This window comes from Crinia signifera, unplaced genomic scaffold (genome assembly GCF_055691185.1).
Source record: "Crinia signifera unplaced genomic scaffold, ASM5569118v1 HAP2_SCAFFOLD_83, whole genome shotgun sequence".
In the NCBI taxonomy this organism is placed as follows: Eukaryota; Metazoa; Chordata; class Amphibia; order Anura; family Myobatrachidae; genus Crinia; species Crinia signifera.
The window spans coordinates 559,318-703,496 of NW_028142741.1; the positions used below are offsets into that span (position 1 = coordinate 559,318).

Here is a 144,179-nt window from a genome sequence, read left to right on the forward strand (position 1 = left end):
ACAGCGCATGCGCCGGCCTTGTGCTCTAACTGCCGTGTCCCGGCGGCACTGGCTTGGGACAATTTGAACGCCGAGCCACAAATTATGGGCCGCGGGTTGGCCACCCCTGTTCTCCTGGATGAGTCCATCTTATCATATAATTTACTGTTTACTCAAATACGAATCATGTATTCTGCTGGATATATCTTTTTCTATTTTCTGCAATAAATTCAGTTTTAAAACAACATCCTATCAGAATCAGCTTTATTGGGCAGGTATACTTGCGTATACTAGGAATTAGATTTGGATTGTAATATATTTGGATATATTACAAATATATCAAACATATGCAGTGGGGTAAGTATGTCCCAGTTGCCTGGAGGCAAGATAAATATTGGTACACACACACACACACCACCTTATATAAAAATGTATATTATGTTTAAAATAAAGAGAGTGTGACGTTTATGGTCCTGCTAGGAGGGGGAGTCAGCCACTTAACCGTTATCAATGGTTTTCAATTAAGAGATTCAAACTGGTAGGGGAGGAGAGGTGCCCCCTTGGGAGCAGGAGTCCTGCGGCAGATAACTCCATTGCCTCCCAGAGTTCTGCCTCTGCACATACAAATGTGCAGATATGTGTATCCTGATGAGGGACCTGGACATGGGGAACATATATTTGCTGAGCTGCACATCACTCAGGCAGCCATTCAGCAGCACCACTTGGTGATTGCAACAGCCAACAGATAGGAAGCAAATAAAAAAAACCAGTACAAATATGGAACACTACAGGGGAGACACGGCACCCCTAGGCCAAAGAAAATAAAGCAGAATAAATATAACACTAAATAGATTAAGCTTATATGCGATCATTATGGTCAGTTATGTGGTAAAGGGCAGGATTTGCTTCTGTTTGTACACATCTTATGATTGGCAGCCACCAGCACTGGTTTTGCCCATAAATAATTAAACCATAAATAATTTGAATTGGTCCTGGACCACTAAAACAGGGCACCCCCGCAAGTGTCCTGAGGCACCCCAGGGAGCCATGGCACACAGTTTGGGAACCACTGCCCTAGAGTCTAGACTGAGTGCCCGTCTAGTGCTGAATGCATGTGACTAATCAAACAGAGCAGCTGTGAGATCTTCCTTGGAGAAGGCACGGTGGGAGTCGCTCTACTGTCGGTTTGGGAAAGGGTAGGAGTCTAATGTATAAAAATAATGTTTTTTTTTGGGGGGGGGGGGGGGGGGGGGGGGAATACACTGAGTAAGTCTCTGGCTACTTTGAACCTGCAATGACTGATACCCAGTGGAAAAATCATTCCATGGTGAGCGCCTTTTGACAGGATTCAGACATATTGCACGGCTGCAGACACAGCCTAGCAGAATACATAGTTGGCTTTTGTTAAAGTTGGTCTTGGCAGGCAAAAGAGTTTGGAACAAAGGTTATCTTTCCCAGAAGTATCCTAGAGAGGGGGGGTGGGGGGGGCGACACAAAGAGACTTTCTCTAAACAAAGAATGAGGTGAGTGAGCTTCGTTATCAGTCTCCTCTGGAGTGTTCAGCGTGGATGACGGCCTGGGGCTTTGGGTTACAGGAGACTGTGATAGTTACAGTACATACTTGGTTGGAAAACAGAATGTTCTTGTTACATCCTTCCTTGCACACCCCTGAAAACAGGTATTCCTGAGAAAGATTCCGCTGCAAGAATATTAATACAGAAATAAACTACGGCTCTTCCCAGCATAAACTGCTGCCATATTTTCTACAGTACTGTCTCTTTCACATGAGACAATTACATTTACCTGATAAGTCATTGGCTACAAACTAGCGAGTTCTAGGGTTGCCTTATCTAGTAAACCGGCTAGACTGTATTCAGTCTCACTTCAGTTCACTTCCTTTGAAAGGACAAATTAGTGGTAAAAAGCAGGAAGTCTCGGCTCCAGACATCGCGAATAAGATTTCTTTCAGCAGGGGCGTAACTTAATAGTTGTAGGTCCCATAGCAAACATTGGTAAGGGCCTCCATATGCCAATTAATGGGCATAAATGTATATAACATATGTAACCAACACAGGGAATATGCGCCCCCCCCTCAGTTCTGGGTCCCATAGTATCGGCAACCCCTGCACCTATGGTAGTTACGCCATACCTCCCAACATGACCCATTCCAGGAATTTTGATATAGCTGGAGTTCACATTTTTTGGAGAGAGGAGTCAACCATTGGAGGGATCTCTACCTTTTTTCTGCCCTCGGGTTGAAGAGGGTAATTTGTCAAAAACCTACGAGGGACCTGACCTTTCTTATCTGGATGACACTAGGCTTGCAGCACATGGTCATCTAGTTCCTCCACTGGAGGAAAGGTAGCAGATTGTTTTAGTTTTTTTGTCCAAAAAGAGAAGGGCGGACAGGAGCCTCTTCTCCTTCCGTCACATTACAAGCAATCTTAGCCATCTCAATTAAATCCACCAAGCCCTGAGGCTCTTGTGTATCAAAAGCTAAAACATCCTCTTCTGGAAATTCACCCTCCTAAAGATCTGGCATACGGTCATTATCACCTAAGTACACAGCCTGTGGAAGCAACCTTTTCTTTTGTAAAAGGGGCCGGGTTAATGCCCTTGAGGAAGATGGGCCAGAGGCCTCTGCTGGACCTGGGGCCAGAGCTTTTGTTAAGCCCTCTACAGCAGATGCTACGGAGGTATGCTGGCTTCTGGATGTCTCCCTATCTTTTTGAGCTGCAGTGAGCTCTGAAGACAATTGAGACATGACATCTGCAAGCTGTGATACCCAAATAGGAGTATCCACAGGGACCTGTACTAGAGGGGGGTTGACTGAGCATCTGTCCCACAGCAAGCCTCCCTCTGTAGAAGGTGTAAATTTTGCATTACACTTTTTACAAGCAACTCTTGGAGTTACCCTCTGCCATGATTGCATACAGTAAGGCACACATGTATTACCACACACTACTACACTTAAGAGAGTAGGTATAGATTTGCCAGAAACACTGGATGGGAGAGACAGTGAAAGAAAAGAGCTGTCACAGAGCCTAAACACCACTATGGTATATAATACAGGAAGCGCTATAGCCCTATTTTAAACACAGCCCAAAATGTCTTCACCTAGCTCTAAACCCCACTGTAACTGACAGACCGGGTAGTGCTTTTAGCACGACGGTCACCAGGAGAATAGGAATTGCCCAACTGCAGTCTTTGATGAGAGCTACAGCGCAACAAGGAGCCTCCAGCAGCGTGTCCAGCGGTGCCAAAGTACAAAGAAAAGACACACAGTAGCGCTGAGGAAAGCCAGGGCTTCTGGGAGCACCATGCAGTGACTTCACCCCCCACCAGACAGCTCCGTCTCCAATGGCGCCAGATCGCTTGTGTGCCCTGACCTCTAATAGGGAGGCAGGGTATACTTACAGAGCTGCAGCACTGCCATCGGCGGTGGGGCTGGGAAAGGATGGCTGCCCTCGCCTCGTTGAGCGGTGCCGGTTACAACTCCAGAGGCGGTAGTTTATTCAGCCAGGGAGCCGGGCGCAAGCGTAGCAGCAGCCGGCTCCCTCCGGCAGGATCCTGTGTCGCAGGCAGATAGTAGCAGCAACTAACTGCCTGTCCTCAATGGCAAATCTTGCTGCTTTAGCCTATTAATTCCAAAATGCCCAGGAGTGAGCCCAAGTCTGACCTGCTCCCTTTCGGGCACAATCTAAGACTGTATAAATAAAGATATAAACCGCGCTCTATGTTTGGGCAGCTCCTGATAAATTGGGATTATGTGCAATAGAGTGGGAGCGCTCTGATTATGCTAATTAATGAGTGACACCTGAAAAATATTATTTTTTTGTTAAAACCAATGTTTACACTCCTTTTGGAGTAGATAGAGTCTCCCCAGTTGTTACCTAACTTTCCCTACCTTCCGGTTAGCCAGCGGTGCAGCTCGGCGGCTGTCAGATGTTTATTTCCCGCGGCTCCGTGTCGCACCGGAGTTGCAGCTTCCGAGTTCAGTTCAGCCGGCGTCCCGGCACAGTCTCTGATTCTGCGGCTACTTGCTGTAGGGATAGCTGATGGGGTGGTTTCTCTTGTTCTCTGCTCCAACGCGAGAAACCACCCCAAGAGAAACCACCCCATCAGCTATCCCTACAGCAAGCAGCCGCAGAATCGGAGACTGTGCCGGAACGCCGGCTGAACTGAACTCGGGAGCTGCAACTCCGGTGCGACATGGAGCCGCGGGAAATAAACATCTATAAACAACGGCAAAACAGGTGGTGTAGCGGTTTTCAGGCCCCACCCCTTATTAGGCCACACCCCAAGATTTCATCCAGGCCCCTTGTCCTGTCTAGCCATACTCTAAAGTTGGGAGGTGCAGTCAGGGCCGGTGCTAGGCACCAGAGCGCCCCAGGCGGGGGAGGGAGGGGGTGCTCCGGTGCTCACCAGCTCCGGGGAGGTGGGTGCCGGGTATTGTGGCGGCAGGAGGCTGTCACCTCCATCCAGGAAGGGGGACACCTGCTCCAAACTGGCGCCCTAGGCAAATGCCTAGAGCTGCCTAGTGGTGGCGCCGGCCCTTGGTTCAGTATGGTATAGTATACTGCCTTCATTATGCGCAAGGGGTCTTGGGGGAACTGGTGTAGCGGTATAGAATCCAAACTATTGTAATATACAGTATCGATCTCTATCTCTCCAAACCCAAAATGATAAACCCTAATATTCTATCCCTATTGCCCAATTAACAGTAATACCCTACCCCAGTGGTTCCCAAACGTTTTTAAATCAGGGTGCCCTAGAGCATCAGACTTTTTTCCACGGCACCCCTAGGCAAAAAAGTTTCTTATTCAGAAATAAATAAATAAAATAAGTAAATAGTTTTAGATGTCATACATAGGTTTAATTATGGCTGAGGGACAGGATTAGCTTCTGTTTGTCCACATATTTTATTATTGGCAGCCACCAGCAATGTTTTTACCTTTTTACATTCACCATAAATAATTTTAATTGTTCCTGGAACACCAATCCAAGGCACCCCTGCAAGTGTCCCAAGGCACCCCAGGGAGCCACGGCACACAGTTTGGGAACCACTGCCCTACCCCCATACGCCAAAACAACCCCAATACACTACCCTGGGATTGATTGCCTATCTTTTTTTATTTTTCACTGGAATTATCCATTAAGCTTGATGATTACAATGTGATAAATAACATGCACATTGTACTAAGAGTCACAAAGGGCGGATCACGGGAGTCTGTGAGGTTACATATCATATCTCCTATCTCATTTGTCACTGCTATGGAATTCTATATAAATATAGTGTAATGTCTAGCCTGTACAAACATGAAGAGGAAGTTATTTGAAAACATATCCTTAAGCAATCCCAGATACACTTTTTGATCTGACTTGGTAATGTGTCTGACTAACATATATCATTCCCAAAGCATTCCATGACTATTACCCGGAATAATACTTTCCCTATAAACCGCAATGTATTTGCCATATTATTATTCTATGTATATGCTGCTGTTGGTCAAATATATGTACACAGAACACTAAACTGGACATAACATAGAGGATCTATATAACCACGGTGTCCGAATGGCACTGTAATGTGGCATGTGTTCCCTCAGGTATGTACACAGTAAGTTATGCAGCACCACAATATTGTTATCTAACTCAGAGGTCCTCAAACTATTTTGCTCTGGGACCCCATCAGACAATAAAAATAATTACGGGACCTCAGAAAGTTACTGCAGAAGGTCACATAACATGTGTAGTCATCAGAGAGCACCTGCATGGCAGCATTGTGGAGGCATAAAATGATGGGAGGAGTCTAAAATAAACAATTCAACCGATTTTTGAATAACTGCAACCCCATACTGAGAAGGTCGGGACCCACTTGGGGGTCAGGACCCACAGTTTGAGAACCGCTGATCTAACATATCATTCATTAAAATCGTATAATGTGTACCGAGCTTTACAGTGTATATCCAGGTGTAGGAGCACAACAGAACCATAAGATTATCTGCCCAATCTTTTTGGCTGGGACAGAAATCTTATGAAAGGAGGAAGTAACAATTGTCTGGGTGGGGGAGGGGGGTATTCAGCATAACTGTGCACTTTAGTAACACCGTGTAGATCGATAGATCGAGAAGACATCGATGTGGGGTTTGTCAAAACCAACATCTAAATTTTTGAGTTACATGCTAAACCAGCCTGTATTTACCCTGCATGCAGATAGATAAATGTATCTGTACCACTTGCAGTGCAGCACTTGTTCTGTTCCTGCCCTGGATATGAAGCTGGTCTGATGTATGTAATTTATACATGACTGCTTTCTGGTTTATTCATTTTGGTGCAGAAACAGCGCAAAATCTGTTATACTGTACAGATTTATTCGTTCTTAAGGTTTATTGAGCAATAGTTGAGAATTATAAGCTGATAAGTAAAATTACAAGAGTTTGTACTCTTTTTAAAAGGACAGCATATACCCAAATAATGTGACTATAAATGAAACCACAGGTTCTCAAACTCGGTCTTCGGGACCCCACGCAGTGCATGTTTTACAGATTCAAGTTTAATAATTAGTTCCACTTTAAAATGTGTCAGTAAGTAATGAATACACCTGTACAACGGTCAGGTGACCTGGAAAAAGTGAACTTTATGGTGTGCATTTGAGAACCACTGATCTAAAACAAAGGAGCCAGGATGTATTCAGAGAATGTAAAAGTGACTTTTATTTCACACAACAATTTGTAGCTTTAAAAACAGGTAAAACAATAAAATGAAAAACAGGCAAAGTTAAAAGCTTTAAAAAGCGACAACCCCCTAATAAAACTTCGGGTGATACCATCACTAAAGACGATGTCACAAATCAGAAGTAAAGGATACAAAAAAAAAAAAAATGAAAATAATATGGATGAATATATACAACATGGTTGACAAAAGACTGAGAAGGAATGGGAGGGAATAACACAGCGCCAGCTGTGGGGTCTCTCTGGTTTGCTGGAGGGGGAGGGGTTTGTACGGCACCAGCTGTGGGGCCTCTCTGATTTGCTGGAGGAGGGAATAGTACAGCGCCAGCTGTGGGGCCTCTCTGATTTGCTGGAGGGGGGCGGGGTTTGTACGGCACCAGCTGTGGGGCCTCTCTGATTTGCTGGAGGGGGGCGGGGTTTGTACGGCACCAGCTGTGGGGCCTCTCTGATTTGCCCTCAGCTTGTTTCAAAATTATTCGGTTTACAAACTTTCTTGAAATGTCATGATAAGTTATAAAAAACATAATCCAGGTCAAGGCTGCTGATCAACTAAGCACAGAAAATTGTAGAAGCATACCTTTACCGCTCCCACTCCCCCAATAAAATAAACACACCCCCATCAGAACAAAAATGAGAGAACTACTGTTCATTTGGATTCGGGTTGGCATCTGCATACTTTGTGAGGTCGAATGTTAGTACTTTGCTGATGACGCAATCACCTTGCTGCAAAGAGAAGAGAAGGAATGATTACAGACCTGAACAGTAATTAGTGGCACGGCTTTTCACGGTCTATAGACTAAGGTGCCCATTTCTCATTTAATACTTGTGGCTAATTCCCAGAAAACAGCCTCCAATATAAGGTACCTCTGGAATGTACACTGCTCAAAAAAATAAAGGGAACACTAACATAACACATCCTACATCTGAATGAATGAACTATTTTTATTAAATACTTTTTTCTTTACATAGTTGAATGCGCTGACAACAAAATCACACAAAAATTATCTATGGAAATCAAATTTATTATGATTTGGAGTCACACTCAAAATGTGGAAAAACACACTACAGGCTGATCCAACTTTGATGTAATTTCCTTAAAACAAGTCAAAATGAGGCTCAGTAGTATGTTGCCTGGGCATGCTCCTGATGAGGTGGCGGATGGTCTCCTGAGGAATCTCCTCCCAGATCTCGAATAACGCATCTGCCAACTCCTGGAGAGTCTGTTGGTGGATGGAGCGAGACATGATGTCCCATAGGTGCTCAATTGGATTCAGGGCTGGGGAACGGGTGGGCCAGTCCATAGCATCAATGACCTCGTCTTGCAGGAACTGCTGACACACTCCAGCCACATGAGGTCTAGCATTGTCTTGCATTAGAAGGAAACCAGGGCCAACCGCACCAGCATATGGTCTCACAAGGGGTCTGAGGATCTCATCTCTGTACCTAATGGTAGTCAGGCTACCTCTGGCGAGCACATGGAGGGCTGTGCGGCCCCCCAAAGAAATGCCACCCACACCATTACTGACCCACTGCCAAACCCGTCATGCTGGAGGATGTTGCAGGCATCAGAACGTTCTCCTTGGCGTCTCCAGACTCTGTCACGTCGGTCACATGTGCTCAGTGTGAACCTGTTTTCATCTGTGAAGAGCACAGGGTACCAGTGGCGAATTTGCCAATCTTGGTGTTCTCTGGCAAATGCCAAACATCCTGCATGGTGTTGGGCTGTAAGCACAACCCCCACCTGTGGACTTCGGGCCCTCATACCACCCTCAGGGAGTCTGTTTCTGACCGTTTGAGTAGACACATGCACATTTGTGGCCTGCTGGAGGTAATTTTGCAGGGCTCTGGCAGTGCTCCTCCTGTTCCTCCTTGTACACTACGCTGACAGACACAGCAAACCTTCTTGCCACAGCTCGCACTGATGTGCCATCCTGGATGAGTTGCACTACTTGAGCCACTTGTGTGGGTTGTAAACTCCGTCTCATGCTACCACTAGAGTGAAAGCACCGCCAGCTTTCAAAAGTGACCAAAACATCAGCCAGAAAGCATAGGAGCTGAGAAGTGGTCTGTGATCACCACCTGCAGAACAGCTCCTTTATTGGGGGTGTCTTGCTAATTGCCTCTCATTTCCACCTGTTGTCTATTCCATTTGCACAACAGCATGCGAAATTGATTGTCAATCAAGTGTTGCTCCCTAGTGGACAGTTTGATTATACAGAAGTATGGATTGACTTGGAGTTACATTGTGTTGTTTAAGTGTTCCCTTTATTTTTTTTGAGCATATTTAGAAGGGCCCGATACCCACTGCGATCTTCCCCGTCCCACAAACAAGGTTATCTTCCATAGGTTCAGTTCAGTACAATGTTAAACCATTCTAAAATATCCCACCCATTTTTTTTTACCAAAAGCAATAAAACTGAGGGCATATAGCACATTCCATCTCTACAGACAAGAGATTTAAATTCACCAGATTTACACTTTTGAGTCACGTTTCACTGTTGCCGGAAGGCTGAGCTGCAGTTACTGGTTAAACCCCTAGAGGTCACTACAAGGGAAGAAAGGACTTGAAAATGAACTACAGAGGCGGAAAGCAGTTGAAAGGTCTACAAAAGGTAGACACTATGTCTGTGTAGAGCTAGTGCATGTTGACCTAATGATTGTCTACCTAGACACTGTAGACCTTTCACTCCACACCCACAGATACCACTTCTGTACACACAGTGCAGGAAAAATAACCCTGTCAATTCTCTAAGACCAGAGACACAGTCTCCTGCATATTGCAGCCACCACTGTATGGAAGTGACAAGTGGGTCTAACATTTTTCTCCATCATTTATCACGCCCTGTATTGTCCTGATGTAAGAAACCTACTGGGGTAAACAAGATATGCCGCAGCAGGCGTTGCCATCTTTGGCTAGGTGCTATGCTACTGGCTGACTTCTTTCTTCTTAATTCTTTAATAAAACTTTATTCAAAAGGGTAAGTGACATTACAGAAGATCCCATCATAGCATCAACATATATAATAATCTATATAAAAGAACACATACATCATTTTTAACAGAGAGAAGTTGTAGGACATAAAATAAGGGTAGTGGAAGGCCACCCCTATATGGGCAAGAACCAGAAGGTGAAGGTCACCCCAGAAAGGGAAGAAACAGAAGGTGAAGTGGAGGGTGGTCAACTAGAGCTGACCAAAGGCTTCACTGGACAGCTTTGTTGCAACACCATGTGACCAAGACATACAAGGAAACTCTGCTGATTACTTTAATATGCCACACTTTTATAACTGTGTAAGACTGAATCTGTATACGAAGTGCTATGACGCAGGCCCTTTCTTCCATACAGACTTCTGTTGTGTTCCACATACAGACTCAGTGGCACAAAGATATACAAATATTGCATATTAAGCTAATCAGCACAGTCTCTCTGTTCATCCTAGTCGCATGTGACCAAGATATTTTTGTCAAAAAGGACACCAGACAGGAACGGAGCTGTGTGGTGCATTGAGGCTAGCTGTAGGAGGAGCCATCTGTACTATAAAAGGGAGTGGAGGCAAAGGATAGGAAGAGGAAATGATCTAGTATATAATTGCTGGTCCTTTAATCTTTACTAGTAGTTTGTTCTCCGCAACAAAGTCGTTTGGTGGACTGATACAGTATCCCGGAAATGCAGGATCCCTTTAATGGTGTAAACTACATCCTGAAAACAGAGACTTACTGCCAAACTCAGATCACAGATACCACCACTGCTTACGTACCTCAGGATACACCCCGACCAGACTCTCCGCCTTGGTGTAAAACTCCTCCTTAAGGGAGATGACAATAGCCTGGAAGTTGGTCATGGACTGTTCCTTAATGTAGTTGGCCACCTACATGGAAACATCAGTTATATTAGGGTAATCGTGTCGGTGTGCAAGTCAATGTAGAATAAATCACTCTGATGAGCTACACCACAGGTTCTCAAACTCAGTCCTCAGGACCCCACACGGTGCAAGTTTTGTAGTTCTCCTCAAAATCACAAGTGAAATTATTAGCTCCACCCGTGGATCTTTTTAAATGTGTCAATGAGTAATTAATGCACCTGCCGGGTGACCTGGAAAACATGAACTGTGTCCTGAGGACAGAGTTTGAGAACCCCTGAGCTACAGCCAACTCCAATCCTTGAGAGCTACCAACCGGTCACATTTTCCATACCACCTAGCTGGTGCACAGGTGCACTCATTACTCATTGACACTTTAAAAGATCCACAGGTGGTGACAATTACTTGATTCTATGACCTGCAAAACATTAATAGTTGATAGCTCTTGAGGACTGGAGTTGGCTACCCCTTAGCTGCAGGTACCACAGTGGCTAACAAAACGTAACCCTTTAGCACTTTGGAGAGGAAAGCACTACCCCAGTTGCTGCTTTTAAATAGTCCAAACCTCAACAGAATAAATGAAAGTTGGGGGCACCAGGAAGTATAAAAAAACCCGCACACATACTACAACAAAACAAAAAACCACATACATCCCCCACTATGTTACTGGCAAAAAGTGATGTCAATAAAATAGTAACGTATAAAGAAACATGTGACACAGCAGGGTTTGGGGACGAGATATTTAAGTCTAGCTGATATACACGCAGATTTTTACAATAAAAGATGGAAAATCAGAACCATGAGTCCCTCTTTTACTCACCTTCCCTATGTTGGTGTTATCCAAGGCAGCGTCTATTTCATCCAGCACGAAGAAGGGGGACGGTTTGTAACTAGGGATTTAATATAAAAGCTCCGTTACGAGAACATATCCCAACACCATAAATATCCAATGTTTAATCAGAGATTACTATACAAACCCTATTTAACATGGCACAGCAACCATATACTATATTTGTAAAGGAACAGCTCTACCTCAAATACAGGTTTTACATATCCCCACGGATCCGATACGTAATGCCGGCGGTCGGAATCCCGACCGCCGAAATCCCGACATGGGGGGGGGGACGTGGACACGCAGCGGGCCCGGTGCCTCGCTACGCTCGGCACGCTATTTTATTCTCCCTCTATAGATGTCGTGGACACCCACGGAGGAAGAAAGTTTCGGGATTTCGGCGGTCGGGATTCCAGTGTCGGGATTCTGAACGCCGGGATCCCGACCGCCGGCAAATTGACCGCATCCCATCCCCACCAACAAAACCAAAATCTATGAAACTATACTTGTATGTGCTTCCGGGTAAAATGTAAATAGAATTTCATCTGCTCAAAAGAACAAATACATGAAAGGTGGCCAGGCGGCCGCCCCAGACAGGTGGCCAGGCAGCCGCGCCCGACAGGTGGCCGTACCCGACAGGTGGCCAGGCAGGCTGGAATCTTAGGTTGAAAGGAATATAGAATAGAAAAAACCCCAACCCTACAGGCTCCCAAATGAGGAAATATAGAGACCAACAAGATAGAGAAGAAAGAAAACGGAAAGGTGAAAACCCTTCTGAATGATATTTGTTTTGTACCCTCACCTATGGATTGCAAAGAGTAAAGCAAGCGCCGCCACCGTTTTCTCTCCTCCAGACAGGTTGTCCATTGGCCTAAACCGTTTCCCAGGAGCCACACAGTTGTAGTTGATGCCATCCAGGTAGGGTTCTTCTGGGTTCTCCGGTCCCAGGAAAGCCTGTATGCGTTAGAGGAACCATTAAGAGGCAGTTGAAGGATGAACTACAGCCCCATACACTGTACTAGCAGTGACTGCCATTATTACCTGGGCGCTGCTATTTCTAGATAGCGCTTTGTAGATTTCATCGATGTTTGTTGCCACAGACTCAAAGCACGTGTTAAACCGGTCGAATCTCTCCTTTTTTGTTTGCTCAAAGGCCTGCTTGGCTTTTTTAGCTCGTTTACGGGCAGCTTCAAACTCTGCAAAAGATAGAAATGTTTTACTCATTTAATGAACCTACACACTGTCAGAAGAGAATTTAAAGTTGCCATGGAAAAGAACCGAGCAGGGACTGTGAGGAGCGGGGGGCATTTCAGTGAACACACGAGGGGTGGTGAAAGAGCAGCGGATGGGGTGAAGCAGCAGAGAGGTGGGTGGAGCAGAGCAGGACAGGCTGGAGCAGTGGGCAGACTGGCATGATACAGTGGGCACAAGATGATGCCCTCCTAGATGGTATCTCATCCTTTCCAAAAGGGACATGACTGCCCAACTGACCATCAGATGTCTCCTGGAACTTGTCCCTAACGCTCTCCAGTTTCTCCATGGCCTTCATGTTGGGGGCAGAGATACGCTGCAGGACACTCTGCTGCTCGTTCAGCTTCTGCTGCAGCGCGCTCATTTCCTGCTTGATGTCATCGTCTGCCACGGCCTCCTGCCACGTAGAGAATAATTAGTGCCTCGGGAACGTACCCCGAAACCCCCTCCCGGCAGAGGGAGACAAAACAGCAGCTTACCTTGAGGTCCTCTGAGAGATCGTTGTAGTCTATTTCGATTAAAGCTTCCCGGGCGTACACCGTGGAGGTTCTCTGAGAGCTGCCCACAGATTCTTCTCCCTGGGACCCACCCTACAAATGTGTTCTGAAGTCATTCTTAATGTTTTAACATTTTGCATGATACATATACCCAACATGTAATATAGAGAATTGCTGATCTGCCTTACATTACAGACCTGGACTCAGCAGGCAGAACGTTCAGCAGGAACAGATCCCCATAGATCACGGTGAGGAGGTCATAAATACTACCCTGTCTATTAGTCTAAAAGGTTCTTCGCCTCAATTTCTCACCTCTTCTTGGCTGATATCATCCATGGTGCCTTTGGACAGGGGTAATTTGATATCCTGCATCTTGCAGGCCTGCAACAAGTTGTGGCGGTCACTGCGCTTCTGCTCCAGCTTGGTCTCAATGGCAGTGACTTCCTTTTGTAGATGAGTCATCTCCCTGAGAGAAGCAGCAGACAATGGAATAAAGTCTCATCTCAGTCATGTAGCATTTAGAATACCCCTTTTACACCAAAGCAATAACTCGGGTCACTGCTTGATGTAAATGGGAAAAAAAATAAAACCCAGGTCCTGTTACCCCGAAATTCAACGACCCAGGTTCAGGGGCAGTGTAAATGCATAACCGAGGTCATCCGACCTAGGACCTGTTTCCACCAGTGGGGGAGCCCATAGCTCCCGACTGCAGCATCTTGCGCTCAGCCCAGAGTTGGGCAGGGGGTGCATACAGCCTTTGCTGCTGGCTGTACTATGCAGACAGCAGCAGAGCTGGGGAGGAGGTGAATGGATGCCTGTGTGCGGCATACATTCACCTCACGGACAGAAGCTGTGGGCAGCCCAGCAGCTTTCGCTGGTGCTAGGCTTGCCCTCAGCGTGTTGGTTGGCTTCATAGGGGGTCCAGCTGGTGGATTTCTCAGCACTTGAAGAGGTCATCTCCAAGCGCCGGCTCAATACCCGCCTCTGCCACCCACCCAGCATTATGCCGGGTGGGGATGCGGCGCATAAAGGGTCCAAAACGGATTGGAGCTGGGTCCAAAAACCCGGGTGCGACTCGGCATCTTGGTGTAAAAGTGAATGTAAAAAGGGTAAAGCCAGCGAGACTGAGGAAATGGCTTTATTCATTATGTGTCTTCTACATTTCTGCCCTGGACACATAGGATTCAAATCTTACTGAGGGTCAGCTACAATGCGGTTGCACGCAAAACGAAAATGATAGCATTGCTGCTTGAAACCATCGGTCAAAGTTGCCAACGATTAGAAGCTTTGACAAACTGTGTTTTAGCAATACTGCCCTCTAGTGGAAAACTGTGTGTATGATTAATCATGTTCTACAGTCATTTCAATGTACACTTAAGTCAGATACATCGACAATTATCATTAATTAGCTAAATCCATTACACCAACTTTCTAATCAATTTCCAAGCTCTATGGCGGTGCCGCATCTGCTGGTGTAGTTCTTTGCTTGTGCTGGACACCGCTATATCCAAGATTGACCTTTAGCGCACAACGCAGGTATGGGACTCCCCTCCTATACATTCAGTAACATCGGTGCCAGCAGATAAAAACCTCTTTAGATGCTCGCAGAATCAGAGCTTTGTAATGTATTACAACAGACCTTTATGTATCAAACATTCACATTTTTATTAAAAATGTGCAAATGTAATTAACCAACTGGATCCGGCAGTAACCCCTCCACCCAATCAGTTGGCAGGATTGTGATAACCGCTCCATCTATGAAGTGCTCATTGTGCTGCAAAACCCCACAATCTGCTTTTTGGCAGGACAGACTGAAGGTCGCCAAGTACAATGACACCCTTCTAGCTGGGGGGGATCATACTGGCTAAACTTGAGTGTAAGACCTATAGTGAACGGAACACATGTGCCAATGCAACTGAAGCCCAAATCCCCTAAACTGGAAGTAAAGCAGATTCCACAGGGGATGAAGGCACTTGTACTCTTCAATACTGCATATTTGTATAGAGGAAATAGCTTCCCCTTGCCCCAAACTAAAGTGGGTGAACTAAAAAGAGATTGTAAAGGCAATACTGACTTGTTGGCGCCCCCTAGCTTCTTGCGGATCTCCTCCATTTGATGATTCTTGTCATTGACTTCGGACTTTTTGGCCAAGTGCTGGTTTTTCAGATCTTGTAACTGAGCCATTGTCTCGTCGATGATCTTCATGTGTCTCGTCTCCTCCTAGAGAAACCAAAAGACCGATATCAGCGTGTGCCCTCCATCTATACGAGCGCAGCCCACACAGGAAATTCATTTGTAATTAGAGATGTGCAGGTCCGGATTTACCCGGATCTCAAAACGGGATCTTATTGGCTATCAGCTGTCACATGTCTTGGCTCCAAAACATGAGACAGCTGGGATAGCCAATGAGATCCAGTTTTGAGATCCGGGTAAATCCGGACATGCACATCTTTATTTGTAATGAACATTTGCAAACACAGATATAACCCACACAATAAGTTATAGGAGAGGATTTGTTGAAGTCCTAACAGATTTTAGGTTTTGATTCTGTTATTGAAAAAGGACTATCCCTACAACGACACTTATATAACCCTTCCTGTAAAAGAAGTGCTTACTTATGTTACACCCCCCCCCCCCCCTCATGTCAGGTGCACAAGGGATTTTGGACCTTATTCAAGTCCGTTAGTTTCCGCGCGTGCATTTGAATGGGGCGACGTTTAGCATCTGCGCATTTCGCTGAATGGGGGCGATGTTTAGCATCTGCGCATTTCGCTGAATGGGGGCGATGTTTAGCGTCTGCACATTTCGCTGAATGCGCGCACCCACGGCGATCAAACTGTTCGCTGGGTGCACACACCCAACCTTGCGGCTGGTGGCCAGGGGTACTCGCCCATGGGAATGTCCAGTGTTTCATGGGCGTTCCCATGGTAATTGCCTGGTGACATGGGTGGGCAGTTGGCCCTCCATTTCAATGAGAATGTACACGCATATAATTTGCATCTGAACAAAACCAGAATAACCCCCTTTGTACATCTGAAACCATGACCACTTCAAATGATTCATAAAGAGAAAACGTGTTGTGTGAGCTCTCCCAGGACTGGACCCACTGCTCTACAGCCTTGATGTAGACTCTATAAGGGCCAGATGTATGAAGCTTCAAAAAGTGACAAAATGGAGAGTGATAAGCAGCCAGCCAATCAGCTCCTATGTGTCATGTTACAGGCTCGGTTTGAAAAATGACAGCTATGAGCCGATTGGCTGCTTGTTTAACACTCTCCACTTTATCACTGTTTTGAAGCTTGATACAGCTGGCCCTAAAAGAGGAGAAAACCTTAAGCAGGTCCTGTGGCACTGATTTCCCCAGGCATATCGCCTTGGCCCACTCCTCTGCCATAGAACCCAAAGGTTCGTGGAGAAAGGGGCAGAAGACAGAAATCCCTCACGCACCCTTTTGGAACCAGCTGCAAATACATGGTCATACTCATAACACAAAGCGAAATATAACATTTCACACTGACTTTTTTGAGCTTCTCGATCTCATTTTCATCCTTCTTTACAGACTGCTCCCAGGTTTGGACTTTCCCTTGGTCCTCTTTCAGCTGATTCTTCTCATAGTCCAGCTGAATGCCCAGACGAGTCTTCTGATTCTCAAACTCAAGCCTGCAGAGGGACAAGTTAAATATTGCAGTCATTCAAGTTACAATGGCAGATTATATGTGGTAGTCCACACACATAGTAACAGAATCTGACAGCATATGGCCCCCTCTAGGGGAGTATTCAATGTTTCCCATTTTGTCCAATTTTCGGAAATAATGGGATTGGAGTATTCAATGCTGGCCGTTTTTGCCAGGGAAATGTCAGGGATTCACGCCTGCAGCTGCTATTTGAAATTAGCGTCCGTTTCCACGGAAAAGGATGTAGATTCACGAATCTACGTATTTTATCTAATTTTTCTTTTAAAAAGATTGTTTTGATGGAATGTGAATTCCATCTATTCGGAGCGGAAATGGCTGCTGTTTCACAGTTTTTCTGCGGAACAACAAGATTGAATACCCCCTTTAGTCTGCCCCTTTTTAAGCATATTGTGACCGCAAACCCTATTTATTTATTATTTATTTATTAACAGTTTCTTATGTAGCGCAGCATATTCCGTTGCGCTTTACAATAGCAGACAGTGATACAACAAAACAGGGTATTTACAGACAGTCAAAATGTAGGAGGGCCCTGCTCGCAAGCTTACAATCTATAGGGAAATAGGCATTGATACATAAGGATAGATACTGTATTCTTTATTGCATCGATTCCACCAGAACGCAAGGTTCTATGACTGGTTCTGGAATTTGATAAGCTTGCCTGAAGAGATGAGTCTTCAGGGAACGCTTATAGGTTTGGAGACTGGAGGAGAGTCTTATTGTGCTTGGGAGGGCATTCCACAGAGCGGGTGCAGCCCGAAGAAAGTCCTGCAGTCGGGAATGGGAGCGGGTAATGAGTGTGGATGAGAGACGCAGATCTTGGGAGGAGCGTAGAGGTCGTGTTGGATGATATTTTGAGATAAGAGAAGATATGTATGTTGGTGTAGTTTGGTTTATGGCTTTGTGTGTAAGTAAAAGAATTTTGTATTGCATACGGTAGAATACAGGTAACCAATGAAGTGACTGACAGAGTAGCTTTGCAGACGATGAACGTCTGGCTAGGAAGATTAGCCTTGCAGCTGCATTCATAATGGACTGTAGTGGTGAGAGTCTGTATTGGGGAAGGCCAATAAGGAGACTATTGCAATAATCAATGCGTGAGATGATGAGAGCATGGATTAGAGTTTTTGCAGTGTCTTTTGTAAGGTAAGGGCGAATTTTAAATATGTTTTTTAGGTGCATGTGGCATGATTTTGAGACAGATTGAATGTGGGGTACAAAGGAAAGTTCTGAGTCAAGGATAACACCTAGGCAGCGAGCTTGAGAGGTAGGAGTGATTGTCATCTTCTCAACAGCGATAGAGATATCAGGTTGGTATCTGATACTTGTTTCTTTGTAAAGATATGCTTGTGTCTATCAAACGCATGTTTACACAATCAGTGTTTATTATAAGATAACAGGCATACATTGTAATATAGACATTTTCAGTGGGACTTCAAAAAGTGCGCCGAGTGTCAAGTCAATATAGCATACAGTCCGTATTCCAATTTTTGGTAAACATATACATTAACATTTTAAACTGTGGAAAATAACACATTTTAATGTATAAGCATTAGACAAGAAAAAAAAAGGTAATGATAGAAGAATGTAAAGAGAAAGAGGGGAGGGGAGAAGGGGAGGAGAGGGACAGGTAGAATCCAACCAACGTCATATCAAGGTTGTGGGGCAGGCGTCGGTGAGGGAGTACCCGCATATGATGTATATTCGTGGCTTTCTTTAAAGTTCAGCCAAGGGGACCAGGTGATGGTGAATGCATTAGAGGGCAGTTTGGCAGAAGAGAAGGAAGTAAGGTCTTCCATGAGCATGTAGCGGTCTATTCTTAGGAACCAGTGGGAGATTGGGGTTCTCCAGAAACAGGGTATAGTTGCTCTTGCGGCATTCATTAAGTGCCGGAGGAGGGACTTTTTGAACATTGAAATAGGGATCTCCATCCAATCAGTCAGCTCGGGGCACTGCCACCAGATGTGCAATGGGGAGCCCTGGGAGCGTCAAACGCATGTTTAAATTGCTCTGCTGTCTTTGCGTCCTACCACGTCCGACTGGAGGCTATTCCACTTATGCACTACCCTTTCTGGGAAGTCATTTTTCCTCATATTTCCCCTGAACCTAAAAAGGGGATTTTGTACTTACCGTTAAATCCTTTTCTCAGACTCCATAGGTGACACTGGAGAGTTACAGTGGGGAATAGAAGGCGACCACAGGGAGCTTGGGCACTTTAGAATAAATTAACAGTGACTAACTCCTCCCCTTCTACTTCCTCTCCTAGGCAGTCTAGGTATGTGCCCGGAGGGAGCTGGAAGAAAGGAAAACACCACACTTCCGAGAGGAGGTCAAACATAACATAACAAGTCACACACACACTCACAGAGTGAAAATATAGTTCAAAGAACAGCATTCATAACAGAATGAACTCATCCATGAAAACTTGGTAAAACTTAGAACTTAGACTAAGTATAACAGTCTCTTAACCGCAGGTAATTAACCCAACCTGAAAGCAAACAGTAACCAGGAGAGACAGCGTCGGGTGGGCGTCCAGTGTCACCTATGGAGTCTGAGAAAAGGATTTAACGGTAAGTACAAAATCCCCTTTTCTCTTTCCTCCACTAGGTGACACTGGAGAGTTACAGTGGGGACGTCCCAGAGCTCCCAACACGGGTGGGATGACGCTGAGAGCCCCTTAACACAGAACGGCCAAACCGCGAAGCAGCCGCCGCAGAAGTGTCAAACTTGTAAAAGCGGACAAAGGTCTTCTGACCAGACCACGTAGCCGCTCTACATAGATCCTGTATAGAAACTCCACGGGCAGCCGCCCAGGAGGTACCCACCGACCTTGTAGAATGGGCGGAAATAGAAGAAGGTGGCACCCTAGAGGAGGCCACATAAGCTTGACGAATTGTCAATCTGATCCACCTGGCCAGGGCCTGCTTGGAGGCGGGCCAACCAGGACGCAAGGAGTCATAGATGACAAACAAGGCATCCGACTTACGTACAGACTCTGTTCTGGCCACGTAAATACGCAAGGCCCGGACCAACAGTAGGACAGTCTTCCAAGTGACATATTTCAGTTCCACCTCCTCCATAGGCTCAAATACAGAGGACTGGAGAAAGGCCAGTACCACATCCAGGTCCCATGGAGCAGTAGGTGGTCTGAAGGGAGGTTGCAGCCGCAACACCCCCTGGAAGAAAGTCTGCACCTGAGGAAGAAGAGCTAGCTTCCCCTGGAAAAAAATGGAGGGCGGATACTTGAACCTTCAAGGACCCCAGCCGGAGTCCTGAGGACAGGCCCTTCAGCAAGAACAGCAGCAATCTGGCCAATTTGAAGTTCACAGGAGAGACCCTCCTGGATTCGCACCAGGCCACATAGGCCCTCCAGATGCGGTGGTAATGCACCGAGGTAACCTGCTTTCTGGCTCCTATCATGGTTGGAATCACCGCCTGCGGGATCCCTGCCTTCCTCAGGATGGACCTCTCAACAGCCATGCCGTCAAATGAAGATGCTGTAAGTTGGGACAGGTGAACGGACCCTGTGTTAGCAGGCCGTCGCAGAGAGGCAGAGGCCATGGCTCGTCTACTAACAGGCCTGTTAGGACCGTGTACCACGACCGGCGAGGCCAGTCTGGGGCGATGAACAGCACTGTCACCGACTCCCGTCGGATTCTCTGCAGAACCCGAGGGATGAGAGGCACTGGAGGAAAGATGTAAAGTAACTGATCCGTCCAGGGTGCCGTGAGAGCGTCCACTGCCACCGCCTGTGGATCTCTTGTCCGAGCGCAGTACCGGGGCAACTGGTGGTTGTGTCTGGAGGCCATCATGTCTATCTGCGGACAACCCCACCGACGGGTCAAGGTCTGGAAGACCAGAGGGTTCAGACACCACTCTCCGTGGTGGATGTCCCGGCGGCTGAGATAGTCTGCCTCCCAGTTTTCCACGCCTGGAATGAAAATGGCCGACACGGCCCCTGCACCCAGCACAGAATCCTCTTCACCTCTCTCATCGCTGCACGGCTGCGGGTGCCTCCCTGCTTGTTTATGTAAGCCACAGCCGTGGCATTGTCCGACTGCACCCTGATGTCCTTGTTCCGGAGAAGCACTTCCGCCTGGAGTAGGGCATAATACACTGCTCGCAGTTCCAGCACATTGATGGACATCTGTGCTTCCTCCGGGGTCCACAGTCCCTGGAAGTGGAGGCCCAGCGTGACCGCTCCCCAGCCCCTGAGGCTGGCGTCCGTGGTGAGAAGCGTCCAATTGTGTATGGCGAACCTCCGCCCCTCCTGCAGGTTGCTGGAGTTGAGCCACCATGCCAGTGAAGCCCGAGCCTGATGGGAGAGAGAGATCCGCTGCTGTAGAAACAGGTGTGAACCTGTCCACTGGCGGAGCAGACACAGATGGAAGGGGCGAGATCGAAACCGCCCGTATTGCACCGCCTCGAACGTGGCCACCATCCTTCCCAGCAGCCTTGTGCAAAGGAGAACTGTGACCGTTCGATGCTGCAGCACCAGTCGAACCGCTTCCTGGAGGGACAAAATCTTGTCCATGGGAAGGAACACCCTTCTCTGGACCGTGTCCAGAATCATCCCTAGGAACAGGATCCTCTGCGATGGGGTCAGCTGTGACTTCTGGATGTTGAGCATCCAGCCATGGGACTCCAGAGTCCGACGCGTCAGGTGGATGTTGTGCAAAAGGACCTCCCTGGACGGAGCCTTCAACAGAAGGTCGTCCAAGTAAGGGACAATTGTAACTCCTTGAGCCCTGAGTATCTCCATCATGACAGCCATCACTTTGGTAAACACCCGGGGCGCAGAGGAGAGGCCGAACGGGAGGGCTCGGAACTGCAGGTGACAGTTCTGGACAGCAAACCGCAGGTATGCCTGGTGAGGAGGCCAGATGGGGATATGCAGGTATGCATCTTTGATATCGATGGATACAAGAAACTCCCCTGGTTCCAGGCCTGCAATGACAGACTGCAGTGACTCCATCTTGAAGCGAGTGAACCGCAAGAAGGGGTTGAGCTGCTTCAAGTTCAAGATGGGTCTTACTGAGCCGTCCCGGCTTGGGAACCAGAAAAAGGCTGGAATAGAATCCCTTTGCCTTTTCCGGTTCCGGTATAACCACCCCTAGATCCCTGAGTTTTTGAATGGCAGCCTGCAAGGCCCTGCCTTTTTCCCGTTAAGCTGGCAAACCTGTGGGAAAAAAATGTTGAGGAGGAGGCAACAAGAAATCTATCTTGTAGCCTACTGCTACCAGGTCCTTTACCCATGCGTCCTGGCATGAACCGGCCCATACCTGATGGTAAAATAGCCGCCGGCCTCCCACCCTGTGTTCTGGACAGGGGCTGGGGGAGTCATGCCGAGGGCTTTGAGGTAACCTTTGCATCCAGGATTGGAGCGCTGGCTGAACCTCTGCCTCTTCCTCGGAAGCCTCTGGAGCTAGTAGCCGCTACCCTAGACCTGCCCCTGAATCTGGGGGTGGGTCTAAATGACCGAAAGGACTGCCCTCCAGTAGTAGGAAATGACCTACGTGGGGGAGGGGCTGCAGTGGGCAGGAACTGAGACTTACCCCCTGTGGCCTGTGAAATCATTTTGTCCAGCTCTGGACCAAAGAGGGCCTCACCAGCAAAGGGTAATGCTTCCACCGCCTTCTTGGAGTCGGCGTCTGCATTCCACTGTCTCAACCAAAGAGTACGGCGAGCAGAAACTGAGAGGGCAGAGATACGGGCCGCAAGCATACAAACATCTGAAGAGGCTTCTACCAAATAACTTGCAGCCTCACGTATGTGTTCTACTAAGAGCAACATATCACTTGCCCCTGGGTCTAGCGAGGAGGCCACCTGGGATGCCCATACCTCCATGGCCCTATTGACCCAACATCCCACTTGTGCTGGACGTTGTAAAAGACCAGCGGCTGAATAAATATTCTTCAGCGTACTCTCTAACCGCCTATCAGACACATCCTTAAGGGTAGAGGCTCCTGGGATGGGCAACACTGTCTTTTTGGACAAGCGTGATACCGAGGAATCAACAGCAGGTGGCGTCTCACAGGACTTCCTAGCATCCTTAGGAAAAGGATAGGCAGTGAAAAATCTCTGAGACACCTGAAACTTTTTGTCTGGATGTAACCAGGCCTTTTGCAAGTGATCATCCAGCTCCTCTGAGGCTGGGAAATATGCAGACTGTTTCTGCTTTTTAGCAAACACTGAGGGACGCGCAGCAGGTCTCACCTCCTCTGTGACATTGAGGGTTAACCTGACTGCCTGTATTAAGTCCTCTAAACCCTGAGAGGGGACATCAGTGTCCTGTATAAGCGGAGCATCAGGCTCAGCATCAGGCTGAGCATCAGGGTCATGAAATTCACCCTCCTCTAGAGCTGGCATGTCATCATCTGTATCATCTAACAGAGGGACCTGAGGAAACATCCTATTAGCAGAAGCCAGTCTAGGGGGAGGGGGTGTAGAGGTGTCTGCATGCAATGCTCTAGACCATGGGTCCTCAAACTGTGGCCCTCCAGATGTTGTGAAACTACATATCCCAGCTTCCCTTGCTACAGTTTTGCTATAAGGGAGTGTTAAAACTGTGGCAAGGCATGCTGGGATTTGTAGTTTCACAACATCTGGAGGGCCGCAGTTTGAGGACCCATACTCTAGACAGACTCTCCACAGCAGAGGTTAACTCTGCCTGCTGATCCCTGGCTGCATCCCTATCTTGTCTGGCCGAAGATAACTCAGAAGCTAGCTGAGAAATCACTGTAGACAACTGGGAAGCCCATACAGGCACATCCTGCCCCGACGTTGATGGAGTGGGGGCTGGGGATGCAGCACATGAGGGACATAAAATGGCGCCCTCCGTCTGTGGCGCGAATTTATTGCTGCACTTCTTGCACGCAATCTTTTTACCAGCCATCATACACTCAGCAATCTTACACAGAAGGTAGAGAGAGATGGAAATACCGGACAGGAGAGGAGGTATAGAAAAAAGGCAGAGTCTGCCACAAGCCCGATACGCGCACTGTATATAAATATAACTTGCGCCGGCTAAGGGACCTTTTTGGACACAGTCCAAGCCGCCCTGACCTCCTATGTCCCGCTGTGACTCACTGAACCAGGGTCACCGGCACTTCACAGACTCCTCGAGGGAGCCGCGGATCACGCTGCTGCTTCAATGGCTGCCGCTCCTACAAAGAAGGAGGAAGCGGAAGTGCCCAGCATGCCGCGCTCTCGCTCCTCAGAATGGCGCTGTATTTAAAAAGAGCGCTGCCGCGGCTTTTTACACTGAATCCCCCGCTAGCGGGGGATCAGTGCTATACTTACCCCTGCCTTGGCTGTCGGGTGTGGCGTGCTGACTGGTCCTCGAGGCGCGCTGCAAGCAGCGGCGACGGGACCTCAGGATCTGTGGATCCTGCAGCTGGGTACCTGAGGCAAGCTGCATGCAGCTGCGACCGGACCCGCCGACAGTGCCCTCGTCGCAGGCAGGTAGGGACAGGGAGCTACCTGCCTGTCCTCTTGCTGATTGTAGCATCAATTTACATTAAAAATCTATAAAGCTCAGGAGTGAGCCTTGAACGCACCCAGCACATGCTAAGACTGCCTAGGAGAGGAAGTAGAAGGGGAGGAGTTAGTCACTGTTAATTTATTCTAAAGTGCCCAAGCTCCCTGTGGTCGCCTTCTATTCCCCACTGTAACTCTCCAGTGTCACCTAGTGGAGGAAAGAGAAATCTGCTGCTTCTGGACCCAGGCTGATTACTTAGCTGAGGTCCACTTGTAATGACAGAACACAGCAACAGAAGGGTATACGGTCAATAGGTCTACAGCATGATGGTCGACAAGCTTTGGGTCAACACAATTAGGTCCACATGGGTCTAGGTTGACAGGTCATTCGGTCGACATGGGCAAGGTTGACATGGGGTTTTCCACAGTTTTTTTGAGCCGACAGGCGGTATTTCATGCTCTACCATCCACTAGGGCGTGGTGGGAGAATAAAATAGTGTGCCGAGCGTAGCGGTGCAGTTTAACCTGTGTCCATGTCGACTGTCGAAATTCGGGTAAAAAAAAAAAAAAGTGAAAAACTCCATGTCGACCCTTTGACTGTTGATCTAATGACCCATGTCGACCTACTTGCTGTAGACCAAATGATCCATACCCAACAGAAGAACACACCAGATACAGACATGTGTAAATAGCAATGTCCCCCAGCACTATGGAATACCTCTTCTTGGCAATCTCATTCTGCCTCTTCACCTTCTCCTCCTCAAACTCTCGGATGTTCCGGACTCCAATCTCCAGGCAGAACTCCTCAAACACTTCATCCTCCACCTGAGGGGCAGCACAGGTGCGTGTTACGGATTGTAATGGAGTATTAAATGCTACGTGACTTTGACAAGAGATGGCTTTGGTGTAACCGAAGCTAGATCACTCACCAGATTCATCTTCTCCTTCAGGTCCTTCATTTCCCGATCCCGGCTCTGTATTATCCGCTTGATGTCATTAATGCGCGGGTTGAAGTTGGCCAGCTCACTCTCCAGCTTGGATTTTTCCTGGGTTAGATAAAGAACAAACCCTTTAACTCCACGTGCCCACAATCACAGCATTGCTGTGCAGCATATCGGAAATCAGACCAGTTCCTCGGTCGCCATTTTATGAAGGAGGAGAAATCAGGCCGTCCCCATTGGGTCAATTTCCATGTTTTGTCAATGTGTCTTTTTCACAGGGAATTACTGCTAAGGCTAGCCATACAATAAGGAGAGTTATGGTAGACCTACCTTTGTTAACTCCCTTTCCTTGAAGTCCATGGGGACCACAGGGGACATCGGGGTTGTAGGTGGATCCAGGGGGTCCGAGGCACCAATCAGCGCAGCTTTTAAAGATTTCCCAGGATGCCCGGGCCCTCTCCCCTACAGCCCCGCCTCCAGGCTCATCTAGCCAGTTTTAGTTACAAGCCGTAAGCAGGAAGCGGAGAGGAGAGAAGGATAGAAGGCACACATACCCATAGACACAGACATACATGAGCAAACATGGTCAGTACAGGTCACATAATACCACTTCAGGAATCCCTCAGAAACAAATTAAAGGGAGGGCGCCCTGTGGTCCCCATGGACTTCAAGGAAAGGGAGTTAACAAAGGTAGGTCTACCATAACTCTCCTTTTCCTTTTCAGGGTCCATGGGTCCCACAGGGGACATCGGGGATGTCACAAGCAGTATACTCACGGGTGGGAATTTGCCTGAGGGGCCAGAAGAACCCGACGCCCAAAGGAAGCATCCTGGGAGGCGAACGTGTCAAAAGCATAATATCGGGTGAAAGTATGGACAGATGACCACGTTGCAGCCCTGCACAGTTGTTCGGCAGAAGCACCTCTGCTTGCTGCCCAAGACGGACCTACCGCCCTGGTAGAATGTGCTTTTAGAGTCACAGGGATAGGTAACTTTGCCTGCTGATACACCTGATGGATGACCATCCTAATCCAACGGGCAATGGTCTGCTTAGTAGCCGGCCAGCCCTTTTTGTGGAAACCGTACAACACGAACAGAGAGTCAGACTTCCTGACTGCCCTAGTGCGTTCCACATATATAGTCAGAGCCCTGACTACATCCAGAAGGCGTTCCTGTCGAGATAAGTTTTCCGATGTAAAGGCCGGAACCACAATTTCCTGGTTCACATGAAACCTAGAAACGACCTTAGGTAGGTGTGAAGGTTTGGTTCTCAGGACTGCCCTATCTGCATGCAGGATAAGGAAGGGAGGTTTCCAGCACAGAGCGGAAAGATCAGAAACCCTCCTGGCTGATGAAATTGCCAGGAGAAAAACTGTTTTAACTGTCAGCCACTTAAGGTCGACTGAATGTAATGGCTCAAAGGGAGGCTTAGCCAATGCCTGTAACACAAGGGTAAGGTCCCAAGGCATGGTAGGAGGGGTATATGGCGGTTGCACATGTAGTACCCCCTGAAAGAAAGTGCGTACGTCTGGTAGAAGCGCGATCTTCCTCTGGAACCAAACAGACAGAGCTGAAACCTGGACCTTTAGCGATGCCAGCCTCAGTCCCATATCTAGCCCTCTCTGCAGGAAAGCCAGGATCCTGGCTATTTTAAACACTTTGGGATTATACTTGTTGGAAGTACACCAAGAGAAGAACGTGTGCCAAATTCGGTAATAGATTCTAGACGAGGATGGTTTACGTGCCTGAATCATCGTCCTAGCCACGCTGGAAGAGAAACCCTTTTGCCTTAGCAAGGCAGTTTCAAGCGCCACGCCGTTAAAGACAGGCGGTGGGGATCCGGGTGCAGACAGGGGCCCTGTGCCAACAGATCCTTCCGAAGTGGCAACGGAATGTGAGGCTGGTGTGACATTTGTAGCAGGTCCACAAACCAAGGCCTGCGTGGCCAGAATGGGGCTATCAATATGAGGTTCCCGCGTTCCACCTTGAATTTCCTGATGATCCGTGGGATCATATTGATAGGAGGGAATACGTACGGGAGATGGAATCTCCAAGGGACCGTGAGAACGTCTGTGAAGTCGGCTAGAGGATCCCTTGTCCTGGAGCCGAACCTCTGCACTTTGCGGTTGTGCCTGGACGCCATGAGATCTACGTCCGGCACGCCCCACTCTTCTGTCAGAGAGGCAAAGACCTCTGGGTGGAGAGACCATTCCCCCGGATGGATGTCCTGACGGCTCAGGAAGTCCGCTTCCCAGTTCAGGACACCCGGGATGAAGACTGCTGAGAGTGCCGGGAGATTTTGCTCCGCCCACCGAAGAATCTTTGAAACTTCCTGTAGGGCCGCCACGCTGCGGGTGCCCCCTTGGCGGTTTATGTACGCCACCGTCGTGGCGTTGTCTGACCTGATCTGTACTGGCCTGCCCTGGATCAGGTCCCTTGCCCCGAGTAGCGCATTGTACGCTGCCCTCAATTCCAGGACGTTTATGGACAACCTGGACTCCTGGGCTGTCCAAACGCCTTGCAAGGACTGGGATCCTACTACCGCTCCCCAGCCTCGCAAGCTGGCGTCGGTTGTAAGGACAAGCCACTCGGTGAACCAGAACGGTCGACCCGTCAACAGGTGCTGTGGAAGTAGCCACCACTGGAGGGACTCCCGAACTTCCTGAGACAGTTGGAAGAAGGTGGTCCTGATATGTTGGGTCCGACCGTCCCACTTCCTCAAAATGAGACTCTGAAGGGGACGAGAGTGGAACTGGGCCCACTCGACCATGTCGAAAGTGGACACCATCCGACCGAGGATTTTCATCGCCCAATGAACCGAGACCCGAGGGCTGGAGAGGAATTTGTGAATGTGCTGGTGTAAGGCAGCACTCTTGTCCGCTGGGAGAAAGAGCCGGAGGGCCTTGGTATCCAGAAGAGCTCCCAGATGCAGCATGCGCTGCGAGGGGAGCAGGGTGGACTTCTCCCAATTCAGGAGCCAACCGTGGTCCTGTAGAGTTGTGACTGTCGTCTGCAGGTGCGACAGGAGAATGTCTGGCGACTTTGCCACCAGTAGAAGGTCGTCTAGGTAAGGGAACACCCGAATGCCCTGCTGGTGTAAGAGTGAGGCCATTACTGCCATAATCTTCGTAAAGATTCTTGGGGCCGTGGCCAGTCCAAAAGGCAGAGCCCTGAACTGAAAGTGCCTGTGTAGGATGGCGAACCTCAGGTACTTTTGGTGCGCTGGGAGGATGGGGACATGCAGGTACGCATCTCGAATGTCCAGGGACACCATGTAATCCCCAGCCTCCAGCGCCAGGATAATGGACCTCAACGTTTCCATTCTGAACTTGGACACTTTGACTGACTTGTTTAGCGCCTTTAAGTTCAGAATGGGCCTGAATGTCCCTTTTGGTTTTGGGACAAGAAAGAGAGTTGAATAAAACCCTTGTCCTCTCTGGTGTTGAGGTACGGGAACAATGACCTGAGACCTTAATAGGGACTGCAAGATCCTCTGCAGATGGTCTGCTTTTACCGGGTCGTGTGGGAGACCGGTGCAGAAATTTTTTTTGGGGGGAGTTCTTTTGAAAGAAATGGAGTAGCCCCGAGACACCACTTCCCTCACCCAGGCATCCTTTGTGGTGGACAGCCACCGGCTCGAGAAGAGTAGCAGTCTGCCCCCCACCTGGGGCTCTCCCGGCGGGAGGGCTGCCCCGTCATGCGGAAGGCTTGTCAGGCTTGTTTGGGGCCTGTCTGGCAGCCCAGGCCTGCTTAGGTTTAGCCTTTGCGGGCTTACGGGCGGGGGAAGGCTTGGTAAAGGGTTGACCTCTGGCCTTGCCCTGGGGGCGAAAGGACCGAAAGGCAGGCCTAGACTTCTGAGGGAGGGCCGTTGGGAGGCATGCAGTCTTGGCTGCTGCCAGAGAGGCTACTATCTTATTAAGTTCTTCTCCGAAGAGAGTTTCACCCTTAAAGGGTAGTAACTCCAGGGTCTTTTTGGACTCTAAGTCCACTTTCCAAGGCCGGAGCCAGATGATGCGGCGTGCTAGCACAGAACTAGCTGATGCCTTGGCTGCTAGTGTGCCAGCATCCGACATGGCGTCCATTATAAAGTAAGCAGCTTGCTTGATATGGAGGATACACAGTTTAGCATCTTCAGATGCATCTTGCGCAAGCTCCTCCTCCAAGGTCTGAACCCACGGAAGAATGGCTTTGGCCGCCCAAGTCGCTGCTATTGTGGGCCTTTGAACTGCGCCAGAGTATGAGAAGGCGGCCTTAAGAGCCTGTTCCAGGCGCCTGTCAGTCTGGTCCCCTAAATTGGAACCAGATGAGACGGGTAGAACCGAGGGCTTTACCAGTCTTGCAACATGTGGGTCCACCGAGGGTGGTATTTCCCACGGCTTGCAATCCTCTGGAGGGAGGGGGTATTTGTTTAGAACCCTCCGCGGAATGCTGGTCTTTTTGCCTAGCTCCTGCCACTGATTTGTCCTGATTTCCGTTAGGTAATCGGAATGAGGGAACTGGGCCTTAAGAACCTTTTGCTTTTTAAAAACATCCTTAGTCTTAGCGACAGGCTCCGGCTCAGGGTCATACAATAGGACCTCCCTGATAGCATGTATCAAGGCTGCCACATCAGGAGTCTCTGCCTGAGCAGCAGGAGTATCCATGGGCAAGGGGTCATCCTGATCATCCTGTAAATTGAGGAGATCATCTGCATTATCAGCATCCTCATCTCCCCCATCGCCCCCATCATCAGTATCGGTGTCATCCCGTGCATCTGCTAGCAAGGGAGTCAAAAGGGAGCTACTGGGCTGTACCGCCTGGGGCAGCAGCTTTTGCATAGCAGCCGTAGTCTGCACCGTGGTCGATAGGGCATCCACCCAGGGAGGAGGGGGCTGGACTACGGGGGGAGCAACAGTGGCAGGCAAGCGATCCACCAGAGTACCCAGTAATTGTTGGAACGCTGCCCATGGGGGTTGTTGACCTGTGGCAGTGGACTGCGCAGGGGACATGCAGTTGACACACAGGCCATCCCGAACAACATCCATATCAGACAGGCCTGCAGCACAGCCCTTGCAGGACAAGAGTACAGGAGATTCTGTCTGCTGACGCCCTCTTTTAGACATGGTGTACAAACACACTGACAAGGAGAGCTGACAGTGCACAATAGGATAAATCCCTTAAGGAAACCCTAGAGCGATATCAATGAGAGCTGTGACCAATGAGGTATTCCTCAACAACAGAAGTGAAAGGACAGATCACTGGACAGAAGTAGTGAGAAAAATTTTCTAGCACAAGTCACACACACTCTATAGTCAGAAATAGACTACTTCACCCTGTGTCAACCGCTTGACTCTATGGAGAAAAGTGGGAATAAGGGTGGCTGTGAAAGAGGCTACTGAACCTGTAGGCGATTTCACAGGGGAGAATGGTGCCCGCTCTCTGGAGGTGCTGAGGAGAAATGGCGCCTGACCGAGAGAGGGGGGCGGGCACCGTATAGGCGGCCAATGGAACGGCAGATCTCTTAGAGAAATGGCGCCAAGGCCGGGGGAGGAGGCTGCAGGCCCGACGCCGCCTCCCCTTGCTGGACTTCCTCCACCGGGATGTTAGCCTTGATGGGGACCCCCCCCCCAGCCTGCGCTAGTCCCCGGTGGTCTAGTGGGGTCACGGGCCGCGGCCTGCACCCACGCCAGCTGCCGCGAGCGTCTCCCCCGCCAGCGCGGCATGACAGCGATTTGTGCTCCAAGTGGAGCCTTACCTGTCCCTCTTGTTCCAGCCACGCTGTCCGGGGGAGAACGCTGGCGGTGCTAGGCGTCGCGTCCTCCCCCCTCGCCGAGGTCCTTCCTTGACGCACTGTCATCAGAAGGAGCCGGCGCCGGGAGGGTGATGTAGCCGCTCGCTCCGCCGTCAGTGATTGACGGCGGTGAGCAGCCTCAGCCGCAAAGCGGCTTTTTGCCGCTTAGGCGGCAAATTCAAAGTAAAAATAAAAATGAAAAAATAAAAATGAAAAATAAAAGCTTAGTGGGGTTGTCTCAGAGAGGCAACCCCCGCTGATATAAGGTGCGACTGCTTCCTGCAGGCACCAACTAAAAACTGGCTAGATGAGCCTGGAGGCGGGGCTGTAGGGGAGAGGGCCCGGGCATCCTGGGAAATCTTTAAAAGCTGCGCTGATTGGTGCCTCGGACCCCCTGGATCCACCTACAACCCCGATGTCCCCTGTGGGACCCATGGACCCTGAAAAGGAAACAACGATTTCAGGGCCAAAAGCGTGATTTTGACGGCTCGTGCAATGAAATTTGTGTGCTTTGTGAGGTGTTTCGGTACGATGCGCTGGCCCGCGGGTTGTGAGGTGGATCCTCAGATATTGGGCCAGATGCACCAAGCTTCAAAAGTGATAACATGGAGAGTGATTAACAGCCAGCCAATCAGCTCCTACCTGCCATGTCACAGACTGTTTGAATAATGTCAGGCAGGAGCTGATTGGTTGCTTGTTTATCACTCTCTATTCTGTGTGCAGCAGGTCTGAAGATGCGGCTAACAACCAGTACGCTGCAGTTGCAGACCTTACAAAAGATCTTATGTGGAATTACACACAAAGGCCCCATACACTATGCGATTGGGCCAGATGTCACCAGATTACAGCAGACCGGGCCGAGAAATCAGGAGAAAATCGCATGTGTATGACATCAGGCTGATGCGCATCAGCCTGGAGTGGGTGGTCGGACCGGCAGAACATAAGATTAATCGGAACCCATCAGCTGCACATCAAGTGCCAAATCGCACATGAGCCTCCCTGGAAGCTGCCAGGGGTACTGGATGCGACCTCTCCCCTCGGAGTATATGGGGGCCTTAAGAACTTTCGTGAATCTGTGAAGCTACCGGGAAAATCGTTAGATGCTGATCGTCCTGATGTATTACTCTGCCAAAGATTATTTGATTATTAGTAAAATATATATTTATTTTCGGACCAGCACTCCTCTGACTTAGTGCAGCTGCCCCGATGCCCTCATCAATTATGGAGACAAGTAGATTGTGCACAGGAAGCGGTACTCTGAGTCTTCGAAACAAACATCTGTATTCAAAACATCACAGGTAACCTTTTTGTTAAGGTGTTCGCACGCTTATTTGCCCCGAAACGTCGGTTACCTGTGATGTTTTGAATACAGAGGTTTATTGTTTCGAAGACTCCGAGTGCCGCTTCCTGTCCACGAGGATAGAGCTATAGATAGAGATGTTTACAATGTTAAGCATACACACCCACGATGATCAGCCCCACGTGTTGTGCCAGACGTCACCAGCATTTACATGTGCCGATGAAGTTGTGATGTTAGTCAACGCCGCCCACTGCAGCAAGTGTATTATTATTAATGTATTCTTGTTAACACGAAAACTGTTCCCGCACAAAAAAAATACAAAGATCAGTTTTTTATTTTTAAACATAATGGCTGTGAGGGGGGGGTCTCTTTATAGGAAACTTTTTAATAACTACAATTGACCGATCACTACAAGTGTGAACAAATGACCGAGACTGACACTAGCCGATGCCATGTGATCATTAGTAGACTGAGTGGATGTGTACCTGCATGTTCATTGCCAAGTGGCGGGTTTTAGTCTGCTCCAGGTCACTCTGGGAATATTTAAGCCTCATCTGCAGGCCATGAGCCTGGGATTGGACCTGTCTCAGTTCAGCCTCTTTGCGCTTAGCTTTCATTTGCTCCTGTAAGAGAGAACCGCTGTCAGGTTTGTACTCACACTTCTGAATGGTTTTGCTAACCGCCACAGAACCTTGTATTAACTATACATCACCTTCAGCTCCTCCGTTAAGCGTTCCTTCTTTTCCTTTAGTTTATCCACTGCTTTTTCATCCCACCGTCTGGCCTTGGCCTTCAAGTCACTAGCACCCCCAGAAATGACTCCAGACTTCTGGAACAAGGTTCCGTCCAGAGCAACTGTCTGTAAGTGGGAAAAAGAAAGGTTTTGATTCAGAATTAGATAGTGCTACTGTTAATATAACTGGCTTTTTTTTTTTTTTTAAAGTGCCTCTAAAAACGGTCTATTTGTCATGATTAAAACACACAAATAAAATCTATTTACCATTTATCCAACACACAAAAAATAGAAAAAAACAAAAAACGTCACCCTGCACATTTTCTGACAAATTCCGGTAGTATCTGTCAGCCATAAGGCGTTTGCTTTGGTACTAGGTGGACCATGCAGGTCGCTGCTTAATCAGCAACTCTTTTATAATTTTTTTTTAAACTTTTTATATTAAGTTTATTGGAGCCAGCACATTCCAGATCACCTCAGCCTCTCTACCAGGTCTAACCCCCAATCCTTTGTGGCTCTCTGGACAATGTAGTCCGGGGTGAGTGGGGAGGACTTGGCAAGCAGCCGTGGGTACAGGTGAGCCAACAGATCACCCAGAGATGGATGGCTGCAGGAAGGTACTCTCCCCGTAAGCAGGCGATTCTGACCAGTGATATCAAACTCAACTTGACATAGTCACACCTGATGCCCCCACCCTCCCCTTTCCCAACATTACTATGGGCATGGATTGAATACCCACTTTGTGCCTCTGGTGTCCTCCAAAGGCAATCCTGCGAGCATCTTCCACATTATCACAAACCAAAGCGTTACCACATGCATACTGCAGGGCCTTCTTAATGTGGGGTGGTTCATAGCGGATAACGTCAATGATCAATTTGGCCCCCTTCAGCTCGCGCAGCTTCTCATCGGTAGGTTTGACCTATATAAGGGTACAATTAAACATCGCAGACGATTAGCAATCGAACCACAACATTAAGTATGCCATGAATAGACACCAAGCAGTAAGGGGTTAATACCTCCAGGTAATCAAGAGGAAGGAAGGTCTCGGGCTCTCCTCGCTGCTCCTTGATATACTGGATGCAGTCTCTTCCAGTCTTCTCAGAGTCGACAATAATGGCATCCATGTTTTTTCCAAGCACCTTGGTAACGGCAATCTGGTACTTCTTCTGTGTGGGCTGGCACAGGTCAATCAAGCGGCCATACTGATGGAAGATAAATGATGACAGATTAGGGACAGATATAATGATATAGCAGACAGCCGCAAACAGGATTATTATATTATGTTTGTATTTCAGTTTATGATTCAAATAGACGAAGACACAGCAACCGTTACCCTAATTTGACGCACTGGCAGTTGCTGTTGCTTCCCTATTTGAATTCTGGACTGTGCTGCAGCCGCTACTGGTTAGTACACTTGACTGGGGCGGGGACACTACAGCACTCACCACGGACCCAGGGTACAGCCTCTTAATGCTCTCCATGATCTCCGCTTTGCGCTGCTGTCGGCTGTTCTCCTGTCGATCAATCCTGGCATCACCCAGCTGCTCCATGACTTGGTTTAGCTCTTTGTTGATCTCGTCAATGCGTTTCTTAGCCGATTCCACCTCCTCGGTTAAGGTCTCCTCCAGATTTTTCTGCTCTTCCAAGGATTGCCTGCATTATGGAAACAAACATCGTATGGGATCACGGTCACTAGGTCCACCCTATTTAGGTTGACATGCATTGGGTCAACCACTGAAGGTCGACAGGGCGTAGGTTGACAACTGATGTAGGTCAACATGGCTAAGGTCAACAGGGTTGGAATGTCAACATAAGCATAAGGTCAACAGCCACAAAGTCGACATGAATTTTTAATTTTATATACTTTTTGAGCTGTCATGTGCCGACAGGCGGCATTTCATACCCTACCATCCACTAAGGCGCGGTGGTAGAACAAAATAGTGTGCCGAGCATTGCCTGAAGCAAGTCGAGTGCATCGAGCCACGCGGTACACTGAAGGTCGACCTGTCGATATTCAGGACTAAAAAATCATGAAAAACTCATGCCTGTTGCTCTTCCCATTGTCGACCAAATGCTTGTGTCGAAATTCCAACCCTGTCGACTTTAGCCATGTCGACCCAATGATATACCCCATTGCATTAAAAGTCAAAACAGAATCAGGGCCCTTGTATATTACAGGTATACAGAGCGACTGCACCGTATATGACATATAGCAGGCATGTCCAAACAAACGGTTGTAAAACTACACATGCAAAACTGTGGCAAAGCATGATGGGACATGTAGTTTCACAACAGCAGGAGGGCCATAGTTTGGACATGCCCGACATACAGAGCAAGAGGTGAAAAGGCAGATGTGGGCTTCCCACAGAGAAAACAAAAGTGGGAATACCACAGAGATTTTTCGTTATACTGCCAACTTTAATTTCCGTATTGTGTTTATTTATTTACACATAAAAGGGTTTTTAAAGTAGGCGTATAATGCACCGCTATTCACAAATCACTTGTCACTTCGGGGGGAGAATCAGATATATTCAGCCAGGTCTCAATTCAGATGCTGGGCAATGGTCTGGCCACTGCACATGTGCAGGGCCTGGTTGCGAGCGCCTTTGGCTAATTTCTCCCTTGGCAAGGTGCTCGCAGCCAGATTGACATTGTCAATCTGACTACAAATTATCCACCTGAGCAAAGTAAATCCGAATAATGAAGGATAAGGAAGCACCTCACAATGGGCTTTATTCTAGTTCACTCTTTCTGACAAAATCCTTCTTAGATGGACAAAACCATGCTGCACTGCAGGTGGGCCAGATGTTACTTGTGCAGAGAGAATTAGATTTGGTGGGGTTTTACTTCAAAGTGAGATCTATATTGCAGTGTAAAAATAAAGCAGCCAGTGGTTACCCTGCACAGAAACTTAATAACTCACCCAACTCTAATTCTCTCTGCACATTTTACATCTGCCCCCCTGCAGTGCACATGGTTTTGTCCATCTAAGAAGGATTTTGTCAGAAAGAGTGAACTAGAATAACGCCCAATGGGTTTGGGTCATTGGATAGACACCAACTAGGTTGACAATCATTAGGTCGACACGGGGAAGGTCGAAGGTCAAAAGGTCGGCATGGGGTATTTCATATTATAAGACAAGTTATTCTACATACTTGCTGGTTGCTATATATTCCTCCAGCTTTTCAATCCTCTTCTGGTTTTCCTCGATTTCACGCAGCTTCTGTTTGATTTTTGCCTGGATCATAAAAACAGAAAAATGATCAAACCCGCAAAGTTGTAAAACCAAGTTACTTTTACCAACTTAGGGCGGCTATAAAAAGAACTCATACTTCCGTCTCCACTTTCTTTCTCTCCTCCAGATCGAGGCGATCTTGATCCGCCTTTTGGTCTCGGTTGAATTTCTCCAGCTCCTGCGCGAGTGTGGCGGCCCTTTTGCTCGCCTCCTCTTTTAAGCGGTGATATTGCTTAACCTGGAAACAAATGGAAGGAGTGGTGAGAAGACACACTATGGATAAATAAATAAAGACACCCGGGGGCGGCAGAAAGCTCGTTGTGGTTTTTCACCTGGTTCTCTTCCAGCGTAAGATCTCGACCTTGGCTCTGACTCTCCTCCTCCATCCTTTCCTCAAACTCCTGCCTGGCCTTCTCAACAGACTGCACCTCCTTCTCCAGCTCGTCCATGTCTCCTTTGCGCTTCTTGTACTGTTTCTGGGCATTCTGAAGGGACTTCTTGGCAGCTTCCAGCTTCTTGATCTTGTGAGAAGTGTTCTCCTTGGCTTTGATGTACTGTGGGCGCTTCTGATTAAGCTCTGCATCCTTCTCTCTATTGGGTAAAGGGAAAGAGTACACAGTAGTTAGAAGTAACCAATAAAAATTGCCCCTTTCACAGAGAAATCAGCATCAGAACCAAGATGCAGACAGACTACTTACCAATGCTGTACCAGTACCCCAAGCAGATATAATTTTACTATTAAGCCCCCTTGAAGCAAATGCATTTAAAGCTTGGTCTACTACCTTGTGATTGCCTCTGTGTTTGTGCATGTGTGAGATAGAAAGATGTAGTTTCACTCGCTGCCAACAGATGGCAGTGTTTCGGAGACACACAGACATATATATATATATATATAGATGTTGGAAGTACTGCTCGTATGATGCGAGACGCTATAACTTACTTAATCTCTTTCTCGATGGACTGCTGTTCTCGCATCATCTTGCCCAGCTCCTTTTTCTTATCCTTCAGCTGTTCTTCCACTTTGTCCATGTGCTTCTTGTCCTTGTCAATCTCTTTGTTCTTGGAGGAGAGCTCCTTATTCAGCTTCTCAATCTCAGACTCGTTGTGGTAGAGCTTGAAGAGCTGCATTTGGATCTGGGCTCGGGCTACCTCATCCTTTAAGCGTTGGTACCGTTCTGCCTACAAAGACAGCGCTCATGTTAATGTTCCTCTCCCTTTCCAAAAAAAGACTGCATTTAACTCATTTGGTATTCAACTGACTGACAAATTGGAAGTTAACTGGACCTATAAGGAGTAGAACTTGGTAAACCTGGAACCACCCTCACTAGGGACAGATCTTCTCAAGTACCGTTATTTCTCCTACGAGCGATGTAGCTAAGGTCAAGAGCTGTGATGCCAACAAAACTGCTGCGTGTGCTGGATTTAGCCAACATGGGTGCAAACGCTACGTAGTAACGACCCAATAAGACATAATAAGGGTTCAGGTCTACAATGAGATGAAACACAAACCAGCGAATACCTACCTCCTCCTTCTCTTGTTTAGCTTCCTTTCTCTCAGCGGCAATGTTCTTCTTGCGGTGATAATTAAACTGCGTGTCTTCCTCCGCCTTGACCATCTCTTTCTTGCGTTTGTCGTACTCCTGTGCCAGCTCCCCCGACCTGCTGATCTCCTCAAACAAAGCCGTGCGCTCTTTGGGGTTCTTCATTGCAATGGACTCTACCGCCCCCTATAAGGAAGATTCATTTTATTGAAGCCGCATTGCATGCTTAGAAACAACTACATAGAAACATAGAATTTGACGGCAGATAAGAACCATTTGGCCCATCTAGGCTGCCCCTTTTTTTACCCTTCAGGTAATCTAAACCCTTGTTAATCCTTATTTCTTTGTAAGGATATTCATATGCCTATCCCAAGCATGTTTAAATTGTTCTACTGTCTTAGCCTCTACCACCTCTGATGGGAGGCTATTCCACTTATCCACTACCCTTTCTGTGAAGTAATTCTTTCTAACATTTCCCCTGAACCTACCTCCCTCCAGTTTCAGTGCATGTCCTCGTGTTCGATTACATCTTCTCCTTTGTAGAAAATTTCCCTCCTGTACTATGTTAAAACCCTTGATATATTTGAAGATTTCTATCATGTCCCCCCTTTCCCTTCTCTGCTCCAAACTATACATGTTAAGATCTTTTAGTCTTTCCAGGTAAGTTTTGTGATGTAGGCCATGCACCATTTTAGTTGCCCTTCTTTGTACACTCTCCAATGTATCTATATCCTTCTGAAGATATGGTCTCCAGAACTGGACACAGTATTCTAGATGAGGTCGTACCAATGACCTATAAAGTGGCATTATTACGTCTTTTATTCTGCTACTGATTCCTCTCCCTATGCAACCAAGCATCTGACTAGCCTTCCTCATTGCTTTGCTACATTGCTTTCCTGCCTTTAAGTCACTTGAAATAGTGACTCCTAGATCTCTTTCCTCCTCAGTAGCTTCCATTATATTACCCTTGATTACATGATAGCCGATCCACTGTGCTTTGTAATAAGTGGCTTCGGTAAAACCCCATATGCTCCACTGCAGTGTACATTTGGGTTCTAATCACAGCATTGCCCTTTACATTCGAGAAAATGCCTCCCTGTATGCTAGATCACTATGTACTCTGGACAAAAAGGAGCATGAGTGGTTAAGTGATCAAGGAGATCCTGAAAGCTCAGTATAAGTAGCCAAGGGATCCTAGAATCTGTTGTAGAGACTTTGCATTTGCTTACAAAGCAAGGAAAAAAACTACACCCCTGCTGTGCTTTGGGGAATGACATAGTGAAGACTACAACCTGCAACCAGCCCATATAATGTGCAAATCCCTCCATGGACACTTGCTTTTAATGTTGTGCATTTACCACTAGCCAGAAGGTGGAGATACACTCTATGGACAACTGAAAATTATTCAAATCAGGGGTTTCAATGAAACCCGTTGCCACTGGTGTATACAGTCAGGCACCTAGCCATGCAGTCTCCATTTGCAAAGATTTGTGATGTTAAATGGGTCATTCTGAAGAGCTTAGTTTCTTTAGCTGTGGCACTGTGATAGGGGGCCACCTTTGCGTGGCACTGCGATAGGGGGCCACCTTTGCGATAAGATGGTTGGTAAAATTTTCATCCCTGCTGGATATTCCATGTTCAACTGTAAGTGATATTGGGGCAGATGTATTAAGCCTTAACAAGAGATAAATGCAAGGGTGATAAAGAGAGAGATAAACGTCCAGCCAATTGCTAAAAGATTATTAACCACCCTTTACTCACATTCTATGTCCCAGATTGCTTGCAATGGGTATATTTCAGACCCATTTTCTATACAAAGAGGTACCAGGCAAGGCTGTCCATTATCCCCACTTTTATTTGCTGTTGCCCTTGAAGCACTCGCCATAGCCTTACAACAATCGACAAATTTTAGAGGGATCTGGGTTGGTAGTTAGAACTCAAAGTGGCATGATTTGCCGATGATATGCTTCTCATTACATCCAACTCGGACTCCTCAGCACCAGAAGTGATGCTCATTACAGAGCTATTTGGTTACTTTGCGGGATGTAGGTCCTATCGCCAAGTCAGAATTCTTGCCGTTCTTTGTCCACCTTTCAAGCTATCTCTTTCTCAATTACGTCTTGAAATATCGGGGTATATATATATTCCCTCTGATCTTGGGGATTTATATTGTGTACATTTTTCACAATTATTATGAGCTATACCCAAGATGCAGGAAGACTGGCTTTCCATACCACTATCCATGATGGGCAGAATTGCTGTATTAAAAAGTGTTCTTTTTCCTAAAATTTCTTACCCCATGCAGAGGATACCAATTGGCATACATATGAATACGTATTTTATTGTATGTATAATGTATTTATTTCTAAATGTAATGTATTTCTTTTCTGATAAGCTGTCTTTGATTTTGTTATTAGAAAACTAATAAACAGATTATAAATTATAGGAGCTGCTTTCAGAAACATTTCTCTGAGTGGCGTACAACCCCAGATCAACATACCTGAAAAACCAAAAAGTTCCTGGCTTTAATGAGGATCCCCAGCTTCTCCAGCTCATCGCTGTATTCTGCCAGCTGAACCACCTTGCTGTTGATTCTGTACTCGGAGGACCCACCTATAGCAGGACACACACAAAAATGAAGAACGCAAAAACAATTCCATTGGCAGATTAGCTTTGCATATTTGTGATCACCACATTTCCACAGCCCTTATATCCAAAAAAGCCAGAAATTAAATATGTTAGAACAAGCTGATATATAGGCCCTATTCAATCCCAGACGAAAACATAATGTAATGGCAAAATTACCACAAATTCACATGGTTTTGGCGAATTCACGTCCATTTTCGACCATTTTTGTGACCATTTTCACCCATGACATTTCACCCCCCCTCCCCCCCCACACACAAAAAACAACGTGAAAAGGCACAGGCGAAAATGCCCGTGAATGTATACCGAAAGGGAGAATCCTTGCCTCTTGTCTCCAGGCGAAAATTTCAGCTGGGATTGAATACAGCCTTAATTATTCAACGCTGTTTTTTATGATCACAAATAGGCAACATTAATTAACCTGGTAGGTTAACTGGCTGCTGATTACAAAAAAATAAAAATAAAAAAAGGTACTTGTATTATCACGGCGCCCACTACGCCGTTTGCGTAGAGGGCTATTCACTGTAGTGAAATCGCATTGCATGCCATATTGTATGGCATGCGATGCGATTTTCCTATCTAATGTATTCACTGCACTGTGTCAGTGAATCCATTATAAAGATAGGGTGCGATAAAAAAAAAAAAAAAAAAAAAAAAATGCGATGGTGTGTGATAGCAAATCGCATCCCATGCCATTATTGTATGGCATGCGATGAGATATAGGTTCTGATGGAACCTATAATAATGCCAGTTAATGTCCTATACCATTAAATGACATATCATGTCATTAATTTTGGCCCCTCACCCCCCCCCCCCCGACTATCCACGTCACCCCGAAGCGTGGCGAGTGCAGCGAGCCCTGCAAGGAGTGGCGGTGCGCGTCCGTACAACCTTTTCATACCCCCACTATCCAAGTCAGCGTGGAGCTGACTTTATAAAGTGTGGTGAGCACAGCGAGCCACCGAGCCCGAAGCGTGGCGAGCGCAGCGAGGGGAAGCGTAATACATGTAACATAATCCGCGTCCCCTCGCCACGCTTCGGGCTCGCCACACTATATAAAATCAACTCCACGCCGACATGGATAGTGGGGGTATGAAAAGGTCGGACGGACGCGTACCGCCGTGCTTGCTACGCTTCGGGATCACGTCGATACTGGAGGGGGGGGGGAGGCCTTAAATTAGATTATATGTCATTTAATGGTATAGTACATTGAATGCCATTATAAGCGTCAAAATCGCATCGCATGCAATACCAGCATGCAATGCGATTTCACTACGTTTGCGTACGTAATAAAATTGGGCACCGTGCTAATACACAAGTACCAAAAAACTAACCCTGGTATATATTTGTGTGTATACAGGTAAGATCATATAGACTGTACGCTATGTTGCTGATACCAATGTGAATAAATAAAAATAAAAAAGTTTAAAAGTGTGTGCTATATGAAATAACCCAACATATAATAACTCTGATGCCCTTTATATTCTCTGCACTTCTGAATTCATTATACACGTTGGACGAAATAAAATAGCCAACAGGAGATTCAGCAAAATAGTCATTACATTTAAAGCGGCAACTACTGTAAGTTGCTGTTGCCCTTAGACTAAGTGCCCTTTTAAGTCTAGTGACCTATCTTGCTGGCTCCCATAAATCAGTGGTTATACATTTAATCAGGAGAATGCATGCAAATATTTTTTTCATGAATCCTCCCTGCTATATATCTAAAATACATATATTTGAACTGTTCTGCCATTACAGCAAAGCATCGTTACATACAGTATAAGGCAAAGAGCCACATGGTGTTTTACCAATGATATGTCTTGAAAAGATCTTCTCCGTGCCAAGATCCTCTTCATAAACCATGCTCACAAACGCGCGGTTAGCCGCTGGTTTCCCCACAGGTGCTCCATGAATAAGGTCACGAAGTGTCTTCACTCTCAAGTTGCTCGTCTTCTCCCCCAGCACAAAGCTGATTGCGTCCATAAGATTTGACTTCCCTAAGAACAAAAAATAATAAAATACTAAAAAGGTGGCCATACATCAGAAAGACCTGCTTACAATCATGATTGAGTCCAACTTTATCAATTCTCCGGCAGTCCTTGGTGGTTTTTGGACACACAATGTACTCACAATCCGTCATACAATCCAGCTGCTGCATGATTGAAGCTTCATTTAAATAGGGGGCTGGCCTACTAGGATCAATAGGAGAGGAGTACCAATTACTTTATTTCAATTACAGGTTGCCAGCAACTACCAATCTGCTGACATCTGCTGTGTTAGGCCATTATTAAATAGCCCTAATGCAGCAATCCACTGAAAACTGTTTTCAGAGTAGTGACATAATTGTGTAAAAGGACGTCCACCGCTCTCTTCAGCCGCCCGCCCATCTACCACTGGAAACTTCTGTGGCTCCCAGCATCTTCACTGCAACGGGCCGCCCGGAAGCTGCACCTCTCTTCTCTGCTAGTCAGGGAGGGAGTGTCACATGACTCTGGTTGTATGAGCCATCTAAAGACAAACTGCATGTGCTTAAAAGCACATGCAATCTGCTCCCAATCCCAACTGATCTGACATGCAGCACGTCAGATCAGAGGACTAATCCTCCAACCAGCATTGCACACAATCTGCATACAATCCCTCGAGATTGGGTGCAATGTCTTTCAGGTCTATAGGGGGCATTAAAACCGTTAGATGTAGCGTTTCCATGGAGCGCCCATAAAAAAGCTTTGTATTATCACAGCGCCCACTACGGCACGGCGATGTGATTTCCATATTTAATGTATTCACTGCTCTGTCAGTGAATCCATTAAAAACATAGGGTGAGATTAAAAAAAATTGCATCGCATGCCATACAATAACGGCATGCGATGCGATATCGGTTCAGATTGTACCTATAATAATGCCATTTAATGTGCTATACCATTAAATGACATGTCATTTATTTAGGCCCCCCACTATCCACGTCATCCCGAAGCGTGGCGAGCCCCGCATGGGGCGGCGGTACGCGTCCGGCCGACCTTTTCATACCCCCACTATCCACGCCAGCGTGGAGTTGATTTTATATAGTGTGGCGAGTGCAGCGAGCAACCGAGCACGAAGCGTGGCGAGCCCCGCGAGGGGACACCTAATACATGTAACATAATACGCGTCCCCTCACTCGCCACACTATATGAAATCAACTCCACGCCGACGTGGATAGTGGGGGTATGAAAAGGTCGGCCGTACGCGTCCCGCTGCGCTCGCCACGCTTCGGGATCACATCGATATGGGGGGGGGGGGGCACGCCTTAATAAATGACATTGTAAAGTGGTAAAGTACATTAAATGCCATTATGAGTGTTAAAATCGCATGCCATTCCATAATCCAATTTTACTACGTTTGCATTCGTAGTAAAATTGGGCACCGTGATAATACACAAGTACCATATATCTGAGAATCTGGGGTTTTAAATAGTGCACGTGCCAATGTGATCGTCCTTTTTAAAATGTTCGAACAACTAGCTGCTACATCTTGACAACTTGTAGGAATCACATACAAATACATCTACCTGTCTACATATAAATGCACCGTACTCATGTATATGGTCTAATTATAAACTAAGTCTAGAACAGAACTTATGCTATAGTACAATGATAAATTAGCCATCATCATTACCCTTAATATTCTGGGGTCTGCTATGTGTGAGTATAGGGGTCTGTTATATGCGGGAAACACAAGCATTTCTGAGAGTAGACATTAAGCACTGGTATGCCCAATAGCAATGACAGAGAAACTGCACCTGCCAAACGGCTGGTGGAAGATTCTATGGTGGCGTATAAGAATGTACACATTGGTATTACAAAGGCCAGGCGCTAAAAGTGGGCATCTCGGGCCTTGTATATTGGACAGCAAAGCTGAACACAGGGGATAGCGTTGATAGTGACATTTGCATAAAGCCACAGACTGATGACTGCCAATAGGTGCTGCTGTATCAGAATCAGACCCTTAGTGCGGAGATCCTGCAAAACCCGTTTTACCGTAGAAGTGGGTAGAAGCTTCAGCCCCTGTTGTATTTGCTGGTATTATACACCTGCACTTATACAGTCCAAACACTCTGTGCTAAATAAATAGATGGTTAGGGTAGGGAAGTACTGTTGCAGGTTGTATATAATTTGCAGTATTACAATTATGCTAACCAAGGTGCCAACTGTGCAGCCTAACTGCTTCACAGCACTGAGGATATGAATTCCATTCCTGTTCAAGGATAATCTGTGTGGAGTTGGTATGTTCTCTTATCCAGGCTCACTGCTCTCTGCTCACAATTCAAAAACATACTGGTAGAGTAATTGGCTTTGACAAGAAAATTGGCACGAGTGTGTGAGTGTACATGTGATAAGTACTATAGATTGTCAGCCCTTCTAGGACAATTATCCTGTGTACAGCGCTGCGGACTACGTTTGCCCTATATAAAATAACTAACCAAAACTGCAAACTTCCCTTCTACACATGCTGCTCTTTTAAAACTGGAACTGCCCTCAGGGAAATAGGGACGGGACTAAGTAAAAACCGGACCCGGATAAGACACCGGAACGCCGGACCAGACATCAAACTCTGCATTCCGGAGCTTATAGTGTCTGGTCCGAGGGGTGTCCCATGCGGGGGGTGTCTTGTCCGGGGGGATGCCTGTGATTGCTCACACCAGGGACATGGGGAAGGGGAGATTACAGCCTCCCTGTGTGGTCTGGACCGTTCCAGTTTTTATTACACCCCCGGACCATGCGGTGAGGCTGTATTCTCCCCCTCTCCTCTCCCAGGTGACAGGTGCGAGAGCAGCCCCATCAGATGGAGCACCCCCGGACAGGACACCCCCAGACCGGATACTACAAGCTCCGGAATGCAGAGTTTGATGTCCAGTCCGGTATTCCGGTGTCTTATCCGATTCCGGATTTTACCCATACCCAATAGGGACAGCTCAGTAGGGAACTTCTCCATCTCTCAGTACCCCAGTGTGCCCCCACGCCCATAAACTCAGTGCGCCCCCTCTCTCCTGCATCCCGCATCCCTGCCCAGCTACCGGGACCCACCGGATCCATTGGGGCCGATGATGGCGGTGAACCTGCGGAAGGGCCCGATGATCTGCCGGCCCTTATACGACTTGAAGTTCTCAATTTCAATTAACTTCAGGAAACCCATGCTGGCGGTGGTCCGTGTGCCCCTGCCCCAGGGGAGACCTCCCGGAAACCACCGATGCCTCCTCCGGTGACAACGAGAGACGGGACCCGAAATCCGCCAAATCTCCGAGCGACGGGCAATGCGCGCTTACAACTGACGTCACCGGGACGCTCAGGGGGGGCGGGGATCCTGCGCATAAACACCACCGCACGACGAGACGCAGAAGTGTCGTGGCAGCGGGGGCGGCCATCTTAAAGGTTAGTAACAAAAAAAAAGTATACATTGAATATAGACTGGCCAAAGATCACATTTATTTTGCATACACGTGTTCAGTTATCTCTGAAGTGTCTCTTTATTATTTATATACTGTAGCTCCACGAATAAGCTGCCTGACTGCAACATAGAAGCTTATGAGATCAAATCCTGGGTGTGACAGTTTCAGTAGGGATGGACATTGGAGGCCCACCGAGTGATGGCTGGGCATCTGACATTTTTAATTGTCTCAAATCTCATCTCAATCTCATCTCATCAAAATAATTCTGTAGAAAAAGTATTAATGCTTGTTATATGAGGATTGCTGATGTTTGCGTATCAGACATGAAGATATTGGCATACACACTGGAAGATATTGCCATCAATATCGTTGAGAAGCCCTTTTCTGAACAAGATTGATACCAATATCGGTACTTGTGGACAATCACGGCTCCCATGATGTCCATCGCATAGTAAAAAATCGCATCGCATGCGATTTTTAACAGAAATGCATCCAAATGCATTGAAATTAGTATCAAACCTGTTCAATGGCCCCAAATGTCATTTTTCAGGCTGTACCACCCCCACTGTCAACGCAAGCCCGAAGCATGGCGAGCGCAGCGGTACGCGTCCTACGACCTTTTCATTCCCCCCACTATCCACGTCGGCGTGGAGTTGAGAATAGAAAGTGTGGCGAGCGCAGCGAGCCACCGAGCCCGAAGCGTGGCGAGTGGACACGGATACCTTCACAGGTATACGCGTCCCCTCGTGGGCTTCACAGGTGTCCGCGTCCCCTCGTGGGGCTCGCTGCGCTCGCCACGCTTCGGGCTTGGTGTCTCGCTGCGCTCACCACACTTTCTATTCTCAACTCCACGCCGACGTGGATAGTGGGGGTATGAAAAGGTCGTAGGACGCGTACCGCCGCCCCTCGCGGGCTCGCTGCGCTCGCCACGCTTCGGGTTCGCGTTGATAGTGGGGGTGGTACAGCCTGAAAAATTACATTTGGGGACCATTGAACATGTTTGATACAAATTTCAATGCATTTGGATGCATTTCTGTTAAAAATCACATGCGATCGCATGCGATGCGATTTTAAAAAATGCATAAAAACGGCAAAAATCGCATGCCATCGCATGCCACTACATATGGCATGCGATGGCATGCGATGGGAGCCGTGAAAGTCCACAAGTACCCCAATATCTTCTAGTGTGTGTGTATGGGCCTCTTTATGCAGTTGACTGCTTTTTATCCATTTTACAGTGTTTGGGAGCAAACTGTCGATTGTAATTTGTTTCCAGAAATTTCCAGATTTTCATTACAACCAGACAGATTGGAAATGTAATCTTGCATACCTCCCAACATCTGGTGGCTCCGAAGAGGGACGTGCGCGGCTAGGGTTACCAACTCATCCCTTTAATCCGGGACACATATTAATTACACAGGTTCTGTGGCTGGCTTTCACCTGGTTTTCAACTGCCACACCTCAAGACTCCATTTCACCTGGTTTTAAACTGCCACAGAACCTGTGTAATTAATATGTGTCCCGGATTAAAGGGATGAGTTGGTAACCCTATGCGCGGCTGAAAAAGAGGCATGGCCTATGAAAAGGGGGAATGGCCATGCTGGGATGCCGCAGCCTCAGGCCACCCCCCGCCCCCAGTTTCGCCCTATGCATCGCTGTTGTCCCCCCAGCCAGAAGTGAATAGACACTGTTGGCCCCTGGAGGGATGCGGGACTGTCCCCAAAAAATGGGATGGTCCCACGAAAAATGTGACAGTTGGGAGTTATTTGCATCATGTGACATGTTAATTAGAGTAGGGGTATAAGCGGGCACATGTGGAAAGTGATTAGCGTGTGTACTTAAGGGATCATAAGAAAAACAGGGTGTATGTACATGGGATTTTGCACTTTGTAAATGTCAATATTGCATAGGGTTCGCTAATAATATGGCTGTTATTCTGTAGTAACCAGCTGCATCATGTGACATGTTCATACCTCCCAACTGTCCCTTTTTTTCACGGGACCGTCCCGCTTTTTTGGGATGGTCCCGCATCCCTCCCGGGGCCGGCAGTGTCCCGCAGCGAGGGGGGGGGGGCAGTTGGGAGTCCCCCTAGTCCAGGGCTGGGCAACACTGGCCCTCCAGATGTTGATGAACTACACATCCCAGCATGCCTTGCATCAGTTTCAGCATGGCCACATAGCAAAACTAATGCAAAGCATCCTGGGATGTGTAGTTCATCAACATCCGGAGGGCCGGTGTTGCCCAGCTCTGCCCTAGTCTAATGAATAGATGCTGTGCGCATGCGGACAGCATCTATTCAGCGCCGCAGACAGAGAAAACGGGGGCGTGACCTAATCGTGGCTCATTTGCTTATGCCACATGCTCATTGGCATAGGCCACGCCCTCTTTTCGGGCACAAGTGTCCCTACTTTAGAAGAACAGAAGTTTGGAGGTATGCATGTTTATTAGAGTAGGGGTTATAGGCGGGCGCACGTGGAAAGGGGTGAGTTTGTGCACTTATGGAGCCTATACACTTGTGCAAAATAATATCTTGAGATGTGAGATTCGACCATCTTGTCCACGTATCCATACCTCCCAAATGTCCCGTTTTTTTGGGGACGTTCCCACATCCCTCCCAGGGCCAGCAGTGTCCCGCGGCATGGGGGGGGGGGGGGGGGTAGTTGGAAGTCCCCCCTGTAATCCCCACAGCATCTAATTCCCGCAGCAGAGAGGCTGGTCAGGCCCCCTCCATGCTGGGAGGAAATGTTGGGAGGTACACGTATCGAGTTGGGTGACACATGCGATCCATGCAATTTGTCCATGCAACAATCTCATGATTGTACCCGATATCTCACAAGTGAATGAGCACCATTAGGGGATCATAGTAAATTTGGGATCTTTATAAGGCACAATGCAGCTGTTTTAATGCTATTGTTGCTTAGTTTTAATACAACATGTTCTGAATATGAAGCTGGAGCTTGAATAAGAAGTAAATGAGAAGCTGACTGCAGCTTTGATGTAAATAACAATACCCAACATGGCTTTGCAATTGTGGTACATCTCAGGGGGAAAAAAAAACATGTAAAGAAAAAACAGCTGTTGATAAAGTTTGTTGAACTGAGGGGGTGGAGAGACCCGGAAGTAGAATCAGAGAGGAACAGCAGCAAGAGGGGGAGGGGGGAAGAACAGGATCATCACATGGGAGGAATCATTGGTGAGTGCAGAACCAACTTGCAAGCAGCACGTGTGTTACATAGGGCTGCTGCACAGGGAAAGCATGTAGTTGCTGCATGTACACAGGGCCAGCACTAAGGCTGGGAAGACCTCTGTGCTCAGGATAGCAGGCTTAGGCAATATGGGCTCTCCAGCTGCTGTGTGTGGCTGCAAATCCCACCATGGCACCTGGTCATCTTGGGACATGTTGTTCCACAGCTGCTAGAGATCCACAGTATGCCAGACAGTGTTATCCAGGAAAAGACTGCAGGTGTGATGAGAAATGGGGGGTATGAGGAGCTGTAGGAGAGACCCAGCATGTGTCGGGGTCTGTGGCATTCTGCTCATAAACCCAGCATAGTCCTGGCATTTGAATGTGTCAGTTCTGCATTAGCATTTTGTAATTTACTGCTCTCATTATGTGCAAGCTTCCTGCCATGGCCCTATTTGTGTGGAGTTTGTATTTTCTTCATCTGCGTGCTTGGGTTTCCCCAGGGTTCTCTTTTCTTTGCACACTCTGAATACACACTGGAAGATTAATTGTATCCTAGCAACAACTAACCCAGTGTGTCTACATGTGGTAGGGAGCATAGGAGTTGTCATATCAAGCACAGAAAAGTTACCCGTAGCAACCAATCATCTTCAAAATAGCTTTTACCAAGTACATACTATAACCTCCTATGTAGAAGCTAATTGGTTGCTTAGAAGGGAAGGGGTTAAATAATGCTAGTTCTGTAAGCTCTTTACTACCACTGATATAAAATCAGCAAGTGTAACATAAGCAGGCATTTATCATAGTAAAGGTGCCCGTAAACGTAACAATTATTGTATACAATATCTCGGTTTTCAAAGAGATGAGATCTAGTACAAAATGTGCTGCACATACGTTTTGTACTAGATCTCCTCTCATGTCATCTCATTGCAAAACCGAGATGTGATAATTTATACAATATTGTATACGTTAATTGTAACGCAGGGTTGCCTACCCTCCTGGATTGGCCGGGAGGATCCCAAAAATCGGATCCCCCTCCCGGCCCCCCAGAAAGGTGGGCAATCCTACCGGATTCTCCCTCACCCTCCGCACTCTGCCTGGCCGCCTCCTTGAATTACAGCAATTTGTGGCTTTTCGTGGGGAGGGGCTAAATATGCAAATCATGCCATGTAGTCCCGCCCCCTCCTCGAGGTCCCGAGTTCAAAAGTAGGCAAGTATGTAATATGTATGGGCACTTTAAGGAGGTTATTCTGATTGAAGCGGTAACGGACGCCTGCGGCCGTTCCGCCGATGTTTTCGGTCTGCGCATGTGCAGAGGGCACTCTGCGCATGTGCAGGCGAAATCGCCGCACATTTTTTTTTACAGACGCAAAGGGGGTGGATAGGGGCGTGAGGGGCTACTAAGCCTCATTTCCCTATGCATACGCCCCGCGTTTCATGGGCGTTCCCATGCAAACGCGGGGCGTAAGCATGGTAATGAGGCTGTGACGCGTGGGTACAGGGCGGGCATCTGACATCGCCGGATGTCAGCTGCCCGCCCCCATACAAGATTTCACACGGACAAGTGTCCGTGTGGTCTTGTGTTGCGGGACCTGGTGGAGCGTGCGGCCCTGCATTCGATGTTCGGCGACCATCGAATGCAGGGGCTGCTCCCACCATGGAGGAGGCGTATCCCCGTACACATTCATGCGGATCGCCACATGTCCGCGTACGGACGGCCGTGGCGATCCGTATGGAAGGCGGGGATTCGCCTGGTGCGGTCGGAGCCGCATATGCGGCTCCGGCCGCACCGATCAGAATAAAGGCCCAAGTTATTGGAGAAGTACAGATGTGGTAAGGTTTTATAGGTCACCCAGATATGTAGTATAAGAAAAAGGGAGGAGCCTCTAATAAGGCAAAAAGTTTATCGGTGCCACCAAATACGATTTGTTTATATCCTTGATTGCTAACTTTATTTTATTTTGTCCTTGTAGGTCCTTGAAATTGAAGTTGACAAGATTAGTATTTTATGCTTGGAAACATTTGATAGCAAAATGAGCAAAGAGGGATTGAAAAGCAAACCTAAAAAGGTTAAAAAGCTGAAGATAAAAGAAGAAGCCATGTGAGTACAAGTTGTGTCATATATACGGGAGTTTGCAGGTGTGTTTTGCAGACAGACTGTGCTGCATTATCATTGCGCATGCTTTGTAGCCGAGTTGTACACAGCAGAATTGCTGTAAGTAGTTTTCATTCTAGCACCCGCTATATTTCAAAACCCATGCAGTTCCTCTTCCCTGCCTGGGGTGTCGCTGTCTGCTGTAGTGCTTCTAGCACAGGTCTTGTTTGCATATCAGTGCTGATATACAGACCACACTGTGCTAGAAGCACTACAGCAGACAGCGACACCCCAGGCAGGGAAGAGGAACTGCATGGGTTTTCAAATATGGCGGGTGCTAGAATGAACACTAGTAAGTGGGTGATGGCAGTGATGGCTAACCTTGACACTCCAGCTGTTTTTGAACTACACGTCCCAGCATGCCCTGCATCAGTTTTAGCATGGCCAAATAGTAAAACTGTAGCAGGGCATGATGGGATGTGTAGTTCAACAACAGCTGGAGTGTCAAGGTTAACCATCACTGCACTAGGGTTATTAAGTGCTGGTGTCGGCTTACAGACTTGCACCAAAAAATAGGTCTGCGTGTGCTGACAGTGATGATTATGAGGGTGTTATGGTGGCAGAGAGGCGCATATCCAAGTTTCCTGCACATTTATATGCAGCCACCTTGAGTGCAACTCTGAATAATCTCCGATATGATTAATGTGCAGACAATATACAAAACTTTGTGACATGGGATCATGCTATGAGGAGGTTTACTTTCCAGAATCAAAGGTATAAGTGTTATGATCTGATCTAGAGCACTGGTTCTCAAAGTCGGTCCTCAAGACCCCGCACTGTGCATGTTTTGCAGGTCTCCTCTCAGAATTAAGTGCAATAATTGGCTCCACCTGTGGATCTTTTAAAATGTGTCAGTCATACCCCTTTTACACCAAAATCCCTGGTCAGACCCTGGTCTTTGAACACAGGAGTTTCCAGGGTTGAACCCAGTTTCATACCCCATTAGACAGCACTGCGACCCAGGTTGAACCCAGGTCTGCACCGCTTACACTGAACCTTTTTTTAGGACTGATAAACTGCCAGCCAACCTTCCCTCAATGATTTAAAATAAAAATTTTAAAGACATGACAATTTTAAAGACATGACAAGTTAGCAATCTCCCATGTGTCCCCCCCCCCCCCCCCCAAAAAAAAAGAAAGAACATAAATGATATTGCATCCAATTATGATTTCTGTGTGCACTGCCCGTATCCTTCCTGGCTGCTGTCTTCATTTCTGGTATCCTTTCAGCACTACCCGGATTTCCTCGGTTGGGACCATTTACACCACCCACGACCCAGGTCCAACCAGTGTTCAACCCTGGTCAGGACCTGCGTAGGAAACAAGTGTTGCTGGACCTGGGTTGGCCCCTTTTACACCAATGCTGACCTGGGTCCAACCTGGGTTTTTGCCTCGGTGTAAAAGGGGTATCAGTAATGAGTGCACCTGTCAGGTGACCTGGAAAACGTAAACTGTGTGGGGTCCTAAAGACCGAGTTTGAGAACCACTGTCTAGACTAATTGTTCCTATTTAAATAAGTGTTATGCATTCAATGTCACGCTTTTGTAACCCCCAGCAGTGAATCTCCTGTTAGTTGAGAGCAGTCAGTTACAGTATACTGCTTACTGTGTGATGCCTGATTCAAACTCCCATGCATCTACAAAGTAATGATACTGCTTCCACCTGAATGACAAGCTGCCATCTCCTGATCATCAGCTTAGCACCCAGACTATCCCCCCCCCCCACACTGTCAGTAGTGTATCCCTCACAGATTTTCACAAAATGCCCACAGCATTGTTTCCCAAGTCCAGTACGCAGAGAACGCTGAACTCTGCACATTTTGCTGAAGCACAGGTGTATTCAGCGTTTCCCTAGATTTTTTTCTTTTTTATTGACCAGTTATGCAAAGAGAAAATTTTTCTGTCATAATTTAAGTTTGTTCATTTAATCATAATTTAAAAATCGTTGTATTTGCAATACTGTATTTTCTGTCCGCTGTAGTAAACCAGAGTTTTTCATATCTTACAGTTGTGAAACGAAAAGCAGCGAAGTTGTGCCTACAGCTGAGAGCTATGTCGCCGGAGAAGTGGCCGGCAGCTTGTTCTCCAAGAAATCAAATCGGAGTACCACGCCACTGTTATCACTCTTTGATACCAAGGCATGCGCTGTTCAGCCACTTTATGTGCCAGTCGTGGTTGTAAGTATTCTACTCTGTTATTTTAGTGGATCCAGCACCTAAACACTGTTTTGGTGGCCATTTTGGAGTCTGCATCAGCGTGTAGGCTAAAAATTCACCAATAATTCGTGGCATCCCCGTGACTTAGTAATGTAATTAGAGCTTGTGGGCTGTGTTCTCCTAAGTATTAGTGCAGCTGAGAGGATATCTACCTTCACTGTGTATGGAATACAGATGAACTCAATTTCTTACTTAATTTCTCACAGCGCTTGTCTGGCTGTCATCTGGGCTGGTTAAAGGTTATTTTCCCCACACAATGGGGCAGATGTATTAAGCCTGGTGAAGAGATAAAGGGGAATATGATAACGCACCAACCAATCAACTCATAGCTATCACTTTTCAAACAGCTGGTTGGCTGGTGCATTATAACCTTCAACTTTATCCCTTCACCAGGTTTAATACAACTGCCTCACTGCGTCCTACACCTAATACAGAAGCCATTGCAAGATATCTCAAAAAATATCTATCACTAAATAATATTACATGATCTGAGTCTGGGGGCAGGATGTAATGAAGTCCAAATTTGGTGACCACGTGGCATGCCAGCCGAACTCGAGCGGCAAAAAAAAATAGAAAATGAAATCAGACTTCGGCTGGTATCCCGAACGCCCCCCCCCAGACTTCAATACATGCTGCCCTGTATGTAAAAACATACATTGTGTCGACAGTAATGCTGTCGGTGGGGAAAGTGCCAACATAATGGTATTAGAACATGATCATAAAGCATCATGTATAATAATGCCGACATGCGTATTCTAATAATGCTGACAGTTTACGCTGTTAAAATATAGATATTATATATAATCTATGCAGTTTCTCCTAATAAGACTGAAGTGTTGTACATTTCCAGTTACAGCAAAAAATACAAAACCTGCTTAACAAGAGACGTTCGTGAAATACTCGGGGGAGCAGGAAAGGCTTGAGTCTATTTTGACGTTCTAGAGTGGAGACTTCACAAACTGTGCGTGGAAATTAGTTCCATAGAATAGAACAGCATGTTTATAGGCTCGGGCCCCTAACTGAATTCAGGGAGAGCCTAGGTTCTGCAGTAGTTTTTCATCAGCAGATTGCAGTAATTGAGAAGAACCGTAAGGGATCAGAAGCTGCGTCAGGTACCGTGGGCACAGGTCATTTAAATGGCTTTGAACGTCAGTATGCGGTGTTGAAGATTCACCATCTTACAGGTAGTCGTGAAGGGAGTAGAGACTGGAGCTGGTTAATTGACAGTCTGCCAGCTACATTTTGTGCCAGCTACAAGTGGTGCAATCTAGGTAGGGGGTTTTGCAACAGTCTAGACATGATTATACAAATTAATGTATGGCTTTAGTGGGAGCTTCTGAGGGGATTCAGTGCTCGATTCTGGCTATGTTCCTCAAATTAAACAGAGGAATTGATTGTGGCTGTAAGTTCCAAACCTCCATCCAGGACGACATGAAACCGTGAAAGGAGTGATGTTGCCCATAGCAACCAGTCATCTTGGAGATGGCATTTATCCAGAACATTTTGTAAAATGTTAGAGAGCAGCTAATTGGTTTCTATGGGCAGCTTCTTCACTGCCCCACTTTTTTTCTTTTCTCACTGCATGATACCTGAAGTTGTGATCACACGAGGGCAAGGTGCTGGGGGAAAGGGGGCATCTTGAAAGCGGCAGGCTGGCCCGTCCAGCAACTATACTAATGTGGGGGTGGGCCCCATCCATTGACATCTCTGTTGGGGGTGTGGCCGACACCTACATAGGCGATGGGGTTACCCTTAACGATGCAGACAGTGGGGACGGATGGGCCTGGCTGTTTTTGCAGGGGGCACAGTTACACGGACAGTCCTTGCCCTTTAAAAATCGTGCAGGGCGTGGCTAAAACAGCCTAAAGGGAACACTACCTGAAGCCAGTTTAGCTAATTTCCTCATCTCCAAATGACATCTCAGCCATTACCAGCTATGGCCTGAACTCCACTAATCAAACACTCATGAAGCCACCTGTTTGTTTGTATTATGCTATATTCAATTATAAAATGTAACCATTATTTTGGTTGATCACCCAACAATCACGTTTGTATTTTAACAGACAAAAAGAAAAGTGAGTGAAACAGTGGACACAAAGCAAAGTAAGACCACGTCCATAACACCGCAATCAGCGGAGAAAAAAAACAAAGTGGCAAAAAAAGATCTGACTGTAGCAGAGCAGAGGCTGGAAGACAGGTACTGAGCAATCCAGGAACATCTGACACAGAGTTTATTTCATGGTTCTGGGAGACTTCTATAATCCTTAATTACAGCACAGCAACCATAAATAGAAGTGCAAGAGGTCAAGCAAACGATATTCCGCACAATGGTGTCTGTCCATTCAAACTACTTTTCATTTTAAATCCTGGTAGTGCGATAAACCGTCATAGAAAACTCTCATAGCTTGTAGGGAAGGCTCTGCCTGTTCAGCTGGCCATATACTTATACAATTTGATCCCTTTCCACCCGATTATGACGGATCAGGGTGAGAAATAGGGTTAAAAGTGTCTAACCTCCAATTCATATCCGTGGCCCCGTGCGCATCGGGATGTGGAGGTAGCAAGTGCTGCCCATTACGTCTGTCTGATCTGTCAGCACTTACTGGGGGTCTCATATGATACATCTTATGTTAAGGGACCGCATACGATGCAGAGTGGCAGGTTAGGCTGCCGGGTGGTGTTTAAGTGTTGGGGTGCTGAAGTTAAGCCCTAGTGCAGAAGGTTAGGCTGCTGGGAAGGGGGGGGGTAGTAGGTATGCCGGTGTCGCTATTCTAAATGCTGCCACCTCCACTGCCGTTCAATGTAACTCAGTAGCAGGATATGTGCACCACTAGAATCTAAGATTCTATTGCTCGTGTGCAGGTCTCTGGGTGAATGCGGCAGGAGCCATTTTCCCGGCGATTTTCCCCACTCTGAAAACACAAAACATTAGGAAAATGGAGCCATATCGGGGGTACACACCTACTGAGAGATTTGCGATATATCAGCCGATCAATTGAACAGTCATCTATATCAGCCAGTGTGTACCTAGCATTATACTGCTTGATATGGTAATTTACCTTTATTAATATAAATGATAAAAAATATAAGATAATGAAGGAGGTGCTCACCTTTGCTTTAGAAGAATTAAACTGACCTTATAGCAGTGATCGGCAACCTGATTAACAACCACGGTCTATATTACCAGTTATTTATATAGCGCACACATATTCCACAGCACTGTACAGAGAATATTTGAACACTCACATCAGTCGCTGCCCCAGTTACAATCTATATTTCCTACCACATATACACACATTTATTCTAGCGTTAATTAGTTGTGAGCCGATTTGCCTACCTTTTTATATTTTTGGATTGTGGGAGGAAACCGGAGTACCCAGAGGAAACCCACGCAAGTATGGGGAGAATATACAAACTCTGCACAGTTAGGGCCATGGTGGGAATCGAACACATGGCCCCCCGTGCTGAGAGTCAGTAATGCTAACCATAACACCATCCGTGCTGCCCACAGCCACTCATAATCTCTTAGGGGGTATTCAATGTTTGTCCCGATGGGGGAGATGGCTGCGGGGCCCTATTCAATGCTGTCTTCCCCGATAGCATTGAACAGGGGTTCTCGGCAGAACGAGCCCGACATCACAAGCTGTCGGGCTCGTTCTGCCGAGAAAAGCCAGAAATAGGCGAGCTCCCGGCCTGAGCTCGTCTATTTCCAGCCACGCCCCTTTCTCGGCGGCCGGGACATTGAATCCCGACCGCCGAGCTCAAGTCGAGCAAAACGAGAACGGGACATTGAATACCCCCATTAATCTCAGTAGTAAGTTCAGCGAGTGCATGTCATTCATGAGAGGAGATGGCTATCTGTAATAACCTCTCCAGTGGCTTTTCGTAGCATCTAATTGTTAAATCATTGAAAGAAAAAAAAAAAACCTATTCTGTAGTTTGAAATGTGTGTTTACTAGACATTTATTTGTGTGGAATGATCTGTGCTGATGAAAACCGTTCTTTTGTGGTGTGTTGCAGGGAGCAGGCATTGGCGAATGCAGATGAGGAAGAAAACACCAAGCACGCTCTGGCTAAAAATAAAAAGCTGAAAATCAAAGATGGCCTTGAGGATGAAGAATTGTTAACACCACATGCAAAGAAGAGAATGATCATGGCAGGGGAGAGAGTGAAAAATAAAAGAACAGTGTTTGTTGGTAATTTGCCGGTGAGCTGCACTAAACAGGTACGTGTGTTCCAGGCTCCAGTCCCATATAGGTGTAGGAAGACGTTTCAGCTAACTAGTGCGCAGATTGCGTTGTAACATTGCATAGCAACCCAGCAGATACTTATTATCGTATTACTGTTTACAATATAATGGGTGTGGTATCGTGGGCTAAAAGCCAGGATTCCGTTTTTTTTTCCTAATGGTATTTTTATTAGAGGTCAACAGGAGTCACAAATTGGTACGGAAACATTATCCAGATGGCCAAGCGTATTCAAGCATATGGTTAGCGAACCAACATGAGTATGAAGAGAGAAATTACATTAAAATACATTTATCATTTTATAGATGACCATCCACAAGTTGCGCGTGACACCACGTGACCTGGTTTTAGGGTCAATTTTGCTAAACAATAAAACACAATTAAAATAACTAAAGGTCATGGGGGTAACGGGGTTAGGTGGGGGAGGTGAATGGCGTGGCTAGAACCATTACTAGAGAAAAGGGAGAAGAAAAGAGCGGGGAAAGGAAAAGAGAAAAGCAGAGGTAATGAAGGAGAGAAATAAAGTTTTAGATGAAAGGGGAGGTGCCCCCAAAAAAGGAGGACCAGGGACCCCAAGTTTTGTCAAAGGATTTAGAGGAATGTCTGATTATACTTGTAATAAATTCCATTCGATGAACTGTCCAGACCCTAGATATGACCGAGGTAAGAGTGGATGGGAGGGGCTATTTCCAATCAGCTGCAAGTTGGCAGGTAGCCGCTGAAAGGATGTGTCTGACCAGTTTATTCTGGTGATGTGTAGCCTCAGATATTGGTAATTACAGAAAAAACTCGGGATCAGAGGGGAAAGAGAGTTGAAGGAGATAAAATTCCTTACTTCGGACCAGAAACTAGTTATTTTGGGGCAGCTCCACCAAATGTGAAGGAACGTTCCCTCTAGCCCACAACCATGCCAGCATCTGTCCGAGGACTCAGGGAAAATTTTAGCTAATCTGGAGGGGACTAAGTACCATCTGTAAAGGAATTTTATAAGGGATTCCGTAAATTTATTATTTTTTTTTTTTGGTTCCTCTAGGTTCTAAAACGTTTTTTTTTGCACAGGTACTGTAACTGTATCATTAATCTATTGTTAATGATACAGTTGTATCATTAACAATAGGTTAATGCTAATGTTAATGTATTACTTTGGTGTCTTAAATTGTAGTTCGGTACGGTCATTGTAAAATATCTTGTATCTGACAATTGCTGCTTGATGGTTAAACTGCTGAAATAAGGTTGTGGGGGTTTAATACTCTGAACCCTGTACTGTCCATTCAAATCTCATGCCTGTTTCTTACACACAGCAGTACTGCTGCTATATTCCATTAACGCTGATATTTCTGTATGGTAAAAATATTCTCAAAGGGCCTGGTTCATTGTTGTACAAAAAAGGGTTTGGGTATTACTACGATTTATATGTGCAGATCTTGTTCTGCAGAGTGTTTTTCATTCATATCGATGGTGGTCACTAGAACAGACGTGGGTGGAGCTTAGGCGACAGGGCACTAAGGAAATCAGTCACTGCCCTAAGAAATCAGGTTGACTGCATCCTCGACACTTCTGTTTGCTCGGTAGGCAAACTGCAGGGGGTCAAGGTGGGTATTTGTCGCAACTCTCAGGTGGTTCAGCACCATACGTTCAAAAACTTTCATGGCCACTGATGTTGGTTCAATTGGCCTGCAGTCATTGAGGTCTTTCATGTGCTATAAGCACGTGAATAAAAATAGCATGCCCCTTCACATAATAAAATTATTTTACAAGTTCACATTCCAGTTCACCATAAAAAGATGGCGATTGCTACACGGTGACACACGTCGAAAATCAGAAAGCAATTCGCCATCTGATCATTGAATACACTCAGGGCGAATGACATTGAAAAACCCATTAAAAAACCACAGCGAATTGCGAAGACTATCAGACAGTGAATTCTCCATCATTCACTGTTTGCCGTCGGCGAATATTGCACGTTGAATAGGGTGATTCACTTTTTCAGTAAAAAGATTCACCTTAGTGCATGCAAATATCACACATTCAAAGTAGAAAATGGCGAATCAGCCTCATTGAATACTGCCCTTAGTGTTCAGCCCAGACTCCTTCTCCCCATACGCCACATGCAGGCCCTCCGTTTTTTTCCTTGGTGCCTCTGGGAAAACTTTTTTCTCTTTCAATGGTCCTGGTGACACAGCTCAACACTGGGATGTAGGAGGGTCCGAAGGAGCCAGGCACCTATCCTAAAGCTTTAGAGGGTAGGCTCCTCCCCTACTGCATCCCTGGACTCTTCAGTTCGTGTTAGGTGCCCACTGGAGTGGGTGCTATTCTAAAGGGCTGCAGGAGCAGCCGAAGAATTAGAGTAGTTAGGGGATTTTTATTATTTTATTAACTATTACCCTAGCTAGGTAGGCACAGTGTGAGGATTTTCATAGTGAATCCTCACACTGCTAGCGCAGCAGGAGCTGACAGAAGCGCGTCCTGTCAGCTCTCTGTGCACAGGGTAGACTCTGTCTGGTCTCCCTGTGCTGCGCTTACAGCCTCTATTAAGAGGCTGCCTGGGCTCCGGAGTAGCCTGAAACCGGCTCCACGTTTAGGTGGGGATCATGGGGGACAGGCGCTCCGTGATGGCGGCGGCCATTTTATGCGGAGCTTACACGCTGAGCTCCTGACTGAGAGGACAGCAGCGCTGTGACAGGCATGTTCCAAGTGGTCCCCATTTGAGGGGGAGATACTGGAACAAGGAAATCCTACCTAAGGAGCGGCTAGCTGGGGGTGGTTGGCGCCAAAAGGTCACGGACCCCGCAGCAGCAGGGACTTTGGTCTCTTCCTTCACTCTGACTTTGGCGCCTTTCAGAACGCTTGCAGCGGAGCTGAGCTGGCTTATTGATCCTGGCAGAGTGACTTGGATTTCCTGGGCATCGCTTCCCCGCAGTTGAAACCTACAGACAGCTAAGTGATTGGGTGCATTGACTTTGTATAAACGCTTGTACAATTGTTTGCACTGTGTATATTGAGATATATATATATACGCTTCACTTGCATCATGTCTGAGCATCAGGCTGTGGTTTTGGGGGAGGGAGTCCTTAGTGCACTGAGCGCGTGCAATGTTTGCACACAAAAGTTTGTCCCTGAGCAGATGGCCAAGGGGGGCTTATGTATTACTTGCGCTGATGTGAGACCCATGGGCAGTGAACACCATAGGGGAGAGCAGAGTGAACCTGCGTGGGCCAGTGCCCTAGGCAGGTCGGTAAACGCTTTGGTGCAGCTTCTGGACAGGCAGAGTGATGTGCTGGTAGAATCACAGAGACCTATGCCATCATCTCAGCAGTCGTCTGGCTCCTTACCTCTTACCCAGGCAGATCCTGCACTTATTCAGGTGATGCAGGATACTGCTAAGGGGATCAACAGATTCAGTGAAATACTGGACAAAATGGATGAGGTTACAGGGACCCCTAAAAGGTCTTATGCTATGCCTAATGTGTTAGAGGAAGAGGAAGGAGAGTATACTGACACACCCTGGGACCAGGGTGATGATTTTGAAGAGACCTCTGCTGCTGGTATAGAGGATCTTATTGTGGCTGTAAAACAGGCGTTAAAACTGTCTGTTGAGGATAAGACCCCTGTTAAGGGTGTTTTTAAGCGACAGCGAAAGGAGGCTGTTACTTTTCCCTCAGATGAGGGGTTACAGGAACTATTGGAAGGGGCTTGGAAAACCCCAGATAAGAGGCTACAGATGCCTAAAAGATTCCTTAGTCTGTACCCCATGCCGGAGTCTCATTCTGAACTCTGGGAAAAGGTGCCTGTTGTGGATGCTTCTGTGGCACGCTTATCAAAAGCTACGGTATTACCTGTACAGGGTGGTGCAGCTTTTAAAGATGCTGTGGATAAAAAGCTAGAGGGAAACCTCAAGGCTATTTTTGAAGGGGTGGGGTTTACCCTGCGTCCCCTTATTGCTTCAGCCTGGGTCTCTAAGGCCATTATAGAGTGGGCTGGTGAGCTATGCACCATGCTGCAGGCTGACCACGGTGCTTTGCTGGTAGCAGAAAAGATTAAGGCCGCTGCAGAATATGCGGTGGAAGCAGAGGAGGAAGCTCTTAAAATGGCTACCAGAGTATCCACAGTCTCCATAAATGCCAGGAGGGTACTCTGGCTTAAGGCCTGGGAAGCGGACAATGAGTCCAAAAAGGCCTTAGAAATGTTAGCTTTCAAGGGAAAGTTACTTTTTGGTTCTGAGCTTGAGGAGATTATAAAACAAGCCACAGGCGGCAAGAGTACGTTTCTGCCGGCCTCCTCAACAAAGCAGTCATCCAGATTTGCTGCTTTTAGGCCGTCCTTTCGGCCCTCCCCTAGAGGTGGTGCGTCCTTTCGGGGACAATCGTTCAGGGGAAAGTTCCAGAACTCCAGGGGCAAATCCCAAAGGTCCAAGTTTGGCTCTTTCAATAAGAAGCCTGCCTCTAAAGGAGAGGAAAAACCCTCCGCATGACTGCCAGGGGATCAGCCCGGCAGGGATAAAGGTGGGGGGGCGTCTTACACACTTCAGAGACGCTTGGGCTTCTCTAGACCAGGATACCTGGGTCTTAGAGATTATTACCCAGGGTTACAAAATCCCTTTCAGAGGGCGGCCTCCAAAGAGGTTCATCCCCACACCCATACCAAAGCAGGCGCTCCTGCGCACAGCTCTTATGAGAGCGGCTCATTCCCTTTTGGAAAAAGGGGTGGTAGTCCCGGTTCCCAGGGCAGAGTGGAAGAAAGGATTTTACTCCACGCTGTTCCTGGTGCCCAAACCAGACGGGTCTTTCAGACCAATACTAAATTTGAAGTCCTTAAATGTTCACCTTTGGGTAGACCATTTCAAAATGGAGTCTTTGAGAACTGTACTCCTGAGTCTGGACCAGGGAGAATTTCTGGCGTCCATGGATGTCCAGGACGCATATCTGCACGTTCCCATTCACCCGGAACATCAGATGCTGTTGAGATTTGCCATAGGAGACCTGCATTTACAGTTCCGGGCGTTACCCTTTGGCCTAGCAACCGCGCCAAGGGTATTTACAAAAATAATGTCTGTGATGGCGGCAGTGCTGAGGCTCAGGGGAATCACAGTAATACCCTATTTGGACGATCTCCTGTTCAAAGCAGAATCAGCAACACTGCTTCAAAGTCATTTAAAAGAGGCCATCAGTTTTTTGCAGGCTCACGGCTGGATTTTAAACTTACAAAAATCTCAGTTGGTACCATCACAGAGGATCCAGTTCTTGGGAGTCATACTGGATACCCATCTCCATCGGGTATTCCTCCCGGAGATAAAGGCCAGGGACCTGGTCAATCTAGTTCAGGAGATCCTCAGTGCTCCGAGCTTGTCAGTATGGAGGTGCCTCAAACTCCTGGGGAAAATGGTGGCGTCATTCGAAACGCTTCAATTTGCCAGGTTCCACTCTCGAGTATTCCAATGGAACATTTTGTCAGCCTGGTCAGGAAACACTTTGACCATGAAGACGGAGTTGATAGTGCTGTCCGCAGACACTCGGGACTCCTTGAAATGGTGGACAGAGGTAGATTCCCTTCAGTGGGGTCGGTCATTACAGACCTGGGACTGGTTGATAGTAACTACCGATGCCAGTCTCAGGGGCTGGGGGGCAGTAGCCCTGGATCTCAGGCTGCAGGGCCTGTGGACGGCAGAGGAATCAGCGTTGCCAATAAACATCTTGGAGCTGAGAGCTGTCTGGAAAGTGATTTCCTTGGCGGGAGACAGGTTAAGGAACTCCCCCTTGAGGATTCAGACCGACAATGCCACAGCTGTGGCGTATCTGAATCACCAGGGAGGTACTCGCAGCAGATTGGCCATGTGGGAGGTGTCCAGAATCTTTCTATGGGCGGAACAGAATGTTCCTGCAGTATCGGCTATATTCATTCCAGGAGTGGAGAATATAGAAGCAGACTTCCTGAGCAGGGAGGAGCTCAAGGAAGGAGAATGGAGCCTACACCCTCAGGTGTTTCACCAGATCACTGCAATGTGGGGAACTCCGGATTTGGACCTAATGGCATCCAGGTTCAACCATCAGGTGCCCAGGTTCTATGCCAGAACGAGAGATCCGCTAGCAGAGGCAGTGGATGCCATGACTACCCATTGGCAGGGAGATCTTCTTTATGCATTCCCTCCTATTCCGATGTTAGCAAGACTGTTAAAGAGGGTACAGGACCAGAAGGTCCCGGTGATCCTTGTGGCCCCAGATTGGCCAAGGAGGTCTTGGTATTCGAGGCTTCAGAGGTTATCAGTGGATTCATGGCGTCTACCTCTGAGACCAGACCTGTTAAGACAAGGCCCATTCAATCATCTGGATTCCGATCGATTGATTTTGACGGCTTGGTTATTGAAACCGCCATTTTGAAAAAGAAAGGATTTTCTGACGCAGTAGTGCAGACTATGATAAAAGCCAGAAAGGCTGTTTCTTCTGCAAATTATTATAGAGTCTGGAAGACTTATATTAGATGGTGTGAGAGGCAAAAAGCTCACACATCTCACTTCAAATTATCAAAAATGTTGGATTTTTTACAAGATGGATTTTCTTCGGGCCTAAGTCTTCAGTCGTTGAAGGTGCAGATTTCGGCCTTGTCCATCTATTTTCAAAAAAGAATTGCCATTTTACCGGAGATTCAAACTTTTTTACAAGGGGTATCCAAACTGAAACCCCCTTACAAGCAACCAGTAGCACCTTGGGACCTGTCACTGGTTTTGGATTGCCGTCAGAAGGCACCTTTTGAGCCTTTGAGGTCGGCTGACTTTAAGTTTCTCACGTGGAAGTTAGTGTTTTTGTTAGCAGTAGCATCTGCTAAGAGGGTGTCTGAGTTGGGAGCCTTGTCATGCAAATCTCCCTTCTTAATCTTTCACGATGACAGGGCTGTTCTGAGAACAGTGCCGCAATTTTTACCGAAGGTAGTCTCTGCCTTCCATTTAAATCAGGAGATAGTTCTACCTGTGTTTCAACCCCCAGAGGGTTCCAAGAAAAGGGACAAGTTGAAGACTTTGGATGTTGTGCGTGCCTTACGCATATATGTGGACAGAGTGAAGAGTGTTAGAAAGACTGACACTTTATTGGTATTGTATGACGTACATAAAATTGGTTGGCCTGCATCTAAGCAGACCATTGCTAGGTGGTTGCGATCTGTGATAGCTTTTGCATACACCAAAGTGGGTAGGCCTGTACCGGCCAGAATTAATGCGCATACCACCAGGTCAGTTGCTACCTCTTGGGCGGTCCGACATGGGGCCACAGCGGAGCAGGTTTGCAGAGCTGCCACTTGGTCATCTGTTCACACATGTGCCAAATTCTATAGATTCCATGAGTTCGCGTCGGAGGACGCATCATTCGGGCGAGCAGTGCTGAGAGCTGCAGACCTGAGCGTACCCTCCCAAAGGACCGGCTCTGGAACGTCCCAGTGTTGAGCTGTGTCACCAGGACCATTGAAAGAGAAAAAGGGATTTTTGTAAGAACTTACCGTTCGAATCCCTTTCTCTGATATGGTCCTGGTGACACAGCGATCCCTCCCTTACGCTCAGTAAGTATGCCAGAATTTCATGATGTTCATGTTAAAATGGTTAAAAGTTAACAGTTTCTGTTATAAAATGTGCATATAATATGTGCAGGCGTTTGTACTGAGTTAATGTATTCCAGTGGCTTTGAAAGTTGAACTGAAGAGTCCAGGGATGCAGTAGGGGAGGAGCCTACCCTCTAAAGCTTTAGGATAGGTGCCTGGCTCCTTCGGACCCTCCTACATCCCAGTGTTGAGCTGTGTCACCAGGACCATATCAGAGAAAGGGATTCGAACGGTAAGTTCTTACAAAAATCCCTTTATTTTGATCTTTTCTTCTGAGGCAACCCCGCAGTGCTAGCGGCTGCCTCCCTATACAGCCAGACCCACCAGCTACCTCTGCCGCACATCGGAGGACACCGCCACAAGTCCAGGTAAGCAGGTCCTCCTGTGAGCTGTCTGCCGTGGTGGTGGGGTGGACTGATCACGAGCGGTGAGTCTCCGGAGGGAGAGAGGTGCATCCTCCGGTGTCCCTGGCAGTGATGCTTTGTTTTTTGCAGTTTATCCACTAGACCACCAGGGATTTAGTGTTGCTGAGTCCCCATGAGGTTCCAGAAGAAGGTGGATTTTTAATCCCAGCTCCCCCCTCCGCCCCTTTGCAACCGGGCTCTTCATAGGTTCTCCCTCACGGAGTCAAACTTCTCTACGCCCCTCCACAGCGTCTAGCCGCCATTCCTGCCTCTCTGCTGGTACAGTAAAGTGCACCCCAGCCTCCTACTCCTTGCGACCCCCCCCCCCCCCCCATCCCAAGTCTAGGACCAGGTTTGAAACGGACACCACACAATATTAGAGTGAGTACAGAGTGTATGTGCCTTTTTTCTCTTTTGCTTTTTTTTACCTTTTTCAACTTCCACAAAATAAACTGTCCAAGGGCTGGCGCTCTACTTATAACTTTTAACTGTGGACACTCTGCAGCTGTTTATAGCTAGGGCTTATGGGGATGTTAGACGTTATGTCTTCCAGGGGATTCAGGGCTAAGCCCACAACTCCGCTCCTATGCTGCGAGCATATACTTGCACTAATTGCAAGGAAAAAAATTTCATCCATGGAACAGGACCATTGTGGCATGTGTGATCGCTGCTCTGTGAAGGACTCTGGGTCGGTTCCGCCGATAGAACCGGACTGGGTGGAGTCTCTCTTCTCAGCTATGGGAGAGCTCGCCTTACAGTTGGCGGTGGACAGGGCTCCTCTACAGCCCTCCCCAGCCACAGTTCCTGGTGCGGATCCGCTCTTGTTGGTTCCCCAGTAGCCTCTGATCGAACCAGCCTTGGTCCAGAACCTCTCTGGTTTCAAGCTCCCTCCATACCTTGTTAGGTTCTTCTGCTAAGTGCAGACACCCACGCGGTGCTGCAGCGTATACGGACATCTCTGAGTCAGAGGATGGCTCAGACGGAGAAGTTTTGGCAGCTGACACGGACAAGGACTCTGTCTATGGCCAGGTGGACCGGATGACCCAATCCTGCATGGATGCCTTCATCCAGGCAGTTCGTAGCTCACTTAAAATTAAGGACTACCAGCCAAAGCTCCCCTCTTCCAGTGTAAGAATGATCCAGACGTGTTTCATCCATCTACACAGCTAAACAATATCTTACTGAATGCTTGGTCACATCCAAATAAAAAATTCCCGGTGTCTAAGCTTCCTTTTACTCCTTTGAGCAGTCTTTGAAAGTGGGAAAGATCGCCTCAAGTTGGATGCACATGTGGCTCACTTTTGTTAAATAAACTACCCTTCCATTTCCTATTGTGGCTTCCCTCAAAGACTTTACCGATAGGAAATTGGAAAATCTTCCAAAGATCATTTTCTCGAATGCAGGGGTAGCTATGAAAACGGCTCTAGTATCTGCTCCGATGGCTAAAGCTCCGGCACTCCGCGTTCTGAGCTCCTCACCTATGTTGACTCTATTCGTGAGGCCTCTACATACTTGAAGGAGGCATCGTTTGATTTGGCTGCCCTTTCCTCATGGGTCTCTGCTTCCTCCTGTTGTGCTGCAGCGTGTGTTTTGGCTGCACATATAGAATGCTGACTTCGATTCCAAGCAGGCTCTTCCTTTCTCTGGTGATGTGCTATTTGGTCCTGGAATGGAGAAGATCGTCACTACGGTAGCTACTTCGAAGACTCAACCTCTCTCCATTTGGCCGCAGGGGAAGGCCCGACTCTCGGGTAAGAGCCATAGTTAACAGGGGTACTTCCTCTCATTTCAGGGATGTCCTCCAGTTCGCTGCTTTATGACGGGCCTTCCCTCAGATCTAATAAAGGCATTGCAGCTGTCCCAGGCCTTGCTCTCGACCGACGTCATAGTCCCTGTCAAACCTGTTTTGGTTCAAAAACCCAGTGGCTCATTTCACCCAATCTTGAACTTGAAAGAGCTGAACCTCTCTGTGTTTCCAAATTCAGAATGGAGTCCCTTCGCTCCATTCTACAAGCGCTCCAACCCAGGGACTTTATGGCTTCCCTCGACATAAGAGATGCTTACTTTCATGTGCCCATCAGAGAAGACCATCAAAGATTCCTCTTTTGCAGTACGGGATCTTCACTACCAGTTCCGGGCCTTACTGTTCGGTCTCTCCACTGCCCTGAGGGTCTTCAACATCCTGGCGGTCTCCCTACGTATCCAGAGAGTTTGCATATTGCCGTACCTCTATCTCTTGGCGCAGTCTCAGGAGACTTTATCACCATCTGCAATTGACAATACACCAGTCTCACGGCTGGTTGATCAACTGGAAGTCCATGGTCCACCTAGGTGAGCACCTCAACTCCCCGCAGCAGAGGGTCTGTCTTCTCATGGAAAAAGTCTTGTCCCTTCAGGCTCTTCTGAAGGATTTCCTTAAATGTCGCAGAGTGTCCATCCATCTTTGCATGCGGATCCTGATAAAAGATGGTCGCCTGTTTTAGAAATGGTGGAGTTCGCTCAGTTGCACTATCCGCAGGTGGAATTGTTTTGTCTCAGATCATTCTCCTCTCCAGGCAGGTGCGCACTTCTCTCCTTTGGTGACTTCACGCCCCCAATCTGCTGAAGGGCCATCCATTCGCAATCTTGAACTGATCACTACCGATGCCAGCCTTCGAGGTCCTGGAAAGTTATTCCTTCAGGACCGTTGGGCCAGGGAGGAATCCAATAAATGTGCTGGAATTGAGGGCAGTTTTCTGCGCTCTTCACTGGACTCAGCCTCTCATTCAGGGTCATGCAGTAAAGGTTCATACTGACAATCCCACAGCCTCGGCATATGTCAATCACTAGGGCGAACTCTGAGCTCTGCGGCCATAAGAGAAGCCACTCGTGATTCTGACCTGGGTGGAGCGCTACTTGCTTGCTCTCTCTGCAGTGTACATTCCAAGCATCGAAAATTGGGAAGCCGATTTTCTCAGCCAACAAAACATTCAGGAGGGAGAGTGTTCCAGTCCCTAGTCAAGCTTTTGGGTTGGCCGCAAATAGACCTAATGGCCTTGCGGTTCAATCACCAGATCCCTTGCTTCAGCTCTCACACCAGAGACCCGGAGGATTTTCTGGTGGACGCCCTGTTGAAGATTTACATGTTCCCTCAAGCAGGAAGCTCTGGTGGCCCCCAATTGGCCTCGACTACACTGGTATTCTGATCTTCAGGCTCTGTCCATAGCCCCTTCTTAGGGTCCGTGTTGTCACCGGGATCTACAGAGGTTGGCTTTGACTGCTTGCTTGGTTCTTGAGACCAAAAACCAAAGAGCCAAGGGTTTTAGTGGAGAAAACTATGATTGTGGCCAGTAAGCCCTCTTCCGCCCGTATTTACTACCGTGTTAGGTGGGCTTTCTACAGTAAGTGTGTGGAGAAAGATATTTCTCCACAGGAAGTCTTTCGTGGATTTTTAAACCAGAAAAATATAGGCGCTAAACTCAGAAAACTGTGTCTTCTATTCTTAAAATATTTTTTAGGCTTTTAAGAAAGTGCAAAATTTCTTCTCTGAGCAATCCTTTCATCTCCGGAATACAGGAGGACCTTCCCTTGTTACCTGCAACAAGGTTATTGATCTGAAGACAATTGCTATCTTCGCCCCCTGCAGTGCACATGGTTTTGTCCATCTAAGAAGGAATTTGAACTAGAATAAGGGCCTATATAACACTTGAAACTCAGACAGTCAACTGTTTCATGTTGTGGACTATTTGCTACAGAGCGTTTTTTAAAAAAAAAATATTTTTTTTAATTTTTCCATGTTTGTACAATACACAGGAAGCATGAAAATATTTATAAAATAAATCATGCAACGAAGGGTTAATAAGGTCCTTTGTTTTATGGTTAAAGCGACTGGTTCATTTTAATGACTAATACGGCCTACACACATGCCGATATTAAGGCATTTTCTAAGCGATTTTTGCTTAGTTTGGCAAAGTCGCTTAGAAAATGCCCTCACATCGGTGTGTGTGTGTGTGTGTGGGGGCTATATCGACAGCAATGCACGTCCCCACGCGTCTTTGTCGCTGGCCGAGATTGATGAATAGTGTCCATCAATATCGGCATCGGCAGGGTTCTCCCACCGGAGAACACTGGCGCTGTCTGCTCGCTTAGCACACAGAGCTGACCGCTCGCTCTGTGTGTGGGCTGTCAGCTCTGTGTGCTGAGCAGAACGGCCCGACATAGCATAGCTAGGTCGCCCTACACACATCGGCATGTGTGTAGGGCCCATTTAGCATGTTAAAGGAATATGATTAAAAAAAAAAAAAGTTTTGACTTCGACTCTAAATGTAATTTTGAACCAAGGAACCATCGCTTCTCAACCTTTATGTACCCATGATTTTGTTGCTTTACATTTCCAGTTAATGCCCTGACATTTTAGGGCAGTATTGATCAGCAATTGTAATTTTTTTATGTTGGTATTGGCTTGTCCGTTTTTACCATTTTATTTAATCATTTGAATTTCAGATGCTGAAGTCCTGCTTTAAGGAGTTTGGACACATTGAGTCATTGAGGTTCCGCTCTGTGGTACGGTTTGTATATTCCTTAGCTAGAACCTATTTATTAGCAGTAGATTGCTCTTTATCTCCAGCCTATGGGGCAGCAGGGTTTGTACATCCCTGCTGTAGGAAGTCTCTCTTTTTTGCCCACTGTGGTCCTCAGGCCATAAGTCAGAAGATGGTCAAAAGGTCGACACGTGCAATATGTCGACTTGGGAAAGGCCGACGTGTTTTTTCACCCTTTTTTTTCCCTAACTCAGGTGTTTGGGTTTTTTTTTTCATTTTTTATTTTTTTTTATCCAAGTGGACATAGAACGTGGTACATTTATACGGTGTCCATATCGACAGGAAAAACCTACTGTCGACCATTTCCCTGTTGACGCTTTCCTCAGTCGAACTAACTATATATATATATATATATATATATATATATATATATATATATATATATATATATATATATATATATATTTTTTTTTTTTTTTTTCCCCTCCATTGTAGACCAGTAGTGGTCGACCTCATGACTGTCATCCAGGTGTGGTCGGCCTTCTTATTGTTGACCCTGTGACCCATGCCCTGTGTAATTTTAGTTTAGTTACTATGTACTGTAAAGAAATATACTTCGCCTTTATGGCGTTGAGCTGACCTGCCCCTCCTTACTGTTGGTATTTGTCCAACTGATATCACCCTACTATGGGTTCTTTTTAGGGACGAGAAGATGTAGGTATAAATAACCCAAAAGGGACCCATTGTGAGAGCAAATAAAAACCTTCTACCCAGCCCAGAGGTTCTCACTCTATCCTCGGGACCCCAAACAGTCGATGGTTTCCAGGGTAACAAGCATTTGCACAGTTATATTTGCTGTTTATTGACACCTTTTAAAAGGTCCGCAGGTGGAGCAAACTATTTAACAAGTGTTTTAGTGAGGATACCTGGAAAACCTGCACTGTGTGGGGTTCGGAGTACAGTTTGAGAACCTGTAATGTAGTCAGTGATGATTGCAATTAGTGAGGCAGTCAACTGGAAGAGAACAACCCATAAAGTAACAAGGATTTTGTAAAGCCAGCTCCTTATTAATTAGGGCTCTAAAGGACCACTGGCCAATAGTAATGAGGATCTGATGTTAAAGATGTTTTTCCTTTCTTTTTGTAAAGGCTCGAGCAGATCCAACCCTGTCCAAGAAAGTTGCGGCCATTCAGTGAGTTGAAATTTTAGATTTTCTTGGATTACAAAGGTTGTATTCCATTGTGTTTTGGGGCTTATTTTCTGACATCTTTTAACCCCTTCAGTGGTGGCCTCTTTTTTTTTTTTTTTTTTATCAGGGAGCGCTCCCTAAAAAAAAAAACACCACTGTAACCCCTAGGTCCAGGCAGCACCGCTGAACAGTCCGGCCGTGAACAGAACACCGCTGAACAGAACGTTGCCCGGCCGTGCCCCCGCTACCTGGCTGTGTGCAGCGTGACGTTACACAGCCAAGGAAAGGAGGCAGGGCCGGGCAGCCGCTGAAGCTGAGTGCGGCGCTGATCTCAGCGCTCAGTTTAGTGGAGCCGCTTGGTGGGAGCGCAGGCAGCGGCAATCCTGAGAATTTTCCGGGTTTGCCAGCCTGCACACTGGAGCATAACCCAGAAAATTCTCAGGAGTACCAGTGGAGGTGTTAAAAAGATCTCTATTTTGGTTTATTTATATAGTGCACACACATGTAACGCTGTACAAACAATTGTTTGCACTCTCATCCGTCGCTGCCACAGTGCAGCTTACAATCTATATTTCCCTACCACATGTACACGCATCCACACTAGGGATCATTTTAGGGAGATAACCTGTCAGTATATTTTTGGATTGTCTGAGCAACCGGATGAAATCTGAGTAAGCACAGGGAGAATATACAAACTCAACACATTTAAGGTCCTAGTGGATGCGGAACCCATGACCTCAGTGCTGTGAGGCAGCAATGCTAACCATTACACCAACCACGCTTCCACTTATCACCTGTTAGTATGCCTGCCGGTGTGGCAAGCCCTCATCTGGTTTGACGTTTCTCCGGTTCTATCACCAGACTCCTGCCACTTCACCTAATGTCTCCCATGATCTATAATATTGTGATTCAACTTAACTGGCCTTCGTTATGGTATTATCCAAATGCCTATCCATGAGTCGGTGCCTTATTCATGTGACTGTTTCATTTCTAATTCTGAGCTTGCCTCTTTATAACCCTCATAATGACTTGCTTGTCTTATCCCCCAGCCGGAAGGTACACGCTAAAAGGAAAAGCATTAACGCATATGTGGTCTTCAAAGAACAGGACAGTGCTGCTAAGGCCCTTGTACGGTATGTGTCTGGTATTACGGTCATGCCACCTGTCCGGCATTAACCTTCCGGTCATCCTCCTATGGTAGTGTGGTGTGTTGGTACTCTTATCCAAACTATTAAGCCCCATACACACGGGGGAGATATATTGCTAGCAATATATTGCTGAGCAATATATTGTTCATTGTCTCCTTTTCATCAGCGACCAGAGATGGTCGCTGATGAAAGGGAACCTCTGTCAGGGGAGCCGCAGAGGTAATCAGCTGGTCGCAGGAGCAAGATCCAGCGATTAGAATGGGACAGAAAACGGGAGCGCGCACCCGGCGATTTATCGCTGGGGCACACTCCCATCACTGGCAATATGGTCGCCAGCGACCATATTTCCAGCGATTTTAGCCCCTATCGCCTCCGTGTGTACACAGCTTTAGACCTCCCTTATACAGTTTTAGTTCATTCTAAGTAGTATATGACTAAAATATGATCTACCTGCCTCTGTCGCACATAATCATGCATAAAAACCCCATGAAACCCCAAGCTCACTGCGCTCTGCGATAAGAGATGGCCTCGGACCGAATAGATAAATAGACAATGACTCAGACGCCATAAAGCGCCTTTTGGTTGTCACCATGTTGATGGGTTAATTCAGGCATGTCCAAACTGTGGCCCTCCAGCTGTTGTGAAACTACACGTCCCAGCATGCCTTGCTATAGCTTTAGCAAAACTGCGGCAAGGTATGATGGGACATGTAGTTTCACAACAACTGGAGGGCCATCGTTTGGAAAATCCCTGAGTTAATCCTATTGCTGCATCTGCACAGAGAAACAAGATTTGTGTTGACAGATGTGTACACAATGTATTACTGTCCAATCTCCATGATGTGTTGGATGTGAATAGTCCATAAATCCAATAGTGTCAAAGATGTGGCAATTTTTGGGACCTATAGAACAAAAACAATTGTCCATTATAGAGACTAATTGTTCTGTATACATATTCTTTGCTAGTGAGACAATTTTAAAGCATCCATTAACATTGTCCTATACAACTTTATTACTGTCCACATACAATCTCATATATTTGGCTACATCTGTCACTCAAAGTGTGTGTGTGTGTGTGTGTGTGTGTGTGTGTGTAACGCTGGGTGGAGCCTCTGACTCACATGACTGACTCACATGACAGAGAACCAGCCCAGTGAGCGCACACAGTGCCAGACACCCTCTGCCTCCCCATGTTGCCCAGCACTGCTACTCCACAGCCACCAGGTGAGCGCCCCCCGCGACTCGCGGCAAACACCCCCGCAACCCCCCCTCACTCGATTCGCGGCAACCCCCCCCCCCTCACGCGACCACCCCCTCCCGCGATTCGCGGCAGACACCCCCGCAACCCCCCCTCACGTGACCACCCCCTCCCGCGATTCGCGCCAAAACACCCCCTCCACCGCGACCCCCCTCCCGCGATTCACGGCAAAAAGACCCCCCCGCGCAATTAACAGCAGCCCCAGGATTAAATGGCACATGCAAAACACTGACATGGCTATGGTCGACAATGAAAAAGGTTGACATGAGTTTTTGAAGATTTATTTTTAATTTTTTGAATATTTTCATATTCATTCTCATGTGTCGACATGGACACCAATGAAGTGCCACACTTATGTCAACCTTTTACATGTGTTGACCTTTCTGTGTTGATTTTTTCTTGTGGCGATTCGCGTCACACCCCCCCCTTCCGCAACCCCCACTCCCCCGATTCACGGCACACACACCCCCCCCGCGACCACCCACTCCCGCGATTCTTGGCACACCTCCGTGACCCCCTCCCGCGATTCGCCGCAACCCCCCCTCCCGCGATGTGCAGCAACCCACTCCCCCGCCACCCCCCTCCCGCGATTCTCTGCAACCCCGCCCCTCCAGCGAGTCGCAGCAACCCCCCCTCCCGCAATTCGCGGCGACCCACCCCCCCTCCTGCGATACGCGGACACCCAAGTTGCAATACAGGGCATCTTTCATACAATTCTAACCATATTTCTCATATACAAACGTTCACAAATTAAGGGGGCGCAGCCCCTTACGACGGTGTGAAGAGCGCCCGTAGGGCGCGATGAATCACCTAGTGAGTTTTATATCTGTGTTTTGACCTATTTGTCACTTGACCATGCATATGCTTTTGAGAACCTACAGTATGTGATGTCCCTATGTGTCATCTTTGATGGGGAATTTTTTTGGGTTTGAAAATATGGGCTTACCAAGCACGACCAGGTGACAGCTGGATATGTGTTTAGGTGCACTAGAAATCTGTCAGGATCTATATTTTAGTGTTCTAGATGTACGTTCCCTTTAAATCCAGTAAGAGCATCTTTACCATTCATCAGATGTGTAAGACTTCAATCAGGCATGTCCAAACTATGGCCCTCCAGCTGTTATGAAACTACAAGATCCATCATGCCTTGCCACAGTTTTGTTATTAGGGAATGCTAAAACTATGGAAAGGCATGCTGGGATGTGTAGTCTCACAACAGCTGGAGGGCCACAATTTGGACATGCCTGACTTAGATTATTCTGTAAAGCTCCACCACCATGGCAGTAAGACCATATTGTGCGTACACAATGAGCCATAATTGTCAGTGATATGAGCATGGAGCACAGACTACTTGTGGAGAGGGGTACATTGGTGATGTGCAGGAGCGTGCATTCTTAAAGATATTGCGCATACAGGCCAGACCAGTGGTTCCCAAACACTGTGCCGTAGTGCCTTGGGGTACTTGCAGCGGTGCCCTGGATTGGTGGACCATGACAAATTCAAATGATTTATAAGAAAACAGAAGTGAATCTTGGGAACATAAATTACACTATGGATGAGAGCTAAACACAATTTGTTTCATTTTAAATTTTTTTTTCTTCTGATTTTATCAATGAGGGCGCCGGGTGAGCTGCTCTCTCGGTACGGCGGCTGGACAGGTGAATGCCACAGATGGGTACAGGAGGTGGTGGACAGGAGGACAGCGCTGTGTAAGCTGCTGCTCTCCCTGTGACATCCGCCCTACCTCAATCCGGCATCTTTCAATGTCAGATTGGTGTTGCTGGGAACATGGCCAAAACGTTTTTTGGTGGATTTACGGCTGTTCTGTCAATCCACCTGGTTTTCAGCAGGTCGGAACCAATGTTACCTCTAATATTACGAAGGCTGTGTGCAGCAAAAGATTTTGGCTGTGCAACTTTGGAAGTAAATTTAAATATTTGTGCGTCACTTCTAGATAACTGGAAAATGACATTCAGCATTTGTGTTAACTTTACTTCAAAATGATATTAAACATTCAAAACACAGCACACAATGTAGTTAATGGGTGAAACACACATTAATTGAGTCCACAACTGCAAAAAGGGACTACTGCTGCTTTGTGCGCTCTGTTGTAATGTCTGTGCCCACGCTCGTCGAGTTGTGTGCGTGCGCACACAGCTTAGAGGGAACACTGGTCGGAACATTCTGACATGCCCCCCCCCAAAAAATACTAACACTGAATAGGTCGGAACGCCTTCCGAGCTGTTAATGTCGAAAACTGCTGTATTTTCGGCAAGACGGCAGTTTCGACATCAATTGAATATACCCCTTAGAATTACTAGACGAGTTTGTCTTTCTCAAGTATTCTAACATGATTCTGAATAACATGTGTGTATTAATCCATGTTACAGAAACGGGAATGAGATCAGCAGTGGCTTCCATATCAGGGTTGATCTCGCTTCTAAGAGCGCCTCGGTAAGTGACCCGCAACTATTCCTGACCCTTGAGTAAAATCGTATAGGTAGTTATTGGATGATTTGAAATACAAAATCACATTTATAACATTAACATAGGAATTAATGCTGAAAAAAGACGTTAGTCCATAGAGTTCAACCTATCTGACTTGTAACTACTGACTTGAGTAAGTCGTATCTATAGGATTCCCTTAGTGGCCAAAAATGCATCCAATTTTTATTTAAATTCATTAACAGTAGTTGCTGTAACCACCCCACCGGCAATGAGTTCCAGAATGTTACTGCTCTAATGGTGAAGAATCCTCTTCTTAATTCAGTTCGGAATTTATTTTCCTCGAGCCTCAGTACATGCCTGCGTGTCCTAAGTATATGTCTGTTAGTGACCAAATCATCTCCCAGTTCCATATGATTCCCAATCCTGTATTAGAACGTACTAATCATATCACCTCTCAACCTCCGTTTCTCCAGTTAAAACATATTCAGCCTGGTTTAACCTATCTTTGTATTCTAGTGATTCCAGACCTTTTCCTAGCTTAGTCGCCCTTCTCTGTACCTGTTCCAATTCATTTATGTCTTTTTTAAGGTGCGGTGCCCAGAACTGAACACAATATTCCAATTCCACATTGCAATATTAAAAAATAATTCCTCACAAAAAGTACTATAATGGGGGTTCTGAATGAAAGATAAACCGTATATGCATACAGTCGATACTGTAGTTCGACATCAGCTGGTGCACAGGGCTAGGGTCACTAGTTAAGTGGTTGATCTGGATTTATTGTAGGCCAGGCATGTCCAAACTGTGGCCCTCCAGCTGTTGTGAAACTACACATTCCAGCATGCCTTGCCATAGTTGTAGCAATCGCTAATAGCAAAACTGTGGCAAGGCATGGTGGGACTTGTAGTTTCACAACAGCTGAAGGACCATAGTTTCGACATGCCTGCTGTAGGCCAACATGCAAACGGTTCGGGCAGGAACAGATTTTTAGTGTTTTATGGAGGTTCGCTACAGGAGGGGATAGTGAGTTTTTTTATTTTGTGGACCCTTTTACGGTCTACCTGTTGCCCATCTGGTGTCAACCAATTAATGGTCAGTCTGTATTTGAGATCTTTTAATCCACATCTTAAAAATATGGTTTCCTATTAAAGTCGCTGTTCAGAGACCTAATAGAAATATTGACCATGGGCGGTCATTTTAATGAACATAAAGTTATTCAAGGGCCAGCAAGAGTTACCACAAAGGATGGATCCAAGCAGTGGGGGTTATTCAGACCTGATCGTTTCTCTGATTATTTGCCATCAGATATACGCGGCTCCGCCACAGTGAAATCCCACCCAGCGAAAGGCCTGAGGAAATGGTGCATGAGTTGCAAATGAATTTGCAGCTAATCAACAATATCTAATGATACTTCCACCATGTGCAGTCTGTGCGTAGCCCAGGACCTACTCCGCCAGTGCGATAGAATCAGGCTAATCAGGGTCAGAGGTGTCCTCCCTGAAATCACCTGGGCACATCTGCATTTTTTTTTACATGGCCAGATATCACCCCCCCAAAAGCCGGCTTCCTGTGAAACAACTTGCAAACTGCCAGCAATAGAAAAAAAAAGATACTGGAGTTTATCGTAGGATGGCCTTGTGCATGCGCGCTTCGATCTGTTTACGCTTGTACGGTCGTTCGATTATCGTCCGGACTTCAAATTCGCATTAAGATCTGAATAACCCCAAGAGTTTTAGTAACCTCTTCTGCCTCCTGTACAGCGTCGTCTGATGTATGTATTTCTCACACAGAGAGACTTGGTAACATGCCTCTCCTATTGTCTTGCAGCATGACAAGAAGAAAACTGTGTTTGTTGGAAACCTGCCTTATGGTAAGATCTGTACTTGTCCACATTTCCAACCACCTATTCCTATATGTGCATACCTAAAGTTACATAGTAGGTGAGGCTGAATAAAGACTTGTGTCCATCTAGTTCTACCTATGTTTATAGTAGCTAATCCCTTGTTAAAGTGAAGCGGCCGGTCGTGCGCGAGTGTGTGGTTACAGTTTACTATAATTAATGTACAAATAACAGCACATTTCCAGTAACTGGTGCAAATATTGTACTCCTGTAAGCTCTCTCGTGATGCCATATACCCTTTCATTGCATCTACCTGGTATACACCAATCTGGCTTAACGTGTAACCGGCTGCTTTCACTGCGCTGCGGAGGCCTGTGGTACTTTTCAAGTCAGTAACAATAATAATTTGACTGGATTGATGTTAGAAATATATGCGCTGAATGACCGGTCCTATGTACTGTAAGGCTGGTTACACATCAGGACATTGTGTATCCAAGCTGATGGGATGTTCGAGAAAACGATTGAATGCGCAGCCATAAAATCTGGTGTACGTCCATTGTTTTCACCTACATCAGGCATGTCCAAACTATGGCCCTCCAGCTGTTGTGAAACTGCAAGTCCCATCAAACCTTTCTACAGTTTTGCTATTAGGGGATGCTAAAACTGTGGCAAGGCATGCTGGGATGTGTAGTTTCACAACAGCTGGAGGGCCATAGTTTGGACATGCCTGACATATGCTGTGGTCAGCAGGGCTGGCTCATCTGAAGGGACAGAGGCTGGGGACTTGCAATCACTGGTACATACTGAGCGATATATCGTTCCCACCTGTGGTATGGCCTTATGTGTATACTCTACCCAATATGGTCAGTGCTTTATAAACCTCTTTAGGCTTAGCGAAGCAGGAGTGCCTCTAGGTGGCAGTATTGCATGACAATGTATATTACATGACTTGGTCAGCAATAGAACTGGCCCCACCACAAGGAAGATAATAAATAAAAATATATTTCATGTTTATTGACCTATGACAATTGTTTCTTTAAAATTGAATCTTAGACGTTGAAGATGAAGCCCTTCGAGAACATTTCTCTGAATGCGGATCCATAGAAGGGGTTCGGATAATCAGAGACCAGCACTCTGGAATTGGCAAAGGTTTCGGCTATGTTTTATTTCAGGTATAAATAATTATCCATTTTGACGTTGCAATGAGGATGATTCAGGCATTTGAAAGCTATGATCAGCTCATTTAAAATACATATAAATGTTTTTATTTATTTGAATTGCAGTGTAATTACAAATGTACCACAAAGCGTGCACTGCATTTATTTGTGAGTAGTGTATTAATTGGTTGTTAATGCATTCCTACTTCTATGTACTCGAAGCAAATGCTTTGTAACCTAGTCTGCTAACTTGTGATTGCCTCTGTGTTTGTATGTGAGAGAGAAAGATGTAGTTTCGCTCGCTGTCAACAGATGGCAGTGTTTCGGAGACACACAATCAGACGCTAGACCTAGATATATAGATTAGATAGAGATAAGCATGCGTGTATGTTTTGGATGTTGTTTTAAGAGTTTCTGATGTCCTTTAGCAACAAGATGTGTTCAAAACTGCAACACGTGAATTGAGTAGGCGCCAATAGAATTATGGGTAATACCGCAGCAGAGTATAAGGTGGAGTCAGATTTAAGCATTTGGAGGGACCTGTGATACATGGGACAGGAGAGGGCTCTTAAACTGAAGCATTTCCCCTTTTGTCATCAACACCCCTAGGCTGGGTGTTGACACAGTAAATGGTCAACATGAGTTTTTCACGATTTTTTTTTTTTTTTACACTTTTACTGACTGGGAATGGTAAAGTGTGACCATGTGCTCAGGTATATTCTTTTCAGTGTCGACCTTGTGCATGGCAGCCTACACATTGGGCCTTTTTCAGATCTGATCGCAGTACAAATTTGTTCGGAAAATGGGCAAAACCATGTGCACTGCAGGTGGGGCAGATGTAACCTGTGCAAAGAGAGTTAGATTTGTGTGAGTCAATTTGTTTCTGTGCAGGGTAAATACTGGCTGCATTATTTTTACACTGCAATTTAGATTTCAGTTTCAGCACACCCCACCCAAATGTAACTCTCTCTGCACATGTTACATCTGCCCCACCTGCAGTGCACATGGTTTTGCCCATTTTCCGAACAAATTTGTACTGAGCTCAGATCTGAATAAGGCCCATTGTCTGTAAGCTATACCACACCTTATCCAAAAAGCTTGTGACCAGAAACATTTTGGATAACCGATTATTCTGTATTTCGGAATCATTTTTATTTTTCAATGAGGTATCTTGAGATCGGGACCCATGTGTGAGCATCAAAAACAAGCAATTATTTTCTTGCACATATTTAGTCCCGGTCACAGATCCTGTACCCCAGCAGTGGCGGTTACAGATCCTGTACCCCAGCAGTGCTTCTAGCAAAAAATAAAAAACTGTTCTGAAAACTATGGCTTTTGGGATAATGTATTACTTCTATATATTTTTTAAATTGTTTTATTAAAAGCCTTTAGAGGCTCTTCTACATGTCCTCTGCCATTTTGTAATGTTACCTCTTTCTGGTCATTCTGTCAGACATCTTATCTAACTTTGAAGAGACATGTTTTACAGAATGACAGCCTGACCTGAATACGCATATAACCACAAACCTCTCCATTTTGTTGAACCTGTTCATTGCAGAGTTCGGATGCCGTGCAGCTTGCGCTGAAGTTGGAGAACTCTGAGCTGATGGGGAGAAAACTTAGGGTAAAACGCTGCCTCGCAAATGAAACGCAGAGAACACCGAAAAATGCATCTGTCAAACCGTTGGCATCTGTAAAGAAAGGACAACCTTCAAAGCAGAATACATTCATCGGTGAAACGGCCGATGGCGCAAAAAGTAAAAAGAAGAAGCCAAAGCTGAAAAAGAAAACAAAACTGTTAAAGTCTTTGTAAAGAGAAATACTTTTTTTTTCTATACATAAATACAAAAAGATTCCATGTCCGAGAACTGTGATATTTTATCTAAAGAAAGCTACAGTCATTTTCACATTCTGATCTGTAATAAAGCTTACAGCAAACTACAGGGGCCTTTGGAGCTTCTGAACTGTCTATCCCTAATCAAGTACAAATGTGGCTCCATATATTATTGTTGTAGCTGCGTCAAACAGCTCTTCTTAGCGCTCCAGTGTACCGGCCCGCGAGGCGGGGGGGGCGTGTGTGCGGGAGGAATGGTGGATGGTATCTCTGGAGTAATGGAGGATGATGGGCGTGTACTGTAGCCCTGGCTGGGCGGGGGTGATGTCAAGGGGGTGGAACGTTATACACATGAAAATGTTCTACACCTAAAACACTGGTCTTTTCCCTAGGGTGGGCGGGAAAGTTATATACACAGGGGATGAGTGACAGATCTGGCTAAATATATAAGAGATATCTCTATATATATCTACCCTAAGATATCATGGCAGGAGGAAGCTCCAAAAGGGTGGCTTGTAAAGCTGGGTACACATCTATACAATGCCTATTTCTGGCAACTGTTCGGTCGACCGTACTCCCGTACAACAGCCGACACGCGCGTACACACCTGTACAATTTTACTTGCGATGTCTGATGTACTCCTGTCCAAACAGTCGCAAGAAAAAGATTGTACCACCTACACACTGTCTCGATTTGGGCTATTGACACGTCACATGTGACCAAAATTATCATAATGGGCTGGGTTAGGGCATAATTATAGCTGTCACCCTTTTACCTATTAAAAAAAAAATGGCGTGGGGTCCCCCCCACAGCCGTAACCAACACCAGGCTGAAAGAGCCGGGGCTGGTATTAAAAAATCAGGGAACCCGACAAATAGGGCTTCGCTGATTTTTTAAAACCAGCCCCAGGCTCCAGGTCCGGAGCTGGTTCCCAAAATACGGGGGACAAAATGACCAGAGGTTCCCCGTATTTTAAGAACCAGCCCCAGGCCAAACCAGCCAGCAGGGTAATGCCACAGCTGGGGGACACTTATTATATAAGGTCCCGCGGCCAAAACATTCAGCCCTCTGACCGGTCAGCCTGGCCTGGGGGAGTGGGGACCCACCCCCAATAAAGGGACAAAATACTAGATGCAACAAAATACTAGACCCCATTATACTTGCTGAGTAAAACAAGACATTTTTTCCCTCAACACACTGAGCAATGCTAGTAACCAATCTAGAACACTACATGATAATAGAATTCAGAGATATTGGTTACATATACCTGCGCAGGTGTATGCTAAGCCCCCAAGCCGCATCAAGGCTTCTCTGTATATTGGGGGTCCCTAGCGCTATATCTAGGTGCAGGGTGCGGCACCCCAAAAAACCATCATAAGCTGGGAAGCCCAGCGCGGCATGCCAGTGATATACTAAGTGTTAATAATTAGTGATAGGAAGCCGAAGCTATATAAAAAGAGAGATAAATGAATGTAATTAAAATAGGATAGAAAGTGTTAGTGAGGGAAAAGTGTTAATACAATGTAAGGGCATGTCGCACTAAAGCCACCCAGCCCATCCAGTCCAGGAGCACCGCACCCCACACCACCGTTACCCTAAATTGGGTCTACGATTAACCAGCAAGGAGCCACATGATAATGGCTCCTTACTTGATATATCCAAACTAAGAGCTACCTACCTTGGAGCAACCCCGGACTACTCCATGTGGCATATCAGGACCCACATCTCCTCCTAATATGGGCTCCCTTCTGCCTCAGAGGCAGAAGGGAGCCCATATTAGGAGGAGATGTGGGTCCTGATATGCCACATGGAGTAGTCCGGGGTTGCTCCAAGGTAGGTAGCTCTTAGTTTGGATATATCAAGTAAGGAGCCATTATCATGTGGCTCCTTGCTGGTTAATCGTAGACCCAATTTAGGGTAACGGTGGTGTGGGGTGCGGTGCTCCTGGACTGGATGGGCTGGGTGGCTTTAGTGCGACATGCCCTTACATTGTATTAACACTTTTCCCTCACTAACACTTTCTATCCTATTTTAATTACATTCATTTATCTCTCTTTTTATATAGCTTCGGCTTCCTATCACTAATTATTAACACTTAGTATATCACTGGCATGCCGCGCTGGGCTTCCCAGCTTATGATGTTTTTTTGGGGTGCCGCACCCTGCACCTAGATATAGCGCTAGGGACCCCCAATATACAGAGAAGCCTTGATGCGGCTTGGGGGCTTAGCATACACCTGCGCAGGTATATGTAACCAATATCTCTGAATTCTATTATCATGTAGTGTTCTAGATTGGTTACTAGCATTGCTCAGTGTGTTGAGGGAAAAAATGTCTTGTTTTACTCACCCAGTATTTAACCCCTCCCTCATGCACCTGGGAAATGCTACTGAACTAATTGAGCATCTACCATATCTGTATGCCCATTATACTTGCCCCTTACACATGATGCCAAATGGAATGAGCCAAAATTCACATAATGCCACATGGATTGTGTCAAAATTCACAAAATGCCACATGGATTGTGTCAAAATTCACATAATGCCACATGGATTGAGCCAAAATTCACATAATGCCACACAGATTAAGCCAATTTCACAATACGCTTCATAAACAGGGACATTGTCCACCAAAGGCACGCATTAAACATTTACCATAATGTCCATACCATTATGTCCATTATGTATTATGCCAAACACCATAATGCCTATTAAAAATTATGCTAAATAAGTGCTGCTTCTCTACATGCTCATTGCCAAGGGTTCTATACTCATTGCCAGAGGTTCCATGCTCGATTCCATGTGGGATAACATGCTCATTGCCAAGGGGGAATACATGCTCGTGGTAAATGGGGGACAGCCGCTGCCAGGCAGAAGTGATAGCCACTGAAAGTGGCAGAACCTGGCTGTATTCAGAGCACTGTAGGTCCCGGCTATTTGAAATAATACCCCTTTCACACCAGAAAATGCATTCCCAGGTTGGCCCCTTTTACACCAGCCTAGTCCCTGCATTTTTTGGTGTGAGGGGTAGAGAAAACCACCCCTTCCCCCCTTTAACCAGTTATCTCATTTAACCGGCTATATCTTCGGAACCAACTGACCCATTTACATGAGACAAGTATTATATTGAAGAACTTTTGTGTGGGCTTTGAATGATTTTGGTTCCAGAGTAATCTGCCCTCAAAGAACATGAACAGCCATGAAATTACATTTAAAAAATAAAAAAAAACGGTCTACACGCAATATCTCTGGAACTGATTGACTGATTTGGAACAGCCTGGTATCATATTGAAGGCCCAGCGATTTGGAATTGAATGATATCAACCACACGCTTCTGTGATGCCAGGGCGGGAACTGGCAGCCGTCGGAACCGGGTAGGGGTCAGAATTGACGGGTCCCATATTATCCTATGGGGAAAAAACGTTAGAGGTTTGCCAGGCGATATCTCCGGTTCCGGGGGGGCTAGAGACACGGGGCTGGGCTCGTTGGAAAGCTCTGGTCCTCAGCTTCAAAATAAATGACAGGGGGGCACGTGCCCGGGTGCCCCCCCCCCGAATCCGCCACTGGTGCTGTCCCCGGTGGCCCTGTGCGGTGGCCACCGGGCTGATCATTGTGTAAAAAAAAATAGAATAAAAACTATTGTTTTTTCCTGTGGAACTGAGTCCCAGCAAGCCTCCCCGCAAGCTGGGACTTGGAGAACCACAAGTCCCAGCCTGCAGGGCATTAAAGGGCCCGCTGGGTCTTGTAGTTCAACAGTAAAAAAAATTGTTAAAAAAATACACACTGACACATTAGAAAAATACAAGTTTAATACATACATTACACAAACACACTGATGCTTACCTATCTTGATCCCGTAGGTGGGTCCGGTCCGGTGGCTTGGTTCCGGGGCTCCAGGGCTGAAGAGTCTGGGGTCCTGGATCCGTAGTAATCCAAAGGGTTACCTGGGGAAGGAAATCCTACTCACCTGCTCCTGGCGTTCCAGCTTTGGCAGTATAGTCGCTAGGTCGACAGCATATCGGTTGAACGTGCGTACACACTGCACTTTTGTACCGATATGAGGCCGTCCTGTCGGATGAAAATTAAACAGCAGAGAACCGTCGACCGACCGAGCATGGACGGTCAAGACAGTTTTTTGCCGTTTATCGCTCGTACGGGACAGCGTACACACATATACAATTGAACGGCTGTCCGACCCAGAACGAAAGAACGGCCCGACAATTGTATATATGTGTACCCAGCTTAAGAAGTGTAATGCCAGATTTACACAAACTTCTGAAGGGCGACTGTGGTGTGATAAGTGTTCAGCAGAACTCCTTACAATTTCAAGGAAATACCTCTGCCTGCGCGTCACAGCTCATTGATGTCCTGTCACGCCTGTCCTCTGAGCTTACAGCTTCACAGAGACAGAGAAACCTCCAGATATCAGCAGATTGATCTAGCTCAGGCATGTCCAACTTGCGGCCCCAGCCACCTACTTTTGTGGCCCACAGCAGAGCTGAAACTACTGTCACAGAGTTCTGTTGACTATCGGTGAGTGTGTCTGTCTCACTCACTTGTCATCCCCGCCGGGTTCCTCCCCCTTGTGATGTTGTGCGGGTGACGTTATGACGCAGGCGCTGCCCACGCGTCATAACAGGGGTAGGAGCTGCGCGATTCGGCGCCGGAAAGACAGACAGTGCGCAGGAAGTTCTGTTCTTTCCTGCGCGTGCAGGACAAGGCAGCACTGTCTACAGCATTCAAGGAGCCTGAGGGCGCAGGACTTCTGTAACGGCGGCAGCAGGAGTGACATCGGGCAATGCCGACAGCCGCGGCCGCCACATCACACGCCCTGCTGGTCACCAGTTTTGTCCTCTGACCTCTCCTGACTCGCTGTAAGTTATTAACCACTGTACATATTATGGAGAAAGTGGGGGTTAACCAGCAACTGTATTCTGAAATGAAATATATATTTATCCCCGTCACTGACTCTATGAAGGTAAATTATTATTAACCAGCTGCTGACTGAGTCATTCAGTCAGCAACTGGTTAATAATAATTTACCATCATATTCCGCAACTGGTTAATAATAATTTACCTTCAGAGTCAGTGACTAAGGGAAAAATATATATTTCATATCAGAGTACAGAGTTTATATATATATATATATAATAATATATCTAGTGAGATTAAGCGAGGGCTGCTTAGGCATGAGGGCATTTAAGAGCCTGAGGATTGTTTGATAAAGTTAGTTGACAAGGTCTCTTACCCCAGAATGCACTGTGGTCAGGTGTAGCCAATCAGGGGCAGAATGGGTGGTAGTTTAGGCAGGTGATATATGGGGTAGTCAGGGTCTTCCACTTCCTCTTTGAGTCTGGATTCCCACCCTCCCTCCCTTTCCTGCTGCGCTTACCACATGGCCTTTCGGCCGCCACTCAATTTGGCTTCACATAAATTCATTAAAATTGGCGGGAGGGCGCTCTCGACCAGCGGTCAAGTTTGAGGTGCAGGAGGTCACTGTGCGGTATTGCCACCCTCTGCCAGGAAGGCTGGTGAGTCCTGCCCCCGAGGGGGGACGTTGGCCACTTGCTAGAACTGTCCTCACCATGCAATAGGAGTTGCGGTAAGACCGTCACAGTGCGGGCTGTGCTTTGAGCGCAATGGGGGCGGCTCATCGCCCTGGTTTTACAAGTTGGGGCGTTGCAGTCGCCGCCATTGTTAACGTTTGTGACTTAGCTGGTCTTCAAGCGCTCTCCTGGCCATCCCTTTTCAATAGGGTCATCCAATAATAAATACTGTTGACCTTTAAACTTATGCTGTTTTTGTCCGCGTGGTTATTTTAGTATAAGGTGTCAGTGTGAGTTATTTCTAGGGGTAATTAGAATTATGTTTAAGCAAAAGGTCAATCTCAATAATCCAATAGGCGCCTTATAGTGAACCACAGGTTATGGTCATGACCGCTGCGGCACTGGGAGACAAGGTGTAGTGATGCAGCACTGCTGCCTATCATTTTTTTTTGGGGGGGGGGGGGGACCAAACGAATGTCTTGCCCCAGGCACCAGAAACCCTAGTTTCGACCCTGCCCACAGTGCTTGTACCTTTGAAAATTCTGCTGGGTACGACAGTTATATATGAAGGGGTATAACACAGCTGATATGTGGTATTATTTTATAGCCCTCCAGCTGTGGTGGAACTACATGTTCCAGCATGCCCTGCCACATTTTATATAATGGATTGCTAAAACTGTGTCAGGGCATGCTGGAACATGTAGTTCCACAACAGTTGGAGGGCCATGAGTTTGACACAGCTTGTAATTTATGGTGTGTTAAGTGTCAGCTGACATTTTCTGTGTTAGGATGTGAATTTCGGCTTATTCTCTCTGTCAGAATTTGAATTTTGACTTATTCTCTGTGTCAGAATGTGAATTTGAACACTAAATAGACACTGATATATAATATAATATAATATAGAGGAGGTGACTGTACAGTGCTGACAATGGGTATATAGGACAATTGTATATAGGACAGTTTTTTTTTCTTGCGGCCCACACGAGACTTAGACCTTGATTATTCGGCCCAGTTGGGATTTTTTGTTTGACATGCCTGATCTAGCTTCATCTGTAGAGGGTCTGACTAGGGCCCTGGTGCAAGAGCCGGCCTCATCTCAGGCACAAGCCCCCACCCTCCTTTTTTGCACCAGGGGCAAACGCAGGATTTTCAGAAGGGGGTTTCCAGAGGGGCGGAGCAAAGTACTGAGATGGACACTTAGGTGATCCAGTATAGGCCGGGTCAGTTAAAGTATTATAGATGACCAAATGTATATAAATAATAAAAAATTGGGGCCCCTACCGATCCTCCAGTGGTAGGGGTGGGGGAAGCTTTGATGTCCCGTGGGTGGTAGGGGGTATTATATCAACCGCTCAGCATGTAGGGCCTGGATCAGTAATTTCCACTAATTACCCCTTTACTGCACAGATGGTGGGAGAAGCGGGCATTGGGCTGAATGAAGGGGCCCTGATACATAACTTCCAGGGTGGTAGAGGGTGTTTAATATGCAGAGGAGGGGTGTATAGTGGAGTGGGCTCATTATTCATACATTTCTGGTGGGAGGACAGCTTGCTTGACTGCAGATATCTCCAGTTCCCGGAACTAGATTTCTTAGATTTGAATGGAATTAAAAACTAGAGAATCCCACCTACCAAATGGTATTGGGGAATAGGGAATCAGAGCAATCTGCCAATGAGAAAATAAAACTACATACCAGGTGTGTGGAGCTGGAGCAGATGCTGGAATGCTGATATCTCTGGTTCTGGGAACAGTAGAGACAAGCTACTAGTGTCCCTCAAAGGGGGAGAGTCCCAGCTTTTGTAATATGCCCTCAGAAAATCTCTAAGTCAGACAGAACCTGAAATATCTGACTGGGAAGAACAATTAACAGGCTTGGATGGGAACCACTGATTTGAAGTCAGATAGCTCCGGTTCCCATGGGCCGATTTTTAAAATGAGGGCGCCGGAGAGTTCCGTCAACTTCATCTGCCGCCTGTCCTGTCATTTGCGCCCACGGCCTGTGTGGATCCCAGGCCTGACAGCACACCGAGGACCTGCAACCTGGGTAAGTACCCCCTACCCATTTCACACCACCCAGGTCCCCGGGTTGAACCTGCGAGCAACCCTCCATAACAGGGTTGAAATCCCGGCAATTATTGCCAACCTGGGAAATTAGGCTGATGTGAAAGGGGTATGACTAAACCCTACCGCTGACTCACTAAGCCCCCCCAATGCCCAACTCTCACTCGCTTCCCCCGACATCTGTTTTGTGTACATTAAAAGAGGTGCCTGACCATCAGGTTCTGGTAAATTGGTGGTGTACCGGTACTAACCAGAAAAATGGCATGCATGAGAGTTCCCTGGTTATAACACGTTTGACATCAAATTGTATTGGCAAGTTATGAATCATTTAGAAAGAAAATTAATATCTGTTATGCACACCAGAAACTATTATTTATTGAATAGCAAAAGCCTGCATTTAGTATCCCCTGCATGATAAAGGTATCATTTAGATTATGTATACAAGCCTTATATAATATGCGCTTTGTTCTGCATTTTGGACAATTTATTTTTTATTTATTAATTCAATCTTACAGTAGTTGTTCTGTGACATTTTTATAATTAATATATTTTGATCTGGTTCAAACAAGTCTCTAAATTGGCCCTGTAGGTGGAGCTCTCTTACCTGTATCCACCTATTAGCTCTTCTTTCTACATCGTTTTGTGGCTCATTGCTGTACAAGCAGCATAGACAACACAACAGCATCTTCTGCGTGTCCTCTGTCAATAGAGAAGTGGAAGCATAATTAAATGAAGAGAAATCTTGTTAGGAAGCATATGAAAAATGTAAAGCATAGATTTTCTCATCAGTCACTGCAGATACTTCTAAGCACTGTATACAATGTAAAATTGGCATGAGCTGTTTAGATCTGAGACGTACAACTTTTATTCATTATTCTATTACTATTATTCCGATTATTTTGTCCTTGGGTATAGGGATTTAGATTATTACCAATGCTTCTACAGAACAGTTAAAATCATTTGTTTAACAATTTATCAGCTAATGGTTGAGTATCCCGTATCCAAATTATTCTGAAAACCATAGTCTCCAGAATGTACCTTTTTATTTTTTTGCTTAAAACCTACTGGGTACATCTGTAACTCGCACTACTAGGGACATGAGACTGAATGTCACTGGCACTAGATATGTGCAAGGACATGATTGCTTGGCATTCAAAATCAGTGCCTGAGATAGGACACAAACTTTGTTTCATGTTTTAAAACCTTGTTTCATGCACAAATAAAATATATTTGTGTGTATGTCATGTTTGATGTGTTATACAATATACAGTAAATGCAAGATACCTCAAGTTACCTTCTTCAATTATAAAAATATTCCAAAATATGGAAAAATCTGTAATCCAAAATGCTTCTGGTTCTGAACATTTTGGATAAGGGATACTCAACTTGTATATTATTTTTGTTTGCTCTGTGTCTTTGTTTGATGTTCTGTTTCTCAAAAGTGAAGTCAAGCAAAGTAAGATAGTCCTAAGCAATATCAACTGCCAATAATATTTAGCAAAATATATCATACATACATACATACAGTATATATATATATATATATATATATATATATATATATATATATATATATATAAGAAATCGTCCGTGGCACTCAAAAGACTTTGTACAACCAGTGTAATCACAAAATGAAACCCAAACTCAGGTCAAGTTGTCAACGTTTCGGGAGATTTAATCCCTTTTTCAAGACGCAAGGGATTAAATCTCCCTAAACGTTGACAACTTGACCTGAGTTTGGGTTTCATTTTGTGATTACACTGGTTGTACAAAGTCTTTTGAGTGCCACGGACGATTTCTTATATATTTTTTCCCTTCTATGGGAAGAGGAGGCACCGCTAGCAGTTGCTCATACACGTTTTGCTAGTGCCGGACAACAGGACATGTATATATATATATATATATATATATATATATATATATATATATATATATATATATATATATATATATATATACCTACATGGGGTCTCCATAGAACATCAAATTATATCAGACCCTTGGGTTTAGAAAGACCCACACTGAATATGGTATGTAGCTTTCCAACACTTCACATGTGTTATATTAAAGTTTTATACCCCTGATAAAAATGTAACAAATCACATTTAAAATGATGGATATCTTCCAACCATAGTCAATGTGGATCTTTCTAAACCTGAGGAGTGCTGCCTTACCTAATTTACTGTTCTATGAGACAACTATTTGAAGGCATAGAAGTACATTACATTTAGTCAAGTGCCTAGTCGCTGCCCCATTAGAAATCTCAGTCTAGGTTCTATGGAGAACTTGGAGGAAACCCACACAAACATGAGGAGAACATATACATCAGGGTTGCCGACCCTCCCGCATTTAGCGGGAGTATCCCGCTTTTTGATCCTATGTCCCGGTCTCCCGGTAATATGTTGGATCCTCCCGCTTTTTAGCATACTTGGGGGGGGAATAGTGACTGCGCATGCGCAAGTCACGTAGTGCAGGGGCTAACTGCGACCTCGCCGCTGTCTTATTAAATGCCGGCAGGGGTTCTGTTGGACCAGACAGTCATAGCCCCGGCAGCGGCATCAGCAGCGCAGCACGAGGCAGGAGTGGGAGCAGCAGTGGCCGGCCGGGGTACTGTTGCACAGGACACGGTCATACCCGCGGCAGCAGCAGCGCAGCATGGGTGCGAGCGAGAGCAGCACAGGGCAGTGCTGCAGATCAAATGGTAAGCTAGCGGCTGGCTGCTTCCCTCCTGCTTCTCTCACTTTTCTCACCGCTGATTTCTTTAGTAGGGTTCCTCATGCTGCCCCCCCCCCCACCTTCACTCCACAATGTAGTGCTGAAATGTAATTTGAATAGCTCCGCCCATGACCACGCCCCATTTACACGCCATAAATGGGGCTGTGCCATGGGCGGAGCTATCCAAATTACATTTCAGAGCTTCCCGCCCCCTATTTAGTGTAAAAAGCTGCTCTCTCCCGCAAATGGCTGCTGAGAAGTCGGCAAGTATGATATACATTTCACACTTACAGGCCATGGTCTGGAACAGAACTCATGACTCAAGCTGAGAGGCAGGAAGGCTTATCACTCATAGTGGTATTTTCACATGGTCGGGGGGTTCAATTTTTTCAAACCAAACACCAGAATGAGGAAGTAATGTCAAACAAGTTACATTGACTGTGGAATGAGAATGGTTTTGAGTATCACAGAAACTACAAACTCCCCCCCCCCCCCCAAACAAACACCAGTTTCTAAAGTTTAAACAGTGCACAACACAAAAACAATTCAGTAAATAGAATTTCCGTGAATGAAAGCACCACTTTGGTGGTAAAGCTAACAGAAGGCAAAGATAATTTGCAATGCAAAAGAGCATCTTTGAAAGATCTGCACATCAAAACTTACAGGTGATGCACTTCTGCAACAGAAGACCATACCAGGTCCCACTAATGCCGGCTAAAACTAGGAAACTGAGCTACATGTGGCAGAGGCATGAACTGCATGGTCCTCCTTTCAATCTAGTAGAAATACACTGCACAGTGTATTTCTACTTATGAATCGGGTGTGAGCAAACACGGTGCAATTTTGACTAACTCGATATCAGTTATGAATATATAGTCAAAATCAATAGCCAAAAACGCACTGTGTGTACACACAAGAACAAAATCTGCTACAGAAACTAACCTCAAACCTTGCACTTATGAAGCTTTATCCAAATGATGTTTTCATAGGAAGATACAGCGGAACTGCAACATGTCTCAGAGCTAACCCATAAACAGCTGTGGGGATGAAAGGCTTGTGCGGGTGCTCAGCAGCCTTCTGGAAAGTTCTAAAATACATTATCAGTCCACATTATGGAGATGAGGATCTGTGGGATGCCTTCCAAGAAGTTTGATTTTAGAACTACAAACTGCAGTAATTGAAAAGATACAATTTCCTGTAAGGGACTGCTGCTTGTCTTAGATTTCATTAATTTTCTTCTCCATTAGCAATCTATGGGTGGGATGCTGTAACATCTGCGCCTCCTGTCCGCCACACATTGCCGGCTACCGCACACCTAATTATCGCATATTCTGTAACATATGCGATAATTATGGCAAAGGACAGCTCTTGCGTTAAGAGCTGTCCTTTGCGATCTTGCCGGCGATGTGTTGCGGGTCCCGGCGGCTCCCCCTCCCTCCATTACCCGGGGCTGCTGCTACTGCCAGGCGGCCTCTCCTCCTCCTCCCTGCACCCGGAAGAGGATACAGTGCAGGGAGGAGGAGGTCACAGGTCCAGGCAGCACACGCTGTGCTGCCTGGACACAGCAGGTGAGAGGGGGGTGTCGAAGCGAGGCGGCGGGGGTCCGTTCGGGTGGCATGGGTCACGTTAAGAAGCCCATAGGCTTCTATGGGGTATCACCAGCTTTTGCTGGCGATACCCCTCGCAGCGAAAACCTGCCGTGCGGGTTTTGCTGCATATCAAAATGCGATAAAAACACAGATAACTGGTTTTTTTCCGCATTCTTGCTTTACAGAATCTCCCCCTAAGCCTGTAACCGAGAACAGCGGCGTAACTATAGCACCGCAGCCCCCACTACCGCCGGGGGGGGGGGGGCGCTGTGCATGTGGGGGCGCCGGGGGCTGCGGTGCTATAGTTAAACCCCCCCCCCCCCCAATCCCCCGCAGACTTACCTATCTCGCTGGTCCCGGCAGAGCCGTTCTTCTGCTGAGGACCACCACAAAATGGCCACCCCCATATAGCACACAGTTCTCTGAAACTGTCTGATGTATGGGTTCGGCCATTTTGTGGTGGTCCTCAGCAGAAGAACGGAGCCGCCGGGACCAGCGCGATAGGTAAGGCTGTGGGGGATTGAGGGGGGGTTTGCATGGGCGGCGGGGCGCGGGGGGGGGGGGGGGGTAGGGGTGCTTGTTTAGCAGCCTGTAGGTCTGTTCTGCCCTCCTGCTGGCACCCACTCTATAGATCAGTGGCATTTCAAGACATTCAACAACCATTTATTCCTTGTTTTTCATTTTAATGCATGTTCTTATGATGCCTCAGATACATGCATTAAACACTCATCAAACTGCATTCGATTAATACGGTCAATCAAACTATGTTGTATAATATTCTATAGGGGAAGGAATATTAGTTCAGTCTTATTCTCTTTGACTGTCCACTGCGGTCAATTAAAATTTGTTATGTAGGAAACTTTGCAAATCACAGCCTATTTTTTAAGGGGAGACATTTAAACAATATGATTATGATTTCCTGCTTTACAATGAGAAAATAAGTTGACCAGTACAACACAGTAGTAAAATCAGTTTTAAGCAGCCCATACACGCTGTGATGCAGGCTGTCCGATGTGTGCTTTGAGGTGCGCGCTCCCGCGGCACCTCATCGCACAGTACAAAAAGTATGTGCTTGCACATACGTTTTGTACTTAGTTTTCCCCCCAATCCCCCGCAGACTTACCTATCTCGCTGGTCCCGGCGGAGCCGTTCTTCTGCTGAGGACCACCACAAAATGGCCACCCCCATATAGCACACAGTTCTCTGAAACTGTCTGATGTATGGGTTCGGCCATTTTGTGGTGGTCCTCAGCAGAAGAACGGAGCCGCCGGGACCAGCGCGATAGGTAAGGCTGTGGGGGATTGAGGGGGGGTTTGCATGGGCGGCGGGGCGCGCGGGGGGGGGGGGTAGGGGTGCTTGTTTAGCAGCCTGTAGGTCTGTTCTGCCCTCCTGCTGGCACCCACTCTATAGATCAGTGGCATTTCAAGACATTCAACAACCATTTATTCCTTGTTTTTCATTTTAATGCATGTTCTTATGATGCCTCAGATACATGCATTAAACACTCATCAAACTGCATTCGATTAATACGGTCAATCAAACTATGTTGTATAATATTCTATAGGGGAAGGAATATTAGTTCAGTCTTATTCTCTTTGACTGTCCACTGCGGTCAATTAAAATTTGTTATGTAGGAAACTTTGCAAATCACAGCCTATTTTTTAAGGGGAGACATTTAAACAATATGATTATGATTTCCTGCTTTACAATGAGAAAATAAGTTGACCAGTACAACACAGTAGTAAAATCAGTTTTAAGCAGCCCATACACGCTGTGATGCAGGCTGTCCGATGTGTGCTTTGAGGTGCGCGCTCCCGCGGCACCTCATCGCACAGTACAAAAAGTATGTGCTTGCACATACGTTTTGTACTTAGTTTTCATCACATTGCATCGCATTGCATGAACAAAGCATGCACAGGCAATGCAATGCGATGTGATGCGTGCTAGTTAAGCACTGAACGCACGTCCGTATCGGGACGTGTATGGGCGGCTTTAGAGATGTGCAGGCTCTGATTTACTTTGATTTCAAAGCAGGATCTTATTGGCTATCAACTGTTAACAATGGTCATGTGATTTGGGATAGCCAATAAGATCCTGCTTTGAAATCAGAGTAAATCAGAGTGAAGTTGCCCATACACGCCCTGATGCGGGCGTGCGTTGTGGGCTTAAATAGCACGGATCACATCACATCACATTGCCTGTGCATGCGTTGTGCATGCAATGCAATGTGATGTGATGAGAACTAAGTACAAAAAGTATGGGCAAGCACATACTTTCTGTACTGTGCGATGAGGTGCAGCGGGAGCACGCACCTCAAAGCACACATCGGGACAGCCCGCATCGCAGCGTGTATGGGCTGCTTAAATCAGAACCTGCACATCTCTAGTTTTAACTGCTTTCTCTGCTACCCACACACATAATGCATGCTCAGTGTAATTAAAAGAAAAAGAGGGTTGGGTGGGCCTCTGAATTTGCTGAAGAATAGAAAAAAAAAAAAAGAATAAAGACCACGAGCACTTACACTACACTTTTTTTTCAAGGAGAATAAAAAGGATAAAACCCAGCTGCTGGAGACACCAAGAAAGTGGCTGCAGATTAAAGTTGTGTAAAAATAGCACTGGGATGATGTAAAGGGTGACAGACAGAAATGAACCATCTGTCTTAAAGGAGAAAAAAAATCAAGGAGAAAAACAAGGATTAATTTCTCAAAACGTATCAGTGTTTTTTTGCCATCTGCCATAGAATATTTATATTTATGCTAAAACAATGTTGTGCTCCACCTGGAAAAATATCACCTGAGTAAATGGGGCCTCAGTACCAGTGTATTCAAATCAACCAATAGCTGCACACAGCGCACACTTGTGCTATAGTGTAGTAGCCAGGGCTGCCAAGAGAAATCATGGGCCCTGGTACAACAACTTTCCGGGGCCCCCATGGAGGGCGCTCCCAGCAGACTCCGCCGGCGCGGACTCCCCCAAGCCACCGCAGAGTCTGCGGACCCTTCGTTATGCCACTGCTTCCTCGGTGGGTGCTTACTGAGTGGCAGCTATTATATACATACATACATACATACAGTCTCAATAGTGTCCGGCACTCCCCGCTTTCCTGAAGGTACCTGCCCGGGTGCCCTCCTCCAGTCGGCAACGCCGCTGTGCATGTAGGTAGAAATAACCAGGCGTCACACCGGGGCTTGGTGAATATAGGTGTAGCTTTACTAGAGCTTAACGGACCGTTAAGCACTAGTAAAGCTACACCTATATTCACCAAGCCCCGGAATGACGCCTGGTTATTTCTACACATATATATATATATATATATATATATATATATATATATATATATATATATATATATATTTATGCTGCCTGATTACATTTATATGACCTTGCTACAAGACTGGTCAGGGCCGGTGTAAGGCTTTTCAGCACCCTAGGCAAAACTTCAACCCGCTGCCCCCGCCCCCCCCCCCATGCTGCCAACAATAACCACTTTCCAACCCCTTAAGGCGTACTTACCTAACATTCTGGAATGGCTGGGAGGCTTCCAAAAACCGGGTGGTTCTCCCAACCCCATGGGAAGGGGGGCAAATCCTCTGCTTTCCCTGGAGGCCCCCAGAACCCTCCACTTTACCACCCACAACAGAGTACAAGGAAGAGGGGGCAGCTAAGTAGGGAATTATGCCTCAAGGGAAAGTATGGAGGTGAGGTCTTAGAAGTTCCACAGACGCCACCTGCATTAAGTACAACAAGGATCCTCATAGATATCCTTGATTTTTTTGATAGGCAGACTTGATGGCGCCCCCCCAGATCCTGGCGCCCTAGGCAGCTGCCTAAAGCTGCCTAATGGTAGAGCCGGCCCTGAGACTGGTGAGTGTCTCCGGTACAATATATATATATATATATATATATATATATATTATATATATATATATATATATGCAACAAAGAGTATCCTTAAAGCGCTGATCGTCTGTAGATCACAAATATCATCCAGGAGATATTTATTTCAGGCTTGTGCTGCTCTCCTTATAAAGGGCTCTTCCAACTAGCCCAAGCTGTATGCATAGAAAAGTAGAAAGAAAGGAGGCGCACCATAGTGTAGTATTTTAGATTTTAAAACAACAATCCTTTACTGATGGGTAAAAAACACTCACAAGAGTATATGTGTTATATCGCTATAACACAGTTTTCGCATAAAACATAGTATGACGGAGTATATCACCGCATTGGCAGAAAACGTGTTTTCTGCCAATGCGGTGATATACTCCGTCATACTATGTTTTATGCGAAAACTGTGTTATAGCGATATAACACATATACTCTTGTGAGTGTTTTTTACCCATCAGTAAAGGATTGTTGTTTTAAAATCTAAAATACTACACTATGGTGCGCCTCCTTTCTTTCTACTTTTATATATATATATATATATATATATATATATATATATATATATATATATATATATATATATATATATATAGTGTAGCGTTGGGGTAGGTGGCACTCTGAAACGTCGGGCGTCGGTCTGTATTTATTTCTAAGGAACATTCTTGCCAGCACCTTGATAAAAAAGCCCACTGGCTTTGAAGCGTCGGTAACTCACACCGCCTGCAGTCTTGTATTTATTTCTGAGTGCCACCGCCCCCAACACTGCATTGTATATCACTGCTAACCCTGCACCCACTCCCCATGCACACCATCCTATCACTGCTAACCCTGCACCTGCGCCCCATGCACACTATACTATCACTGCTAACCTTGTACCTGCTCCCCACACACACACACACACTATACTGCCGCTAACCCTGCACCTGCTCCCCCACACTATACTATCACCGCTACCTCTGCACCCGATCCACACACATACTGTACTGCCACTAACCCTGCCCCTGCTCCCCACACACTATACTATCACCGCTAACCCTGCACCCACTCCCCATGCACACTATACTATCACTGCTAACCCTGCACCCGCTCCCAATGCACACTATACTATCACCCAGAGCCGGATTAACAATGGGCCTGATGGAGCTATAGCTCCAGGCCCACTCTCCAAATAGCTGAGGGTCAGGGCTTTCCAACGAGACCAGCCCTGCATCGCTAGCCCCCCGAAAACCGGAGATACCGCCAGGCAAACCTGGAACGTTTTCCCCATAGGATAACATAGGACCCGCTAATTCCGAACTCCACCCGGTTCCAACGGCTGCCAGTTCCGCCTACAGCATCACAGAAACTCGAGGTTGATCTCAGTCGAACCCAAATCGCTGGGCCTTCAATTTGGCAATGAGCATGGAACCCCTGGCAATGAACATGGAACCCCTGGCAATGAACATGTAGGTAAGCAACATTTATGTAGCATAATTTTTAATAGGCATTATGGTGTTTGGCATAATACGTGATGGAGATTATGGTGTGAGGCTTAACATGTAATGGGCATTATGGTGTAAATTTTTAATGTGCGCCTTTGGTGCGCAATGCCCCTATTTATTAAGCATATTTTGCATTATTGCTCAATCTGTTTGGTATAGTGCAGGCATGTCCAAACTATGGCCCTCCAGCTGTGAAACTACAAGTCCCATCATGCATTGCCACAGTTTTGCAATTAGGGAATGCTAAAACTGTGTCAAGGCATGCTGGGACGTGTAGTTTCACAACAGCTGGAGGGCCACTGTTTGGACATGCCTGGTATAGTGTGTATTTTGGCTCAATCCATGTGGCAAAATGTGAATTTTGCCTTAATCTGTGTGGAATAACGTGAATTTTGACTCAATCTGTGTGCCATAGTGTGAATTTTTGCTCAATCGGTGTGAATTTTGTCTCATTCCATGTGGCATAATGTGTAAGAAGCAAGTATAGTATAAGGGGTTACTATTGTGTTGCATGATTTGTAGAAGGAGTATATGGTGTGGTAAACTTAGGTTACCACATAAAAGGTGCTGACATATTGTCTACCAAGTTTCGGTTTTCAGTATTTTTTTATGACTGGAGTGCCGCCTCACCCCGCAAGTATCTTAGGACATCGGTGTCCTGCGGGTGCACCTTTGGAGTGCACCCGCCAATATATCTCCCTGCATTTTTCTTATGCCAGCCCCCTGCCTTTTCCAGGCATATATAATTAGTTGAAAGTATTTACATAAATAGAGACACACCCATGAGCAGACCACCCAAACAGAACACTGGTCACGCTTCCCACATTATTAGGTGCTGGCCGCAACCCCTATTATTGCACATAATAGGCCCCATTTTTAGCTCCAGGCCCATTTAGACCTTAATCTGGCTCTGAGTCCAATGAACGTTCCAAAATGGCCAGCCTGCCTGCCTTCATCAATCAATTGTTCTAAATTTTTAATCAATCAATGAGCTGAGTTGGAGTCTTAGCCAGTGGTACCATCAGGGGTATGTAATGCAGTTTAGGCTAGACAGCCAATCAGCTGGCAGATTCAATCTGTCAATCAAATACAGCAGCCAATCAGAAAGCTGGCCATTGATCAGCAGGCCCTTTATGACATCACAGACAGACCAACGGAACTCTCTGTGCTTGTCTGCTTCTGTCAGTTTCAGAGGGGGAGGATGTACGTCTTGTTTCTCCTGAAAATTGCATTTCTTCTGCGTTTCCGGAAAAATTCAAGGTCCGACACGCAAAAGTGGGGTATCGTAGAAATCACCATTTAAAGACGCACATTTCTTGCCCCACAAAAATTGGCTTTTCAAATTAGAAATGAATCAAATGAACAAAATAGAGTGAATAAGTAAGTATTTCAGGGGTGAGTTAGCAGGTTATTGGGGAAGTAAGTCCTGTTACTTTTAGAGGTTGCAGGGGCCACTACGCCATTCAAAATAGGGAGGCTTTAGCATATGCAGTTAGGCCCGTAGGATGATTTTAGCTAAAAAGTGACCCACACAATCAAACAGGCTTGTATCTTGCAAGGGAAAATATGGGAAACATGGCTTAGACAACAAATGATAGATACACACTGTATGCCATGTTTCCAAATTGTTATGCACAGTAGTTACAGCATGAGGCGAATGCATGTGAAGTTACACAGATGCATTGCATTAAACAAGTCCAATCAGAGCCAGATTAACAATGGGCCTGATGGAGCTATAGCTCCAGGCCCACTCTCCAAATAGGCCCATTTTGTAGCTAAGGGACAGGGCTTTCCAACGAGACCAGCCCTGCATCGCTAGCCTCCCGAAAACCGGAGATACCGCCAGGCAAACCTGGAACGTTTTCCCCATAGGATAACATAGGACCCGCTAATTCCGACCTCCACCCGGTTCCAACGGCTGCCAGTTCCCCCTACAGCATCACAGAAACTCAGTCGAACCCAAATCGCTGGGCCTTCAATCTGGCAATGAGCATGGAACCCCTGGCAATGAACATGGAACCCCTGGCAATGAACATGTAGGTAAGCAACACTTATGTAGCATAATTTTTAATAGGCATTATGGTGTTTGGCATAATACGTAATGGAGATTATGGTGTGAGGCTTAACATGTAATGGGCATTATGGTGTAAATTTTTAATGTGCGCCTTTGGCGTGCAATGCCCCTATTTATTAAGCATATTTTGCATTATTGCTCAATCTGTTTGGTATAGTGCAGGCATGACCAAACTATGGCCCGCCAGCTGTGAAACTACAAGTCCCATCATGCATTGCCACAGTTTTGCAATTAGGGAATGCTAAAACTATGTCAAGGCATGCTGGGACGTGGAGGGCCACTGTTTGGACATGCCTGGTATAGTGTGTATTTTGGCTCAATCCATGTGGCAAAATGTGAATTTTGCCTTAATCTGTGTAGAATAACGTGAATTTTGACACAATCTGTGTGCCATAGTGTGAATTTTTGCACAATCGGTGTGAATTTTGTCTCATTCCATGTGGCATAATGTGTAAGAAGCAAGTATAGTATAAGGGGTTACTATTGTGTTGCATGATTTGTAGAAGGAGTATATGGTGTGGTAAACTTAGGTGACCACATACAAGGTGCTGACATATTGTCTACCAAGTTTCGGTTTTCAGTATTTTTTTATGACTGGAGTGCCGCCTCACCCCGCAATTATCTTAGGACATCGGCGTCCTGCGGGTGCACCAATATATCTCCCTGCATTTTTCTTATGCCAGCCCCCTGCCTTTTCCAGGCATATATAATTAGTTGAAAGTATTTACACAAATAGAGACACACCCATCAGCAGACCACCCAAATAGAATACTGGTCACGCCTCCCACATTATTAGGTGCTGGCTGCAACCCCTATTATTGTGCATAATAGACCCTTGATCATTTTCAGCTCCAGGCCCATTTAGACCTTAATCTGGCTCTGCTATCACCGCTACCCTGCACCTGATACACACACACACACACTATACTATCACCGCCAGGGGCGGGCTGGGCCGGGGGGCAGAGTGCCATATGCCCCCCGGGCCGCTTACCCACCCACTGGCTGCGGGCCGTGCTGCGGCTGGATCAGCTTCTCCAGCATTCCTGCACTGGCCGCGGCTTCCAGAACACGGCCGCGGCTACAGGAAAATGGCCGCCGGTCCCCTGCACTGAGGACATATTCTCAGTGGAGGAGGCCGGCGGCCATTTTCCTGTAGCCGTGGCCGTGTTCTGGAAGCTGCGGCCAGCGCAGGATGGCTGGAGAAGCTGATCCAGCCACAGCACGTCCCGCAGCTAGTGAGTGGGTAAGCGCTCTCCCCCCCCTCCCTCCCCCCAGCATATGTGTTTCTGTCACTGTGGGGGCATATCTGGCACTGTGTGGGGGCATGTGTAACTGGCACTGTGGGGGGCATATATGTGGCTCTGGCACTGTGGGGGGCATATGTGTAACTCTGGCACTGTGGGGGGCATGTGTAACTGGCACTGTGGGGGGCATATATGTGGCTCTGGCACTGTGGGGGGCATATGTGTCACTGTGGGGGCATATATGTATTTGGCACTGTGGGGGCATATGTGTATCTGGCACAGTGGGGCATATGTGTATTTGGCACTGTGGGGGCATATGTGTATCTGGCACTGTGGGGCATATGTGTATTTGGCACTGTGGGGGCATATGTGTATCTGGCACTGTGGGGGCATATGTGTATCTGGCACTGTGGGGGCATATGTGTCTCTGGCACTGTGGGGGCATATGTGTCTCTGGCACTGTGGGGGCATATGTGGCTCTGGCACTGTGGGGCCATATGTGGCTCTGGCACTGTGGGGGGCATATGTGTCTCTGGCACTGTGGGGGGCATATGTGTCGCTGGCACTGTGGGGGCATATGTGTCTCTGGCACTGTGGGGGCATATGTGTCTCTAGCACTGTTAGGGCATATGAGTCTCTGGCACTCTGGGGGCATATCTGGCACTGTGGAGGAATATGCGTATTTGGCACTGTGGCAGAATATCTGGCACTGTGGCGGCATTTGTGTCTGGCACTGTGGGGGCATATGTGTATTTGGCACTGTGGCGGAATATCTTGCACTGTGGGGGCATATCTGGCACTGTGGACATCACATTGTGCGGTGTAATGGGCATTATGGTATGGGGCGTAATGGACATTACGGTGTGGGGAGCATTGGGTAATTGCCATCACAGTATAGGGTGTAATGGGCATCAAGGTGTGTGGCATAATGTGTAATTAGCATCACAGTGTGCGGTGTATTGAGTAATTAGCATCGCAGTGTTGGGCGTAATGTGTAACTGAAATAGGGGGTGTTGTGTGAAGTAGAGTGACCCTAAAAGGGGCACCTAGATACACACTACCTGGCGCTCGGCAATTCCAATTTATCTAGATATATCTAAAGGTGGTGCATAAGGAAATCCTTCAGCTGCAGCATATACTCCTGTGAGCCCGTCTAGGCGCACGGAAATAGAAGAGATAGATGGGGGGAGTAGGAGTGAATTGCGCTGCTGATTAAAGATAATTAGGCACTAAATGACTGTATAAAGATGAATGCAGGACACACTGTAGCCTTTTTTATATATAAATCTTTATCTAGAAAAAACACATAAAATTACAAATACATATACAATGATAAATAAATAAAAATTAAATTTAGGAATGTAGTAAGAGTTGGGATCCCAATCTAGACAGCTAGATAGCTTAAATAGCTTCACAGCAAAATATATTTATAAGCTCAGCGGAAATTGAGATAGAATATAGCTTAGAGCTGATGGTTTTCTGCAGGTAGTAATTGAGGCAGAAAATCTTTTTAAAGTCCGGTTTTATAGGACTGGCCAGTCGAATATATATCTATGGTATTAAGCAGTCACATATATTGTATGCTCACCAACGTAGTGAAGTCCTTTGGGGGTAGTTGGTAGGTATTTTGCAGGCGATCCCGTTTGGTTGAACTAGGGAATCCCACAGATGAAATAGCTACTCCACTCGGCAGCACGCCGGCAAAACCTCCCCGCAGTGTGGGCTGGAAACCACCGCTCAATCTGCGGCGGTAAGGAGCGGTTATAGTGGGTGTTGCGCCGTCCTGTACTGAACCCCGATCTCCTCTGTATGTCGTGGTTTGGGCTGTGCGCAGCTGATGGCCGGCAGCTCAGGATGGAGATGAGCCGCACTTCAGCTGGAGATGGATAAGTGCACAGTCGGCAGTAAGCCCGGGGGAGGAGGAGGGAGCGGGGATGCACGCTCGAATGAGGCTGGAGGTGTGGGGCTTGAAGCGGCTAAGTGCCGTTGGTGTTCGCACAGAGTTTGTGCTGCTGGCTGGATACACGTGAGGCGGCTGCTCGCCGGTGATGTTATACGGCTGTCACTGCCTCCGTGAAGCTTTGCTGTGATGTAGCTGGCTGGATCACCTTCTCAGGTACAACAATAGTAACGTGTCAACGCGTTTCGTCCCCTGTTGTATGCTGGGAACTTTTTCAAGACAGAGGTGTGTGGCATAATGTGTAATTAGCATCACAGTGTGCGGTGTATTGAGTAATTAGCATCGCAGTGTTGGGCGTAATGTGTAACTGGCATCATGGTGTTCAGCATAATGTGTAATTGGCATAAACTCACCATCGGGTATCCCCTTGATCCCACCTGCTGTTGATACCATTAATTATCTAACTTATCTATAACCTTATCTTAATAAACTTATCCTAAAATAAAGACACGACACAAGTGCTGGCGTTTCAAAAACAGAATGTCAAATTTATTTGACAAGTTAAACTAAACTAAGACTATGAATGGTGGCGGCACCAAAGAACGGTCATTATAGGAAGGAGGGGGTTAAAGATCACTAAGTCATACATACAACGCTGGATGACCACTCTCCCTGGTCGACCACCAGGCCTGGTGGTGACGGCCATCCCCCGGGCAGAAGCGTGGCCCATGACAATCGTTGTCGAGGGAGAGTGTACCCCACTACCTACACACATACAGAGTTCTTAAAGCATGACCGTTCTTTACCGCCGCCGAAGAGGAAAAGAAAAAGGGAAGGGTGGGTGGGGCTTCTTGGACAGGGGCAGATCACTCTAACAGCGTGATCCTTCCTACCCTGCTTGGACCCTCCCCCCTGTCCTGATAGGCCTTATGCCCATCCTCATCAACATAGTCATGTGACCAACAGCATGGTGTACCCTAAGAGAACCCTTAGTGGTTTATGTCCCTTCAGGCTTAATCAGCCTTCTGTGTTTCTTAAACTCACCATCGGGTATCCCCTTGATCCCACCTGCTGTTGATACCATTAATTATCTAACTTATCTATAACCTTATCTTAATAAACTTATCCTAAAATAAAGACACGACACAAGTGCTGGCGTTTCAAAAACAGAATGTCAAATTTATTTGACAAGTTAAACTAAACTAAGACTATGAATGGTGGCGGCACCAAAGAACGGTCATTATAGGAAGGAGGGGGTTAAAGATCACTAAGTCATACATACAACGCTGGATGACCACTCTCCCTGGTCGACCACCAGGCCTGGTGGTGACGGCCATCCCCCGGGCAGAAGCGTGGCCCATGACAATCGTTGTCGAGGGAGAGTGTACCCCACTACCTACACACATACAGAGTTCTTAAAGCATGACCGTTCTTTACCGCCACAGCCAGGCCCTAGGCCGCAGCCACCGCCACCACCAAGAAAAAACGCTCAGCACCGCGTCGCTAACCAGGCAAAAATATTGCCTAAAAACAAAGCCATACCTTCAGGGCTCAAATGTACACCGTCGCTCCTGTAGAGCTCAGGGCGCTGGAAACTAATGGCGTTGTGCCAAATGACACCCCCGCCATTAGCTAACAGGTATCTCGCCACCATAGAGTTCACCTTCTTGCGTGAACGCTCTATGCTGGTGCATGATCTCGCTGCCCTCCACACTATCCTGGATATCATGGAGGACCACACCAACCTGCATGACGGCAACACCTGGGCTATGATGTGGAGGTCCCGGACAATCATGGAGCGCAGCTCCAGGACAGATCCCTGTCCGAGGTCATTCCCGCCAAGGTGGAATATGATGACCTCCGGGACCCCAAACTGCTTAACGGCACTGATCATTCGGGCCTGCAGTGAACACCATTTCATGCCCCTAACACCCAACCACCTAACCTCCCCCGCCTGTGGAAACATGCATACATCAGAGGCGTTCATTGCCTGCGAGGCCCAATACACAAATGAATGGCCCAACATCCACACGGACTTAACGTCCCGTCGATCTGAAATATGCACACAAAAAGTTAGTTAGTTGGATGAAGGTACTCGTCATTGCACTCACACGCTGCATAGGTTATGAAGAAGGGAGGAGGAAAAACCGTGGCCGACCAGCTCTTGAGGCACAAAACACACCGCCCGGAGTAAACTACCAAGTACGCCATGCCAGATTGTAATTATAGCCAAATTGTGCCCCCGGGCGGATGCGAAAACACACCTCAAGGCCCCCACTGGAAGTTGGCGAGCGCTTATGCGTCCAGTCGACCATGGTGATCAGTGATAGATAGAGACGGCCGAATGTACCTTCGGAATGCTGCCGAGCGCCATCGACCCAGAGATTGAATCTCTGCGTCGGAGCGGCCCTCCGCAGCCGCCGAGGTAGCAGCCCCGATCCGGAAGGAATGCGACCCAAATTCCTTCGAATCAAGGCCTATGGCCTCCAGCGCCCGTCCCAAGACGTGCCCAAATTGGTATTTGGTGAGAGGCGACCCGTCCTCATGCATCAACCAAGCACCAGGCAGATCCGGGCGTGCCTGTGTCCAGGCCGTGGTCAGCGCCACAGGGCACGCCCCCTCCACCGTACATGGGAGCAGGGACAGCCATCTCCCCCTACCAGCCTGGTCTGTCTTGGATCGTCGCAGGTGACACAGCACCGAATCCTCTTGGACCACTACATCGTCCACGGACAAAGGTGAAGGAGCCCGTTTTGACGGAGCCACCAGCTCTCCCACCCTGAAGGCCCCGTGATATGCCATTGCAAACGCCGTTCGGAACAAAAGGACCTCGTAGGCAGGCCAACAAATGTCCCCTAGGGCGTCCAGCAAAGCTGGTAGCAATGCCATATCAATCGGGCGTCTCCGGTCTGGGGGCGCCGGCGAGGCTCTCCGCCAGCCACGTAATGCTCTCGACACCAAAAACGACCGGGACGGGTCCGCCCTACCCTGCAAAGCAGAAAAGAAAGACACCCCCGCCAGTATCCTGCGCACTGAAGCGACAGAACGACCTAAGGAGTATAAACTCCATACGAAGGCCACCATGGCCGCATTAGGTGTCTTACCTGCTTGAGGGGCCGACAGCCGAAACTGTTCCCACTCCTGCCAACCAGCCCGATAGCACTGCAGCGTCGTGGGTGCAATAGCCCGCATGGCTAGCCCCTCCATTCCGGCCTGATCATCTGCCAAACATAAGAGGGACAACATTCACCAACGGGATCAGCATGAGGTGCCAGGGCCCTGAACTTTGCCCAGTCAGCCCTGGACAAGGCGTCCGCCACGGAGTTATCCACCCCGGGAATATGTCTTGCCACGAAGTTAATGTTTAGCAGCAAACATTTTAGCACCAGCCGCGCTAAGAGGCGAACTACTGGAAGGGAGGAGGAACCCTGGCGGTTGATAGCGTGCACTACTCCCAGGTTATCACACCAGAATATGATGCTAGCATTGCGTAGCCTGTCACCCCATATCTCCAAAGCCACCACTATGGGAAGCAGCTCGAGGAGCAACAAGTTTTTTGTGATGCCCTCGGTGAACCACTCCGGAGGCCATGGTGCTGCGCACCATGACCCATCCAGGAAAGCTCCAAAACCCACCCCTCCCGCGGCATCAGTAAACAACTGCAGTTGGTGATTGTCGCAGGGGGGGGAAGGCCATATGAGGACCCCATTGAAATGCTCTAAGAAGGATAGCCACACTCGCAGGTCCCTTTTCAGCTCGGCTGAGAGCCGTATGAAATGCAAGGGATGCCTGACCCCAGAGACGGATCTCTCAAGTTTTCTACAGAAAACCCGCCCCATGGGAATCACCCTGCACGCAAAATGTAGCAGACCCAACAAAGACTGCATTTGGCGCAGCTGCAGCTTACCTGTGTGGAGCGCGAGGGATATTGCCGCCCTCAGACGGGCCAGCTTGTCCAGAGGCAACCTGCAGCATCCGGCAATCGTGTCGATCTCGATGCCCAAGAAGGAAAGGCAGGAAACCGGCCCCTCCGTCTTGTCAGCTGCCACCGGTACCCCTAGATACTGGAACAGGCCCTGCATGTATGCTAGCAAAGTTCCACAGCGCGATGATTCCGCGGGGCCCACACACAGGAAGTCATCCAGATAGTGGGCCACCCCGGACTCCCCTGATCCCGTAACGACGCACCAGTGCAAAAAGCTACTGAAACGTTCGAAGAAGGCGCAGGAGATCGAACAGCCCATGGGCAAGCACCTGTCCACGTAAAAACCCGTGGGGAGGCGAAAGCCCATGAACCGAAAAGACTCCGGGTGCAGGGGGAGGAGGCGAAAGGCCGACTCGATGTCAATCTTTGCCAGTAGTGCCCCTAGGCCATAACCCCGAACCATTGTTAAAGCCTGTTCGAAAGACTGGTATCGAACTCGGCACAATTCTTCGGGGATGGCGTCATTCACCGAGCTGCCCACAGGATGTGACAGGTGTTGAATGAGCCGATACTTGCCCGGGGCCTTCTTGGGAACCACTCCCACTGGTGATAAGACTAAATTGGCCACTGGGGGGAACTGGAAAGGACCTATCATCCTACCCAGTGAAACCTCCTTAGCCACCTTATCCAAAACCACCCCGGGCATCTGTATGGCAGATTTTAAATTTCGGGGTGACGAGGTCGACACCTCCCCGTCAATGGGAAGGCGAAAACCTACGTCAAATCCTGACCGCAAGAAGGAAGCCTCCTCCTTATGAGGGTATGCCGCCAGCCAGCTGGCCATGCGGTCGAGTCTAATTGGGGAAACGGCCTTAGTGAGGGTGTCCGCCTGCTGCTTGCGCGGCCGGCGGGCCTCCCTGCTTTCCTTTCTTGCATTCTTTGGCCGTGTGGGGGCCCCAACACTTAGTGCAACAGTGCTTGTATTTGCATCGCGCCCCCAGGGAACAGCCTGCCCCGTTGTAACCATAGCAGCGCCCAGCGGAGGGTCCCCCCGCCCCCCCTCCTGCGCGAAAGGGCGTCGCGGCCTTCTTTGGAGGAGGGGTGGGGGCCGCAGTCGGTGGAGCTGCGGGTTTTGGGCCCATCCAGATCTCCACATCCTTGCAGCCTAAGTTCATGATTGCTAGCCCTGACTGTTTCCTTCTGAAACTCTCGTCATAGGATCGCCATGTCGAGTCCCCATCAGTAAGGAACATAGAATGCATCATGTGTATGTAACGCATTACATTCATGTGTTCCTGGGGCCTAGTTTCCAGGTAACAGGCTGCAAACATGAAGAGACCCGCTTGCCACCTGTGGTAAGTGCAAAAAGCCTCCTCCCCAATCCCTCCTTTTCGCATAGCTGCGCGATAATCTTTTTCATCCTGTGCGGTCATCTTAAAGAAATTCACGTATTTTCCATCTCTAATACGCTCTTGCACACTGCGTCTCAGGCCTCTAAGCACAGCGGTATTCTCACACTGCACCACCTGACCTCTAGGGTATAAGGGGGACCCTGAGCTACCACTGGAACTAGAATGACGGCGACGTCGCCCGTGGCGACGCCGACGTCTCCTTGACTTTCGTCCACCCTCCTCCCCGGACGTCTCTGAGCCTGAACGTCCCGAGGATGAGGAGGAGGTGCGGGAGTCCCTACGCCTGCGCCGTTTGCTCTTTCTTTTTGACCCACCTGAAGTGCCGTCCCGAGGCACGAGGCTCATTTCCGAGGGTCCACCGTGGGCAGGGTCATCCGTGGAGGCTGGCCGGACAGCTGCAGCCGTGGATGTGGAAGCTTCAGGAGCTTGAGTGACACCTGCTCCCATCGATGCTTGGGCCGACGTGGAGGGCACGGGCAAGGGAGGCGGGGATGCCACCGGGGAAGGCGCCGCATTTAGAGGTTGTCCCAAGAAAGATGACAGCAGCGCCAGGAGCTGTCGCGCATCCTCCCCCTCCATAGGGGCACGGGGGCCCGGGGTTGCCTGGGCTACAGTTGGGACCCCACTAGTGGGAGCCACTGAGGGCCCTCCCTCTGTATGCTGTTGAGGGATTCTCCTAGCAGCCTGCAACAGGCGCCATTTTGCCAGCCGCAAAGGGGCTAACGCTGCCATCCTCCTGGTAGGGGTGGCAGTGGGGGCACTTAATGCATTAACCGCCCGTGTAGGGCGCGTGACTGAGGGCTGTCTATATCCCACCCCAGGCTGCGTTGATCTAATCGCCCGCCTGGGAACACTGGGAGCGTCCCTAGCCCTTATGCTAAGCCTACCCCTTGACTGCTGTGGTGCAGGAACGCTGGGGGCAGCAGATGCGACCAGGCCTGAATCAGGCCCCGCCTGGCGGGTGCCTGACCTGGTCGCCCTGCGAATTAATGTCCCACGCGGGCCGCGGGTCTCCTGCCCGCGCCCGCGACTATCAGCACCACGGGCGCTACCCCTGCCCGACCCCCCTGTAGCTGGAGAGGCTGCGGCGCTGCGGCCGCGGCCTCTCCTCGCGCGTGACGCGGTCGGTTGCCCGGCCGCGTCATCCACTTGCGCCCTGGCCGCGTGCACTACAGTCCCCCGGGCGTTAGCGCTGCCCGACCCCCTTGCTGCCGGAGAGGCAGCGGCGCCACGACCGCGGCCTCCCCTCGCGTGTGACGCGGCCGGCCGCCCGGCCGCGTCATCCACACGCGCCCCAGCCGGCTCATCGCGCCCACGTGCGCTAGACAACGCCGGTCCCCGCCGTGACCCCCCCCGGGTTACAGGACCCGGAGAGACCTCAGAGCCGGACCCAGCGCGACCCCTGCACGTGAGCGCAGACTCTGCCAAACGGGCAGGCAGCCTGGATACCCTGGACGGACGGGGCATAGCTGCAGCGGAGCAAGGCCTATGTAAGGTAGGAAATAGAGACAGAAGGGAAGGACAGAGTATGCTGTTGCTATAAAGAGATAGAAAGGAGAGATTAACAGCTATTAATTTTAGAGAAAAACCTGACTCAGAGGGGAAGCTGCACTGGAGGTCTTGCCTGGTCAGCAGCTTCTTGGACAGGGGCAGATCACTCTAACAGCGTGATCCTTCCTACCCTGCTTGGACCCTCCCCCCTGTCCTGATAGGCCTTATGCCCATCCTCATCAACATAGTCATGTGACCAACAGCATGGTGTACCCTAAGAGAACCCTTAGTGGTTTATGTCCCTTCAGGCTTAATCAGCCTTCTGTGTTTCTTTACGGCATGTGGCTTTATGTGTAATGGGTATTACAAGGTTCGCTAAAATGTGCAATCTGCAGGTACACAATACAATCATGGTACAGGCAACGCCCCTTATGATAGGCCACGCCCCTAATTTTTCAACGCGCCTTCGACGCGCAAAAGCATTCCTTCTGCCGGTATGTTGGCTGATTATGGGCCAGTGCTCTGGACTTGCCCCCTAGGCTAAAAGTTGCCAGCCAGCCCCTGATCACCGCTAACCCTGCACCTGCTCCCCATGCACACTATTCTATCACTGCTAACCCTGCACCTGCTCCCTACGCACTATACTATCACCGCTAACCCTGCACCTGATCCACACACACACTATACTATCACCACTAACCCTGCACCTGCTCCTCACACACACACTATACTGCCACTATCTCTGCACCTGCTCCCCACACACACACTATGCTGCCACTATCCCTGCACCTGCTCCCCAAATAATATACTATCACCGCTATCCCTGCACCTGCTCCCCAAACACTATACTATCACCGCTACCCCTGCACCTGCTCCCCATGCACACTATTCTATCACTGCTAACCCTGCACCCGCTCCCTACGCACTATACTATCACCGCTAACCCTGCACCTGATCCACACACACACTATACTATCACCACTAACCCTGCACCTGCTCCCCATGCACACTATTCTATCACTGCTAACCCTGCACCCGCTCCCTACGCACTATACTATCACCGCTAACCCTGCACCTGATCCACACACACACTATACTATCACCACTAACCCTGCACCTGCTCCTCACACACACACTATACTGCCACTATCTCTGCACCTGCTCCCCACACACACACTATGCTGCCACTATCCCTGCACCTGCTCCCCAAATAATATACTATCACCGCTATCCCTGCACCTGCTCCCCAAACACTATACTATCACCGCTACCCCTGCACCTGCTCCCCACATAAACTATACTACAGTATCACCGCTAACCTGGACACACTCCCGTCGTACATTACGCTATACCCCTACACTCACACACAGCACCAACAATCATCTGCATGCTAATTTAAAAAAAAAAACCTCCTGTAGGAATTTGCCTGCCAAAAATCTTGCAGCTATTTTCTATTTTTTTTTCTTCATTGGATACTGCACAAACTAAGCTCGAGGTAATAAATTTAAATGTTCAAATCCTTTTTGCCCCCCCCCCCCCTGCAGAGTTGACACACAAACATCAATATAGGTACATACGTTTTTTTGTGTATGCAAGAGTAGCAGGCAGGCACCCCCCTCCTCTCTCTCTACCTTTCTGTCTCTCTGCTCCAGTCCATGGGTCTCTCTTCATGACCAGGATGCAGCTTCTCTTCTTCTTCCTTCATTTGCAGCAGACTCCGTTAAGCCCCGCCCCCTATTTCACTCTTGTGTTTCCTGGAAAGGAAACCTGGCTCCCCATTGGTCAACGGCGGCCATCTTTTTGGAGCCTGGCATGTAGGCAGTCATTTTCTGTTAGCCCCGCCTGCCACATCTTAACTGAGCCTGAGCTGCGCAGAGGACTGGAGTCAAGAGTCGGAGAGCAGGAGAATTCTCCTACACTGAAGCTGCCGCTGTACACACTGTAAGTGACAGCTGACCCTGCCGCTCTCCTATTCCTCCAGTATACATTCAGCGCCTGCCACGCTCTCCCATCTGCGCGCCCGCCAATACACACGGGCAAAATCATAATTCTTTTTACAAAAAAGTGTATGTGTGTTCCCAGCCCGGACCAGGGCCCCCCTGCCAAGCCCGGGCCCAGGTAAAATGTACCCGCTCCCCTCTCGGCGGCCCTGGCTGCTGATCCCTTACTGTCCTACTCGATTACTACGATCCATTGAAGAAGGACTACTAACAGTACCCAGAATTTTCCTGAATTCATCTGGGGGTCGAGCTTTCAACTTTGTTACTCCAACTCTATGGAACTCTCTTCCTCGCACAGTGCGAGAAGCCCCAACTGTAGAATCCTTTAAAATAGACTAAAGATGTACTTATTTACTCAAGCATTTCACTGACATCCACTGTTAAGCTTGTTTTGTATTTTGAGCTGTAAAGACAATGGTACAGCACTTTGAGTCCTATTGGGAGAAAAGCGCTATATAAATATCATTATTATTATTATTATTATTAGATATCGCCATTAAGCCTTCAATAGTATAAAAACCTAGGGTGAGATTTAATGGGATGAGAGATTCAGAAAGTGAGAGATTTGGTAAGAAATCTCCAGTTTTTTTAAAGCGGCAATCATTTACACTGCAAAACCAGTTTGATTTTGCAGTGTAAATGATTGCCGCTTTAAAAAAACCTGGAGATTTCTCACCAAATCTCTCACTTTCTGAATCTCTCCTCCTATTAAATCTCACCCCTAGAGTCCCAACTTTCAGGAGTTGCTGGGGACTGTTTCTTAATTAAAATCAGCCTTCTCTCAACACAGAAGGAATGGACCGATGATAACGCGGCTAAGAAGTGGCGTTATTATCACTAGGCTGCCTTCTGAATTAATTTTGGTACTTGTTTCCTAGCACGGTGCCACCGATTTTAATTGTATGCAATCGGGTTACAAAAATCGGGTCAATCGCATCGCATGCAACCAATGTTAAATGGTCCCTGAGACCCGATTTTACATTGGCACCAATGTTAAATGCCCCCTAGACCCCATTTTTCATTGTATGCCCCCCCATTGTTAATGCCACGCCACGATCAACGTGAACCGGAAGCGTGGTGAGCGCAGCGAGCCCGCGAGGGGCGGCGGTACGTGTCCTCCGACCTTCAGACGTATTACTCGTCCCCTCGCGGGGCTGCGTGCGGCTGCGCTTGCCACACTATATAAAATCAACTCCACGCCGACGTGGATAGTGGGGGTATGAAAAGGTCCAAGGAAGCTTACCACCACCCCTAGCGCGCTCGCAATGCTTCGGGTTGGCGTTCTTAGTGGGGTGGCGTTAACAATGGGGGGCATTTCACATACAAATTACCCATCTGGGTGGCTATACAATGAAAAATCGGGTATGGGGGGCCATTTAACATTGGTTCCTATGTAAAATCAGGTCCATCGCATTGGTCGCATCGCATGCCATTATAATGGCATGCGATGGACCTGATTTTAAACGGCCATTTAACATTGCATACAATGTAAAATCGGGTCGGTCGCATCGGTCGCATCTCATGCCATTATAATGGGATGCGATGGACCCGATTTTTACATTGTCGGGAAAGCTGTTAAAAAGCCCGAAATCGGGTCAGTCGGGTCCCATCGCATACCTTAAGTTAAGGTATGTGATGGGACCCGACGGGCGCCGTGCTAGGAAACAAGTACCTTACTTTTACAATTGAAGTTTGATAAATATGAGTAGTTCACATTTCCCATTACAATTATGTGATATGCGAACTACTTGCTAAAAAATTGCGATAAAAAATGTATGGGTAAAAATTTGCGAAAACGCTGACAATTAAAAGTTAATACATTTAGGTGAAACTAAAATAATGCGAAAAGGGTGCGAAAACACCCTTTATCACATTATTTTAGTAAAAATAATGTTAATAAATGGGCCCCTTATTTCCAAGTATGCTATAAACTGAATTAGACAGTAATTATTAGACGTTGCATGCACTCTTTCAAAGGATCATCGGGTGTTGTTCAGATCTGATTTAATGGCGGCAAAATCCCAGGTTGAGCTATAATTGAATGATTATGCATGCATATGGCTCGTAGTATGTATACCCGAGGTTAGCCTCCAAAATCATTCTGCTACTTTTTCCTTTATTGCTGGACATACACAAGTTGATTGACATGAAGCCGGTGTTTGTGGGTGGTAAGTGGACATTTTCTGGGAGTGTCAGGGAAAACACAGGCATGCTCAGGCTTTTGAAGGGATTGCTCGTGCCCAGGTCAGCCTGTTACTATCGCACCCAACCAAGTAAGTCCTGGGTTATGCAAAGACTGCATGCACTGGAAAAATCATTTGATATCAAGTAAGTTGCACATGGATTTGCAGCTATTCGCAGACTGCATAATTTTTGCAGGTGCTTCACAAGCCTTGCACATTAGTTTGCAGGCTTGCACAGGGTTGGCTTTCACTCTGGCTGGGTGGCCATTACCAGAACGCAGGGCTCTGCAAATTAGCAGCTGTGCGTTCAGGTCTGTATAATCCCCTATGTCCTGAGTTAATGAGGTTATTATGTCGACAGTGTCTAGGTTGACAGTGAAAAGGTCGACTTAACCCTGTACCTTGTCCTAAGATTCCATTGTCTGGTGATCACATAATAACCTTCAACATATTACAGAAGGAGCTAAGACAAAGGGGTGTATTCAATGCCGCGGTGAGCGGCCAGCGAGGGGATTAAACAACGAGGATTGCAGAAAACCAGCGATCCTCGCTGTTTAACCCCCGCACCGCTCGCTCGCTTTATTCAATGCTCTGGGGCAGTGACGTGCGGTGGTGGCTGTGAACGGAGAGGCACTGTCACAGCCACCACCGCACCGCAACCCCCCCCCCCCACCTGGCTGCCGCCGACACCCGCTGCCCCCCTCCCCCAGCAGCAGGCAGCATCAATCCCCCGGCACAAACCTCCGTCCCCGCCCGCTGTAACACCCCCCCCACGCACCTGACACCGGCGCACCACGCAGCTGTCCTCTGCTGCCACCTCCATCCCCGCCCGTTTGACTCTCCTCCCTCCCCCCCCCCCCCCCGAAAACAAAATGATACTCACTGGGCAGGGGAGAGGGGAGCAGCAGCCACACAGGCAGGGAACCGGGAGCCAGCGCAGGTCACAGCATGGGGAGCAGGGGAGAAGGGAGCAAACGCGGCACTTTCGGAAGCTTACATGACAGGGGCTGCTGTGATTGGCCAGCAGCTGGATCTGCTGTCCAATCACAGCAGCCCCTGTCAATTAGGCACTTCTAGAAGTGCCGCTTTTAGCGTTATTTTTAATGGGCTTTTTAGCCAACAGCTTAGCCCCGCCCCAAGCCCCGCCCCCCGCTTCGTCCCCTTGCCGTTCTGTTTGGGAGGCACGCTTATCGATGCCTCCCAAACTAGGTTAATACATTCAAACCTGTAAAATAATATAAAGAAAATACTTATGACACAGAATATGTGTCATAGGTATATTCTTTGTATTATTTTAAAACAAATTGACAGGGGAAGCACTGCCTCCCCTGCCTCCCCTGACTGCACGTCCCTGCTCTGGGGAAATCCTCACCGTCACAGGACGGCGAGAATTCCCCAAAGCTGCGACACCTGCGGCTAATGCAGAAAACTCACTGTATTTAGCCGCGAGTCTCGCTGCTTCTGGAGCCGCATACGCCAATTCCCCCTCGCTCAAAAAATGGAGCGAGGGGGAATTGGCATATGAGGGGGCTGCGTTGAATACTGTCAGGGTGAGTGGTGACAGCGAGCAGGAAGCTCTGCTCGCTATAACCACTCGCCCACAGCATTGAATACCTACCATAAAGGGGTAAAAAAACCTCATTGGCAAAAGTGTTAACTGAAAAAAATTGATTTATACTTTTGTTGAGTAATATTAATTAAATGCAAGCGAGTTGGACACTTTAGGAATTAATAATAATAATAATAAGGAAAAATCACAGCATTCCAAAGCAGAAAAAACGGTACTTGTGAGTTATCCGGGCTGCCGATTTCTAAATCGGGTCGGATCGGGCACATCGCATCGCATCGCATGCGACCATCGGATGCGATGCGATGACCCGATTTTTCCATAGGAATCAATGTTAAAATGGACTGAGTCCATTTTAACATGGAATTCAATGGGAAAAAGGGGTCCTTTTCATACCCCTGCTATCCAAGTGGGCATGGAGTTGGATATAAACCTGTGGCGAGCGTAGAATACCGTCCCCTCGCGGGGCTCGCTTCGCTCGCCACGCTTCGGGCTCGGTGGCTCGCTACGCTCGCCACAGGTTTATATCCAACTCCATGCCCACTTGGATAGTAGGGGTATGAAAAGGACCCCTTTTTCCCATTGAATTCCATGTTAAAATGGACTCAGTCCATTTTAACATTGATTCCTATGGAAAAATCGGGTCATCGCATCGCATCGCATCGCATCGCATCTGATTGTATGCCTTAACTTAAGGCATACAATCAAAAAATCGGCAGCCCGGATAACTCACAAGTACCGAAAAAACACTGAAATATATATTTAGCTTTACAGAATTGCACCCAGTTCAACTGCAGTGTTTCAGGCAATGTTCAGCAATTTATCAAACTTCTATATCAGAGAGTAAACTAAAAGGTATAAATTAAGCATATTCACTTAAAAAGAGCACAACAAACAACTGCATGATGTCACAATGGCCCTTATTCTGATCAGTGCGGATATATCCGCGTGCGTTCGGCCCGCCGATGTTTTGAGTCTGCGCATGTGCAGAGGCGTCTTTGCGCATGTGCGAGCGGGGCGTACGGCCAAATCCCGCATGATATGTGAACACTCCGAACAGGGGGTGGAGAGGGGCGTGAAGGGCTATTTGGGCTCATTACCATATGCATACGCCCCGCGTTTCAAGGGAGTTCCCATGAAAACGCTGGGCGTACATATGGTAATGCGGCCGTGACGCACGTGTAGGGGGCGGACATATGACATCGCCGGATGTCAGCTGCCCGCCCAGATCCCTGCTTTTGCACGGAAAAATGTCCGTGTGGTCTGAGGTTGCGGGTGCTGGTGGAGCACTCGGTCCTGCATTCGATGGTCTGCGACCATCTGCGATGGATGAGGTTCCCTTAGATGGAGGAGGCGTATTCCGTGAAAAATACACGTGCGGTCCGTTCGGCCAGCTTCTTACCGCATACGGACGGAGTTGGCGATCCGTATGGAAGGCGGGGTTTCGAACGGTCCTGGCCGCATAATCGGCTCTGGCCGCACCGATCAGAATAAGGGCCCATGAAATTACTTATGTTGATAAACCATAACCAGACATAAATTGAGGGGTTACAAACTGTAGTGAACACCAAGCTGTACAACAATAAAAAAGCAATTACCTTAGACAAAGCATAATCAGACAGATGTTGGAAAAAGATAGAGATTGTCAGAAGGTTCATAAACTTGACATTAAGTTGCCTATCGCATCATGAGACAAATACTCAACTACCCAGCTATTGTCGCTACTGTATAGAACTAGAATGCTAAAGTGAAGGCACTGAAAATAAATTCCACAATGTTGGCATATTACATATACATAGACTAGTAAGCCCCCCCCCTTCCACCATGGCCGCTGCACTTCCACCTTGCGTGTAGCGCTGCCGTGTATTCCGGGATCCCAGGCGGATATTGTACAATGCAGTACAGTATTTCTGCCTGCCTCGCCGTTCCTGGCCACAGCGATCAGATAGGCTGTCTGATCACTGTGGCCAGGAACAGCGTGGCAGGTGGAAAACTCGGTAAGGACCTGGCAGGACGCGGTAAGAAGGAGGGGAGAGGGGGAGAAAGATCGCGTTCACCTCCGCTAGCTATTAGCTGGGGAATGTGTGACTGTGAGAAATGTCAGTGTCCAGCTTCCCTGATCCCCACTCCTCGCCAGAATTTATTTTGGCTGGGGGGAGCAAAATTGCTAGTTACGCCACTGAGTAGTGGTGATCAGGAAGCAGGCTGGTAGAGGTAGTGTGGACTTGCGTGGGTTTCCTCTGGGTACTCCAGTTTCCTCCCACAATCCAAAAATATACTGGTAGGCTAATTGACTCCCAACAAAATTAACCCTAGAATGTCTGTGTGCGCGTGTACATGTGGTAGGGAATATAGATTGTAAGCTCCACTGTGGCAGGGACTGATGTGATCAGGGGCGGATTGGCCATTTAAGTCACCGGGAAGTTTCCAGGGAGGCCGGAGGAAGGTGAGGCCGAAAATTGGACATGGCTCCACCCACTCGCGGGTGAGACGTCGCCCACACATTTGGCTGCGGACTCGGGAGTGGGACACTGCAGGTCGAATGCTTCATAATTCAGCTCTGTCTCCTGCGGTCAGGGGCAGGCTGGGCCAGTATATGAAGTGGAAGCATTTGGGGTCACACTAAACTGTCAGCATCTGACAGCCTGCGCTGGACGCTGCAGAGTACTGGCTGTGCTGCGGGCAGCAGCATTGTAGTCTCCTCCTAGTCCCTCCTTCGTGATTATACTGGTAGTCCAGTAGTTTCTGCTCCTGCGGCTGCAATCAGAGTAGACTGGCACTATCAGCAGCCGCAGGGCGCAGGCACATGATTCACCACCATACAGCAGTCTGATGAGTCTGCTGCAAACTGGAGAACCTTCAGCCCTGTAGGTCCACATTTATTACCAGTCTGTGATAAGGCTGTGCTGCTGCGCATAGGCAGCCTTATCACAATGTGATGGAGACGGCTTGTGTGCCGCTGATCTTAGCTCTTGTGTGTCACTGTCAGAGCTCAGCTGGCCTGGGCTGACAGTCTGCACATTAGGGGGCAGCAGCAGCACAGCACAGTGACTCAACAACTCCCCCCCACCCCCTCTCCATCACTGGATCAGCTTCCTGCCCGAGCTCACAGGAAGCCCCGCCCCCAACTCTTCAACTCTACTTCTCGTCTTCTCTTCTGATGTTCCTGGTCCTCCCTGCTTCCCCAGCAGCACCGCACAGGAGGGATAAGGCAAGGCTGGATCTGACATAAACAATAGAGCAGAGCATAACACAGAGGTAAAACCTGACCCCTGCAGTCTAGCTCTTGCCTGTTGCTGTTTCTTTCAATGTCTCCCCTGCGGTCTCTCACTTTCCTCTGCTGTCTCTCTCACTCTCCTCCTCTTCCCTTCTGTCTCAGTCACAATCTCCCCTGCTGTCTCTCTCATTAACTCCTATGTGGCCTCTCTCAGGGCGGGATGTATTAATATACATCGCCACCCTTCGCCTGACAGCCGCCGTAATGCTGCCGCATATGTACTATCATATGCGGCTAGCATCGGGTTGCGGTGACGGAGACCCCCGCGATACCTGTGATGTGGTCTCCGTCACATCCCAGCGGCTGCCAGTGTCCCCCTGCGTCTCCTCCTCCCCCTGCAGCCGGATGTCCTCCCGGCTGTGACACCTGCTGGGGGAGGAGGAGATCAGGAGGATGGGAGGGGGAGGGGGCGCGCGGACGGCGATAGAAGTCCGTCGATAGAAGCCAGGCGAAAATGGGGCGGACGGGTAATGGTAAATAGGAAAATGCGGTAAAACCCCCGTTTTACTGCATTTTCCCTTTATTACATCCCGCCCTTAGTCTCTCCCAGACTTTCTCTCCCACTATATCCTATGCTGTGTCTCTCAATAACTCCCCTGCGGTATCTCTCCCTCTGCCCTGCTGTTTCTTTCACTACTCCCCCGTCCCCCCCCCCTATCTCCCCTGCAGCCTCTCTCTCCTCTGTGTTCTCTCTTTCACTATCTCCCCCCTTGCTGTCCCCCTCCCTATCTCCCCTGCAGCCTATCTCCCCCCTGTGTTCGCTATCTCTCTCTCTCCCCTGTGTTCTCTCTTACTATCTCCCCTGCACTTTCTCTCACTATCCTCATCGGTCCTATGATCCCGGTCAGCTGAGCTGAAATATTACATGTTTTCCTGGTTAGCGGCACCACTGACGGCGTATGGTCCCCCATCAGCGGCGCTGCTGAAGTCCCATGCTCTTCAGGACAGCAACACTACCGCTGCCCCATGTCACCGCTCCCACCGCTGCTTGCAAGGCAGAATACCCGGCTGTGGCGACCTTGCACTCGACCCTGAACTAAAGACCTGTCACCCCTGCTTCAGGACAGGTAAGTGGTAGACAGCACCCCACACACACACACACACACACACACTATGAAACCTGTACTGGGGACACACAATGAAACCTGTACTGGGGGTGATTTTTAGGAGGTGTAAAGTAATGCATGTCTGAAGCCTTTCAAAACCCTGCTTCCCCGCCTATCTCCCCCAGACACACTCTCTCATCTCCTCTTTTTTACTCTGTCTACAGTAGCTCTCTGCCACTGTCTTTTACTCACTGAAACACTCTCTTTTCTTTCGCTCACTCCCCACCTCTCCCCCTCCCCTGTCATCTTTTTCTCTCACTTTCTCTCCCTCTCTATTTTTTCCCCCATCTCTCTACTCTATTTTTTGCTGTCACCCCTGCCCTCTTCTCTTTCTCTCCTGCTGTGTATCCCACACTCACACTCCTCTATCTCTGTCTTTCCCCCAGCTCTCTTTCCCACTGCCCGTTTCTTTCAACCCTCTCCCTTACTCCCCATTCGTCTCTCTGCCCTAGTCTCTCTTTCTCCTCCCCATGCTTCCCCCTCTCTTTTCCCGCCCCTCTCTTCTTTACTGTCACTATCTCTCTCTCCCTATCTCTCCACATTTCTCACTGACATCCTCTTCCTGATGCTCTAACCCTCTTGCTACCTTTTCTCCCTCTCCCTCCCTCCCTGACATTCTCTCTTGCTCGTATCCCTCCTTCCCTTTTGCTCATCCCCCTTTCTCGGTCTGTCACCTTTTCTCACTTGCTACTCTCTGATTCCCTCTCTTTCCATGAAGCACTCTTTCCCTCTCTCTCTTTCCCCTTGTAGTGACAATGGTGGAAGAGGGGTCCCTTTCAAGATTTTGCTATGGGGCCCACAAAGATGTAGTTATGCCCCTGGCTCTCTCTATTTTTTCCTCCCCTGCCTTCTCGCTATCTCCCTCTCCCCTGTGCTCTCTCACTCTCCCCTGCACTCTCTTTCGCTATCTTACTCTCCCCTGCACTCTCTCTGGCTATGTGTCTCTCTCCTGTGTGCTCTCTCTCTCCCACATGTGCTTTATCTCTCCCATTTTCCTCGCTATCTCTCTCCCATGCATGCTCTCTCCCCTGTGCACTCTCTCGCTATTTCACTGCGCTCTCTCTCGCGTTCACTATCTCTCCCCTGTAATCTCTTGCTATTTTTCCCTCTCTTCTCTGTGCTCTCTCCCTTGCTATCTCTCCCCTGTGCTCTCTCCCTACTCACTCTGTCCCTTGTGTACTCTCTCCAACTTGGGTGCTCTCACTAACTCCCCTGACTTCCTGCTCTCTCCCCTGTGCTCTTGCTTGCTATTTCCCTCTCTCCTGTGCTCTCTAACGCTATCTTTCCCTCTCTCACCTGTGCGCTCTCCCCATGCACTCTCTCCTCTGTGCACGCTCTTTCCCTTGGGCGCTCACTCGCCATCTCCCCTGAGTTCTTTCCCTCTCCCCTGTGCTCTCGCTTGCAATTTCCCTCTCCCCTGCGCTCAAGCTCACCATTTCTCTCTCCCCTGCACTCTCTGACCACACATGAGCAGTGGCAATGTGTGGCTCATAGCTTAGTTTAGACAGCGCTAAAAGTGCTGCAATGATTTAATAATAGCCACAATAATATTTTATTTGTAACCACCTTAACCACCTTTAAGGCAGTAAGCTAAAATTGTGCATAGTATACTGCACATAAAATACATAAGAGTGATAATATGAGACATACAGTAGTAGGGTAGCACTCCCGTCTGCTCAATGAATACTGGCTCCGGTGCCTGTCCAAATGACTGTCTCCAGTCCAATGTACAGAAGAAACAATAGATTGCACCCACAGAGATGTAAATGATCAAGGAAACTGCAGCTGTGATCAAACGTTTTCGATGCTTTATTGCATCGTCATCAGGATCGATGACGTTTGATCACAGCTGCTGTTTCCTTGATTATTTATGTCTCCGTGGGTGCTATCTATTGTTTCTTCTGTGTATACACATATATATATATTTTTTTGGACCCCACCTATACATTTTATATTAATCGCTCCCATATACTCTGTGCCCATCACTCCCCTCCCTATATACCTTCCAAAATATAATATAGAGACCACACACAGTAGGCAGGACTCACATACTAACTGCTAACTGCTTAGAGCCGGGTAGCAAACCATTTTGCCAGTGATTGGAGTGTGCACCAGCGATAAATCGCCGGGTGCGCGCTCCAGTTTTCAGCCCCTGAATGGTCGCTGGTCGGAGGAGCATGCTCCTCCGATCAGCGGCTTCCCCTGCCTCTTCTCCCGGCAGTGTTTAAATTTTCATCTGAGACCATCTCTGGTCACAGATGAAAACGGGACACTGAGCAATAGGATTGCTGAGCAATATATTGCTAGCAATATATTGCCAGCGATCATATTGCCCCGTGTATACGCACCTTTACAAAACAAAACACTATGCTGTACCAGCATTGTTTCAGCGCTTTATTGCCCTTTTTTCAAGCATAATACATGAAAAGTGTACAGACCGGTACTTGACAAGGTTTGGACTGTCAGAGACTTGGGCACATGCGCAGGGGTCTTGGCCGCACTTCACTTGGCAGCACCTCACAGGGGCATTATGCATGTAATCAGCGCTACAAGGTGCATTGTGTGTAAATAGCACTACAGGGGGCATTATATGTGTAAGCGGCAATGCAGGGGGCATTATGAGCGTAAACAGCTCCTCACAGGGCTTTTTGTGTGTGTATGTAAGAGGCTCTAAATGCCATGGGGGGGGGGGGGTGCAAAATGTATAATTACGCTACTGCAGGAACACTGGTTCCACCAGGAGAAGATGCATCTTTTACCATGAAACTCCTGGCATAGTATGTAATGGGCATTACGGTGTGTGGTATTACATTTACTTGGCATTACAGTGTGTGTGTGTGTGTGTGTGTACGTGTACTGGGTATTGCTGTATGTGGTATAACGTGTGCTGGGCATTACGGTTTGTGGTATAATGTGTAATGTGCATTAAGGTGTGTGGTATACTGTGTACTGGGCATTACGGTGTGTGCTATAATGTGTAATGGGCATTGCGGTGTGTGCTATAATGTGTAATAGGTATTAGGGTGTGTGTTACAATGTGTAATGGCATTACGGTCTGTGGCACAATGTGTAATGGCTATTACGGTTTGAGGTATAATGTGTAATGGGCATTGCGGTGTGTGCTATAATGTGTAATAGGTATTAGGGTGTGTGTTACAATGTGTAATGGCATTACGGTCTGTGGCACAATGTGTAATGGCTTTTACGGTTTGAGGTATAAGGTGTAATGGGCATTACGGTGTGTGGCATAATATGTAATGGGCAGTACCTTGGCATAATGGGCACACCTTTTTCCATGCTAGGGCACACCCCTTGCAATTAGGCTCCACCTATTGTTGATTTGGTGCTGCCCACGTGCGGCCGCTTCCAGATATTTTCCAGGGCCACTTTTAGTCCCCAATCCGCCCCTGGATGTGATTATTCAAATATTCTCTGTAAAGTGCTACGGAATATGTGTGCGATATATATAAGAAACGAAATAAATAAATAAGGGGACCGACTGAGAGCAGTAGTGATGGGAAGCAGACCGGGAGCAGTAGTGCTGAACAGAAAACAGTCTGGTAGAGGTAATGTGAATAAGGGGACAGGCTGAAAGTAGTAGTGGTGGGAAGCAGGTTGAGAGTAGTAGTGGTGAGCAGGAAGCAGGCTAGTAGAGGTAACGTGGATAAGGGTACGGGCTGAGAGTAGTAGTGGTGGTAAGCAGGCTGAGAGAAGTAGTGGGAAACAGGCCAGCTGGTGTAGTGGAAGCAGGGCAGGATATGAGTGGAAGGAAACTAGAATATCACCTTCTCTCTTCAGCTCCCGGGACCCAGCCTCCGTCACTCCTTCTGCTTTCTGCAGCAGCCTCACACAGGAGAGACAGCTGGATGCTCCTATTTCCCACTCCTCTGACTCCTACACAGCAGTACCAGCAAACCACTCTCTCTGCACCACATGGATCAGCTGAGCCATCCTACAGATTATGGGGGGAAGCACAAGTGGCAAAAGATGAGAAGGGGGTGCATGCCTACAGCCGGCTCTGGGTTAGAGTTATTTGTATCGTCATATAGTGTTATAGTGTTGTAGTGTTCCCGCTAAGATTATTCTGCAGGGCGCCGCACCCTGCCCATTGAGCCTTAGCGGCATATCAGCACGGCGGGGGCACCTGGAAGAGCTGACCATGCTATAAAAAGCAGCTATTCCAGGTTCTGCTCTGAGGAGTAGGGGAGCGTGGTAACCGCACATGCGCATTGGTGACAGCACCCCCCCCCCCCCCCTTCCCTTCCCCTCAGTGGTATCCCTGCAGCATGCACTGTATTATTGCCTGGCTAACACAAGCCCAGGCTGATGCTGGAAATTAACTGTCCAGCATTACACTTAGTGTATTTATAAATGTTCTGCCCCACACGTGCTGCTGGTTATTACCCCTCTTCACCTATGTATGAGGGTATCAGTGCAGGTGGGTGGTGGTACCCTAATGTATGTGGGTGTCAGTCAAGGTGGGTGGTGGTATCCCAGTGTATTGTGGTGCCAGCGCAGATCTCTTAGCATACTGCAGTCTGGAGGCTGGCTGAGGATGCTGCACGTAGGCAGATATTACCTGTGGCACTTGCCTGTCCCACCCCACCCACGACACGCGAGGTAGGAGGCACCTGGAAGAGCTGACTGATGCTGATCGCATCTGCTGAGAGCTGTTCCTGCTCGGTGGTCAGTACCCTGGGGTGGTGTGGTTAGAGTTAGGATGCGGGAGGGGGGTATGTGGTCAGAGTTAGGATGCAGGAGGGGGTGGTCAGAGTTAGGCTGGTGGTGTATGGTCAAAGATAGGCGGGGAGGGTGTATGGTCAGAGATAGGAGGGGAGGGTGTGGGGTGTATGGTCAGAGTTAGGCTAGGGGTGTATGGTCAGAGTTAGGCTGAGGGGTGTATGGTCATAGTTAGGCTATGGGGGGTGTATGGTCATAGTTAGTTTAGGGGGTGAGGATCATAGTTAGGGTGGGGGGGGGGGTGTATGGTCAGCGTTAGGATGAGGGGAGTAGTATAAGAGTTACCCTGAAGGGTGGGGTAGTGGAATACTAGCTTTACCCTTCCTGAAGGAGGCTTCTTTTGGGGGACTTTCCGGACTCAATAAATAGACTGCAGCTCTGCATCCCTCCAATGGGGACATCTGGTTCCAGGATACCTGTCAGCTCTTTGCAGCTGGAACCCTCTCCTCCCCCTTCCACTGCAGTGCTTTCCTTCAGCCCAGCGGCCTGCTTCTCCTCCTGACTTAAAGACATGGCAAGAGAGCAGCTCAGCAGACGCGCGCACAGTAAAGCACAGCGGGAGGGCTGGTGCGCATGCGCGGCCGCACGCAGCTCCTACCCTCCTATTAACTTCTGCCAGTGCTGATGATGGCCACGGCCATATTTATTTTGAGCATAGTGCTGCGGCCGCTAACCACGGAGATAGCTGTCGCGCGGCCCAGCCAGGGGTGGCAGCGGCCGATTCATGTCTTTTATGGGCCGGCCCACCGGGAAATGGCCCAGTTGGTACTTGTTTCCTAGAAGGGCGCCCACGATTTTGATCTTAGGCATCGCAAGGAAAAAAATCGCGTCGGTAGCATCGCATGCTGACAAAAATCGCATGCGATGCGACCGACGCGATTACCGCGATTTTACATAGGGAAAAATTTTAAATGGCCCACAGACCCCAAATACCCACCCTGAAGTGTGAAATGCCCCCCCCCCCCAATTGTTAACGCCACCCCACGATCAACGTCAACCCGAAGCGTGCCCACGAAGGGCGGCGGTACGCGTCCTCCAACCTTTTCATACCCCCACTATCCATGTCGGCATGGAGTTGAGAATAGAAAGTGTGGCGAGCGCAGCGAGCCACCGAGCCCGAAGCGTGGCGAGCGCAGCGAGCCCCGCGAGGGGACACGGATTACTTAACATGTATTCCGCGTCTGCTCGCCAATTGGGGGGGGGGGCATTTAACATTGTTCCCTATGTGAAATCGGGTCAATTGGGACATTTAACATTGTTCCCTATGTGAAATCGGGTCAATTGGGACATTTAACATTGTTCCCTATGTAAAATCGCGGTAATCGCGTCGGTCGCATCGCATGTCATTATAATGGCATGCGATGTACATGCGATGCCCGCGATGGGCGCCCTTCTAGGAAACAAGTACCGCCCAGTTTCCCGCCAGGGCCAATCCGCCCCTGCTAGACATATATATTGTATTATAGATAAAGAGCTTCCTAATACCGACCTCTGATTACCATCACTCATGATGCCTAATAAAGTGCACTCAAATACTGTGACGCATGATACGTTGCTAAGAAACAATGAAGGTACAGTATCCTAAACACACATACCAGTAGAACTGGAAATTAATGACAATGGAAAACAAAAAGTTGAGGCAAAGGTTTCTAAAGGCCCATACACACTAGAAGATTTTCATTTCAAAAGACTTTGCCAAAATCTTTGATAGATATATCTTTCACCAAAGTAGTGTGTACACACTGAGCTATTTTCCCCAAAGAGCAAGAGATTTTCAGTAGGCGAAAGACTTTGCTGAAAATCTTTCATATAAAAGGCTATTAATATAATGGGTGGGGTTTGAATTCCAAGGGTGGGAGCAGGGGCCATATTATTCTGTGAATTTCTGTTATTAGGGCCTGATTCAAAAGTGATCGCTGGGTTGCATATATTCGGAGGCGAGCAATCAGGTAAAAGCCGCCCCACAACACCCCACAAGGATCCGAAATTTCACCCATGTGAACGGCAGCAATTTTATTTGCAGCCGAGCAAGTAGGGAGAAACCAGTCACCATTGAATATTTTTCCCCTTATCGCAGTGCCATGGATGCCGCTGGCAACTTCCAATGGCCAGGGAATGCCTGCACTTTCTGGTGAACTCCCAGAATATGGCAGTGGCACCCTCCAAAATGGCCACTGCTGTCAATCAGACAGCAAACGGGCAGCAATCGATCACAGGCGTTCCGTGCCTGTGATCACAAAAAGGGCTTGGTCCACGCGTGCGCATGCGACAACAATGTATGCGTTACTACCATAATATACATTGGTGAGGCAGTGGCGGGGGTAACGCATACACTGCTGGCCTGCGCCTGCAATGTATGCATTATTTACCGCCGCCACTGCCAACGCATACATTGCAGTGGTGCTGATTCGTATATACAGTATATATTGTGCTATTGTGAACATCTTGGTGGCAGTGGTGCAAAAAAAAAAAAAAAATATATATATATATATATATATATATATATATATATATATATACATACACAGAGACTCCCCTAAGGGAAAACAGCACTCACCAGACTTCACATAGTAAGGTCACCAGGGTATGGATGTCCCTTGTTTAATCAGGTCCCTGTTACCCTACCTACACTGTTGTTTTCGCTGCTTTGGATTAACACTGCCTTGAGAATGGTCCAGTAGGACCGAAACGTCGGCAGGCTCCATTCCTTTACCTGATTAAACACGGGACATCCATACCCTGGTGACCTTACTGTATGAAGTCTGGTGAGTGCTGTTTTCCCTTAGGGGAGTCTCTGTATCTACATAGCACTGTTGTTGAACACTGCTATTTATACGGCACCCCAGCGGCTACCTAGACACAAGGGTGAGAGTGCAGGTCTTGTTTGTATATATATATATATATACAAACACATACATACATACATACTATATATATATATATATATATATATATATATATATATATATATATATATATATATATATATATATATAAAATAGACATACAGTAGTGGGCTGACATGCTTTTATTAATAGTTTGCCAGCAGGTGCTGGCGCTGCAGCTGCTGTGGACCAGGGGGAGCTGGAGGAGGACCTGTGAGTGCTGCTGCGGGCGGCAATGTATCTTTTCTCTCCCCCTGCTCCTTATTGTCACACCACACTGAGCAGTGGGAGGCAGCGGGCGTCGGTAAAACGTATGCTCCATGAGGAGCAGGGGAAGGGAGCCAGGTCCGTGAGTCTCAGTGACGCGTGTGGAGAAGGGGGAGGGAGCTGGGCAGTGGCGGTAGAATGCTCCATAGTGAGCAGGGCGGGGGAGCAGGGGGAGGCAGCGGGGCGGTCCGGGCTGAAAGTTGTTAATCTTTCAGCCCGGCCGTGCGTACACACAAAGCGATGATGGATGGAAACCATCCATCATAGCTAGACATGCTGGTAAAACCAGCCGATGTGGGACCTCGTTAGCGATGATGCGGGATCACGCATCATCGCTAACCTATCATCTGTGGGCCATACACACTAGGCCTTTTTGAGCGATTTTCAGATGAAAATCGCCAAGTGTGTATGGGCCTTAAGAAGCAGTTGTTTGACAAGCCAGGTAAAGGGATGCTAAGGTTAATATTAATACAGTATATATTTTTATTAAGTTTAAAGTAAATTAAGTGCAGCGCTCTGCCCCTTGGTGTCAGGTGTAGGTAGTGTAAATGATAAGCAGGTGTAAGTGTCCAAAAAAGCTTTTACTATAAATGGTGCAAATACATAAATACAAAGATTTAACAGTGCACTGGTGCTGTATAGTTCAGAGAATACATACATACAGTCCAATTTCAATGTGGACAGTGGACAATAGTAATAAGGACAAGGGTTGCACGTCAGGTATGTGTCCTGCGTGATGGGGTGCTGGTTGGGTTTTCTGGTTAGGGGGTTCCAAAAGCAGGGTAGGCTGGGTGTGGGGTCAAGGCTAAGAGTTGTAAGTGACCGGCGGGTACAGGTGCGGCGTCCCACTTGCCTGTATTGATGAACAGTCCTGTGGTGGCGTTCAGGGTCCGAATTGCAGCTTGGATGGTGTTAAGAGTTGGTTAGCGCGTCCTGGGCGGCGGTCTTTGGGTGTTGGACAGAGGTGGGCAGTCGCCATGTGTGCGGGGCTGCCCAGGGTCGGGGTACGTGGTTACCAGGATCTGGGCACTCCATGTGCGTCCTTCTCTTGCCGGCTCGACTGGTCGGGTGTTCGGCTGTTCGCCGTCCACCTTCTCAGTCAGAGTCCGTGGTCGGTGACGTGGAGTGTCTGACAGAGGTCACGAGCGGGGGTTGGCTGGTGTGCGTCCCCCCGTTGTGAGTCCTTGCTGATGGATCCCGGTTACTCACCTCTTCCCCTCCCCAGCATGATCTTGTTCCCTCTTCACAGGTGTCGGTCTCTCCTCTCTGTGAAGAGGGAACAAGATTATGCTGGTGCACCTTTGGAGGGCACCGGGCAATATATATATATATTCCTGTGAATGTCGTAAATTGTAATATATACATATGCATTAAACTGCACCAGCACTTTTCTTAATAAGTTTGGAGCCTTATGTGTGCCGCCTACTGTCCTGCAACTGTATAGAAAGGACTCACCCCTAAGGAGGTAACCCAGATTTGGGACACCGGAGTGCCGGGGAAGATATTGTGTGTGCGTGTGTGTATTTGTATGTATGTATATATGTGTATCTATATATAAGTGACTTGAAAACAGTTAATAAACTGAAACCTCGTCAGATGGAGTAGTCATCTCCTTTATTTGACCTGTTTTGTTAGTCTAAGTGCTGCACCTCTACCTTGGCTATATATATTATATATGCCATTTGGCTGGAGGGAGTGAGCATATATATCACCCGATGCTCTCAGTGCTGAAGATACATGGTTGGCACTGCAGCCCAAAGTCTGCAGCCGCTGCTGTAAGGTAAGTATATTTGCAGCTTCTATATCTGTGCCAGGCCCTTGCATATGCCAACCTCTTTGCCATTTTCCACCCTATACTAAACCCTTTGCATTTTTCCTATGCCAGTCCCGTGCCTTTTCTAGGCATGAATAATTAGTTGAAAGTATTTACACAAATAGAGACACACCCATGAGCAGACCACCCAACCAGAACACTGGTCACGCCCCCCACATTATTAGGTGATGGCCACAACCCCTATTATTGCGCATAAGGCCCTTGATAATTTTCAGCTCCAGGTCCATTTAGACCTTAATCTGGCACTGGACATAGAAGGGATTTGCAGTTCGGCCATGGGACGGGAGGGTTAGGCTGTAGGAAGGGAGGGTTAGGAATTCCCTGCATTAGGATGCTGGCATCGGTATTCTGACTGCCGGCATCTCCATCACCTGCCATCCATATGTGCTGCATATATAATACTCGGTGATTCATCGCGCCCTGCGGGCGCTCTTCGCACCGTCGTAAGAGGCTGCGCTCCCATAACCTGTGAAAGTATTGTGTGGGTGTGGGTTGGGTGCAAGGGTGCTATGAGTGGAGGTACTGTAGCTGTTTGGGGGTGGTGTGGGTGGGGGAGTGGCCGGGTATGCTGCTGGGGGTTTGAGGAGGTGGTAGGGACACTGGTGGGAGAGGGGGGGCGTGCAGATGTGGGCAAATATGCAAAGGGCCATACACAGTTGGTGACTGAGTTGAAAGCGGCTGAAAACAGCTATTTTGAGCGGCTTTCGGCTGAAATCGTTGAGCGGTGATACGCGCTCCCGCATCAATGCTGGGAAAGTCGTTCATCTGCTGGTATTACCAGTAGAAGAGCGGCTTTCAGGATGGCTTTGCATAGCGCTGCGCTATGCAAAGGTGTACTTTACCCGCTGTGTGTACCGGGCAGGGGGAAAGGCGATTAGTGTGTATTTCCCCAGTGATGAAAACAATCACCGCTGTCTATACACGCTGGGCAAAGTCACCCAGTGTGTATGGACCTACACACATATATATATATATATATATATATGTTGGGGAGGGGGGTGGGGGGTTTGCGTGTGGGAATGCTACTGCCTGTAGACCGGGATGGGGGGGACTGAGGACACTGGAGGGAGGGATATTGGGGTTCCACTGGCGGGAGGGAAATGGGGGGTGTGTGGATGCTGCTGTAAAATTGGGGGTGGTGTGGGCAGGGGTACCGGTGGGAGTTGGGGTGGGGGGTGGTGAGCGGGGGGAGGTTTGGGGGGTACATCATCCTCCAATATCTGATACATAAAAATCGGTTTAAATTGGAGGGGAGGGGCCTTGGTCACGGGTAAAGGGGGTGTGGCCATATAAACAGCTGGCAAGCCAAGATAAGAGTACCCCTGGCAATGGCCCCCATCCCTAATGCAGGCCCCCTAGGGGGTAAATTGGCAACAATGCACCTTAAATTGGCAACGGTGCACTGCCGGGCCAAGCATAGGAGCCCATGCCGGTTGGGAGAGCAGACAGCGGGTGGGTTTCTGCCAAGTGATTGGGGATGGGGGGGGGGCCCGGATGCTGGCGTGAGCTTGCGGGCGGGGATGCTGCCTGCAGATCTCAGGGGGGACGGCATGTGCGGAGACTGGTGGGAGAAGGCGGGGATGCTGGCGGGATAGAGGTGTGGGCGGCAGGCGCTAACCATCTGGGGGGGGTTTGCAGGCAGCCGCTGCCACTACCAGCATGGTGGGGATGTAGAGGTGCGGGTGGCAGGCATTTGCTGCAGCTAACCATCTGGGTGGGGGTTTGCAGGCGGCTGCTGCCACTTAGCAGCTTGGGGGGGGGAAGGGTAGAGGTCCACATACCTGCCAACAGTCCGTGATTCCTGTAGGAAAGTCCTGGGTTGTTGGGGACATTCCCGTGTGCCTCTTGCTGACGTCAGTGTTCTGGGGGGGGGAGGGGGGTGTTGCTGCTGCAAGCAGGGCTGGGCATGGCTAGAGGCTCACAGAGCCTCTGTGCTATTTCCCCACAGTGGTAGAAAGGTGCGTGGCCTCGCTGGAAGATGCGATCATAGGCCACGTCCCTATCCAGTAAGCCACGCCCCCAAAAGTCACCCGCCGGGGAAGGGGGGGGGGGGGGGCAGACACACACACTGCACACACTGGAGGCAGTGGGGACAGGGGGAGGGCAGACACACGCTGGAGGCAGCGGGGACGGGGAAGGAAAGACGCTGGTGGCAGCAGGGACAGGGGGAGACACCCTGCAGGCAGTGGGTACATGGGGGAGAGACACGATGGAGGCAGCGGGGACAGGGGGGAGAGACACGCTGCAGGCTGGTTCTGTGTCACTCTGTGAGTGTGTGTGGGTGGGGTCAGAGGCGCTGATAGGCTATTAGCCTATGACTCCGCCCAGCATTATGGACACACTCACTGATGAGTGACAGATCTGGCCAAATATTTAAGTGATGTCTTCATTGCACAGTGAGCAGGAAGAGAAGAAGGGGAAAGGGAGATGTGGAAAGGCTGCTGTCTGCACCCAACAGTAAGCCTGCAAACAACACATGCTGGGCAGTGCACTTGACTGCAGCACAACCCCCCTCCCCACCAACATTCCTGCTAAGCCCCGCCCCCTCATGGGTCACTAAGTCCCACCCCCACACGGAGCCCCTTCTGTAGCTAGATGCAGGACACAGAAATGAGACCCTGACAGCTGGGAGGCAGAGGATCCTTCCCGGCTGTCAGGTGTATGTACATGGTGCAGCAGCGGCCCTGATGCTGCATACCTGCTGCAATGGTGCAGGGGGGGGGGGGGCACATGGCACCCAGGCCAGCCCATCACTGCCTCCAGTCTCTGTAAATAAAATTTTTGGGGGCACCCCCTCCCCTTACAGTACCTTCCCCATACATGTGCAGGGCGGCAGTGGGTCGGTGCGGGGCGGCGGTGGGGTTGCGTTAGAAGCCCATAGGCTTCTATGGGACATCGCCACATTTTTCTGGCGAAGCTCCCGCCGCGGTAACCCGGCGGGGGATGCTTAGTGCATCCCAAAATGCGGTAAAACCCCCAATAATGGGGTTTTTACCGCATTTTTTAGCTTAGGGAATCGACCCCACTGACACATGAATGCTGATACACAGACAGACATTAACACAATCACGCTAACACTGACATTGACAGATGCCAACACGTGGACGCACAGACATTGACATGGAGAGTTGGACATGGATACACTGACCTACCCTACTTACTGTACATAACCTTGAATACATTTACCTTAATTACAGAAGCAGGGACCCGATCTCTACGAGAGCGCCCTGATTATGTTTACTTGCTCACTTGCACAGCAGGCATGTATACATTTCAGCTAGATGCTGCAGCTAATGTTTTTGTGTGCCCATCTGAACTTAGGGGCACCACTGAGCTTCAGGAAAGGGCCACGCATACCACTTATGCTTTCCTGTTGCTGGGCCTGGAACTCAGCCTGCTGTGTGAGAAGGGTTCCACATGCCATTTGCAGTTTGGACCGCACACTCTACAGGTACCCGCACTGAGGATGCAGTGGCGTGAAGACCGATGTGCAGGGAGAGGGGAGCTGCTGGATGTTCGCAATAAGTGGGAGGCAGTGCGGACTTCCCGAAAAGTGCCAGAAGTAGGGATGGCCATCGGTGCCTTTGCCATCTATGGTTGTCATTGATGGCAAATGTGCAGGAGACCATCAATAGTGTAAAACTATGCAATGGGTGACCATCGATAGTTTTACATATCGATGGTCATCTATTGTAGGGCAATCAAAACACGTGGGCGGGGCTTCGCGGGTGTGGGGGGCGGGGCTATGCTACGAGCCCCGGCACTTTGAAAAAAAAATCGGGTTTGCTGTGCCATCGATGTAGGGAAACCATCTGGTTGTACCCCATCGATGGCAAATGTATTCGACATCGGCCATAATTCATCGATAATTTAGAATAATCGATGGTCGATGGCAATCCCTAGCCAGGAGACGGAGGAGGGAGTGTCCACCACATTCCTCCTCTCACCTCCTAGTCCTCCGAGCACAACCGCCTGTAGCTGCCGCGGCTGTGTTTGTCGGGACTCCACCTCCTCCCTCCCTGTAGCCACTCACGGAGCCAGCCACAGGCTGCGCTGAACCTGCACATATTTCTGTATAACTGAGTGGCCGCAGGAATATGTTACCCCCCCCCCCCCAGAGCCCCCCACCAACTTAATTCGAATCTGGTTGGCCTGGGTCCTCCAGCCGGCCCAGTGAAGGGTCTCTGCGATGCTAGCTGCTAGATCTTTGTGTCCCTGTCCCAGACGCTACCACTGTGAAGGGTCTCCGCGCCCTCGCTGACAGCTGCTGGGTTTTCCACAGTTGAAGGGGGCCACAGGGCGGCCAGCATGGCCCTGTATTAAAAAGATAACGTAAAAAAAATTAGAAGAGTAAAGGGATCGTTCAGATTGTGCTGGGGATGTCAGGTGATGCCAACCACCTGACAAAACAATCACTGACAATCAAATGTCAATCTGGAATTAAACAGCCGCTCATGTTGCTGATTGGTGGAGAGGTCCACCAATCAGAGGGAGCTGATGGAGACAATAGAAATGACGTCACAGACAGCAGCATAGAATCAATGCATCATCGAAGTAGTGCGTCATAGAAGCAGCTGTAACGTTACTCAGAAGCCAGCAGACGGGTGAGGAGGATGGTGCAGAGTGGCTGATGATGAGGAGCAGGGATGGCTGAGCAGGGACTAGGCAAGGAGAAGGAGTGGCGAGTGGACGTCCAGTGAGGACGGAGGAGCTGATTAGAGGTGTCAGGTTGGTGTGCTGTGCAGGGCAAGGAGGAGGAACTGTGAGGAGAAGCCAGCGAGTGATGGGAAGAGCAGATTGGTCAGTGAGGGTAAACAAACATTGTCAAAGAGATGCACTAAAGCAGAAATATGGTAAAAAAAAAAAACGTTTCAGGGGTTTAACCATATTCCTGTATGCACTAAAGCTGCATGTCGGGCAGTGGCGTAACTATAAATTTTGCTCCCCCCTGCCAAAAAGTTTGTGGCGCCCCCCCCCCCCCCTTCCCCCTCCACACTCCCATGGCATTTTATACATACATACATATATTTATATATATGTGTGTGTGTATATATATATATATATATATATATATATATATATATATATAAACAGTGCCAGTCAGGGACAACAGAGAACAAACCCAGCTCGCTCCAATATATATTATAATAACAAGTAGTGAGTGACTGGCGGCGGGCTGTGCTCACTGCTCCCTCTCTACTGGCTTCCCGGCTCCTCTTCAGCATGTTTCAGTCTCTCCTGCATGTGACGTGATGATGTCACACGCATTACGGAGAACCCGGAGGGAGGCAAAGAGACCCGTAGTAGTGTTCACTCTTAGGGCAGGGTGCTGACCACTGTGCACGGCACATTTTTCAATTGGGAGGGCACAACAACAAAACAAATCATATATAAAAAAATTACACACACGTAATGCCCATTACACATGATGGCACACACACCGTAATGCCCATTAGACATGATTGCACACACTGTAATGCCCAATACACACAATGGCTCACACCTTAATGCCCATTACACATGATGATAAAAGCCTCTTATTTACATGATCGCTGCCAGGGGTTTCTTACTTGATGCCAAGGAGGTTTCATGCTCGTTGCCAAGTGGTATTATATGCTCATTGTCAGGGCCATATTAAGCCTTCAGGGAGCCTGGGGTACTTAAGCCAGAGGGGCCTTAACCTCTTATTAGCTCGGTCAGTTAGTCAGTCGCTCAGTCAAAAAGATAAAGGTATGAGGTTACTACATGTTCTGAACAAGATAATTTTAAGACACAAACATGTGTTATGCTGTGTACACACAGGGGAGATATATTGCTAGCAATATATTGCTTGCAATATATTGCTGAGTAATATATTGCTCGGTGTCCAGTTTTTCAGAGGGACCAGCAATTTCCCTGAAAATTGCTAGCAATTTTTGACTAGATTTTTTTTACCCTCTATTTAAATTCATTTATGATTGACATGGGTTGTGGGAAGTCTGTATATGGTGTACTTGTGGAGTATCACGGCTCCCACGATGGCCATCGTATGCTAAAAAAATCACATCGCAAATACATCCAAATGCATTGAAATGTGTAGGAAACATGTGAAATGCCCCCAAATGTCATTTTTCATAGTGTACCACCCCCACTATCAACCCGAAGCATGGCGAGCCCCGCGAGGGGACGCGGATACCTTCACAGGTGTCCGCATCCCCTCGCGGGCTTCACAGGTGTCCGCGTCCCCTCGCATGGCTCGCTGCGCTCGCCACGCTTCGTGTTGACGTTGATAGTGGGGGTGGTACACTATGAAAAATGACATTTGGGGGCATTTCACATGTTTCCTACACATTTCAATGCATTTGGATGCATTTCAGTGCAAAATTGGGTGCAATCGCATCGCATGCGATTTGTTTGTATGCGATGCGATCGCATGCGGTTTTTCCATAAATCGGCTAAAATCGCATCCCATCTCATGCCACTACATTTGGCATGTGATGGCATGCGATGGGAGCCGTGATAATCCACAAGTACCTACAGATGTAGCAGGGGTCATCTTTGTAGGGGCAGGATAATCTAGCGGCAGCAGCCGCTAGGGCCCCGCTCCCACCAGGGGTGTGGGGGCACAAGATGGCCGTGTGGCCCCTGCCACCGGTCCCCACTGCCCCAAACCCCCCCCCCCCCCCACCCAAAAAAAAATTCATTTATTCATTTTATTCATTTATTTATTTATTCATTTTTAATCTGGTCACATACTATTGGTGTGGGGCAGCATGGTAATGCTCATGCTGCCCACCGATGGTGCAAATCACCATCGATGGGCAGCATGAACATAATCATGCTGCCCGACACCAATGCCCCCTTCATTTTAAATCTGCTCAGATACTATTGGTGTGGGGCAGCATGGTAATGCTCATGCTGCCCACCGATGGTGGAAATCACCATCGATGGGCAGCATGAACATAATCATGCTGCCCGACACCAATGCCCCCTTCATTTTAAATCTGCTCAGATACTATTGGTGTGGGGCAGCATGGTAATGCTCATGCTGCCCACCGATGGTGCAAATCACCATCGATGGGCAGCATGAACATAATCATGCTGCCCGACACCAATGCCCTCTACTACAGCCTATGCACTTACTGGATAGTGCGGCTGTGTAGTAGTGGGCTTCATTATCGGAGCTGCTGCTGTGTGCGGCGCGCTGGAAGACCGGAGCAAGAAGCAGGGGCTTGCTCCGTGTCTCCGTGTGAGGCGGTGAGTGACAAGGCGGGTACCCGGGCCGGAATGTCACGCTGTGACAGGACAGGTGGGCGGGTACCCGGGCGGCGCAGGAGGCTAGTGTCGCTGGTCGCTGGTACAGTGCTTTGTGCACCAGCGACCTGCAATTTTGTGCAGAATCTGAGGAGCAAGCTCCTGCGACCAGCGACCATGAAGCGCTGGCCGCGGGAGCGCGCTCCCAGCCATTTATCGCTGGCTGCACATTAAATTACTGGCAATATGGTCACTGAGCGACCATTTTGCCAGCGATTTAATGCATAATTGCAGCCGTGTGTACGCACCTTATATCTCTATATTACAACTATATTGAGTGTGGGTAAATAAAGAATGAAAAATAAAATCCCATAACAAATAAGAAATAGTAAACTTGAAAACATAGTAGGAGAATATCTCAGTCACCTTACACTTATATTATCTAGTACTCTCCCAAAAGAAATCATGTAAAACAGTTCACAGTATTCTCTGCATCACTGCATGAGTTAATATAGTAAGGACAGGATGCAAACCATATACCGGACAAAGCAATGACCCACACAATAAATATATACCATATACACATAAGACAGGCCCCTGCCCCTCCCGAACTGTAAAGAATGCAGTTAAAAATGCCAGTAATGGGGTGCGGTGTCCAAAATATTGGCGACAGAATCCTAAACGGAGGCCACAACACCAACATTAGAATCCCCATTGTAAATATGTTGGGTGTTGTAACATTAGGCCTGGAAGAGTTAGGGCTGGTTAGGTTTTGGCCCTAGGGTTAGGGTGCGATTGGAGTAAGGTTAGGGTTAGGCTGCGAGTAGGGAGGGTTAGGTGCTATAAAGGGGGGTTAGGCACTAAGTGGGGTTAGGTACTAAGTGGGGAGGGCTAGGTTGTGAAGGGGGGATGAGTCAGGGTTAGGCATTAGGTAGGATGACATACAGTGTAGGAGGGTTGGGGGAGAGGGTTAGTATAATTACCCAGTCCCTCCAAGGCTTCCGTTTAGCGGGATGCTGCTGCTGTCTACTGAACACTAGCACTCCGCCCACTGATCCCAACTGTAGCAGTGTAGTAAGTGATTGTTGAGGATAACGCAACACACACACACATTTATACCATACCCACATGGGCACCCTCTACCACCATACACACACACACAGGCACCCCTCTCCCATATCATACACACACAGGCTACCCCCCTCCCACCATACTCATACATACAAACACACAGGCACCCCCTCCCATCATAAACACACACAAGCACCCCCTCCCTCTACACACACACACAGGCACCCCCTTCCCACCCCCTCCCCCCCACACACAGAGGGACCCCCTTTCCCACCACACACACAGGCACCCCATTCCCACCATACACACAAATAATCTCCCCTCCCTGCAGTCACAGCTTACCGGGTTTCTGAAGTTCTGAAATCAGCCATGCATATGAGCACAGAAAAGACAGGAGACACAGCCTGGAGAGGACGCTGTGGGACACAAGAGGGCAAGATGGGATCATGGGAGGCAGGAGAGGCGAGGCCAGTCTGTAAAGAAGTGCAACTAATACCCCTTTTACACCAAAAACCCTGGTCGGACCCTGGTCTTTGAATGCTGGAGTATCCAGGGTCTGACCCTGCTTTATACCCCATTTACACAGCACTTTGACCTGGGTCGGACCTGGGTCTGCACCATTTACACTGAACCTGGGTCAGCCCTGCCTTAAATAATATTTTATATATATATTTATAGAAAAATATATATATATATATATAGAAATATATATATATATATATATATAAATATATAATATATAGAAATATAATATATATATATATATATATATATATATATAAATATATAATATATAGAAATATAATATATATATATATATATATATATATATCAGGGCTGACCCAGGTTAAGTGTTTTTTTTTTGTTTTTTTTAAGGTGCTGGGGGTGCCGGAGGGTACCTGTCCTGCCTGCTGTGCTTGGTGTACCTGGGGGTACCGGGGTGCTGGGGGGTGCAAAAGGTACCTGTCCTGTCTGCGGTCGGATCTCAGCGGAGAAGATGATGTGCGCCGTTGCTGTACCACCCCCCCCCCCCCCCTCCCCGGCAGACGGTCCCTGCGGCGTGCGGCGTATGGAGTGTCAGTGGCGGGGGTCCCTCTGGCGCATGGGAACTAGTACTAGTTCCTATGCGCTGGAGGGACCGCCGATACTGACACTCCATACGCCGCAGGGACCGGCTGCCGGATGCGGGGGGGGGGGGGGGTGATACAGCAGCGGCGCACATCATCTTCTCCGCTGAGATCCGACCGCAGGCAGGACAGGTACCCCCAGCACCCCCGTACCCCCAGCACAGCAGGCTGACAGGTACCCCCCTCTCCTCAGCAGCCGCAGGGACCCCCCTCCTCCCGCAGCAGCTGGGAACATCTTCCCCAGCGCTGCACGCTGTGGACCCGCTGCGGGTGCCTGCACCCGCAGCGGGACCATTTACACCGACATTTACACGGGTCCTATCCGTGTTCTACCCAGGTCAGGACCTGGGTAGAGGACCCGTGTAAATGGAAACGGATACCCCCCATTTACACCGCCGCGGATCCGGGTCTGACCCGCCGCTGACCCGGATTTTTCGGCGGTGTAAAAGGGGTATTATTGGTGGCTGGTCCCAGGGGAGGGGCCAGCCACTGTACAGCACAGCACTACTGGGAAAGGAGCTGCTGCTGGGTCTCTGGTGGATAATGCTGGTCTGGACACTGACAGTAGCAGTAGCAGCTGTTACGTGGCAGTGATCCTGCCTGGAACCTGCAAACTCTGCCCAGCGCTGCACAGGCAGAAGTAGCCCTCCCCCTGCTGTCTATAGAATGGAAGAAGGAAGCTGGGAGCCCTGCCTGTCAGGAGCAGAGCTCCGATCGTGCTGTAAGGAGAGCAGGGTACATAACCCCTAACCTACCCCCTACCTACCACCACCTCCCTCCCCTGCCCCTCCCCCCCCCCCCCCTCTTCCCGGAAGGAAAACCCAGTCAGCCCTACCTGTCTGTGTGGGGAAGAGCCGACTGACAGCTGCTGCTAGCAGAGAGCTCAGCGGCATGTCAGTGCGGTGGGGGGCGTGCTACAGATGCTGCTCTCACTCTCAGGACTTCAGCATTGTGACAGCGCAGCGGGGGTCGGGCTATAGGTATATCAGCAGCTGATACCATGCTCTCAGCAGAGAGAGAGGAGTTCACAGTGCAGTGTCAGCTCAGCCAGCGGCGCCCACCACATACCCCGCTGGTGCTGCTCCTCCAAGCCACCGCGGGGTCTGCCACATGCTAGCTACGCCCCTGACGTCGGGGCTTTGTTGCAGAAGGTAAGGCCATTTATAGCTAGTAATGTGGACCAGGAGCCGATACTCTCTCCCACACTTCCGCTTAAGAAGTGTACTATAGTGTCTAAGCATGATCCAGTTCATAATTTCAATTAAAAGAAAAGAAGCAGTAAAATATTTTGCTAATCATCATACATTTTTTTTATAATCATAAGAAAAATAGTTCTAAGTTCCCGTACTAATGTCCCTAGTTTGTATATCCATTTAATTTCACATTGGGATAACTGTCAATGTTTTTATACTGACAAGTTGTGTTAATCTGCTGTAATCGATGGCAAAAGTGCAACTGCCCATCTATAGTCTATAACCATTCTATGGATGACCATCGATGTTTTTGCATATCGAAGGTCATCCATTTTCTCTGATTGAGTGGCCTGTGGGCCAATCAAAATGCGGGGCGTGGGGCTTCGTGGGTGTCGGGGGCTGAGCTATGCTCCGTGTCCCAAAACTGTAGGGAAAAAGCAAAAACGAAACTATTTGTTTAAGCTTTACATCGATGGTGGGAAACCATCTGGTTCTCCCCCATCGATGGCAAAACTATTCGACATCGGCCATAAACCATCAATGATTTCTAATCATCGATGGTCATCCCTAGTCTGGTGGGAAAAAAATCTGGTAATGTATGGGAGCATATGTGACTCAATCATTTTTTAAATGCTGGAAAATAATAGTAATTCAGATAAATTGGTTAAAGTAATGTGATTTATCAAATTAAACCCAACAATCATTTTTAGTCATTTTCCAGTGTTTTGGAGCAATTAATGAATTGTAATTTTCTCCTATACATTTCCATATTTTTGTTCCCATCAGACAGAATGGTCAGATAAATCTGTTTGTGTACCCAGCTTTATGGTACTATATGGGTCTTCATACGCTTCCTTATATTGTTTGTGTGTTCCGCTAAGCAGACTTTTAAACATCTACTAATTTTTCCGATGTATATGAGACCACATAGACATTTTTTTTATAATTATTCAAATATTTTTTATGATGATTACCAAAACAATTTACTGCTTTTATTGCTGACATCACATTCACTGACAAATATGAATCTGGATTTAAACAGCCACTATGGTAGCTGATTGGTGGAGTGGCCCATCAATCACAGGGAGCTGATGGTGACATAGAAGTGATGTCACAATCAGACAGCATCATAGAAGCAGCTGCAGCGCATCATAAAAGCAGCTGCAGCTGTAATGTCACTCAGAAGCCAGCAGACAGGTGAGGAGGATGGTGCGGAGTGGCTGATGGGTGGAGAATGATGAGGAGCAGGGATGGATGAGCATGGACTTGCAAGGATAAGGAGTGAGTGGGCAGTGAGGACGGAGGAGCTGATTAGAGGTGATAGATTGGTGTGCAGGGCAAGGAGGAGGAACTGTGAGGAGGAGCCAGCGAGTGATGGGCAGAGCAGATTGGTCAGAGAGGGTAAACAAACATTGTTAAAGAGATGCACTAAAGCAGAAATTTTGTAAAAACCCACGTTTCAGGGTTTTAACCATATTCCTGTATGCACTAAAGCAGCACATTGGGGCTTTGTTGCAGAAGGTAAGGCCATTTGTAGCTAGTAATGTGGACCAGGAGCCGATACTCTCTCCTACAGAGCCGGCCCTAGCCTAAATGATGCCCTAGGCAAGATTTTGGCTGGTGCCTCCTAGCACCGCCACTAGTTTCGCCTCTTACCCTGCTCCCCTTTCCCAGCACCATCAGCCCTTATAATAGCAATCATCATTTTGGTGCTCCTACCCGCAATATTTTAAATAGAAACAGTGCACACATTCGGTGCTCAGCCTAAACAGGGGTGTGTTCTTGCTGGGAAGGGGCATGGCCACACAATACAGGTTGAGTATCCCTTATCCGAAATGCTCGGGACCACGAGCATTCCGGATAAGGGAATATTCCGGTTTTTGGAATATTTTTTTTTTAGCCATACTTACCTGCCCCTGGTGGGTCCCCGATGGTCCCTCGGCCTCCATGGAGTCCTCCGGCGTCCACGGCAGGCCACCAGCACCGTCTCCGGTGTCTCCAGCGGTCCCAGCAGTGCTTTGCGCAAGTTCCCAGGCGTGCCGGTGACGTCACCTGCGCGCGCGCTGGTACCCGCAATTCAAATGATGCCACACAGTAGTGCAACTTTACTCACATTATATCATGCGATGGTGTCCCTTATTCACGTTACATCACACAATAGTACCACTTTACCTTATATACATTACTCCTCACATTATTCACATTATACCCTTAGAAAAAAATCCTGAGAAAATATTGTATTTTAAGCACCTCCATGGCCACACTGCAACCTAGCACAAAGCAGTGTGTGCTGGGCAGAGGAGAGGAGCTGCAGCTGCTGCTGTCACTTAAGGGGAGGGGGCCCGGGGCCCCCACTGGGCCCTTCTATCAGACTTTGTCCTGGGTAATTTGTACCCCCTACCCCTTTCTCTCGGTACCCCTGATAATACCACAAAGTAATGCCCCTTACATATGACACACATTATTAATGTCCTTATAATCTTAATGCCCCTTACACATTATGCCAACCTTTATTAATGCCCTTCATACACATAATTACACACATAATGCCCCTTACACATATGTTGCACATTATTAATGCCCTTATACACATAATGCCCATTACACATATGTTGCATATTATTAATGAACTTATACACATGCCGCACATTATTAATGCATTTATACATGACACACATAATGCCCCTTACACATATACCGAACACTATTGCACAACCAGCCCACCCGCAGACAGCACTCGCACAGCCGCTAACACTGTGACCTCTGCCTCTGCTTGGATACAGATGTTTCCTCATACATCTTGCCTCAATAGGCCATGCAGCTCCTGGCCAGTTGTGCTAAGGTTGGGTGCCTTTTTTGCTGAAAATTCGTCTTATTTGCATTGTTATGTGACCAGGACACACAAGGAGCTTCCAATGATTAAAATGATATGCGACATGCCTATATTCTGTGTGCGACTGTGGCTGTACCTGCATACGGAATGCTATGTTACAGTGATTTCCATGAATACACTATTTCATATACAGCCTCACTCACACACAGAATGTAGGCATGCTGCATATCATTTTAATCAGCAGAAGCTGCTGATGCCCCTAGGCATTCCAAATGCCCTAGGCAATTGCCTAGTTTGCCTATGCCTAAGGCCGGCTCTGCTGTCAAGGGTATATAAAGTTGGTCTGGGAACACCTCATATCACCCTTTCAGGGAGTTTTAGACTATACTTTATCTCTCTCCACCCTTTTTTTCCCCCAGCCCCCTCCAATCACTACCTCACACAAATT

At 47.8% G+C, this 144,179-nt stretch overlaps 3 protein-coding genes across 6 annotated transcripts; 1 reads left to right on the forward strand and 2 right to left on the reverse strand.

Moving 5' to 3' along the window:
• Positions 1-6,669: 6,669 nt before the first annotated feature.
• On the reverse strand, positions 6,670-45,809 carry SMC1A (structural maintenance of chromosomes 1A). Of its 2 annotated transcripts, none has more exons than XM_083168415.1 (25): positions 45,553-45,809; positions 42,298-42,486; positions 40,344-40,456; positions 37,826-38,029; positions 37,243-37,481; positions 36,635-36,893; positions 36,400-36,540; positions 36,223-36,305; positions 34,513-34,720; positions 34,084-34,269; positions 33,807-33,986; positions 33,047-33,193; positions 32,820-32,957; positions 25,254-25,370; positions 25,043-25,149; positions 16,672-16,813; positions 15,228-15,373; positions 13,466-13,619; positions 13,136-13,234; positions 12,897-13,053; positions 12,447-12,601; positions 12,208-12,359; positions 11,394-11,463; positions 10,472-10,582; positions 6,670-7,436 (listed from the first exon to the last, which is right to left on the reverse strand). In XM_083168415.1, the coding sequence occupies exons 1-25, from the start codon at positions 45,659-45,661 to the stop codon at positions 7,353-7,355; spliced, it is 3,690 nt and encodes a 1,229-aa protein (XP_083024541.1). In that variant the 5' UTR covers positions 45,662-45,809; the 3' UTR covers positions 6,670-7,352. The 2 variants fall into 2 exon arrangements, with proteins under 2 accessions (XP_083024541.1, XP_083024540.1); XM_083168414.1 differs by having other exon boundaries at positions 13,136-13,246.
• On the forward strand, positions 45,764-81,199 carry RBM34 (RNA binding motif protein 34). Of its 3 annotated transcripts, none has more exons than XM_083168417.1 (12): positions 45,764-45,897; positions 51,072-51,199; positions 53,260-53,428; positions 55,531-55,664; positions 57,488-57,692; positions 70,182-70,241; positions 71,368-71,411; positions 72,458-72,541; positions 76,204-76,267; positions 78,089-78,131; positions 79,155-79,273; positions 80,817-81,199. In XM_083168417.1, the coding sequence occupies exons 2-12, from the start codon at positions 51,132-51,134 to the stop codon at positions 81,069-81,071; spliced, it is 1,245 nt and encodes a 414-aa protein (XP_083024543.1). In that variant the 5' UTR covers positions 45,764-45,897; positions 51,072-51,131; the 3' UTR covers positions 81,072-81,199. The 3 variants fall into 3 exon arrangements, with proteins under 3 accessions (XP_083024543.1, XP_083024542.1, XP_083024544.1); XM_083168416.1 differs by lacking the exon at positions 45,764-45,897 and adding an exon at positions 49,011-49,107; XM_083168418.1 differs by lacking the exon at positions 45,764-45,897 and adding an exon at positions 49,197-49,377.
• A 22,802-nt stretch (positions 81,200-104,001) lies between these two features.
• Positions 104,002-109,698, reverse strand: LOC146056579 (uncharacterized). The gene is made up of 2 exons (XM_083168411.1): positions 109,239-109,698; positions 104,002-106,808 (listed from the first exon to the last, which is right to left on the reverse strand). Exons 1-2 carry the CDS (start codon positions 109,654-109,656, stop codon positions 105,883-105,885), a joined length of 1,344 nt encoding a protein of 447 aa, XP_083024537.1. The 5' UTR covers positions 109,657-109,698; the 3' UTR covers positions 104,002-105,882.
• Between the last annotated feature and the right edge of the window lie 34,481 nt (positions 109,699-144,179).

What these genes read in the sequence shown, in the direction of transcription:
- LOC146056579 (XM_083168411.1), bottom strand. Translation starts at nt 109,656, where the DNA reads ATGGCAGCGTTAGCCCCTTTGCGGCTGGCAAAATGGCGCCTGTTGCAG. An exon ending in GCCTCGGGACGGCACTTCAG is followed by an intron (nt 106,809 to 109,238) that starts GTGGGTCAAAAA and finishes TATGTTTGGCAG; the next exon opens with ATGATCAGGCCGGAATGGAG.
- RBM34 (XM_083168417.1), top strand. Translation starts at nt 51,132, where the DNA reads ATGAGCAAAGAGGGATTGAAAAGCAAACCTAAAAAGGTTAAAAAGCTG. An exon ending in TTTATGTGCCAGTCGTGGTT is followed by an intron (nt 53,429 to 55,530) that starts GTAAGTATTCTA and finishes GTATTTTAACAG; the next exon opens with ACAAAAAGAAAAGTGAGTGA. An exon ending in GAGCAGAGGCTGGAAGACAG is followed by an intron (nt 55,665 to 57,487) that starts GTACTGAGCAAT and finishes GGTGTGTTGCAG; the next exon opens with GGAGCAGGCATTGGCGAATG.
- SMC1A (XM_083168414.1), bottom strand. Translation starts at nt 45,661, where the DNA reads ATGGGTTTCCTGAAGTTAATTGAAATTGAGAACTTCAAGTCGTATAAG. An exon ending in ACTTGGCAATGAACATGCAG is followed by an intron (nt 25,371 to 32,819) that starts GTACACATCCAC and finishes TATCTAACCCAG; the next exon opens with GAAAAATCCAAGCTGGAGAG. An exon ending in CTAGAAATAGCAGCGCCCAG is followed by an intron (nt 12,360 to 12,446) that starts GTAATAATGGCA and finishes TAACGCATACAG; the next exon opens with GCTTTCCTGGGACCGGAGAA.